Here is a 130,185-nt window from a genome sequence, read left to right as displayed (position 1 = left end):
TGGCCTTCTTCAGGGTGGTATATGATGTCTACAAAATACATTATAGAGTTAGGAATATAATATACCACGGGCGTAACTACATGGGTTGCAATTGCAACCGGACCCCATGCTCCAGTGGGCCTATGTAGCTCCCCTTTACAGCTGGATAGGAGGGGCGGTGGGGGCAGCATGTAGAGAAATCACTGTCCTCCTTTTTCCTTCTGTAGCTGCAGGAGATAAATGAAGAAGATTGGTTCCTCCTGTATGCTGCCCCCGCCACTCCTCCTATCCAGTTCACTTGGGTTCTGCTGTCTCTGGGCCCCCTTGTGCTCCCCCCCCTCCCCCCCACTGTGCTCCCTCCCCTCTCTTGCCAGCTGCTGCAGGGGATGTGTCACAATAGAGAACCAGGAAGGGGTCGGTAAATTGTAATTTACCAGCTCCTTCCTTTTGTGAATGGACAGAGTCCTAGTCAGTGACATTGTAAAAAAAAAAAAAATAAAATGATAAAAAATAATACAATTAAAATACCAAAAAATAAAAACTCCTGACACCAGTGGGGAACTTCCAGGATCGCAAAGGTTATACTTGCGACTGGGCCCTAGCATTCCACCACCGTGGGGAGGCCCCAAGATGGCAGGAAGGGGGCCCACTGCAGAACTTGTGAAAGGGTCCCGCAATGTGAGTAAAGGGCCCCAGGATCAGTGGGAAGAGCCTCAGGCTTGAAGGGAAGGGCCCCGGCCAGGGGTCCGGGGGGCCCTTCTTGGTTTCTTGCACCGGGGCCCTGAAAGTTCGAGTTACACCTCTGTGATATACAAAACAGATCAAAATGGCTATAAGAATACAGCCTGTATATTTACCATTGAGCCGATGGGTATCTTTTTACCAGAGATTTTTTCCATTGATCCAGGATCCAGAATCATGATTCTGGATCAATGGAAAAAATCTCTGGTAAAAAGATACCCATTGGCTCAATGGTAAATATACAGGCTGTATTCTTCTAGGCATTTTGATATTTTTTTGTATATCCTATTCCTAACTCTATAACGTATTTTGTAGATATCGTATACCCCCTGAAAAAGAACTATACGGAATAGGTTTAAACGTGCCGGTGTACCAACTTGTTGGTTGTGATTGTCCCTTATTCGTGTATTGCTCTCATTATTTTTATGTGATTATATTTGATGGAATAATATCACAACCAGAGCTCATGTTTTGTCCCATGTGGAATATTTTAACAATTTGTTAATAAAATCAATAATTCTACAATTTTGTTTTCAAGATTTAGTTGCTGACAACCCCCCCCCCCCCGGGGGAATTTTCCTTTCTTTTTTCTGCAATTGTCTTGGGGTGTGCAGCTCTCCCTTCCCATATGTGTTTTCCAATTGAATAGACTGTGCACTTTGCAAAGTGCAGTTGCTTCAGAGTAAAGGAGGGGAAGCTCTGGTGACTTCCATCATCCAATCATGTGAAAGCAAAAATGCATTTTTTTTTTTTTCTGCATATGATTGGGTATTCTTTGCAAAGTGAAGCTTTGCCTCATTTGCTAAACTCAGTCTATTTGCCTTTAGTAAATCAACTCCATAATACGCTCAATAAAGGTAGGGTTAGAGTTAAAATCTGCAGAAACACCAGTACAGGTCTCTACCTGTGCTACTTACTGGAAGTCTGGAAAACATGACCTGCAGCTTAACCTGAGTACAGTTTGAAATATATGTAGATATGCAGAGTTTAGATTATTCTATACATGATATATAATGTATTACTCCGTATCCTGAAAACCACTTTAGACTCGGGAGAGATTGTTTATTTTTTTGTTGCTTGAAATATCTAGGTTACTGTTAAGTATTAGTGTTAATATAATAAAGAAAAAAAGGCCATTGCAGCTAAAGAACAGCTTGATTATGTGAACGTTGCGACTAATCTACAGATCTGTGTGAAATAGCTTTTGTAGGATGAGATGGCAGCAATGGCACCTTCCATGTTTGACTCAGGAAAAGGTTTTGCTTGAAGAAGAAGTCTCATGAGGGCTAAATGCTTCCCTGGTGGTCTATTCATGTTTAAATATCTTCACTTTAGAAAAGAAACACTGGATAATTCTTTTGAAAATCACATCTTTCTACATGTTAATATTGCCTGTGAGCTCCACCCCTGCATGAAGCCCAATTTGTGGGAATTCCCATGGTAGAACTCAAGCAGAACATATTTGCTACCACCCCTCTCCTGTGAGGCTGCCTGTCTGCTGTGCTGTGATTAGTTCTATGTATGTAATCCATTGGCAACATGAAAGCCACGTTGACGTGCCCCTTGCATGAGTAGTGTGGATGCAGGTCTCAGGTGTGCACCTGCTGTCGAAAACAAGCACTGTCAGTCGCAACTAATTATGAAGTTGTCCCCTGCTGAGCAGCATGGTTAAATATAATAGCGGTGGGGGTAGAGAACATGCATGGTCGACCACGCTACTGTATGTCACATACCTTGTGAAGAAGGAGCTGAAGAGGGGGATTCTCTTGCACCTTTTGTCCAACACCCCTGGTAGTGGTGACAGGGGATGTAAGGACTCAGAAGGCATGAGGGCCAATGTTGACCACAGTACCAGCTATTGGGTGTGAGGGACAAATGACCGTGGACCACCAGGTAAGGACCAGAGGCAGAAGCACAGTAGCACCTAAATAGGAGACAGGAAAAAAAACAGAGTGAAAGAATGTCACCAGCACAACACAGATTTCCAAAATGGATCCAAAGCTTCATTCAGCGACCACATCATTACAGCAGTAGCAACGTTTTGGAGCCTCGCAGGACCCCGTTGCTTCTGCTGTAACAATGTGATCTCTGATTAAAACTTTGGATCCATTTTGGAGATCCATGGTGGGCTGGTGGCATTCTTTCACTCTGATTGTCTTCAGTACCAGCTGATAGTCGCTGCAGAACCCGTCTACATACACAGACAATTCTACAGGAATGTGTGCATTGTAAATAATATGCTAGAATCTAGGAACAAAGCCAGGACACAAGCCGAAGGTTGTTAACAGCCTGGCAGCATAGTACTTAATCAGAAAGCAGGGACAGGATCAAGATACAGGCTGAGGTTCAGCAACAGCTGGACAATGAGGTACGGGGAAATGAGCCAGTGTCAGGATAGAGGCTGAGGTCAGCAACAGCCGGGAAGTGAGGTACGGGGACATGAAGCAGTGCCAGGATACAGGCTGAGGTCAGCAATAGCCAGAAAGTGAGGTAGGGGGACCAGAGGCAGTGTCAGGGTACAGGCTGAGGTCAGCAACAGCCAGACAGCGAGGTACATGGACATGAAGCAGTGCCAGGATACAGGCTGAGATCAGCAACAGCGAGGAAGTGAGGTACGGGGACATGAGGCAGTGCCAGGATACAGGCCGAGGTCAGCAACATCCGGGAAGTGAGGTACAGGGACATAAGGCAGTGCCAGGATACAGGCTGAGGACAGCAACAGCCAGAAAGTGAGGTACGAGGACCAGAGGCAGTGTCAGGATACAGGCTGAGGTCAGCAACAACCGGAAAGAGGTATGGGGGACCAGAGGCAGTGCCAGGATACAGGCTGAGGTCAGCAACAGCCAGAAAGTGAGGTGCGGGGACCAAAAGCAGTGCCAGGATATAGGCTGAGGTCAGCAACAGCCGGACAGTGAGGTAGGGGGGACATGAGGCAGTACCAGGATACAGGCTGAGGTCAGCAACAGCCGGACAACGAGGTACAGGGACATAAGGCAGTGTCAGGATACAGGCTGAGGTCAGCAACAGCCAGAAAGTGAGGTACGGGGACCAGAGGCAGTGTCAGGATACAGGCTGAGGTCAGTTGAAAACCACGGCAATGGGGTAAAGAATCAGAAAGCTGGATGCAGAGTCCAAAACAGGTCGAGGTCCCAATGGGCGGATAGAATCCAGAAATGGGTAAAAGGCCAGCCAGGTCCTACACAGAAGGGCAAACATAGAAGGTCAGGTCACAGAGAAATCATAAAGTAACTAAAGAACACTCAGCAATCTGTCCATGTCACATTCCATCCTAAACAGACATTTGGTGCCATCTATGCACGTGCTGCTTAGCTTGCATGCTATGTCTGTGTATGCGTCAGTCTTGTATAGAGCACACTGGACCCTCCTTACACGCTAGCTCAATACCAAAGCACCAATCAAAATGGGACAAGGCCTTTAGACGCTTTGTCCCCTGAGGGACTTTAGAAAGCTATGATGTGTATGGTAGGACTTCTTCTTCAAAGTGAACCAGTATCCCCATCGCACATCAATAACCCTTGGTGGGAAAATATATCTCCTACTGCTTATCATCAGTTGTACCTTCCTAACTGTGAACAGAGCTCCCAACTAACTGGAGAAAATCCAGGGGATGCTATAGGGGCCTACTTGTAAAACCTGGAGAAAAGTGGGGCTGTGCCTAATCACCTTCTCTAAATTTGTGGAGAAACCCATTGGGGGAGATTTACTAAAACTGGTGCACATGCAGGGGCAGACTGGCAACTTTCGGCGCAGGGGGCAACTACAAACCAGAGGCCCATGGTACAGCGACTCGGCCCCCTCCCACTTTCCCTCTTCCTGTCCTTCCCTTGACCCCCATTCCAGGCCGAAGCCCTACTCCAGGTACTCTCTACTCACTGGCTGAATCCGGCCAGGGGGCAGCAGGGGGAGCTGAGACAGCTCTGTTGGGGCTGGCAGGGGGAGGAGAGTATCCGGTGGAGCATTAAACCAGCCTCTGCTCAGACACAAAGTGGGGGGGGGGGGGGACCTGCGCTCTGTCCTTGTCTTCCACTCAGTAGGTCAGCGGTGGGGACTTTTTACTTCTCTCTTTACCAGGAATCCTTAAGGCATGTCTGTGGCAGAAGCAGTGCAGCCTTTTTACGGGGCATCAGAGTGACCCAGGGGACAATTGCCCCCATACCCCCTGACCCAGTCCTCCCCTGTGCACACGGAATCTTGTGCCGCTGTGCATGGTAGCCAATCAGCTTCTGGGTTTTATTGTTTAAGTTTCATTGAAGAAGTTGGAAGTTGATTGGCTACTATGCATAGCTGCACCAGATTCTGAGTGCTCCAGTTTTACTAAATCTCCCCCAATGGGTCATCATTACCAACAACTTAGTTCTGTTTTTCCTCTCTCCATCTCTCTCCTTGCTGACCATAGCTTTACCGCTTGCCGACCCCCCACAGTATATTTACTGCAGCAGTCAGCCCCTCCTGGGCAAAGCGACGTAGTACTATGTTGCTCGCCCAGGAGCCTGCAAAGGGCGAGCGTGCCGCCGGAGGTGCGATCCCGCCCCCGCTCGTTCACGGGCATCCCCGCGCGAGTGACCGGCGGCTCCGACGTCCGCCAGTCACTCGCGATCTCCCGCTGGAGAGGGAGAAAGGCAGACAGCTGATGTAAACAAAGCCGCCTGTCATTCTCCCTGGTGTAACTGCAGAGATCATACGATCCTGCTATGTAGGATCATATGTCTCTGTGGTTACATCACAAGCCACGCCCCTTTACAGTTAGAATCACGCCCCTAGGGACACACTTAACCCCTTGATCACTAATAAAGTTAACCCCTTCGCTGCCAGTGTCATTTTTACAGTAACAGTGCATATGTATAGCACTGATTACTGTAGTAATGTCACTGGTCCCCCCAAAAGTGTCAAAAATGTTAGTCAGGGGTCCGATGTGTCCACCACAATGTCGCAGTCCCGCAAAAAAAAAATCGCAGATCCCCGCCATTACTAGTTAAAAAAAAAAAAAAAACAATAAAAATGACATAAATCTTTCCCTTAGTTAGTAAACGCAATAACTTTTGAGCAAACCAATCAAAATACGCTTATTGCAATTCTTTTTTTACCAAAAATATGTAGCAGAAAACAAATTGGCCTAAAATCTAAAAAAAGTTTGATTTTTACTTTTTTTTTTTGTGGGGAATTTCATATAAAAAAATGTGAAAAATATTGTTATTTTTTCAAAATTGTCGCTCTTTTTTTGTTTATAGCGCAAAAAATAAATATTGCACAGGTGATCAAATACCACCAAAAGAAAGCTCTGTTTGTGGGGAAAAAAAGGACGTCAATTTCATTTGGGTACGGCGTCGCACGACCGCGCAATTGTCAGTTAAAGTCACGCAGTGCTGAATAAAATAGGCCCTGGTCTTTGAGCAGGAAAATCCTCCGGCCTTAAGTGCTTAATAGGGCTTTCCAGGTGCTACATAGGTAGTCATAGTCTCCACAGAATAAATACTGTATATTTCATTTTTCTTTTCCAAATGCTTACAATTAGACACACATATACCTTCCCCTTGTCTCCTGTATTGGGCATGACATACAATGGGGGTTATTTACTAAAATTAGAGAGTTCAAAATCTGGGGCAACTCTGCATAGACACCAACCAGCTTCCAGGTTTTCTTGCCAATGCTGAATTGAAAATGCTGCAATTAGAAGCGGATTGGCTACCATGCAGAGCTGCACCAGATTCTAAGTGCTCCAATTTTAGTAAATTTCCCCCAATGTGATAGTCACAAAATCTTCCCTGAGAAAATCTCCCTACAGGCATAGCTCCCAACTGTCCCTGATTTTCGAAGGACTGTCCCTGATCTGGAAAAAAGTCCCTCTGTCCCTCTTTCCTCCTCATTTGTCCCTCATTTTGGTCTGATCTATATAGTTTATGTATAAAATGTACTTTTTATCTTTCAAAAAGTGTTTCCCAGTGCTAAACGTTTCATCCAATTTCTACATTGCTGCATTTGTAAATTTCAAAATCAATTATAAAAGAATAGAAGTGGTAAAAAAAAAAACTTGTGGGTTTAACTAATTTTTTTGTATAATTCTCCTTTAAGGGGGCGTGGCATGGGGTGTGTCCTATGCCTACTGTGACAGGAAGTCAGGTAAATCTGTGGGTGTTGTCACAGACGGGAGATACCTTTCCACCTTGTTTAGAAAATTCACCAATTACTATAGGGTGTCAGCTGCAGAGGTAGCCAGAAAGGTGTAAGGACGTTGAAAAAGCTTCAGCTATTCAGGATGAGGCAATTAAGGCCTCTATAAGTTATCCAGAGGATGACTACTGATTGCTGCCTCCTGAAGCTGTGTGCATTGAGGAGAGCAGTCATGCTGAAAGACTTCTGAAGGTGAGGTGATGGACTTTTTCTGTGTGAAAAAACAAATGGACTATTGGTTGTCTGCTGTATGACCAGCAGTGTCTGCCCAGCAGTAGGTTGGGACAGACTCCGTAGGTAGGTTCCTGTGTGTGAAGGTAGACGCCCACAGTGGCCAGAGTTTATTTTATGTTTGTTTTGGTTCATGCTGTTTTGATGCTTGCACTTGTTTGAAGAAAATTGCAAGAATAAACCATAGACCATGTTGTTTTCAACTACTCCTCGGCTATCTCTCTGTGTAACGAACCCCCCCAAGGGGTCACCCTCTCCCGCTACCGAGCTAACCCCTCACATATGGTGGAGGATGCGGGCAGTTAAAGTAAACCCAAAATGGAGGAGATGCTGAGACAACTGGTTAAGTCAAATGTGGATTTTCAGCTCAACAACAGGCTCACCTAGAGAGCATTGCAGCTTACCGGGAGGGATTGCAGCTCAACAACAGGCTCACCAAGAGAGCATTGCAGGCCTTGAACAGAGACAGCAGACCGAGGCTGGGAGTCAGGCCAGTAACATACCAACTTTTTGGAATGAGAAGATTTTAAGCACTGTTGGAGATTGTGTAGAGTGCAAGGAGGTATCACACTTGAAGAAAAATTTGGAAGAGGAAGCTCGGCTTCATGAAAGCCAAATGCAGGAGCTCAGACAGAAGCATGCACAAGCTGTTGAAAAGCTTTCTGAACAGTGGTAACAGACAAAATGGGAAAAAGGAAACTTGGAAAAGGCCAAACAAGCGCTTGAAAGTGAGCGTAATGAACTAGCCAATGAGGTGAAGGCTCTTATGCAGGGCAAAAGGAGACTCTGAAAACAAGAGAAAAAAAAGTAGAGGCACAGCTTCAGGAATTGCAAGTCAAAGTATCAGAAGGTGACCGATTTCGTGCTGAGCTGTCAGAGAAGGCAAACTGACTGCAGGTTGAGTTGGACAATGTCACAAGTCTGCTTTCTCAAGCAGACAGCAAATCTAGCAAATTTGCCAAAGATTTCTCTACCTTGGAATCACAGCTGCAAGACATTCAGGAACTCTTACAAGAAGAGACATGTCAAAAACTGAGCTGTAGCACAAAACTCAAACAAATGGAAGATGAGAAAGATGGCTTCCTGGAACAATTAGAAGAGGAGGAGGAAGCAAAGAAAAACCTATCAAAGCAAGTCTCAACACTGCAAGCTCAGATAGCGGATATGAAAAAGCGAATGGAAGAAAGTGTTGGTTCGTTAGAAAATGTTGAAGAGGTGAAAAAGAAACTGCAGAAAGACCTTGAAGCTGCTAATCAACGCTATGAGGAAAAGGCAGCTGCTTATGACAAGCTGGAGAAGACAAAGACAAGACTTCAGCAGGAACTGGATGAACTTAGTGTGGATCTTGATCACCAGCGTCAGATTGTGTCCAACCTGGAGAAGAAGCAAAAGAAGTTTGATCAGATGCTTGGTGAGGAGAAGACTGTGTCTGCAAAATATGCAGAAGAACGTGACCGTGCAGAAGTAGAGACTCGTGAGAAAGAGACCAAAGCCCTGTTCTTGGTTCGCTCCTTGGAGGAAGCTCTAGACCTTAAAGCTGAACTAGAAAGAGTTAACAAACAGCTGCGTACAGAGATGGAAGATTTGGTCAGCTCCAAGAATGATGTTGGGAAAAGCGTTCATGAGCTAGAAAAGTCTAAGCGAGCCTTAGAACAGCAAGTAGAAGAGATGAAGACTCAGTTGGAAGAACTTGGAGAGGAATTACAGGCAACAGAGGATCTGTCCCAAAGATGGGATAGTTTGCCTGATGCAGTTTCTAAAAGGATCTGTGTTTTGGGGTCTGTCCTTAGTGAGCATCAGAAATTTGATGACATGTTGTTTGAATCATGCCTCTGGATTAAACAGTTCCTTCAAAAACTTCAAGCACTGGAAAATGTATCATTAGAACTTCAGCAAGCAAAGGAGCTGTGTAAGAAAAGTGATGATCTCTTAGTTCAGGCTGAAATTCTGGTGAAGAAGTCAAGTGATATAAAGCTTGGAGAAAAAAGCAAACCCCACCTAATGGAGAAAACTAAGGCGGTTGATGAAAACGTGAAGCAGATTAATAAGTGCCTTTCCGAGAATATTACCAAAATGGAACTGGTGAAAGACAGGTGGCAGAAGTTTGATCAGGATTTTGAGATGCATTCCATGTGGAGTTCAGATAAAGAAAAGGAATTAGGTGACCTTGAACGGTCAAATATTTCAGCAGATATGCAATTCAACCAAATCAAGGAAATACTAAAGGAGCTACAAGGGAAAAGTAATGCAATAACAGAAAGTGCATTGAAGAAACCTGTAGTAGACTGTGTTGGTGCAGTTCCATGCTTCTTCACTGATGCAGAGAGGAGGTCTGTAATGGATACCACACAGATTGCTGGACTCAACTGTCTATGGCTAATTAATGAAACTACTGCAGTGGCATTTGCATATGGAATCTATAAACAAGATCTACCAGCACCAGAAGAAAAGCCAAGGATTGTGGTTTTTATGGACCTGGGACATTCTGCACATCAAGTCTCTGTGTGTGCATTTAACAAAGGAAAACTTAAAGTACTAGCTCCTGCCTTTGACCCATATGTTGGTGGAAGGAAAATTGATGATGTTCTGGTTGGCTACTTTTGTGAAGAATTTGGCAAGAAATATAAACTGGATATCAAATATTAGGTCTTTACTGCGACTCGCTCAGGAGTGCGAAAAGCTTAAGAAGTTGATGAGTGCAAATGCTTCAGATCTGCCTCTAAATATTGAATGTTTTATGAATGATATTGATGTCTCTGGAAAAATGAACAGGGCTCATTTTGAAGAAATGTGTGACAGCCTGTTGTCGCGAATTGTAGGCCCTCTGCGCAGCATCTTAGAGCAAGCCAAGCTCAAGAAAGAAGATCATTCCCTTTTACAACAAAGAGTCAATGATTGTGTACAGCTGTATGAAGAAACAACTCAAGTCACAGAAAGACGTCAAGAATCCCTGTCCAAATTAGGAGACTTCTTAAAAATACATGCAGACTCTCTCTTGGAGTCCTTCAAACCTTAAAAGAAACAGTAGTGGGAGCAGTCAGCGTGGATCAAGACAAAACAGATCCACTAGAAAAAGTACAGACATTACTTGGAACAAAGCTAAGTGAAGCAGAGGTTCTTAAAGCTTTGTGGAAATCATTTATTGATTGCAGAAAGAGGCGACTAAAGACTGTTGAAGACATTAAAGTTAAGACTAGCACAATTGAGTTGCCTATTGATCACTATCCTCAATGACGTTCAACTTGTTTTTGGAAAATGAGGGAAAGATGGTTATGCAGGACAAACTTGAGAAGGAGCGAAATTATGCTAAAAATGCAGTTGAAGAATGTGTATATGAGATGAGGGACAAGCTGTGTGGCATTTATGAGAAATTTGTCAATGAAGATGACAGAAACAGTTTCATCCTGAAGCTTGAAGATACAGAGAATTGGCTATATGAAGATGGAGAGGATCAGCCAAAACAAGTGTATATAGACAAGCTAACAGACTTAAAGAAAGAGCCAACCCTACAAACATTTCAACAAAGGTTAACATTTGTTAATGAACTAGAGGAGGAAATTAAATCATATCAGTATGAAAGACAGTAGCTGATGGACAAAGCAAAGCAGATTGCTCAGAAAGATTTATCTCTGGCAGCTGAAGCAGACAAAGAATTGAATGGACTGAACATTACTTGGGAAGATACTAGGAGGCTTATCAGTGAGAGTCAAGAGCAGTGCCTGGCACATGCGTGCCTGGCAACCTGTGTCCCAACCCTAGGGTTGAAACAAGGGGGGGATATGTGACAGGAAGTCAGGTAAATCTGTGGGTATTGTCACAGACGGGAGATACATTTCCACCTTGTTTAGAAAATTCACCAATTACTATAGGGTGTCGGCTGCAGAGGTAGCCAGAAAGGTGTAAGGACGTTGAAAAAGCTTCAGCTATTCAGGATGAGGCAATTAAGGCCTCTATAAGTTATCCAGAGGATGACTACTGATTACTGCCTCCTGAAGCTGTGTGCATTGAGGAGAGCAGTCATGCTGAAAGACTTCTGAAGGTGAGGTGATGGACTTTTTCTGTGTGAAAAAACAAATGGACTATTGGTTGTCTGCTCTATGACCAGCAGTAGGTTAGGACAGACTCCGTAGGTAGGTTCCTGTGTGTGAAGGTAGACGCCCACAATGGCCAGGGTTTATTTTATGTTTGTTTTGGTTCATGCTGTTTTGATGCTTGCACTTGTTTGAAGAAAATTGCAAGAATAAACCAGAGACTGTTGTTTTCAATTACTCCTCGGCTATCTCTCTGTGTAACGAACCTCCCCAAGGGGTCACCCTCTCCCACTACCGAGCTAACCCCTCACACTACATACTTTTGCTAAGTGCCCCTCATTCCCATCTCAAAAAGTTGGGAGGTATGGACAGGTGTCCAACCCCTTTCTTTATATACAATATACAGTGCCTTGCGAAAGTATTCGGCCCCCTTGAACTTTGACCTTTTGCCACATTTCAGGCTTCAAACATAAATATATAAAACTGTAATTTTTTTGTGAAGAATCAACAAGTGGGACACAATCATGAAGTGGAACGAAATTTATTGGATATTTCAAACTTTTTTAACAAATAAAAAACTGAAAAATTGGGCATGCAAAATTATTCAGCCCCTTTACTTTCAGTGCAGCAAACTCTCTCCAGGAGTTCAGTGAGGATCTCTGAATGATTCAATGTTGACCTAAATGACTAATGATGATAAATAGAATCCACCTGTGTGTAATCAAGTCTCCGTATAAATGCACCTGCACTGTGATAGTCTCAGAGGTCGGTTTAAAGCGCAGAGAGCATCATCATGAAGAACAAGGAACACACCAGGCAGGTCCGAGATACTGTTGGAGAAGTTTAAAGCCAGATTTGGATACAAAAAGATTTCCCAAGCTTTAAACATCCCAAGGAGCACTGTGGAAGCGATAATATTGAAATTATCTACAGCTGAGGTGGGAGACTCTGTCCATAGGACAACAATCAGTCGTATACTGCACAAATCTGGCCTTTATGGAAGAGTGGCAAGAAGAAAGCCATTTCTTAAAGATATCCATAAAAAGTGTTGCTTAAAGTTTGCCACAAGCCACCTGGGAGACACACCAAACATGTGGAAGAAGGTGCTCTGGTCAGATGAAACCAAAATCAAACTTTTTGGCAACAATGCAAAACGTTTTGTTTGGTGTAAAAGCAACACAGCTCATCACCCTGAACACACCATCCCCACTGTCAAACATGGTTTGGGCCTGCTTTTCTTCAGCAGGAACAGGGAAGATGGTTAAAATTGATGGGAAGATGGATAGAGCCAAATAGAGGACCATTCTGGAAGAAAACCTGATGGAGTCTGCAAAAGACCTGAGACTGGGACGGAGATTTGTCTTCCAACAAGACAATGATCCAAAACATAAAGCAAAATCTACAATGGAATGGTTCACAAATAAACATATCCAGGTGTTAGAATGGCCAAGTCAAAGTCCAGACCTGAATCCAATTGAGAATCTGTGGAAAGAACTGAAAACTGCTGTTCACAAACGCTCTCCATTCAACCTCACTGAGCTCGAGTTGTTTTGCTAGGAGGAATGGGCAAAAATTTCAGTCTCTCGATGTGCAAAACTGATAGAGACATACCCCAAGCGACTTACAGCTGTAATCGCAGCAAAAGGTGGCGCTACAAAGTATTAACTTAAGGGGGCTGAATCATTTTGCATGCCCAATTTTTCAGTTTTTTATTTGTTAAAAAAGTTTGAAATATCCAATAAATTTCGTTCCACTTCATGATTGTGTCCCACTTGTTGTTGATTCTTCACAAAAAAATTGCAGTTTTATATCTTTATGTTTGAAGCCTGAAATGTGGCAAAAGGTCGAAAAGTTCAAGGGGGCCGAATACTTTTGCAAAGCACTTTAACATCTCCTTGCTGCCTGTCAAATGCTCACTGAAGAAAGATCCAAATGCCAATTGCTCTTGGGAGACCAAAGCATGTGTGAACAAACCCTTTTTTTCTTTTTTTTGCAATGTTTGCAAATTTTTTTTTTGGGAGGACTTGGGTGAAATATCAGGGACCTAAACAGACCCCTGATGACTCACTTTTGAAACTGAGAAAGAGACAGAAGTCACAGATGCCTCAGTCCCTTTCCCTGCAGGCTCAGCTGTGCTGCACAGTGAATGAACAGAAAGTGTTCTGGCTTCCAGTTCATTCACAGCGATCACTGTTTTTATTTAGGAAAGGGCAGTAACTATGAGATATTTACTGCTTCCCACTCTCTATCCTAAGAAGATCCCCCTGTGTGCCCTGCAGCAGCCGGTGGAAGAGCACAGGAGGGAAGCTGGAAGCACTGTGCAGGGGGGAGGGGGGGCACACAGGGGGAATCTCAGCTGAAGTCTGCACAGAGGGGCAGAGTCAAAAATTGAAGGGGGGTGGTACACCTGGAACCGATTGCCCAATGTGGCTTTCCCTGCTGCAGCCAGCAGAGCAGAGAGGAGGACAGCTGGCAGCTGTGTGAGGGGGGAGGGCATACAGGGGAATAGGAGCAGGGGCGAAGGGGGCGGTAATCAGAAAGGCAGTGGGGGGTGCTGGATGCAGATAATTGAATCCCTGCTCTGCAGACAGTGGAAGGGAGAGGAGGAGAAGCCAGCTGTGCTGCAGGGTGATTGGTTCTTAGAATCGGAGCAGCGGGATTAGTGGAGGCAGGTGCTGAAACTGGCAATGGGCTCCGGGATTTAGCCTGGATTGGTGGGACGCTGAGTTTTCAATGAAATCCCAGGACAGTCCAGCCCATTATGGAACAGTTGGGAGGTAGGGGGGGTAGAAGAAAGATTAGCAGTGTTATGCAGGCTAGGGGATAATGGTAGGCTGGAATTAGGGCAGGACAGAGAGACTACTCTTTCTGTTTAGGCTTAGAGAAGCAGGAAGCAGAGGTCAGTTCACAGAGTCAAAATGGACAGGCACAGAAGCAGAGGGGCATGCAGAGGGACAGGCACAGAGGCAGAGGGGCATGCAGAGGGACAGGCACAGAGGCAGAGGGGCATGCAGAGGGACAGGCACAGAGGCAAAGGGGCATGCAGAGGGACAGGCACAGAGGCAAAGGGGCATGCAGAGGGACAGGCACAGAGTCAGAAGGGCATTCAGAGGGACAGGCACAGAGGCAGAGGGGCATTCAGAGGGACAGGCAATGTTATGTAAATCTTGGGATTCAGCCTTGAAATGCCTCTCAGGTTGCTGACACCCACATCATGTCCCTGGGCTAAGAGTACAGCATATTTCTGGAGAGCACTGTACTGTGCAGTATGAAGCAGGGGCACGTATGCTGTGTGTAATCCTGCCCAGCATGCAGGAGTTCAGCTTCTACCAGTCTCCTATATGAACTCACCCTGTGGTGTCCAATGTTGGTAGTGGAGGTGGCGGCAAGCAAAGCAGGCCAGGTTCCCCTACCTCTCCTTATAGTAACATGCATGGACCTCCCTCCCCCTGTCTGAATGCTGTAAATCCCCCTCACCTCCGAGGAGGAACCGCTGGGAGTCAGAAAGCAGGAGCCAAAGTTGAAGGGACGGATTTGAGAGGCAGAGCTGTGCCCACTGCAAAGCATCATTGGTTGCTAAGACACCTAGCAACCAATGACTGCAAAGAAGGGGGGGGAGAGGCAAGGAGCTCAAGCATGCCCTGATGACAGGAATCTTCACTGGCTGCAATATGTAAAAACATACATTGCTTCTGAATGGAGCCTGTGCTGGAACGGATAACCTAAATTGGATCATCTTGCAGCGCTGCCGGAGGGAGAGGACAAGAACCGGCAGTGCTGCAGGAATAGCCACAAGAGTACTACATCCACCCTCCTGCTCGGCAGGTGCCCTGGCTCCACTTTTACACGGGTTGTCTGAGAAAGGGTGGAGCTTCTCATATCAGCCCCGCCTACCCCCGACATCAAAGCTTTGATTTGACAGCGCCACTCACTGTCACTGCAGCCCTACGCTCCCCTTGCCCACCAATCCCTTCCTGTGCTGGATAATTGTTCACACTGCTCAATGTCCTGCTAGGGGGCTGTCAGCAACAGGTATGAGCGCTGCCCCTGAATCTGGGGACAAAACCGGGGACAGATTTGGTCCGGGGACAGTGTCCTCAGTCCAGGGACTGTCCCCGGAAACCAGGGACCAGAGGCGGCTCTCTAATTAGTCGATTTAAGCAGCCGCCTAAGGCCTCGTTCTAAAATGGGCCTGGCGGCCGCCTATACTGTTTATATGTAATTGCCGGCAGTCTCTTTCCCACCTTCCCGGTAAAAAATATAATTATCATTGTAACGAATCAACCAGCACCTCGAATGGGTACCTCCGTTGACGGATGCTCCTAGTGCTTCCCGAGGGCTCCAAGTACTCCACCAGACACCATAACCACCTTAGACCCTACAAACCGCCGCAGCTTGGTTGGGGTCTCGCTATCTCCTATTTCAAAAATTCAAAGGATTCTAAAAGCCCCCTTTTGGCCCAAAAGGCCATGGTTTTCACGCCTACAGACTTTAACCTCAAAGCCTCCAATAACTCTTCCTTTGAGAAAGGACCTGTATCTCATCCTCAAATCGCATCCTTAAGGTTGACAGCTTGATATCTGAAGAGCAGATATTAAGCTCCCAGGGGTTCCCAGACAAGGTAGTGCAGACCTTAGTCAGTTGTCACGAGAGCAATATACTTCAAAGTTTGGAAGAAATTTAACTCCTGGCTGGCTGAGAATCACAGATTATCCCCCAATGTACTGGCTATTTCAGAATTTTTTCAGGAGGGTGCAGATTCGTGCCTTTGCCTTAGTACATTAAAAGTGCAGGCCAACTTGGAACCTTGAATTGCAGGCCCCCTCGGTTAGGGAGTAGTGTTGAGCGAACACGGACTGTATTATTCGTGTTCGTACCAAATAATTGGATTTTTGTTACCCGCACACGGACCCGAAAACTTTACTGTATGTTCGGGTTTAAAATCCGTGTTCGGTCATTTTATTTCCGTGTTTGTATGTATTGGCACGCTTTTAATGGCGGGCTTTCAACAGCCAATCAACAAGTGTTTAACTGGTGTGCCTTAAGCCATCCCAGCCATGCCTACAAGTGTATTAGTAGCTGTGATTGGCCATCTGAAGCATGTGACCAAGTCTTTATAAGTTCGAGACCGAGCGCCGCTGCATCATTCTGCTGTAGTACAGGGACAGAGCACACATCATACGTGCTGGCTGCTGATTAGGGACAGACAGTCATAAATTATATTGTGTCCGAAAAGAATTCAGAATCAGGGACAGGTCGGAGTGCTGCAGGCAGGGCGAGTTGTTAGGGCATTTTAGGGCGAGGCTGGAGATAGGCAGGGTCAGTGTTCTACAATCGATTTTGCTGTGTGGGGGGGTTTGCAGTGCCGGCAGTGACCGATCTTATCGCTCATTTTAGGGCGAGGCTGGAGATAGGCAGGGTCAGTGTTCTACAATCAATTTTGCTGTGTGGGGGGTTTGCAGTGCTGGCAGTGACCGATCTTATCGATCATTTTAGGGCGAGGCTGGAGAATAGGCAGGGTCAGTGGTCCACATCGATTTTGCTGTGTGTGGGGTGGTGTGAACACAATCGTTTTGCCCGCTGAGGAGGAGGGAGAAAAAAATATTTTTTATCAGTCAGTTGTGTGCAGCGTTTTTCCTTTAGTGCTGCTGACTGTGATAATACACTGCTGTGTTCACATGTGCTATTATTGAGTGATTTCAAAATGTATACACTTTTTTCTATTCCACTATTCAATATACACCCTTTTGGGTTAAAAAAATTAAATTGTGGCATAGTCTGTACTAATCTATTTAAAAATTACAAACTTAAAGGGGAATTTTCTTTTTTTTTCCCCTCCATTGCCTGCAGCAGAGCTGACTGACATAAGACACTGCTGTTCACATGTGCTATTGAAAAATCACCAATTTTATATCATATTTTCTATTCCGCTATTCAATCTACATCCTTGGGGTAAAAACAATTAAATTGCGGGATAGTCTGTATCGGTACGTGTGAGATATACCTTTCCAATTTTTGGGGCGCATCTCATACCGCCGAGGATTGCAGGGTGCTTCAGTCTGCCTCCTGCCTGTTCCGAACTCCTCCTACTGCTCATCCTGCCTTTGGGGGTACAAAAAATTGTAATTTGGGCCTAGTCTGGGTCTGTACGTGTGAGATACATACACCTTTTGATATCATATTTTCTATTCCGCTATTCAATCTACACCTTTGGGGTAAAAACAATTAAATTGCGGGATAGTCTGTATCGGTACGTGTGAGCTACACCTTTCCAATTTTTGGGGCGCATCTCATACCGCCGAGGATTGTAGGGTGCTTCAGTCTGCCTCCTGCCTGTTCCGAACTCCTCCTACTCCTCATCCTGCCTTTGGGGGTACAAAAAATAGTAATTTGGGCCTAGTCTGGGTCTGTACGTGTGAGATACATACACCTTTTGATATCATATTTTCTATTCCGCTATTCAATCTATACCTTTGGGGTAAAAAACAATTAAATTGCGGGATAGTCTGTATCGGTACGTGCGAGATACACCTTTCCAATTTTTGGGGCGCATCTCATACCGCCGAGGATTGCAGGGTGCTTCAGTCTGCCTCCTGCCTGTTCCGAACTCCTCCTACTCCTCATCCTGCCTTTGGGGGTACAAAAAATTGTAATCTGGGCCTAGTCTGGGTCTGTACGTGTGAGATACATACACCTTTTGATATCATATTTTCTATTCCGCTATTCAATCTACACCTTTGGGGTAAAAACACTTCAATTGCGGAATAGTCTGTATCGGTATGTGTGAGATACACCTTTCCAATTTTTGGGGCGCATCTCATACCGCCGAGGATTGCAGGGTGCTTCAGTGTGCCTCCTGCCTGTTCCGAACTCCTCCTACTCCTCATCCTGCCTTTGGGGGTACAAAAAATAGTAATTTGGGCCTAGTCTGGGTCTGTACGTGTGAGATACATACACCTTTTGATATCATATTTTCTATTCCGCTATTCAATCTACACCCTTGGGGTAAAAACAATTAAATTGCGGCATAGTCTGTATCGGTACGTGTGAGATACACCTTTCCAATTTTTGGGGCGCATCTCATACCGTCGAGGATTGCAGGGTGCTTCAGTGTGCCTCCTGCCTGTTCCGACTCCTCCTACTGCTCATCCTGCCTTTGGGGGTACAAAAAATAGTAATTTGGGCCTAGTCTGGGTCTGTACGTGTGAGATACATACACCTTTTGATATCATATTTTCTATTCCGCTATTCAATCTACACCTTTGGGGTAAAAACAATTTGATTGCGGGATAGTCTGTATCGGTACATGTGAGATAAACCTTTTTAAATTTGTTTGGCGCATCTCCTTCCACCGCCGAGGATTGCAGGGCGCTTCAGTTTGCCTCCTGTTCTGAACTCCTCCTACTCCTCTTCCTCATCCTGCCTTTAGGGTACAAAAAATTGTAATCTGGGCCTAGTCTGTGTTTGTACGTGTGAGATACACCGTTTTATAAAATTTTTCCTATTCCGCTATTCAATATACACCCTGTTTGAGTGTAAAAAATTAAATTACGGCATAATCTGTATCGGTACATGTGAGATACACCTTTTTAAATTTGTTTGGCGCATCTCCTTCCACCACCGAGGATTGCAGGGCGCTTCAGTTTGCCTCCTGTTCCGAACTCCTCCTACTCCTCTTCCTCATCCTGCCTTTAGGGTACAAAAAATTGTAATCGGGGCCTAGTCTGTGTTTGTATGTGTGAGATACACTGTATTATAAAAATTTTCCTATTCCGCTATTCAATATACACCCTTTTGGAGTGTAAAAAATTAAATTACGGCATAGTCTATCGGTATGTGTGAGATACACCTTTTAAATTTGTATGGCACATCTCCTTTCACCGCCAAGGATTGCAGGGCGCTTTAGTTTGCCTCCTGTTCCGAACTCCTCCTACTCCTCATCCTCCCTTTAGGGTACAAAAAATTTTAATCGGGGCCTAGTCTGTGTTTGTACGTGTGAGATACACCGTTTTTTATCCTTTTTTCTATTCCGCTATTCAATATACACCCTTTTGGGGTAAAAAAAATTAAATTGCGGCATAGTTTGCATATTTGACTGTGAGATACACCCGTGCGATACTGTTGTTGTTTTGTTCCGCTATTCAATAAACACCTTTCTAGGGCAAGATCATAAATTACAGGAATATAAGGAGACCGTCAAATAGGGGCCGTGGCCTGGGTCGTGGTGCTGCTGGTAGAGCTCCTGTTGCAAGGAGAGGACGTGGTCGATCTGTGCCAGCTACACGCACAAGTGAAACACCTTCCTCAAGTGTGAGTAGGCGACAGAACCTGCAGCAGTATTTGGTAGGGCATCATACGCCTCTAGAAGTGATGAGGCCAGAAGAAGTACAGGCGATAGTAGATTGGGTTGCTGACAGTGCCTCCAGTTCCTTCACATTGTCTCCCACCCAGTCTACTGCAGAAAGGTCAGAGTTGGCACCTGCAGCCAATGTCCAACCGTCTTTCACCTCACCCCCTTGCAAATCAGGCAAGCAGTCTGAGCCCCAAGTCATGCAGCAGTCTCTTCTTCTTTTTGATGACTCTGTCAGCAGGGTTTCCCAGGGCCATCCACCTAGCCCTGCCCCAGAAGTGGAAGAGATTGAGTGCAGCGATGCCCAACCACTTATTTCTCAAGATGAGTACATGAAAGGACCATCGCAGCACGTCTCCGATGATGACGAAACGCAGGTGCCAACTGCTGCGGCATTCAGAATTGTGGAGACCGACAAGGAGGGCAGGGGTGAAGACTGGGTGGAAGATGATGTGGAGGGCGATGAGGTCCTCGATCCCACATGGAATGAAGGTCATGCAGGTGACCTGAGTAGTTTGGAGGAAGAGGCGGTGGTCGCACAGAGCCACCAGCACAGCAGAAGAGGGAGCAGGGTGCAGAAGCGGAGCGGCCGTGCCCTAGACACTATGCCTGCTACTGCCCAATGCAGCAAGGGAACGAGCGCACCAAAGCCAGCTCAAAGGAGTTCTCTAGCGTGGAAGTTCTTCAGAAAATGTGCTGATGACAGGACACGAGTGGTTTACACCCTGTGCAATCAGAGCCTGAAGCGAGGCATAAACCTTCTCAACCTGAGGACAACCTGCATGATCAGGCATCTAAGTGCAAAGCACGAGCTGCAGTGGAGTAGACACCTTCAAAACCAAGAAAGGTCTCTGGCTCCTCCTGCTTCCTCTTCTGCTGCAGTCTCGGCCTCTCCATCCACATCTGTAGTGATACCGGCACCTGCCACCCCGCAAACAGACGATCTGTCAGCAACACCACCACCTGGGTCACCAACCATCTCCACAATGTCCCGTGGAAGCGTTCAGCTTTCCATATCCCAAACACTTCAGAGGAAGAGGAAGTACCCCCCTACCCACCTGCGATCCCTGGCCCTGAATGCCAGCATTTCAAAATTCTTGGCCTTTGAAATGCTGTCATTCCGTCTGGTGGAGACGCACAGTTTTAAAAGCCTTATGTCGGTGGCTGTCCCACAGTACGTCGTGCCCAGCCGCCACTACTTTTCCAGGCAAGCCAACCCTTCCCTGCACAACCAAGTGGGGGAAAAAATCAGGTGTGAACTGCGCAACGCCATCTGTGCCAAGGTCCACCTAACTACCGATACGTGGACCAGTAAGCACGGTCAGGGGCGTTATATCTCCCTAATGGCACACTGGGTAAATGCAGTGGTGGATGGGCCTGAGGCGGATAGCAATTTGGCGCATGTCCTTCCACCACCGAGGATTGCAGGGCGCTTCAGTTTGCCTCCTGTTCCTAACTCCTCCTACTCCGCTTCCTCATCCTCTACCGCCTCCTCATCCGGTCAGCGTAACACCTTCACCACCAACTTCAGCACGGCCAGGGGTAAACGACAGCAGGCAGTTTTAAAACTTGCCTGTTTGGGGGAAAAACCACACACCGCGCAGGAGTTGTGAAGGAGCATGGAACAGCAGACAAATGAGTGGTTGCTGCCAGCGAGCCTCAAGCCCGGCCTGGTGGTGTGCGATAACGGGCAAAATCTCATAGCAGCTCTGGGCCTAGCCGGTTTGACGCACATCCCTTGCCTGGCGCATGTGCTGAATTTGGTGGTGCAGAGGTTCCTTAAAAATTACCCCGATATGTCAGAGCTGCTGCAGAAAGTGAAGGTCCAAACAGCCACATCCCATAACAGTTAGTAAAACGCCCCTAGGGACACATTTAACCTCTCCTTCTCCAATAAATTTAACCCCTTCCCTGCCAGTGTAATTTTTACAGTAACAGTGCATATGTATATCACTGATTACTGTAGTAATGTCACTGGTACCCCCAAAAGTGTCAATAATGTCAGTCAAGGGTCTGATCTGTCCCCCGCAATGTCGCAGTCCCGCAAAAAAAAAAAAAAAAAAATCGCAGATCGCCGCCATTACTCGTTAAAAAAAAAAAACAATAAAAATGACAAAAATCATTCCCTTAGTTAGTAAACGCAATAACTTTTGCGCAAACCAATCAAAATACGCTTATTGCAATTTTTTTACCAAACATATGTAGCAGAAAACAAATTGGCCTAAAATTTTAAAACATTTTGATTTTTACATTTTTTTTTGGGGAATTTCATATAAAAAAAGTGAAAAATATTGTTATTTTTGCAAAATTGTCGCTCTTTTTTGGTTTATAGCGCATGATCAAAAAAAAAATCGCACAGGTGATCAAATACCACCAAAAGAAAGCTCTGTTTGTGGGAAAAAAAGGACGTCAAATTAGTTTAGGTACAGCTTCGCATGGCCGAGCAATTGTCCTTTAAAGTCACGCAGTGCCGAATCGCAAAATAGGGGCTGATCAGGAAGGGGGTAAAATCTTCCGGGGCTTAAGTGGTTAATGTTTGCCTTAAAATATGCAATTTATACAGTTAATAATATAGCCTGCTTATTTATTTTTTTATCGCGCAAGGGGGGCCTCATATTTTAATTTCGCCTAAGGCCTCAAAAAGTCTAGAGCCGCCTCTGACTATGATATACTGTATACCCTGCTCAAAAAAATGAAAAGAACACTTTTCAATCAGAGTATAGCATCAAGTCAATTTAACTCCTGGGATATTGATCTGGTCAGTTTAGTAGTAGAGGGGGTTGTTAATTGTATTAACACCAAAGCAGCTGAAACTGATTAACAGGGGCACTAGATGGGCAACAATGAGACAAACTCCAAAAACAGGAATCGTTTTACAGGTGGAGGACATTGAATTTTTTTCCCCTACTCATCTTTTCTGACTGTTTTTCCACTAGTTTTGCATTTGGCTAGGGTCAGTGTAACTACTGGTAGCATGAGGAGATACCTGGATCCTATAGAGGTTGGGTTGCACATGCAGTCCAACTCCTCCAGGATGGCACATCAATACATGCCATTGCCAGAAGGCTTGCTGTGTCTCCTCCCAGCACAGTCTCAAGAGCATGGAGGAGATTCCAGGAGACAGGCAGGTACTCAGAGACCTGGACAGGGCCGTAGAAGGTCCTTAACCCATCAGCAGGACCGATATCTTCTCCTTTGTGCAAGGAGGAACAGGATGAGCCCTGCCAGAGCCCTACAAAATGACCTCCAGCAGGCCACTGGTGTGAATGTCTCTGACCAAACAATCAGAAACAGACTTCATGAGGGTGGCCTGAGGGCCCAACGTCCTCTAGTGGGCCCTGTGCTCACTGCCCGGCACCGTGGAGCTCGATTGGCATTTTCCATTGAACACCAGAATTGGCAGGTCCACCACTGGCACCCTGTGCTTTTCACAGATGTTCACCCTGAGCACATGTGACAGACGTGAAAGGATCTGGAGAAGCCATGGAGAACGTTATGCTACCTGTAACATCGTTCAGCATGACCAGCTTCGTGATGGGTCATTGATGGTCTGGGGAAGCAAATCCTTGGAGGGACACACAGACCTCTACAGGCTAGGCAATGGCACCCTGACTGCCATTCGGTATTAGGATGAAATCCTTGGACCCATTGTCAGACTGTACGCTGGTGCAGTGGGTCCTGGGTTCCTCTTGGTGCGCAACAATGCCCGGCCTCATGTGGTGAGAGTATGCAGCCAGTTCCTGGAGGATGAAGGAATTGATACCATTGGATGGCCCCCACACTTGCGTCACCTAAATTCTATAGAACACCTCTGGGACATTATGTTTTGGTCCATCTGATGCCACCAAGTTGCAACTCAGTCAGTTCAGGAGCTCAGTGATGCCCTGGTCCAAATCTAGGAGGAAATACTCCAGGACACCATCCGTCGTCTCATTAGGAGCATACCCTGACGTTGTCAGGCATGCATACAAGCACGAGGGGGCCAAAAAAACTACCATTTTGAGTTGCTGCAATGAAATTTCAGATAAATGGACTAGCCTGCTGCATTATTTTTTCACTTTGATTTTCGGGGTGTCTTTGAATTCAGTCCTGGTGGTATAATATTATGTACAATATTACAAAATAGTATTAATATTAATAATTATTAAATATAATTATATATTTATTAGTATATTATATAATATATTAATTGTTATTAATATATGTATTATATTATAATTACAGTCTAGTATTACAACATTTTTTTTCTAAAATTCTTTTTTTATTATTTTGCAGAAAGAAGCCTGTAAAGGGTGAAGGCAGCTGTCCTGAGACTGTGAACAAGCGAGCCATCTCAGTTTCCTTTTCAATCTTCTCAGGGCTGCATTGACACTGGGCACCAAATCGTGTGACCCCTCTCATTTCATCTCTCTCAGGTAAAAAAAAAAATGTTTTTTTCCACTACTTCCACTGTAGTCTATTACACTGTTATTTCACTTTTAGGCCCCTTTTCACCCTTGCGGACCGTTCAGATTGGCCTGTCAGTTTTTCAGGTGGATCTGAACGCATGCCCCATGAATCTCTATGGGGAATCGGATGTCAGCGGAGTCATGTCAAATCCGGACGGATGGAAACCCTATTTTCCATCCGTCTGGCGGATCGGATTGTATGGGATCGGATGAGAATGGACCGGCGGTCCAGTTTCATCCGATTCCCCCATAGAGAACAGCGGGGACCTGACAGCTCTGTCTCCACACACAGCGCAGAGACAGAGCTGCCATCTGCCTGCTCAGCGGGGGATCGGCGGATCGATCCCCCGCTGAGATAAACGGAATCCGCCGACGGTGCGGCAAGTGTGAAAGGGGCCTTAGGAGACACCAAAAAGAATGGAGTAGTCAGCCACAAACTTTTTTTATCTATACCCAAGGTTTGTGTAAAGATATTTTGTAGAATCATTTAATTACAAAAATAAGATTCTAAGAGCTGTGAATACCGAGGTTACGAGATGTATTAATGTTTGCCTTAACCACTTCCCCCTGGGTGGACGTCATATGACGTCCTAAACTTTACGGGGGTATACCGGGATGATGCCTCTAGCTAGAGGCATCATCCCGGTACCATTGTTTGAAGCCGACGGTCGGCTTTCCGTCGGTACCGATCGATGTGGCTCGGAAGCCGCTCGATCGTTACCCGGGGGGGGGGGGGCGGGAGGGGACATCCCCCCTCCCGCCGCGCATCCGCCGGCTGGATGGAGTCCCGATGAATGCCAGAAATGGCATTGATCGGGTCTCCGATGACGTAACCCGGAGGCGGCGTCCATGACGTCACTTCCGGGTTAGTGTGCTGCAAAACGGCGGCAAATTTGAAAAACGGCTGTATGCAAAAATGCCGTTTTCGGCGTTTTGCATACAGGGAAGTGTAGTGGAGGGGTCTAGGGTCTTTTAGACCCTCGATCCCTCCATAAAGTGTACCTGTCACCGCATATTGCTGTCACAAGGGATGTTTACATTGCTTGTGACAGCAATAAAAGTGATCAATTTTTTTTTTTTTTTAAACTGTAATAAAGTTAAAAAAATAAATGGGAAAAAAAAAAATTTAGCCGCCCCGATCACCGTTAGCTCGCGCACAAAAAAAAACGTTTACGGAAGTCGAGCCGCGAATGAAATCGCTGTTCAAACCACACATGTGAGGTATCGCCGCGATCGCCAGAGCGTGAGCAATAATTTAAAAAAAAGAGCTACACTCTAACTCTAAACTGGTAACCGTTAAATAAATTTAAAATGTCGCCTATTGAGATCTCTATTGACCGTAGTTTGTCGCCATCCCACGGGGGGGGGTGCAATTTTAAACCGTAACATGTTGGGTATCTATTTACTCGGCGTGACATCTTTCACAATATACAAAAAAAATGGGCTAACTTTACTGTGTAGTATTTTTTAAATGCAGTGAAATGTAATTTTTCCCCAAAAAAATGGCGTTTTAAAGACCGCTGCGCAAATACCGCGTGACAAGAAATATTGCAATGACCGCCATTTTATTCTCCAGAGTCTTTGCTAAAAAAATATATATAATGTTTGGGGGTTCTAAGTAGTTTTCTAGGAAAAAATACTGATTTTAACTTGTAAACAAAAAGTGTCCGAAATAGGCCTGGTGGGGAAGTGGTTAAAATATGCAATTTATACAGTTAATTTTAATATCACCTGATTATTATTTTTTTTTTTCTTTATGGCGCGTGGCGGGGCCTCATATTTGAATTTTGCCTAAGTCCTCAAAGTCTAGAGCCGCCTCTGCCGGGGACGTCTGATCACCCTACAGTAGAGCCATCAGCATATCTCCCAACTTTTTGAGATGGGAACGAGGGACACCTACTAGCAAAGTATGTAGGCATAGAACACAACCCCCACCATGCCCTCTTAAAGGAGAATGATACAAAAAAAAGTATTAGTTAAACCCATAAATGCTTTTTCCTGACAGACTCCATGGCAGCACACGTATGGGTAGGCTCCGCCTCCTCTCCTACCCTATAGGACCCCACTCCCATAAATCTTTGCTCCATACCAGGAGCCGTGTTCCTTTTTCGTCCTCCTCCTGCGAGAAGGAAGTCTTACCTTATAGGACGTCTATCGGTTTCAGGCGAGCTGGTGGCGTGTGGACCTTGTTGATGTCGGATGCCTCCTGTTTTATGTCCAGCAATCTCGATATTTATCGGGTGGACCCGGGCAATATTATTTTAAAATGCTGAAGATGCCGTAAATCCTGAATGAGAGGTGGGCTGCATTGATGGCCAATACGTCCTTGCTATTGAGCGGATAGGCCCTGGTGCCCTGTCACACACGCATGATTTCATCCAGGCCTGAGACTGTTTGTGTATCGTCATGGTGGTAAAGTATAAAACTTTCTTTTGGTTTCGTTGCATTTCCTGTTTGTGCGGTGGAGCGCTCCTGCGTTCCAGATCGTCGCTTAGGCTCCTCCCCCTGCCTCGCTGGACCTTCAATTGGTTGTCCAGGATGAGGCTTGGCCCTGGTATCGTCTGCGCATGCGCGCGCATCGCTCCCGATCTCCTATGACGATATTGCGTCGTTTGGGGCGTGGCTTTGCGGCGCCCGGGAGATTTAAGCAGCTGTCATTCCTGTTTACAATGGGATGTCTGCGGGCGTTGCGGTGGCTTCCCCGTGCTGTTTCTCTGCTCTTCAGCGGTGAGTCATGCTTTGATCCAGGTGCCATTTGGGGTAAAAGGGTTGGTGTGGAGACGAAAGTCAGTACATGTATGCTTACTTTCTTCCTGTGCAGGCTTTTGCTTCTATCTGCAAATGGATGCTTCACCACCCCCCGGTGGCCAGTCCCTGCGCAACAGGTGAGCTAGTTTTTCTTAACCCTTACCTGCTTGCGTTGGCTGGTGGAATGGAGCCTAAGTGTGTTTTTCTTTCCTTATTTAGCCCTTTTAGGTCTGACCAACGCCCTATTTCTGGATCAAAGGATCGTTCTCCTTCAGCCCATCGGCATTCTTCATCAAAGTCTGGTCATAGGTCTAGCTCCAGGTCTAAACGACATGAGCACACTTCCAGTTCAGTCGCTCCGCGGCAATCCCGCCATTCTGACCGCAGTTCAGGGAAATCATGCTGGGGCTGTCGAGCCCATATCCCTGAGGATAGATCCCTATGTGATACCTGTTATTCCAGGGTTTTGAGGGAAAAGCAAGACACTGCACAACCAGTGGAGGCTATGGTCAGGCGGATTGTAAAAGAATCCCTTAGAGATTGGGATTCGAGCAGGCTTTCGGGTCACTCTTCAGAGGCTCCTGGTTTCCTCCCAAGGGATGAAGTGGAGCCAGGTACCTCACAACCAAGTCGTCTGTCAGAAGATTCTACAGACAGTGAAGATGATTTGGCAGACCAGAATGTAGGTTTTGAACTTGCTATGGTCCCACCGCTAGTTAAGGCGGTTAAGGAGGCATTAAAATGGGAAGATCCAGCTGAGTCCCCAGCTAAACAGAAGAAATACTTCAAACATCTCAAAAAAGAGCGTTCCCATTTTCCCCTCCTAGGGGAATTGGGAGAAATTATTACAGACGAGTGGCAGGGAGTTGAAAAGAGAAACTCTTTGTCATCTAAGGTCTCCAGAATGTATCCCTTTAAGGATGATAAGGTGAAACATCTAGACTCCGCTCCCACGGTGGATGCGGCCTTGATGAGGTTGGTGAAACACGTAACCTTACCATTGGAAGACTCAGTCTCATTCAAAGACGCTCTTGACAGGCGGATTGACACAGATCTTAAGAAGATTTATCTCTCCGCAGGTATGGCGTGTAAGCCGGCTCTGGCTTTGGCAGCCACATCCAAGGCAATGGAAGCCTGGGTAGACAGCGTGGAGGCTACACTTCAGAGTGTCTCCGAAGAGGTGGCCAGGAGTTCAGCCATTCAGGAGTTGAGACTGGCAACGGCTTTCTTGGGTGAGGCATCCATTGATATAATCCGCTTGGCGGCGCGGGTCATGCTGTCCTCTGTCACGGCCAAACGCGCCTTGTGGTTGCGCCCCTGGTTGGCCGACCCTGCCTCTAAGCAGGCCTGGTGCAAAATTCCCTTTGAGGGTTCCTCCCTCTTTGGTAATAAACTGGACAGTGCTATTACCCGTGCCACTGGTGGTAAATCTGGTTTCCTTCCCCAGGATCGCCGGTTGATAGATCAGAGAAGACCTCAAAACAGACAAAATCCTGATCGTGCCAGAGAGGCCCGTTTTTACAGGCCCGGTCGTGAGTTCAGGAAGAACTGGAAGCGCCCTCAGTCTACAGGGCAGAAGTTCTCCAAAGGAAAATCTTCAGCAAGCCGAGAGGCGACAAAGTCTTTTTGACATCGAACCTGTCCAGACGGTGCGGGTAGGCGCACGCTTGCTTCAGTTTGCGCACGTCTGGGCAGCCTCGATCGAAGATCAATGGACCGTCAGAACCGTATCACACGGACATGTGTGGATTTTCGACAGAAGCCCCATTCTTCGCTTCATTCCTACGGCCTTACCCCGTTCAGAAGAGAAGAAGTCAACTCTTCTTACATATGTAGAATCCCTGGTTGCCCAGGGTGCGGCAGTGCCTGTCCCAACCGAGGAACGGTTCCAAGGCATCTACTCTCCGCTCTTCATGGTCTTGAAGAAAAGCGGCTCTTGGAGGCCGGTTATAGACCTAACACACCTAAACACCTTCATCAAGAAAGAGAGGTTCAGGATGGAAACACTTTTTACAATTCGGCAAGTGGTACAGCCAGAGGATTGGATGATATCCATAGACTTGAAAGATGCCTACTTTCACGTCCCAGTCGCAGCAGAAATGCAAAAATTTCTCCGATTCGCAGTGGGTCAGGTGCATCTTCAATTTACCTGTCTCCCTTTCGGGCTTACCACATCACCTCGAATCTTTTCCAAAATCTTACTGGCTGTAGTAGCCCTGATCAGAGCAAAAGGGATTCGTCTTTACCATTACTTGGACGACTTGCTCCTTCTGTCAGAACATCAGGATCAAATTCTGCTTCACAGATCTCAAGTAATTTCCACCCTTCAAGAGTTCGGGTGGCTCCTGAATTTGGAAAAAAGTCATCTGGAACCCACGAAGTCGTTGGTCTTCCTAGGGGCCCTCTTCAACACTTCCAGAGGCACTATCTCCCTTCCATTAGAGAAGATTCCGACAATTCGCAACAGGATTCGTCCGGCATTATCAGCCTCTCATCTCCGGGCGTCCCAGTGCATGAAGATAATTGGGACCATGGTTTCCACGGCTCCCATGGTGAAGTGGGCACAGTGGAAGATGAGGCCCTTTCAGATGGGATTCCTCCAACAATGGAATTTCGAGAATCCAGAAGTCCTCATTCGGATAACTACGTCCATGAAGGACAGCTTAACCTGGTGGCTTCAGCGAAAGAATCTTTTAAACTGCCATTCAATCGTTCCAGCGTCCTGGTTGGTCATGACCTCGGACGCCAGCAGGACGGGATGGGGAGCGCATTGCCTGTCAGAGGTGGCCCAGGGCAGATGGGACTTCCCTACATACGGGGTGGTCTCGAATGTGCTGGAGCTTCGGGCAGCGTTCTGTGCTCTCCAGGCCTTTCAGCATCTGGCGACCGATGCCTCGGTCCTCCTAAGACTGGACAATACGACAGCCGTCGCCTACATCAAGAGACAAGGGGGCACCCGCAGTCCTTCTCTTCTGAAAGAAGTGAAACCTATTATGGATTGGGCTCAAAGACATCTGTCCAACTTGTCAGCCGCCTATCTTCCGGGTGCCCAGAACGTCCAGGCAGACTTCCTCTCGAGGTCTGCTCTGGACAACAACGAGTGGTCACTCCATCCAGAGACCTTCATATGGGTCATGTCTCTAGGTTACCATCCAGAGGTAGATCTGTTCGCATCTCCAAGCAATGCCAAACTGGAGAGATTCTACACGAGGTGGCGTTATCCCCAGGCCTACGGGGTAGACGCCCTGTCGGATCATTGGAATTTTCAAACGGCCTATGCGTTTCCTCCAGTGCCAGTCATCTTCAAGTTTCTCCACAGACTCAGGACAGAGAGAGTGCAGATCATAGCGATTCTTCCCTTCTGGCCAAAGAGACCGTGGTTTCCTCTGTTGCTCCAGCTGAGCTGTCGGGACTCGATACCTCTGCCAGTCAGGCCGGACCTTCTGTCCCAAGGGCCTATTCTTCACCCCTGCCCAGCACAGCTTCATCTCATGGCATGGCTGTTGAGAGGGAAAGATTGAAAGCGCTCGGTTGTCCAAACGAGGCAATCGCTACAATGATGAGTGCCAGAAGCCGGCACGAACAAGGTCTATGAAAAAATCTGGTCCAAGTTTAAGGATTATGTGGATAGCAGATCTAGCTCTGTCTCTGACCCAGGAATCCAGGATATTTTGGGCTTCCTCCAGTCCGGTCTGGACCTGTCATTGGCAGTAAGCTCCCTTCGGGTCCAAATTTCAGCCATTTCGGCCTTCACTGGGACTGCATGGGCGAAACACTCCCTGGTTCGCCAGTTCTTCAGAGGCGCTACTAGGTTAAGACCTCCTAGAAAGCCCAGGTTCCCTAAGTGGGATCTTCCTACGGTCTTGGAGTTTCTTTCCTCACTCACCTTGAATCAGAAGGATCCATTCTTCCTTAAAAACATCTCCATGAAAACAGCCTTTCTGGTGGCTATTACTTCGGCCAAACGGGTTTCTGAACTCGGTGCCTTGGGTTACAAGGAACCATTCCTTACGTTTTTCCCTGATCGGGTAGTATTGGTTCCGATGCTTGGCTCCAATCCGAAAGTAATGTCTGTATTCCATGTCAACCAGGAAATTGTCCTACCCACGTTCAAATCTCAAGATGAAAATTCTGTCCATCCTTTGGACGTGGGGGAAACTCTTCGGCTATATCTGGAGACTACAGCTCCTTTCCGCCAGTCAGACCATCTTTTTGTCCTCATCTGTGGAAAAAACAAGGGCAAACAAGCTTCCTCAAGATCTATAGCAAGTTGGATAGTTCAGACCATCCAGTGGGCATATAAAGCCAAGGGACTGGCTCCTCCAGAGGTGGTGACAGCTCATTCCACTAGAGGGATCTCTACGTCGTGGGCAGCTTCTCTTCATGTAGCTCCTGACGTGATTTGCAGAGCGGCTTCTTGGTCATCAATTCATACCTTTATGTCGCATTACTGTGTTGAACCGGCTTCTTTATCTTCGGTCAACTTTGGTTTAAAAGTCTTGTCTGTTGACGGTGCAAATTAAACCTTTTTCTGTTAAACCAGCAGTTACCCGCCCGGGTGTGTATGGCTAGTTATTTCCCATACGTGTGCTGCCATGGAGTCTGTCAGGAAAACGGAAAATTTATATCAATACTTACCGTAATTTTCCTTTCCTGATGGACTCCATGGCAGCAGGAGTCCCCTCCCATCTGCTGGAGTAGTTCTAGTTATGGAACACGGCTCCTGGTATGGAGCAAAGATTTATGGGAGTGGGGTCCTATAGGGTAGGAGAGGAGGCGGAGCCTACCCATACGTGTGCTGCCATGGAGTCCATCAGGAAAGGAAAATTACGGTAAGTATTGATATAAATTTTCCGTTTTTTTTATTACTTCTATTCCTTTATATTGGCTTTTAAATCTAAAAATTGGATGAAATTGGATGAAAGGTTTAGCACTGCGAAACACTTTTTGAAAGATGAAAAGTGTATTTTATATACAACTATATAGATCAGAATGTGGGACGAATGAGGAGGAAAAAGGGACGGAGGGACTTTGTTCCAAATCGCAGACAGTCCCTCAAAATCAGGGACAGTTGGGAGCTATGCCATCTGGCCTATGTAATGTGTACAGTACAGCTATTAGGCCCCCATGGGATATACAGTGCTGCCTGCAATCAATCTTGCTAGATCGTGCTAGACTGTTTTACGCCCTAGGCAGGCAAGATCAGCTACTTGCGCCAACCCCCCCCAAAAAAAAAAAAAAAGGAAGGGGTTAAAAACTGCTCTATGTCATATCCAGTGACCCTGATCTGATGGTTCCTCCATGTCACACCTGGGGACCCTGATGTCCCCCTATGTCACAACCAGGGACCCTGAAGTTTTTCCATTTCACATCCTGGGACCCCAATATTCCTCCATGTACTGCTGTCATACCCACTGACCCTGATGTTCCTCAATGTCATACCCAGGGACCCCTGTGTTCCTCCATGTCATGCTGTCATACCCAGTGACCCCAATAGTCCTTTATGTCACATCAGGGGTCCCCGATGTTCCTCCATGTCATACCCAGAGACCCTGATGTTTTTCCATGTCACACCTGGGGACCCTGATGTTTTTCCATGTCACACCTGGGGACCCTGATGTTTTTCCATGTCACACCTGGGGACCCTGATGTTCCTCCATGTCACACCTGGGGACCCTGATGTTTTTCCATGTCACACCTGGGGACCCTGATGTTTTTCCATGTCACACCTGGGGACCCTGATGTTTTTCCATGTCACACCTGGGGACCCTGATGTTTTTCCATGTCACACCTGGGGACCCTGATGTTTTTCCATGTCACACCTGGGGACCCTGATGTTTTTCCATGTCACACCTGGGGACCCTGATGTTTTTCCATGTCACACCTGGGGACCCTGATGTTCCTCCATGTCACACCTGGGGACCCTGATGTTCCTCCATGTCACACCTGGGGACCCTGATGTTCCTCCATGTCACACCTGGGGACCCTGATGTTCCTCCATGTCACACCTGGGGACCCTGATGTTTTTCCATGTCACACCTGGGGACCCTGATGTTTTTCCATGTCACACCTGGGGACCCTGATGTTCCTCCATGTCACACCTGGGGACCCTGATGTTCCTCCATGTCACACCTGGGGACCCTGATGTTCCTCCATGTCACACCTGGGGACCTAAATCCCCCTCCATGTCACACCTGGGGACCTAAATCCCCCATGTCACACCCAGGGATCCCAATTCCTCATGGCACACCTGGTGACCCCGAACCCCTGTTACACTTGTGACCCCTCTCCCCCATGTCACACCTGGTGACACCGATTCCCCATGGCACACCTGGTGACCCCAAACCCCTGTTACACTTGTGACCCCTCTCCCCCATGGCACACCTGGGGACTCCGATTTCCCATGGCACACCTGGTGACCCCAATTCTCTTTCACACCAGGGATCCTCTATGTCACACCCAGGGACCCGGATCCCCTGTCCTGGGGACACTCACTGGGAGGTATGAAGAGTGGCCCGCACTCTGCCCTCCTTCACCGTCATCCTGCTTATTCCTTCTCACAGGACGCTCCTCTCCTGGACCACAGTGCTCACCACAGCTCCAACCGGCTCCTGGTGGAGGGAGAGCTACGTACCTCCTTCACCACCAACATCCTCAGACCATTCAGTTGCCTCGTTGCTTCTGCTCCAGTAAAGGTTCCACCCTCAAGTGCTGAGCTCCGGCTCAGGTTCAGCTCTCCTCCACTCCCTACTTAATACTGACCCAGGGAATTGAATGGCTGCCCACCAGCTCAGTGTAGAGAGTCAGCTCCAGACAAAGAGGATCATCATGCAGGTAGCACTCCAGTGGGATCCTTTCCTGCCCCTTGGGGCTCCCCCCAACAATGGTGGAAAGCCAGGGCCTGGTAGTTCTGCCACTGCCCCAGCCACCTGGCATCTTCCTCTGTCCCTTCTTCCTCCCCCACTGCCGCCCCTCACCTCAGCTCACAAGGATCATTCATGACGGAGAGTGAGTGCTGACTCATGGCTGCGCCCCTAGGTGGCAATGCGCCCTAGGCAGCTGCCTAGTTTGCACCAGCCCTGGGTCAGGCCTCTATAGTGTATACAGTGCAGTGGTCAGGCCTCTATAGTGTATACAGTGCAGTGGTCAGACCTCTATAGTGTATACAGTACAGCGGTCAGGCCTCTTATACAGTGCAGTGGTTAGGACCCTATAGTAGGGATAAACCTATTATCGGCAAGGCCAATATATCAGAGGCCAATATGCACTTTCCCCGATATATCGGTATCGGCCCCGGAACTGGCAGATATTTTTGTGACGTCATTCTGCCTTCTTAGGCCGCCTCCCTCGCCTTGGACAGCCTCCTCTGGAGACGGGACTAGTCTCGCGGGAGTGTATCACAGCCATACACCCACCACAGCAGCCCAGCACCAGCCAGCCACCCACATCCACAGACCCTGTACCAGCGAGCCAGACAGCCACAGACAGGGTGCCAGACAGCCACCCACCCACAGAAAGGGTGCCAGACAGCCAGCCACCCACCCACAGAAATGGAGGGGTGCCAGACAGCCAGCCACCGACAGGCCCTGTACCAGCCAGCTGCCCACAGCCCCTGTGCCAGCCAGTGGCATAGCATGGGGGGGGGGCAGCTGCACCAGGCGCAAAATCAGGGGGGGGCATCCCGCGGGCCACACCAGTGTCACTTAAACATTGCGAGTCATAAAAGAAATATGTCCCCGGCCGGCCCGATGTGCTCCTGAGGCGCCTTGCCAACATGTCACCGCGCCTGCGCCACCAACGCTCGGGAAAGGCCGTACACGTTCGGCTATTCCCGGGAATGGCTGACCGTATACAAGCTTTCCTGAGCGGCGGCGCATGCGCAATGACGTGTTGGCACCGGGAGGCGCCATTTTTAAATCTATAGCGCCTCAGGAACAGGTAAGTGAGACTCCTCCACAGCCGCACTACTTGCCATTATGTGGGGCTGCGGGCATACTACAAGAGATGCAGTGCTGCGGGGATGGTACAGGTGTACCATCCCCGCATCTCCTGTACCATGCCCACAGCCCTGCATTCTCCTGTACCATTACTATGCCCGCAGCCCTACATTCTCCTGTACCATTACCATGCCGGCAGCCCTACATTCTCCTGTACAATGCCCACAGCCCTGAATTCTCCTGTACGACGCCCGCAGCCCTGCATTGTCCTGTACCACGCCCGCAGCCCTGCATTCTCCTGTACCACGCCCGCAGCCCGTAGGGGGGGGGGTCAGAGTAGGGGGGGCAGTGTAGGTCAGTGCAGGAATCAGGAATGTCAGTGTAGGGGTCAGTGTAATAAAGTAGGTCAGTGTAGTGATCAGGTTGGTTAGTGCAGGAATCAGGTAGGTCAGTGAATTGGTGAGGTAGGTGTCAGTATAGTAATCAGGTAGGTTAGTGTAGGAATCAGGTAGGTCTCTGTAGTGGTCAGTCTATTGGTCAGGTAGGTCTGTGTAGTGGTCAGGTAGGTCTGTGTAATTGTCAGTATAGTGGTCAGGTAGGTCTGTGTAGTGGGGAGGTAGGTCAGTGTAGGTGTCAGTATAGTAATCAGGTAGGTTAGTGTAGGAATCAGGTAGGTCTCTGTAGGTGTCAGTATAGTGATCAGGTAGGTTAGTGCAGGAAACGGGTAGGTCTGCATAGTGGTCAGTGTAATTGTCGGGTAGGCCTGCGTAGTGGTCAGGTAGGTCAGTGTAGGTGTCAGTATAGAAATTAGGTAGGTCAGTGTAGTGATCAGGTTGGTTAGTGCAGGAATAAGGTAGGTCAGTGTAGGAATAGGATCGGTCAGTGTAGGTGTCTGTGTAGTGGTCAGGTAGGTGTCTGTGTAGTGGTCAGTATAGTAATCAGGTAGGTCAGTGTAGGAATAGGGTAGGTCTGTGTAGTGGTCTAGTAGATTTGTGTAGGGGGCACAAATTACTTACCTTGCCCCAGGCGCTGACAACCTATGCTACGCCACTGCAGCCACCCACCCATCACAGGGTGCCAGCCATTAGGCATTAAACAAAAATTAACATGTTCAGTACCAGATTTGTGTCAAAAATTGTCTTTATTTTTCAAAACTTTAAATGTACAAAATATTGGCCCATACCGATACATTGTGACCAAAATATTGGTATTGGCCTTGAAAAAAACATATCGGTCTATCCCTATTCTATAGTGTATACACTGCAGCGGTCAGGCCGCCATAGTGTATACAGTACAGCGGTCAGGCCGCCATAGTGTATACAGTACAGCGGTCAGGCCGCCATAGTGTATACAGTACAGCAGTCAGGCCGCCATAGTGTATACAGCTCTGTACCCTGTCCTGGCCTCCATATTGTATACATAACATTTGTGTGAAAACTTTTTTACATTTGAATTCATTCTTTTCTGTAGCACTGGTGTAAAAAAAATAAATAAAAATAAAATTTGTCTTTTCTTAAATGTTATTTCATTTTAAAATGCCATTTACACACAGAATTTCTTTAGCAGGGAGTGGGTTTAGACTCTAGCAAGCTCACTTTCGATGCCCCAGTGTTGGGATAATAGATTCTCATACAGGGCTGCTGATAGAAATCCCGGGGCCCCATACAGACTACCCGACAGGGCCCTCCCAAGAAAATATTAAAGATATTTTGATAAAAATACAATAAAATTATTATTAGCAGACACAAATACAACATAACTCACAGAATTCCCGGTAAATCTGAAAGATGAAACTGAGTTGATAAATAAATCTGTGTGTGGGGGAGGTGTTGGGGCTCATGCACATGGGGTGCTGTGGTCTGTACAGTATGAATCAGTGGTTCATTTGTGTGGTTTGAGCAACCTAGAGCTATACAAAGACAGCTGCCGGTCCTAATTTCACAGGCGCGGGGGTGCAGGTGTACAGCCTGAACACAGACAGTGTGCATGTAGGGAACGCTCACCTGCACACCTGTCCAATTAGGGCCTTCAGCTGTGTTCATACAGGCGCTGTTTTCCCAAATAATGACAGGCGGCTCCAGCCCAAACCCATCCTTCACACAGCCAGAGTACCGGTGTGAATGAGCCCTTAATTATATTTTTCTAACCTAACAGATCTCTCCAGCGATGCGCTGTCACTAGCAAGAGGGATTCCATCTTTGTCTGGTCTTCTTGGGCTGCATTCGTTTGGTCAAACTGAGATGATGTAATGCCCCCGTACACACGTACCGATTGTCGGCCGTAAATATTCGGCCGAAGACCGATTGTAGGCTTGTTAGTATGATGCTTCCGAAAGCGCATTTTCGGCCGAACAGAATCTGTCGTGCAAGCATTAAAATTTTTGTTGGCCAACACCAGAACGGCTGGTTGTTCGCCAGTCAGTACAGATTTCGGCCGACAGACAGCAGATTAGCAAGACTGGGCATGCTCAGAAAAGAAAAAATAAGACAAGGAAAGTTAACCATCACATGACATCACTTCTGCAGTCGGCTGTTGTTGGCCGACAAAATTCGTGTGCAGTCTTTTGCAGTTTTCAACAGACACGACAGCCCTGGACAAAAGACGGCCGATCGTTCGGCCGACGATCGGTACGTGTGTACGAGGCTTTACTCACATGCATGCGTGCGGGTGTCATGGTCACAGCACAGCTCTCTCAGTGGATGGTATGTCATCCATTGAGAGTGCAGTGCACATGCGCTGGTGCTATCACCGGCTGCTACCTTTATAAGCTATTCACTGAACCTACATGTAAGCCCTATTATAGGCTGTAGATACAAGATAAAAAAATTGGAGTTTACTCCTGTCAGATCAGTTAGTAAATGGGTAAAAAGAAGCAGTTGATACATGGATGCAGAGGGAACTGACAGTGAAGCGGAGAAGAAAAAAAGTTGCTTTTAAGAAGTAGTCTGGGGCCCCTTTCACACTTGTGCGACCTAAAAGTCCATGCGATTTTACCACAATTTTGACTGGACTTGAAGCAATACCTATGTCTTTGGACCTGAAAATGCATTAAAAATCGACCCAAACTAGTGCAGGGACTACTTTTGAAGTTGTTGCGACTTGAAGTCATACAGACATGACCGGTACTCATTGGAAATCATGGAGTATGACTTGTCATGCGACTTTGCACTCCCAAATCAAAGGACAGGTTCAGGTTGCACAAGTGTGAAAGGGGCCTGGGGTGAGAGAAGTGGGAAGCCCAGCTACATAATGCACACTAAACTGCACTGGGACAAGATATCAGGCAGCTATGGAACCGGTGTAACAATAAATTCTTCACCCCATGGGAATGCAGCTGATCAGCTGTGACTGTCAGGGGGACAGAGCAGTGGGGGGGGGGGGGGGAGAGATGAAACAATATACAGGCTGGGACGAGGAGTATAGGAAGAACTGCTGGGAAAGAAACAAAGTTTTCAGAGATAAACTCCTGAGCAGAGCTAACATTAGAGCCAGGGCAGGGAGGGGGGGGGGGGGTTAGTGAGGGACAACTGTCTCTTATCAGCAGATAAAAAAGAGGAGAGATCAGCTTCATAGCTGCCCAGTGGCAGCCTGTCCATAGGGGGCGCTGCCCCCCCTAAAAAAAAAAAAAAAAAAAAAAAAGAAGATTAAAAAATATTTTTTTTAGCCCACTAGGTGCGCCGGACCTAGTGGTGGGTATGGGGGGGGGGGGTTCCACCCCACGTGCAGTGGACAGAGGCGCCGATTGGCGGCCTTCTGGGGGTCATCGGGGCGCAGAACAATCTGCCCCGACACCCCCCCCCCCCCCCCCCCACTAGTCCTGTCCTGGCAGTGATTGGTCCAGACTCCAGCCTGGACCAATCATGCCGGATGACGTCGTGGTGCGTGCATCGGGTCACTCTCACCAAGTCACCATCCCGTCACCTTCCCGCCCACCGTCAGAGCGAAGAGGAGCAGCGGCGTGGTCAGTTGCTTCAGCAGCACACAGCAGCAGTCGGTCCGGTCGAGGAGGAGTGAGTCAGCCTGAGAGCAGGTAAATGAAGGATGAGTGAAGCAGCCGCCTCTGCTCGTAAATGGTGTTTAACATTTGATGTAATCCAGGCATGGAGGCGGGTGAGTGAAGGGCTGTCAGCGCTCCGTGCCCTGGCTGTGCACACACTCTGCTCTCTCCTCTACACCCAGCAGCCGGCCATGTCACTCAGAGAGCACCATGCAATCCCTGCTCACACCCACACAGAGTACGGGCTGTCCCTCCCGGCCGGGCTCTGCTCTCTTCTCTCCCTTCTGAGCTTCAGTCTGTCTCAGCATCATCAAGGGAAGCAAGGACTAAAGGCAGTCCGGATCTGTCATCCCTGTCCTGTGTCAGTCTCTGTGCGATCAGATGTGTGCTTTATAGAATGGGATTGGTGCAGCGCTAACACAATTGAATCCACAGTCCATACAAATGTTCAAATGGATCAAATACAAAAGTGCAGTAAACAAAAGTTCATCAGAGAGTGCTCCAATAAAGAAGGGAAACTGTCCACCACTTCAAACTTGGAAAAAGCCCCGAGTGCAGGAACCGCCACCAAGATAATAAATGGCCTCTTACCAAATTGCAATGACCCCCATTACAAGGATCAAAGACAGCCTGTGTGATCAAATCAGTGCCCAGATCGACATGTATCGATTCCCAGTGTTCCCTCAGCAGCTCCGACCGGAACAAGTGAACATAAGGAAAAGAGGGACAACTCCAATAGTGAAGTACGTTCACAGGTTTATTCAGTAAAAGCAGAGTGGCAACTCACGTTTGCATGAAGAAATCACAGCATGTCTCGGAGCTATACTCTCAGAACCTTTGTTTCCAACCAATAAAATGGCCGCCGTGTCTCCTTGCTGGCCTCAGCACGACGAACCGCAGGCTCCTCCTCCGACCGGTTTCATCAACACGTGACTTCGTCAGGGGGTGTGGCCTATGGCAGAACGTCTTTCCTTATATGCTGGGTGAGACAGGGTGGAACTCGCTGCGTCCAATCCGGAGCCAGCAGGAAGAGGTCATCCCAAACCACCAACAGGAAGGAGACCAACGACCCGGAATCAGATGTGTGACCTTTGAATGTCAACATCCGGAGCTAAACCCGGAATTGGAGACCGCAAACAGCGATAAACCGATCAAATATTACTATGATTGCACAAGAGATATATGTGTCACCATTTCATTGACAAAATTACTTGTGGTGACAATGCAATTCTTTCGTCTAAGGAGTCCTGTCTCTTGTTCCAAGAGGCCAGGTGAAAAAATTGGAGGTCTCTTGAATGTAGTTGGGCCCACTCTACAGCTGGAATACATGCTGTCATTAGCCCTAGAACCTGCATGATCTGCCCCCTGGAGCACCAAGGGTGAGAGCAGATGTCTCTTACTGTTGAGACCACTTTTTCCACCTTTTCTTTTGGGAGAAAAAGTTTTTTGAGTCTGGTATCTATTTTGTATCCTAGATACACTTGGACTTGTGCTGGCTGTATTGAGGATTTCTCCAAATTTAATAGCCATCCTACCGTTTGCAGAACCGACATCACCTTTTGGGTGTCTGCCATAGCCTGTTTCTCTGATCTTGCCCAGATCAACATATCATCCAGATACAGGATCAAACTTAGGCCTTGTAGGTGAAGATGGCCTACTACTTCGGCCAAGATTTTTGTAAAGATCCTTGGACTTGCTGCCAAGCCAAAAGGAAGAGCTCTGAACTGCCAAGTGCAGTACCTTCTTTCGTCACAATGGCGAATCTGAGAAATGCTTGATGTTCCGGATAAATTGGAACATGTAGGTAAGCATCTCTTAAATCCAAAGTTGTCATAAAGACATTCTGGTACAGATTTTTTCTGACCGTATAAATGTTTTCCATGGAGAACTTCTTGTATACTAGAAACTTGTTTAGCTTCTTGAGATTTATAACTAGTCGGAACTTTCCTGAGGGCTTTGGTACCACGAATATGTGGGAATAAAAGCCTTGGAATGCCTGACCCTTTGGTACAGGTATGATTACCTTCTGCTCCACTAGTTCCTGAACACCGTCTAACAGTGCCTTCCTCTTTTGTTCTATCTTTGAGGGATAGGTCACTGTTATTTCTGGCACCGGCTGTGAGGCAAACTCCAGTCGGTACCCTTCCCGAATTATCTGGAGAATGTAGGGGCTGGCAGAGATGTTTTCCCATTGGGAAGCAAAATGGGTCAGTCTGCCCCCTACTCTGATGTTGGCGTCAGTTGGTTTCTTTGGACTTAGGCCCAGGTTTAAGGAACAATAAATTGGTTCCTTGTTTTCCCTTTTCAGGACCACCTTTCCTGGCCTGTCCCTTGAAAGGCCTTCTTTGGTTTTTATCCTGGAAGTTCCGAAAGGAATATCTTCCTGTTTTGTCCTTTCTCTTGCTGGGAAATTTCTTCCCCTTCTCTGCAGATCTGGACAAGGTATCATCCAGTCCTGAACCGAACAGTAATGAACCTTCAAAGGGTAATGCGCAGAGTCTTAACTTGGAGGCTATATCACCTTCCCATGCTTTGACCCAAAGCGCCCTTCTAGCAGAATTTACTAATGCTGCTGTTTTTGCAGATGCTACTATTGACTCTACAGCCGAGTCTGCTAAGTAGGATACTGCTTTTCCAATCACAGCCAGGGAATCTATCAGATCTTGTGATCCCGCCATAGTGCGGACATGTTTTGACAGTTCCTTGAGCCAAAAGTCTGCATTCCTGGCCATACAGGTATCAGCTAAGGCTGTAGTTAGGTTGTATGCGTTAGAATCCCAAGCCTTTTTTAACAAGGATTCAATCCTGCGATCCATAGGATCTGAAATATGACCAGCATTTTCAAAGGATAAATCTGTTCCTTTTGATAGCTGTGCCAAAGGAGCGTCCAGTTTTGGATTTTTTGTAAAAACCTCCAATTCCTGTGTCTCAAATGGATACCTTCTTTTCCAGCTATTTGGCCTGGATAAGGCATTTGTAGGGCATTTCCATTCTTGATGTATTATGTCTTTTAAAGACTGGTGAATGGGAATGGTTCTGTACTGGGCTTTTTCCTTTCCTTTGTACACTTTGTCTTTACTAGAGGACTCCTTTGCTGGGGTAGGGATTCCTTCAGTGTCATGTACCACTTTAAGGAGACCCTCCATATACTCTAATGGAAAAAGATTTTTGTTACTTTTAAACTTCTCTTTTTCCTCCTCACTGTTACTTTTTGAGTCCTTATCCGAACTGGAAGGACCTCCCATGTAACTAGTGCCTTCCCCTGGATCCTCCTGTTCCCTGACTTGTGTCGAAGGAATAGTTTGAGACTCTGACCAGAGAGATGAGGGTCCTTCCTCTACAGGGATTTGAGTGGTAGCTGCTGCAGCCCTGAATGACTGAATTGTAGCTAACATTTCCTCTTGCATAGATTTCAAAAAATCTTTCATTAGGATTGATGCTTCCTGCCCTGCTAACTTATTAATACAAGTATGGCATAAGGGCTTTAAGTAATCCTTAGACAATCTGACCCCGCAATTCCCACATTTTCTCGACATGCTAGTGCTAACTGTGGAGAGGGGTCTGGCAGGGGCTTCCTGTGCCGGTGGCAGACCTGTGTAAAACACAAGACGACAAGAAAAAAAGAGAGACACCATAATGTGACAAAAATATCTCTTGTCTACCACTGCGGCTAACATTAGGTCAGGAAAAAAAAAGCAAGGCATGCCTGTCTTTTGCAAAAGACAGCAGTCGGCCCGTCACCGGTGTAGTTTTCATCTACCCGTTCCTGTTGCCACCTGCGCTGCCGCTTTTTCCTCTGTAGGAAGTGCGGTCATTCGTGTCTCTTTTTGGGGCAATTTCAGCCCTCTCGTAACCGAAGAATCAGCCATGGCACTTGCGCTGAGCTTACATGGACCCGGCGTCTCCTCCACGATGTGCCTCTTCCGGGTATGACCCGCTCCGCCTCTTCCGCCAGAACTTCCGGTTTCATAGCGAGGCTTGAGGCGCTCTTCACTGGGGGGAAATTCAAAAAATCCTTACCGCTCTGAGCTAATGGAGGAGACTTTCCTGCAGAGACAACAGGACTTCAGGTATGAGGGACCTTCACTGTAAGGTAAACCGCACTACCTGGCATGTTGGCGACCTGGAAGCTCCTGTTCTTTAGGACACAGCTAGGGAGGAACCTGCCATTAGGCCGACCGAAGCTGCCTTCCAGGGGTACCTCTCAGACAGTCCTTTGCCTTCAGGTCAGTAAAAAAACAAACGTTCCGATGTGAGGTTGGAAACACAACTGAACTGAAGCTCAAGGATGGGTGGGACCCTTTTAACAGCTGCAAATTAGTTGTGTTTCCTGTGAGGCGGAGCCACAATCTCTCAAATGTAGGCCGTCCTGGAAGGATGAAAGGAGAAAACTTACCGTTAGTTCACCGGTAACGGCTTTTCTCTTCAATCCTTCCAGGACGGCCTACTATTGGGAGATTGTGGCTCCGCCTCACAGGAAACACAACTAATTTGCAGCTGTTTAAAAGGGTCCCACCCATCCTTAGCTCCAGTTAATAGGAAAGTAGTTTCCAACCAAACCTTAAGGAATATAGTCAAACAGCTACTTATAAATACATATACATTTATATTATACAAATTCTTTTAGAATTTTCCACCACATAGGGCGGGATGTAGGCCGGCCGTCCTGGAAGGATTGAAGAGAAAAGCCGTTACCGGTGAACTAACGGTAAGTTTTCTCCTTTCATCCTTCCAGGACGGCCTACTATTGGGAGGATAATAAAGGAATCCATACAGGCCTACCTCAGGGCGGGACCACTGCCTGTAAGACCTTTCTACCAAAGGCCAGGTCTTGTTGCGACAGTACTTCCACACGATAGTGCTTTAGGAAGGTATCTTGACTGGACCAAGTAGCAGCATGGCGGATCTGTTCCCAGGATGCTCCGGCTTTTTCGGCCCAGGAAGTTGCCATGCCCCTTGTGGAATGTGCCTTTAGAGTTGTTGGTGTGGGGGTACCTGACACCTTATAAGACATACTAATGGCTTGTTTAATCCACCTAGAGATTGAGGGTTTTGATGCTTGTAAACCCTTTCTTGGTCCAGAATGCAGAACCAATAAGTGACTAGATCTTCTAAAACTCTTGAATCTTTCTAGATATGCTAGAAGGCATCTTCTAACATCTAAGCAATGGAATTTTTCTTCTTTTGCACATTTAGGTTTCTCACAAAATGATGGGAGAACCATCTCTTGATTCTTATGAAAAGATGACACTACCTTGGGCAGGTATAGTGGATCTGGTTTAAGAATCACCCTGTCTTGGAGAATTCTCATAAAGGGTTCTTTCATAGATAAACTTTGCAAATCACCCACTCTCCTGGCTGTGGTGATTGCTAACAAAAAAGTTAATTTAATAGACAAAATGTCTAAACTAATTTTGTCTAAGGGTTCAAATGCTTCACTAGATAGCACCTCTAGTACTAGCGTTAAGTTCCAGGCCGGAACAATAGTTCTGTTTATTGGAGATACTCTACTCCGAGCCAACAGAAATCTTTTAATCAAAGGTTCTTGGGCTAACCTTTTGTCTAAGAAAACAGAAAGTGCCGCTATCTGTACTTTAAGGGTGTTCACTGCCACTCCCTTATCTACCCCATCCTGTAAAAAATCCAGGATCCTTGGGGTTGAGGCAGAGGAATCCTTCTTCTGACTCTGCCAAGTACAAAAAGTTTTCCATATTTTGGAATAAATTTTTCTAGTTACTGGCTTTCTACTAGAAAGGAGGGTCTCAATGACTCTGTCTGAGCATCCTTTTTCTTTTAATATCTATCTGTCGTTCTCTATCCAGATAGTTGATCTGGGGTGAACCAGAGTTCCTTGTAGTGACTGTTCTAGTATTTTCAAAAGAACTGTCACAAATAGAGACACCAGGGTTGCAAATTACATCGTTTTTTGCGACCATAATTTGTGACTCTGCAGAACTCTTGATATTAACTTTTGTAGTGGAAAGGCATAGGTTTGCTTGAAAGGCCCATGAGGTACTGGGGTCTTCAAGTCCAGCATATCCTTCTGTACTATCAGAAGGAAGAACTGTTCTACTTTTTGGCTCTTCTGCATGAAAAAACATGTCCACTCTTGTTTGACAATTTTATTGGAGCAGGTTTTTGACAATTGTGGGGTTCAGTTCCCATTCTACCTGTTGGGTGAGATGGTGACTGATTCCCCATAGATCTGCTGATTTTAGCTGAGTCCCCATATCGTCCAGAGATGGGACCCACCTTTTCCCTAGTAGGTACTGAGGCCCTACTACCTTGACCCAAATTTTCATAAGGATCCTTGGCTCTGCTAACAGGCGAGGAGGAGAACCTCTGGGCTGCCTGAGAAAAGCTTGATGTTTCCCGCACATTGTAATGTGTAGGTAAGCATTTCTTACATCCAATATTGTCATACAGACATTTTGGTACAGATCTTTTCTGACCATGAACATGTTCACCCTGGAGAACTTTTGTTCTATTTTTAAGGGACAAGCCATAGTTGACTTTTGTACCACTTGGGAGACCAACTCCAATTGGTACCCTTCCAGATGCAGAAAGTAGGGATTGGCAGAGATGTTTTCCCATTGGGAAGCAAGATGGGATAGTCTGCCCCCTACACTGACTCTGACGTCAGATTCTTTGGGTTTAGGCCCTGGTTTGAGGAACAACAAATTGTCCCCTTGTTTTCCTTTTCCAGAGCCTTTCTTCCTAGCCTCAAATGGTCTTTTTTGAAAGGAATATCTTCCTGATTTAACCTTTATCTTGGTGGGGAATTTTTTCCCCTTTTCTGCGGATCTGGACAAGGTATCATCAAGTCCTGAACCGAAAAGCAATGAACCTTCAAAAGGTAGGGCACAAAGTCTTACTTTAGAGTTAGTATCACCTTCCCAAGCTTTGACCCAAAGCGCCCTTCTAGCAGAATTTACCAATGCTGCTGTTTTAGCAGATGCTGCTAATGACTCAACAGCTGCGTCTGCTAGGTAGGACGCAGCTTTACTAATCATGTTTAAGGAATCTATCAAATCTTGTGATCCTGCCCTACTGCGGACACGTTTTAATAATTCCTTAAGCCAAAAGTCTGTATTCCTGGCCATGCAGGTATCAGCTAAAGCTATAGTAGTATTGTATGCATTTGAATCCCAGGCTTTACTTAATGCGCATTCAATCCTGCGATCCATTGGATCTGTAATATGCCCGGCATTTTCAAAGGACAAATCTGTTCCTTTTGATAACTGTGCCAGGGGAGCATCAAGTTTAGGGTTTTTTGTAAAAACTTCTAATTCCTGAGGCTCAAAGGGAAACCTTCTTTTCCAGTTTTTTGGTCTGGAAAAGGCATGTGTAGGTACCTTCCATTCCTGCAGTATTAGGTCCTTTAATGACTGGTGAATGGGAATGGTTCTGTACTGGGCTTTCCCCAAGCCTTTGTACACTTTGTCTTTGCAAGAAGACTTTTTCGCTGGAATAGGAATCTCTTCAGTGTCATATACCACTTTGAGAAGATTTTGCATATATTCCAAGGAAAAAAGATTTTTAACTTTTTCCCCTTCACTGTTATCTTCAGAGTCCTCCTCTGAACTTCAAGAGTCTTAGACAACTAGAACCCTCTTCTGGATCCTCCTGTTCCCTAACCTGAGTTGAGGGAATGGATAAATTGTCTTCCCAGAGGGATGGGGGTCCCATTGACCCCTCAGCGTCTTGGGAGGATGCATTGTCTGCTCCTTCCATTGCTGGAACTAGAGGGATGCCTGCTGAAGCCTTAAAGGATTAAACAGCAGCTGCCATTTCTTCCCTCATAGATTTAAGTAAATCTTTCATAAGGTCCTGCCCTGCCAATTTGTTAATGCAAGTCTGGCATAAAGGCTTTGTGTAAGACCTAGATAACCTAACCACACATTTTTTAGTTGAAGATGGGGGCCTGGCAGGGGCTTCCTGTGCCAGTGGTGTACCTGTGACAACATATGCAAAAAACAAGAAGAGAGGACACCATGAAGCGACATAATCTTCTTGCCTATCACTACGGCAACATACAGGAAAAGCATGGCATGGCATACCTGTCCTAATAGACAGCAGTGGGCCACCATAGGTATCACTTACCCGATCCTGTCGCCACCTGCGTTGCCGCTTTCTCCCCTGTGAGGACTGCGGCTGCTTGTGTCTCTTTTTGGGGCTTTCGCCCTCTCGGAGTCGGAGAGTCAGTCATGGTATCACCGAGTTCACTCCGATCCGGCGTCTCCTCCACACTGGGTTTCTTCCGGGAGTCAGCCGCTCCGCCCCTTCCGCCGGAACTTCCTGTCTCCATAGCGAGGCTTGGGGCTCACCGCTCGGCGGGAAATTCGAAATCCTTACCGCCGGCGAAGTGAATGGAGGAGACTTCCTGCAGAGACTAGCAGGACTTCAGTTATGAGGGACCTCCACGAGGCAAACCACACTACCTGGTATGTTTGGCGACCTGAAAGCTCCTCTTTCCAAGGACACAGCTAGGGAGGAACCTGCTATTAGGCCGACCGAAGCTGCCTTCCAGGGGTACCGTCTTGGCCAGCTATTTGCCTCAGGTTAGTAAAAAAAAAAAAACAAACGTTCCGATGTGAGGTTGGAAACACAACTGAACTGGAGCTAAGGATGGGTGGGACCCTTTTAAACAGCTGCAAATTAGTTGTGTTTCCTGTGAGGCGGAGCCACAATCTCCCAATAGTAGGCTGTCCTGGAAGGATGAAAGGAGAAATTAAGATTTTATGACCAAAGATATGATTTTTTTAATGTATTTAATGATTAATTTTTTGATTTCTTTGATGTATTTGATTCCTTTTTTCTCTGTTAAATGTTTATTTTACTTAAAAAAATATTGATATTTTTATATACATTAGTAGGTCTGACTATCTGTCCGGGTACTGTACCATATAAAATTCCTTCCTCCTATTTGCCCGTTTCTCCATATTTTTTCCTATACATAATTGGGATGTAGGTACTTTAATTGATTTTTGTATAATATAGCCTGTAGCTTTGTCTATTAGTTATGAAGGTAGGTAGGATGAAAGCAACAATTTTATGTGTAAAAACTGCTCAGTTGTGACTGTGACCATACAAAAAATGTAATATGTAAATATAAAGAAAGTGCAAGGTATAAATAAAACAGTATGATAAAACCAAATTATACCAGATAAACCTAATTATACCAGATAGTATAATAAATCATCATACTTCTTTACACTTTATTTATATTTACATATTAAAATTTTTGTATGGTCACACCTGAGCACATTTGACACTTTACAATTGCAGGAAATTGTGATGAGAATTTTAAACTTTAGGCAGAAGTAGTGCAGCTGAATGGGAGAATTATTCCAACTCTGCTACTTTGGCCTTAAAATTGAAATCCCCTTTTCAATTTCCTGTAATTCTCTCTTTATTGAGTAGACCCTATAATCTGATAAGTAGGCGGATATTAATTATGCAGAGTGGGCGGAGCTTCATGGAAGTGGGTGTGGTAAGTAATTGATAGCTGTGCTGCAAAGTGTCCCTGGAATTTTTTCCAGTTGTTAGAGGAAGATTTCTATCAATGTCGTTCATCACGAATCCCCCTCCGTGTGCTCGGGCCCTCTACAAGAGGACCAGTGGTCCCCCCCCTATCAGTGGCCCAGTTCTCATGCCATTACAGGCAGTATTCTTCCAGGGAAAAACTTCTCCTTGAGCTCCCAAAACTATATAATAGTAGACAGAGGTGGCTGTAGGCTTTGTGAGGCCTTAGGCAAAATTTAGACGAGGCCCTACTCACCCCCTTTGCAGGGGTTAAGGAAGAACCCTTAGGCCAAGCATCTTATTACTGCTGCTTGTGTGGGTGGATGTGTACTGTAGCAATCACATGGGATGAATAGGAGAGGGATGGGACTGGGAACCATGGGGTAGGGGGGGGGAAGGGGGGAGTGGGTAGAGGAGAACTGGAGTGAAACTGGGGGATCCTGGTCTGTATAGCAATAAAAAAGAGGAGAAGGATTTGTGCTCGCATGAGGGAAAGAAGGGGGGAGAGAGCCAGAAAGAAAAAGGAATTGAGAGAGAAAGAAAGAACGGAATGGAGAGGGGAGGGAGAACAAAAGAGAAAATAACACGGTGCCCCAGACAGCGAAACTCTCGCGGTGCCCCAGACAGAAAATAAAATACTGGCCTCCAACCTCCCTTATAGCCAGTCCAACACACACCTAATAAAAAGTACAAACCTTCAACCTCCATATAGAGGGTCCAAGAAACCTAACAAAAAAAACCAAACAAACAAAACAAAAAAACAAAACAAAAAAACAAACAAAACAAAAAACAAACAAATTACTGGCCTCCAACCTCCCCTATAGCCAGTCCAACACACACCTAAGTACAAACCTTCAACCTCCATCTCTAGAGGGTCCAACACCACACTAAAAAAAATACTGGCCTCCAACCTCCCCTATAGCCAGTCCAACACACCTAATAAAAAGTACAAACCTTCAACCTCCATATAGAGGGTCCAACACACCTAAAAAAAAAAAAAATAAAAAAAAATAAAAAAAAAAACAAACAAAAAAACAACAAACAAAAAAAACAACAAACAAAAAAACAACAAACAAAAAAACAACAAACAAACAATAAACAAAAAAAAAAAAAAACAAATTACTGGCCTCCAACCTCCCCTATAGCCAGTCCAACACACACCTCAGTACAAACCTTCAACCTCCATCTCTAGAGGGTCCAACACCACACTAAAAAAAATACTGGCCTCCAACCTCCCCTATAGCCAGTCCAACACACACCTAAAAAAAAAAAAAAAAAAAAGAAGAGAGAGAGAGAAAGAAAGCTAAGAGGAGTCAGCGATATGAGATTATATGACTCTTACCAGTCCTAAAGTAGTGATCAGGGAGCCCTGTCACCCTCCCTCTTCTCCCCCTCCTTCCCCTCTCTCTCTCTCCCCTTCCCCCCTCCCTCTCATCCTCTCTCACCTCACTCTGTCTCACCCCCTTCTCCCTCTTTCTCTATCCCCCTCTCCATCTCTCTGTCTCACAATCTCCCCTCTTTCTCTCTCACCCCCTCACAGTCTCACCCCACAATGTCCCTTTCACCCCCTCTCTCACTCCCCCCCCCACCACCCTTCTCTTTTTCACACCCTCTCTCTTTGCCCTCTTTCTCCCCCTCGCTCTCTCTCTACCCCTCACTCACCCCACTGTCTCTCCCCTTATTTTTCTTTCACCCCCTCTCTCTGCCACTTCTCTTTCATCCTCTCTCTCCCCCCTTTCTCTCTCTCCGTCCCACCCCCTTCCCTCTCTCCCTGTTTCTCTATTACCCCCTCTCTTGCCACCCTTCTCTCACCCACAAGAGAAAAGAAAAAAAGAAAGAAAGAAAAAATGAAAGATAGAAATAAATAAAAGAAAGAAAGATAGAAATAAAGATAGAAATAAAGAAAGAAAGAAAAAAAAAAAAAAAAGAAAGAAAGCTAAGAGGAGTCAGTGATATGAGATTATATGACACTGACTCTTACCAGGCCTAAAGTAGTGATCGGGGAGCCCTGTTAAAGGGATCTGGGTACATTACAGCAGTGTTTTTCAACCTTTTTTGGGCAAAGGCACACTTGTTTCATGAAAAAAATCCCGAGGCACACCATTAGAAAATGTGTGCGGAGAGGGAGATGTCAGAGTCCCGCTGCTCTCTATGGGGAATCGGATGAGAGCGGACCGCCTGTCCTCTCTCATCCGATCCCCACCCAGGACGGATGGAAAATAGGGTTTCCATCCGTCCGGATTTCACGGACAGGATCGGATGCGGATGGCAGCGGGTGTCAGCAGACATGTCACCGCTGACGCTGACATCCGCTGCTCCATAGGGCTGAATTGGGCATCCAATCAGATCCGACAGGCGGATCTGATTGGAACGCCCGTGTGCAAGAGGCGAGCCCTTACTTTTATTTGATTAATAATAAGTACTGAATAATAAACTTTCCAAACTACTGTATAATAAAAATCATAGTAATAGTCAGAAAAAAAATCACAATGGTTTGTAAAGTGTTATTGCTATTTTGAATTTTTTTTTTTCATCTTAAATTGTCTCACGATATATGAATGAATGCGTGGTGGTGGGGACAAGGTGCCTTCCAAAGGGGAGGCTGCGCAGAGAGCATTGGTGGCCGCATACCCCCTCCTTCTGAATCATACCCAGGCCACATCCCTTTTAACACTGCGAGGGTACCTTTCAAAATGAAGCGCCCCCCCCTCTTTGGATGGTGATGGAATAGGCATGGCGCAGATGGTGGTACAGGCATGGTACAGATGGTGGTACAGGCATGGCACAGATGGTGGTACAGGCATGGCACAAATGGTGGTACAGGCATCTTATGAATTCTTCAATTGTTCCCACGGCACACCAGGCAACATCCCGCGGCACACTAGTGCTTTGCCTCACTGTGGTCTGTTTGCTATTGCTCGTATCCGCATTTGCAGTTCCAGTTCACAAAGCAGAATTTCTGTGGAAAGAAAAGGATTTATTAGTATATTAGTTGATATAACACAGGACTATCACCTTTCACTTACATCAGACAGCCTGTCACTTCTGCAATATTTTTCAGTATAGGACTTGGCCATTTATGATATATAGGTTTCTCCAAAAATGCCAGTTTTTATCAGGTAGTTTTCTCCACAGAGGAGGTCAGCCTAAAACAAGGCGGAGAATTGGGAAGAGGTCTTTGTTCTTCCTTCCTCTAGTCCTAAACTGCTACAGTTTGTGAGAGACTACCTAAGCAGTATAATAAATACACGGTACTTACTTTTTTCATTTCTATCATGCATGCCCACAGTGGTCCTAACAAGCAATACATAATTATGTTGAAGCAACGGTCTTTCTTGATTCGTTTTTGGGGATTCCAGGAGAATTTAAAGTTACCTACATATTTTCTCCATTTCTTTTTCCAAGTCTTGTCTTTTTCAGACTCTTCACTTCCTTCTCCTGCGTCTTCTTCCCTTGTGCTTTCTTCACTTCCTTCTCCTGCATCTTCTTCCCTTGTGCTTTCTTCACTTCCTTCTCCTGCGTCTTCTTCCCTTGTGCTTTCCTCAAAGTCACTTGGCCGGGCTTCCTTTATCTCTCTTTCCACCTCCCGCCTCTCTTTTATCTCCAGGTCGGTTTGGGCTTCCACCTCCCGCCTCTCCGGCTCCGTTTGGGGTTCCACCTCCCGCCTCTCCGGCTCCGTTTGGGGTTCCACCTCCCGCCTCTCCGGCTCCGTTTGGGGTTCCACCTCCCGCCTCTCCGGCTCCGTTTGGGGTTCCACCTCCCGCCTCTCCGGCTCCGTTTGGGGTTCCACCTCCCGCCTCTCCGGCTCCGTTTGCGGTTCCACCTCCCCCATCTCTTTCATTGCCTCCTCTCGCTCCTGTGTTTCCTCACCCGTCCCTGTTTGTTTCTTCTCACCAAGCTCATTTGTCTGGGACTCTTTGTCACTCTGACTCTTCTCCGTATGAGCCTAGAAAGGAAAAAATAAGAAGGTAAGTGAAGTACAGATTTGCCAATCTACTCTTTAAGATTTGGATGGAGTGGAGAAAGGGTTAAATTTTTTTCCAAGGTTTTGTTATTGGTTTTCAATGTCCTGGGAAAGCTTCCCTTTACTTCATCTCATCTCAGGAGGAGAAGTAGTAAGGAAGCCTCCCATCAGGATTGCAGACTGCTATAAAAAAAAAAAAACCTTTCCCATTCCATTTCAAATCCATGAACTGTCTCACTTCATGTTCTGCTTTGTACTTAGATTTTTAGTTTTTAAAAGTATTTTTAAAAAGAGTTTCTAATCAGTTTGTGACTAAAGTATTTAAAAAAGTAAAGCTCTGAACGTTCAAAATACAGGCTTGTTGGGGGGGGGGGTGTAGATAATTCAGGGGCATTTTCAGCTGCATAAGGACCCCTGGGACTTAGGGCCCCATCTACACAATCTATGCATAGTAAAAAAAAAAAGGAATGTTTGTGCTTGGGAAGCATGTCCCATGTCCTAATCACTATTTATCGCCCTGGAAAAAGCACTAGTATCAGATTCTACCATCACCACCCACTCCTCAATTCTCTAGGAAAGGAACATTTATTAACTATCTGTAAGTTAAAGGAGTTGTAAAGTCAGAAGGATTTTTTTATCTTAATGCATTTAATGCCTTCTGGGTGGAGCAGCCACCCCAGCACCCCTAATACTTACCTGAGCCCCATCTCTGTCCACGAGTCCCCTGGCTGTCCGGGACTCTCCCTCCTGATTGGCTTAGACACAGACACAGCGCCACTGGCTCCCCCGGCTGTCAAAGTCAGTTAGCCAATCAGTAGAAAGGGGGGGCGAACAGGACACACGGAGCAGCAGCTCAGCTCAGGTGCCCCCATAGAAAGCTGCTTGCTGTGGGGGCACTCGACAGGAGAGAGGGGCAAGGAGCAGTAAAGAAGGACCCGAGAAGAGGAGGATCTGGGCTGCTCTGTGCAAAACCAACTGTACAGAGGAGGGGGGAATTATAACATATTTGTTATTTAAAAAAAAAAAATAATATAGACTTTACAATCACTTTAACACTGGACAATTTCCTATGGTCAGTTTGCCAAATGAGGGAATATAGCCGCCAGCTATACAGAGGGTCTTATTCTTCCTCCCTCTGCTGCAGTTTATGAAAGACTATAATTTATAGACGAGGGTCTTTCTTCAACCAGGATTGTGATTGTAAAGAATGAAATGGACAATTTTTTTTCCCCAAACATGTTACACAATGGTTTTGCACAGAGCAGCCCCCATCTTCCTCTTCTTGGGCCCCCTGCCGGCGCTCCTCCCCTCTGCTGAGTGCCCCATAGCAAGCCGCTTGCTATGGGGACATTCAGGAGCAAGCACATGTCCATTGACACACAGAGTGCGGTATTGCCACACCCCCCCCCCCCTCCTCGCTGGCTGTCTCTGAGCCAATGAGGAGGGAGAGAGCCTCTGCTCTAGTGTACAGCGATGGTTCAAGATCGGGGCTGGGGAGGCACATAGAAGGTTTTTGCATAGAATGCATTAAGGTAAAAAAAAACTTCAGCTTTTAGAATAGTGATGGGTAACCTTGGCACCCCAGATGTTTTGGAACTATATTTCCCATGATGCTCATGCATTCTGCAGTAGTTGAGCATCATCTGGGGTGCCAAGGTTCCCCATCACTGCTTTAGAAGCACTTTATCTCTAACTACCTAAGCAGTATAATATTACGGAATACTTACTATACTGGCCTGGCTGTATGGAACCTCTTCATCTCTTCCGCCCTCTGCTCCTCCTTGTTCCACTTCTGATCTTTCCCTCTCTTCTTTTCTTCTTTCTTCTTCTTCCTCTCTTGCTTTCTATTGTGAAAATTCATATTCACGTTGGAACATGATCAGCTCTCTGAATTTCACATCAGAAGCTCTTCTCATCTCCTGTCCTTTCTTTCGGAGATCATCTTCTTTCTTTTCCTCCTCCTGTCTCCTTTTCTTGTCTCTGGCGAGAGCATCGGTCCTCAACCGTTCTTCCCTCTCCCACCTCATCTCGATCTCCCTGATCTTTCTCCTTAGCTCTTCCTCCATCGCTTTTTGCCCCTGTTTTTTCCTGCCCCCTTTCTTTAGCCACTTTTTCTTGCTTGGCTAGGAGCTCCATCAGGCGCAGTCTCTCTACCTCTTCCTCCCTCCTCCTTGCTCTTTCCTTGGCCTCATGCGCGTCTCTTTTTTTCTTCTCTTCTCTCCTCCTTTTTGCTTCCTGCATTCTTGCTTGATCTGCCTTAACGGCATCCACTATTGCTTTCCGGTCTCGGAAAGCCTTCTCCATCGGATCATGGATCACACGGTTAGTCATTTTTTCCTATAAAGAAAAAAAAAAAAAAAAAATGGTGAGTTGATGTGAAGCAGAAATGTTAAAGTGGAACTCTGCCAAAATGTTTTTGTATACATTTTAGATGGGGAGGGGAAAGGGTTCGAGTATTTTCAAATTTTCAAAAGATCCTTGTTTTCTGTGTCCTGACTGGGAAAGTTTCTCCTCACTTCCTTTCATCTCAGCTGGAGAGGAAGTGAGCAGAACCCACTGAAAGCAATAACCCAACTGAGGTACTAACCCCTTAGTTATTCTCAAGCCGCTCCGGTGCGGTCTCATGATCAGCTGTCAGCAGGGGCTTCAATGTAGAGAAAGGACAGCCGAAAAACGGATGCCCCATAGTAATCCTATGGGTGACATCGCCCAGGTATTTGCAGCCGTTGTTAGCGACCTCTCCTCTACACAGAAGCTGGAGTGATCATGTGATCGGACCTGAGCAGCTTCAGAATAGGGAAGTATACAGATCTTTTCTATAAAGGGTTAGATAGAATAGGGTTCAAATCGGGGTGGGTGTAGGTTTAGCCTTAGTTAGCCAGTTAGGAGTGTATGGAGGTGGGTAGTATGTACAGGAGAGGAGTGCGGAGTGTATGGAGGTGGGTAGTATGTACAGGAGAGGAGTGTATAGAGGTGGGTAGTATGTACAGGAGAGGAGTGCGGAGTGTATGGAGGTGGGTAGTATGTACAGGAGATGAGTGTATGGAGGGGGGGTATTATGTACAGGAGAGGAGTGTGGAGTGTATGGAGGTGGGTAGTATGTACAGGAGAGGAGTGTATGGAGGTGGGCAGTACCCACATGGAAGAAAAATATATTAAAAATATATTTTAAAAAAACATTTTTAATTTTTCCCAAATATATTGGAAATATATTTGCAATGCTACAATTTTGGCCATATTCAATATATTTCAAAATATTTTCCCCCTAAATATATTGGAAATACATTTTTCTTCCATATGGGGAGGTAATTCTAGCACTGGATCTCCTCTGTAACTCTAAACTGGAAACCAGTAAGAATTTGTAAAGCGTCACCTATGGAGATTATTAGGTACTGCAGTTTATCGCCATTCCAGGAGCGTGCACAATTTTAGACATCTATTTACTCGGCGTAACATCATCTTTCACATTATATAAAAATTGTGGTAACTATTGTGATTTGTCTTTTTTTAAATTAAAGTGTATTTTTTTCCAAAAAAAAAATGCGTTTGTAAGACCCCTGCGTAAATACGGTGTGATAAAAAATATTGCAGTGACCGCCATTTTATTCCCTAGGATCTCTGCTAAAAAAACAATGTATAATGTGTGGGGGATGGAAGTCATTTTCTAGCAAAAAAATGCTGATTAATACATGTAAAGAAAAGTGTCAGGGAAAGCCTGGTCAGCAAGTGGTTAGAGGGGGTGGGGACAAATCTATAGCCCCTCCCCCAGAGGGCGGGGACAGTTGAGGGACAGGGACCTTTAAGGGGGCGGGGCTTTCCAACTGTCACATGACGCAGGAAGGTTTATAACTGAGCTGACTCCAGAACTGGGCTCAGAAGTGTCTGGAGGTTGGAGAGAAGTGTATTGATGAGCTCTCTACTAATTATTATATTATAGGTTTCTATCAATCAAATCTGATGGGAAATCGGATGATTGACAAATAATAGAACATGATAGAGATATTTATAACAATATATAAAACATTTTTTTTTTTTTTTTAGCAGATAAATGAAATATACAATTATTTTGCTATAAGGGGATGGTAAAATAAAGTGCATCAATAAATGATAATCAGAGCTATCTATAATCCTCCACAGATAGACTCTATGATAAAGTGCAAAGTGAACAAATAAAAAACGTGCTAGAAGTTGAAAGTCCAAAAAAAAAAAAAAGGAGACAGGAGCGGAGCGGAGATGACTCATAGTGCAGCACAGCTATTTTATGTCACCGCCGCGTCGGTAAGTTTTTTTCACGGACACCGTGAGCGTTTCATACTAGTGCGCATGCGCACTAGTCTGATCCTCAGCTCTTCCATTAGGTATCCGGGGCTGTGAGCATGTGCATTGCTGCGCTGCTCAGCTGTTCCTGGCCGGAAGTGACGAGGGATAGGTTTTTCTCACGTTACACCGTAGTGTGAAAGCGGGAGACGCGGTGGCTGTGTCTCTTCTCCTCACTACTTCCGTGACACTCAGGTCACTCACTACTCTGGGGAGCACCGCCACCTTGTGGTGGTTTCGAGCACTGCAAGATTTCGTTGTCTGCACTGATTCACAAGGACTTTTATACATTATTTTTTTTTTGGACTTTCAACTTCTAGCACGTTTTTTATTTGTTCACTTTGCACTTTATCATAGGGTCTATCTGTGGAGGATTATAGATGGCTCTGATTATCATTTATTGATGCACTTTATTTTACCATCTGCATTACGCACTTATAAGAATATTTATTGGATTCCTTGATAGCATATTTATGTCATATTAATACTTTATAATATTTACTGGATTATTTAGGTTTTTTTATAACATTCACTGGATCATTTTAGGGTTTATATCACTCATCTTCATGGATATTTATTGGATTCACTAAAATTATATTTATAGATTATTGATTATTTGGATAATTCACTAGATTATAGCTCACGTGGTTTATATTAGTTTTATATTAATGGTGAGTAGTAGGGATATACCCTTTTGAATTTCATACGTATCTACTATTGAAGACATTTACCATATTTTATAGATTTTTACTCTGCGCAACACATTTTTTACATTTTATGTGTGTGTATATTGTGTGTGTGTATATATACGAATGATGATCTCTGCATTGAAGCGGGCACGACACGAGCACGATGATCTCTGCATTGAAAGGGGGGCACGCTGGTCACTCTGCATTGAAAGGGGGCACGCTGGTCACTGTGCATTGAAAGGGGGCACACTGGTCACTGTGCATTGAAAGGGGGGCACGCTGGTCTCCTGTGCATTGAAAGGGGGCACGCTGGTCACTGTGCATTGAAATATTAAACCATGCTTGAGTCAGAACCGGTTACTAAAATTTTTGAATCCCACCACTGGAGGGAACCCCTCATAATGGGCACAACGCTCACTTTAATGACATGGAATGCTAATAGCATGACTGAGCTACTAATAATTGGCCAAACAGCATACACCTACCACTACTGACCGGGGCAACTTACAGTCACTCAGAATGTCGTACGCCTCAGCAATCTGCTTGAACCGATGAGGCGCTGACGGCTCCTTATTTTTAGTGGGTGGTATTTCAGTGCCAACTTCCTGTACCTGGAAGACCACCAATACACACGAGTCACCAACATAATCCATAGCCCTGTACACTGCATGAGGAGCTTACACTCTAATGTCCCCCCATAGACAGTCACACATTATTATACATTTATATAGCTCTGACATATACCGCAGTGCTGTACAGAGAACACTGAGCCAGTCAAATCAGTCTCTGTACCAGAGGAGCTTACACTCTAATGTCCTCCCACTGGCTAAGAAGTAAAGATTATTTTCTATGAATAAGGCCATTAATCCCCCAGTTATAAGAATGAACATACATAGGATACATGGAGGAAGATATATCGGGGTGCACTGCTGGGCTCTAAAAATATGGAATATTTGGGGAAGATATCCCACCCCGCCCCACTCCCTTTCTAACTGGAGGGAAGACATGGCGGTGTATATAAGGAGATAAATGGGGAAACTCAGCACCCCAGGCTGTTCATATGTGAGGATAACAGGGGGAAGGTATTACAGGTCACACCCTAGGACTAGGTTGACTATTAGGGTGACTGGGGGGGAGATACTAGTTACGCCCAAGGTGACTAGAGGGACATATTTCAGGTTGCAACCCCTGAGTGAGTGAGTGGGGGGAAGATATTTTAGATTGCACTCCTGGATGTGTTACATAATGGGGTGAGGGAAGATATTACAGTACGCCCCCCGCAGTGTTATATATTGTTGGTGACTATCAGGGTAAATTATTTTAGGTTGCACACATTGCAGTGGCTGGGGGAATATAGTACAGGTTACATCCATAGACTGTTACTGTATATATTGCACCCATAGCCTGGATTATACATTGCTCTGAGCGTGGGGAAGATATTACAGGTTGCACTCCAGGCTGTATTACATACTAAGGTGTCAAGGGGAGGCTATTTTAGGTTCCACCTATAGGCTGTATCATATTTTGGGATGATTGGGGGAAGATATTACAATTTCACCCATAAACTGTAATAAATATTGGGGTGGCTACTGAAGGATGATAAAGGTGGCCTTTATAGGCTGATTTTTTTTAAAGTGGTGATTGAGGGAAGACATTAGAGGGTTGCACCTATAAGGGGTATTAAATATTGGGGTGACTGGGGTGGTATGGGTATAGTCTGTAAATATTGGTGTTACGACACCCCAAAGTATGAAAGGGGTTACAGTCGTCTAGGATAATCCACTCCCGAACACCCGGACAGCTATCGACCACTCCAATGCGCCATACATGAAGCACATCAATAATTCCCCCCCCCAAGTACGAGACAAGGCTCTGTAGTGAGGTTTGATCGAGAGTAACTCTCTTCTCTTTTATTGCAAGAAACACACACTTATATATATACTTTGAGAATACCACATGAACAATGACTGTGTAATTACAGCCAGGTGAGCTCATTAACATGCTTATCAATAGTTTCAGACTCTATTAACATACTGTCCTATTTTAGACAAAAGCACTGAGTTAATCAGTAGACATTCTTTAGGAGGGGGCTGCTGGAAACAATCCTCCCCCCCTCTCTCTCTCTGCAGCTAGAACTAGTTTTCACAGCGACCTCTATCCTGGAGACAATGGAAGATATAATTAGGTTTAGCTTCCAGGTGGTCATGTAATCGTTAGTTTGTTCGGTAGATAAAATCTACCGAACACCCCGACAGAAAAGGCACGAATAAGCCTTTCTGTAGGGAAAATAAGTCTTTTAAAGTCTGGTCCATAGTCCAAAGGCAGCAGGCGGGCAACCAGGCTCCTCCAATGCAATGTGGCGAGATTGGTCTCGTCACAATTGGGGTGACTGGGGGAAGATGTTATGGTTTGCACCTATAGCCTGCATTAAATCTGCATTATACTGTATACATATCACTGTACATATATATCCCTATCACCAAATATACTGTATATACAGAAGAGGAGAGCGAGGCCCCAGCATTCACTGCAGAGCCTCCTTCCTCCTTTGCTCCGCGCCGAGTGGAGTGCTGGGCTGGCTCCTCCCACCTCCTCCCTCCAGCTACTCCAGACCAGCAGAGTGTCAGCATGCAACCGGGAGTGCATTAAATCAGGATGTTCTTTTTTAATGTTAGGGGGGATCTGTGGGATCTTCTTCCCCCAACTAAATTCTATCACTGAGTGTGGATTTCATCCCCGCCGGGTCCATATATACCATACAACCCGATCCCTACAATCTCCGTACAACCCGATCCCTACAATCTCCGTACAACCCGGTCCCTACAATCTCCGTACAACCCGATCCCTACAATCTCCTTACAACCCGATCCCTACAATCTCCTTACAACCCGATCCCTACAATCTCCGTACAACCCGATCCCTACAATCTCCGTACAACCCGATCCCTACAATCTCCTTACAACCCGATCCCTACAATCTCCTTACAACCCGATCCCTACAATCTCCGTACAACCCGATCCCTACAATCTCTGTGCAATCCGATCCCTACAATCTCTGTGCAATCCGATCCCTGCAATCTCTGTGCAATCAGATCCCTGCAATCTCTGTACAATCCGATCCCTACAATCTCTGTGCAATCAGATTGTATAATCCCCTTTATATGTAATGTGAATGTGAGCGATCCGTATGAAATTTGACCGATTATTCTATTACATAGTTGATGGCAGATCTATAGGAGATTATAAATCAGATTGTATGGTCAACTATAGGAGATTGTACATTTTATCTATGGAGGTCAAGGATGCCCCTAATTGGACAGATTAGGAGGAGGAGATGTGATTGGATGACGTATGACATCATCTATGACACCGGGGGGGGGGGGGGGGTTGGATTGGATGTATAGTGATAAGATGGAGGGGTAGATATGATTGTACAGTGTATGGTTATGAATCGGTCCCTGCGGGGGAGGGGAGCTCCACATACAGCATCAGATCCATCATCCAATAAGAGCAGACTCCATTACACTAACTCCTCCCCCCGCCCAGCCACAGCCCCCTTCACAGTGACAGGTCCATGGCTGAGGATTGGAAGGAGTGGGCGGAGCCTGATGGGGTAAACAGTTCTCTATCAGGTCCTCTCCAATTTGGTCACGTGACTTCTATTTCCAATGCTATAGACAGAGAGTCACATGTTTAAATCGAAAAAATAGCATGCCCATATATGGATGTAAATAAATGGTGTGTTTTGATTGGTCCCTTCCTGAGATGTGGAGTAAAGAAGTGATGATGTCATAGTGTAGTCAGTGCAGTGATTGGTAGGACAGGTAGGTTCTTCAATCACTGCAATCTGATGGGAAATAATTCATCTCCAGCCACACCCACCACACACACCATTACAGGATGGCTTTTCCCAGTAACTGATCCCAGAACCCCAGTGCTGCCAATAATTATCACCCCCATGATGGGAAATCTTTTATTAATATTTCTATGTATAGGAAGGAGTTTTTTTATTTCCAGCGCTGGGGTTGTGGGAGGAGTTGGGGAGCGCTGGGGTTGTGGGAGGAGTTAGTGGGAAAAGTCTTTCTAGTCATTGCACACATTGTATCTATACTGCTTTATAAGGTTGGAATATTTATTTACAGCGCGGGGGTTCTGGTCTCACTCACCGAAAAATCTGCCACCCCATTCACTATAATGACCGATCGCTGGCGCCCGCAGTTATTCCCGGCTGTCCGCAAAGCCCGCCATTACCTGCCGTGTAAGAATAAAAAGGAAAATAGAATTAAAGCTCCGCCCCCTCCCTCCCCCAGTGCTCGCACACAGAAGGGATGAAGGGAACGCATACGTAAGTCCCACCCACATATGTAAATGGCGTAACGTTACGCCATTTACATATGTGGGTGGGACTTACGTATGCGTTCCCTTCTGTGTGCGAGCACTGGGGGGGGGGAAGGGGCGGAGCTTTAATTCTATTTTACTTGTTATTCTTACACGGCAGGTAATGGCTGGCTTTGTGGACAGCCGGGAATAACTGCGGGCGCCAGCGATCGGTCATTATAGTGAATGGGGTGGCAGATTTTTCGGTGAGTGAGACCAGAACCCCCGCGCTGTAAATAAATATTCCAACCTTATAAAGCAGTATAGATACAATGTGTGCAATGACTAGAAAGACTTTTCCCACTAACTCCTCCCACAACCCCAGCACTCCCCAACTCCTCCCACAACCCCAGCACTCCCCAACTCCTCCCACAACCCCAGCACTCCCCAACTCCTCCCACCATCCCAGCACTGGAAATAAAAAAACCTCCTTCCTATACATAGAAATATTAATAATAATACAAGATTTCCCATCATGGGGGTGATAATTATTGGCAGCACTGGGGTTCTGGGATCAGTTACTGGGAAAAGCCATCTTGTAATGGTGTGTGTGGTGGGTGTGGCTGGAGATGAATTATTTCCCATCAGATTGCAGTGATTGAAGAACCTACCTGTCCTACCAATCACTGCACTGACTACACTATGACATCATCACTTCTTTACTCCACATCTCAGGAAGGGACCAATCAAAACACACCATTTATTTACATCCATATATGGGAATGCTATTTTTAGATTTAAACATGTGACTCTCTTTCTATAGCATTGGAAATAGAAGTCACGTGACCAAAATGGAGAGGACCTGATAGAGAACTGTTTACCCCATCAGGCTCCGCCCACTCCTTCCAATCCTCAGCCATGGACCTGTCACTGTGAAGGGGGCTGTGGCTGGGCGGGGCGGGGAGGAGGATTTAGTGTAATGGAGTCTGCTCTTATTGGATGATGGATCTGATGCTGTATGTGGAGCTCCCCTCCCCCGCAGGGACCGATTCATAACCATACACTGTACAATCACATCTTCCCCTCCACCCTCCATCTTATCACTATCCATCCAATCCAACCCCCCCCCCCCGGTGTCATAGATGATGTCATACGTCATCCAATCACATCTCCCCCTCCTAATCTGTCCAATCAGGGGCATCCTGGACCTCCATAGATAAAATGTACAATCTCCTATAGTTGACCATACACCATACAATCTGATTGTACAATCTCCTATAGATCTGCCATCAACTATGTAATAGAATAATCGGTCAAATTTCATACGGATTGCTCACATTCATATTACATATAAAGGGGATTATACAATCTGATTGTACAGAGATTGTAGGGATCGGATTGTACGGAGAGTGTAGGGATCGGATTGTACGGAGATTGTAGGGATCGGATTGTACGGAGATTGTAGGGATCGGATTGCACAGAGATTGTAGGGATCGGATTGCACAGAGATTGCAGGGATCGGATTGCACGGAGATTGCAGGGATCGGATTGCACGGAGATTGCAGGGATCGAATTGTACGGAGATTGTAGGGATCGGATTGTACGGAGATTGTAGGGATCGGATTGTATGGAGATTGTAGGGATCGGGTTGTGCAGAGATTGTAGGGATCGGGTTGTACGGAGATTGTATGGTATATATGCACCCGGTGGAGATGAAATTCTCAGTGATAGAATTTAGTTGGGGAAGAAATTGTTGCTGTCTGTGTCCCCATTGGGGAGATTCTCCCTCTCTCTGTCTCCTGATTACCGTTATCACCGAGAGTGACAGGAAATCCCAAATGTTGTGTTGTCACCAGAACAGGAATAGAGGGGAGATCTTCCAATGGGGACACTAGCTCTGGGATTCCCTTATTTTGGAGGGATTTGCTCTCATTTCCTGTTTTCTCTATAGGACAGGAAGTGAAGGGAAATCTCCCCAATGGGGACACAGATGGCAAAAAGAAAAAAATCTCAGCAGAACAGAAAGAGAGGGAAATCTTCCAATGAGGTCTTTCCTTCAGCTGATTTCCTCTCCTTTTGGAGAGATTTCTTCTCACTTCCTGTTTTCTCTATAGGACAGGAAGTGACGTCACAGGGTCCCCACAGATCCCATCCCCCTCACAGGGTCCGTACAGATCCCATCCCCCTCACAGGGTCCGTATAGATCCCATCCCCCTCACAGGGTCCCCACAGAGCCCATCCCCCTCACAGGGTCCCCACAGAGCCCCCCCTCACAGGGTCCCCACAGATCCCATCCCCCTCACAGGGTCCCCACAGATCCCATCCCCCTCACAGGGTCCCCACAGATCCCATCCCCCTCACAGGGTCCCCACAGAGCCCATCCCCCTCACAGGGTCACCACAGATCCCATCCCCCTCACAGGGTCACCACAGATCCCATCCCCCTCACAGGGTCCCCACAGATCCCATCCCCCTCACAGGGTCCCCACAGATCCCATCCCCCTCACAGGGTCCCCACAGATCCCACCCCCCTCACAGGGTCCCCACAGAGCCCATCCCCCTCACAGGGTCCCCACAGAGCCCCCCCCTCACAGGGTCCCCACAGATCCCATCCCCCTCACAGGGTCCCCACAGATCCCATCCCCCCTCACAGGGTCCCCACAGATCCCATCCCCCTCACAGGGTCCCCACAGATCCCATCCCCCTCACAGGGTCCCCACAGAGCCCATCCCCCTCACAGGGTCCCCACAGATCCCATCCCCCTCACAGGGTCACCACAGATCCCACCCCCCTCACAGGGTCCCCACAGATCCCACCCCCCTCACAGGGTCCCCACAGAGCCCACCCCCCTCACAGGGTCCCCACAGAGCCCATCCCCCTCACAGGGTCCCCACAGATCCCATCCCCCTCACAGGGTCACCACAGATCCCATCCCCCTCACAGGGTCCCCACAGATCCCATCCCCCCTCACAGGGTCCCCACAGATCCCATCCCCCTCACAGGGTCCCCACAGAGCCCATCCCCCTCACAGGGTCACCACAGATCCCATCCCCCTCACAGGGTCCCCACAGATCCCATCCCCCTCACAGGGTCCCCACAGATCCCATCCCCCTCACAGGGTCCCCACAGATCCCACCCCCCTCACAGGGTCCCCACAGAGCCCATCCCCCTCACAGGGTCCCCACAGAGCCCATCCCCCTCACAGGGTCCCCACAGATCCCATCCCCCTCACAGGGTCACCACAGATCCCATCCCCCTCACAGGGTCCCCACAGATCCCACCCCCCCTCACAGGGTCCCCACAGAGCCCATCCCCCTCACAGGGTCCCCACAGATCCCATCCCCCTCACAGGGTCCCCACAGATCCCATCCCCCTCACAGGGTCACCACAGATCCCATCCCCCTCACAGGGTCCCCACAGAGCCCATCCCCCTCACAGGGTCCCCACAGATCCCATCCCCCTCACAGGGTCCCTACAGATCCCATCCCCCTCACAGGGTCCCTACAGATCCCATCCCCCCTCACAGGGTCCCCACAGATCCCATCCCCCTCACAGGGTCCCCACAGATCTCATCCCCCCTCACAGGGTCCCCACAGATCTCATCCCCCCTCACAGGGTCACCACAGATCCCATCCCCCTCACAGGGTCCCCACAGATCCCATCCCCCTCACAGGGTCCCCACAGATCTCATCCCCCCTCACAGGGTCACCACAGATCTCATCCCCCCTCACAGGGTCACCACAGATCCCATCCCCCTCACAGGGTCACCACAGATCCCATCCCCCTCACAGGGTCCCCACAGATCTCATCCCCCCTCACAGGGTCCCCACAGATCTCATCCCCCCTCACAGGGTCACCACAGATCCCATCCCCCTCACAGGGTCCCCACAGAGCCCATCCCCCTCACAGGGTCCCCACAGAGCCCCCCCTCACAGGGTCCCTACAGATCCCATCCCCCTCACAGGGTCACCACAGATCCCATCCCCCTCACAGGGTCCCCACAGAGCCCCCCCCCCCCCCCCCCCTAACATTAAAAAAGAACATCCTGATTTAATGTACTCTCGGTTCCATGCTGACACTCTGCTGGTCTGGAGTAGGTGGAGGGAGGAGGTGGGCGGAGCCAGCCCAGCACTCCACTCGGCGTGCAGCAGAGGAGGAAGGAGGCTCTGCAGTGAATGCTGGGTCCTCGCTCTCCTCTCCTCTGATGACAGCACTGATTGGTAGACGCCGAGCGGCGATAGCGACCGGTGCACCGCAGTACAGACCAGCGGATCTCAGCTCCCGGCTCCGCCGCTGCTGCTGGCCTGGAACTCGGGACACCCACTGGGGACTCACTGACTGCTCCGGAGTGGATAATATTTTCGGGAGGGGGGGGGGGGGGCAATTGACCCGTTGATATATGGATCTCTCTCCATCTCCTGTCATTGCAATCCACATTCTGAAGGGCGTCTTGTGCTCTGCTGCCACCTTCAGGCGGACGGTCGAACTACTTTCCAGGGGCGTGGGCATCATACAGTCCCCTCCTCCTACCCCCGGCCTGGGTCGCTATAGTAACGGCAGAGCGTTCCTCCCAACAGGCAGTGCGGCGTCCCTGGTAACCCGGCGAGGACAGACATGGGGCAGGATTACTACTCGGTGCTGGAGATCCCCCGCAGTGCCACCGATACCGACATCAAGAGGGCGTGAGTGTGACCCGATCCTACCAATCACCCCGATATATCCCGCCCCGGTGTCACCCCGATATGTCATATAGCCTGGGGGTGCAACCACTAATATCTTCCCTCTCCCCAATAAAGACTATAGCCAGGGGGTTCAACCTCCAATATCTGCGCTCATTTTGGGTGTGTAACCTCCAATATCTTCCCTCTTCCCAATAAATAATATAGCCAGGGGGTTCAACCTACAATATCTTCCCTCAGTCTGTAGGTGAGGCTGCTATTATCTCCACCCCCCCCCCCTCCCCCAAATAAAAATTACAGCATCTGGGTCCTACCTGTAATATCTTCCCCTAGTCACAGTTTATGAGTGCAATCTTCAACCTCTTCCCCCTGTCGCCACTTCATGTATTACAGTCCATGGGTACAACCCATAACACCCCCCCCCCCCTCTCCAGTCACCCCAATATTTAATACAGCCTATAGGTGCAACCCATAACATCTTTCCCCAGTCACCCCAACTCACTCACTCAGGGGTTGCAACCTGAAATATGTCCCTCCAGTCACCTTGGGCGTAACTAGTATCTCCCCCCAGTCACCCTAATATATAGTCAACCTAGGGTGTGACCTGTAATACCTTCCCCCAGTTATCCTCACATATGAACAGCCTGGGGTGCTGATTTTCCCCATTTATCTCCTTATATACACCGCCATGTCTTCCCTCCAGTTAGAAAGGGAGTGGGGCGGGGTGGGATATCTTCCCCAAATATTCCATATTTTTAGAGCCCAGCAGTGCACCCTGATATATCTTCCTCCATGTATCCTATGTATGTTCATTCTTGTAACTGGGGGATTAATGGCCTTAGTCATAGAAATAAATAATCTTTACTTCTTAGCCAGTGGGAGGACATTAGAGTGTAAGCTCCTCTGGTACAGAGACTGATTTGACTGGCTCAGTGTTCTCTGTACAGCACTGCGGTATATGTCAGAGCTATATAAATGTATAATAATGTGTGACTGTCTATGGGGGGACATTAGAGTGTAAGCTCCTCACATGCAGTGTACAGTGCTATGGATTATGTTGGTGACTCGTGTGTATTGGTTGTCTTCCAGGTACAGGAAGTTGGCACTGAAATACCACCCACTAAAAAATAAGGAGCCGCCAGCGCCGCATCGGTTCAAGCAGATTGCTGAGGCGTACGACATTCTGAGTGACTGTAAGTTGCCCCGGTCAGCAGTGGTAGGTGTATGCTGTTTGGGCAATTATTAGTAGCTCAGTCATGCTATTAGCATTCCATGTCATTAAAGTGACCATTGTGCCCATTATGAGGGGTTCCCTCCAGTGGTGGGATTCAAAAATTTCAGTAACTGGTTCCGACTTTCAAGCATGGTTTAATATTTCCATGCTCAGTGACCAGCGTGCCCCCCTTTCAATGCACAGTGACCAGCGTGCCCCCCTTTCAATGCACAGTGACCAGCGTGCCCCCCTTTCAATGCACAGTGACCAGCGTGCCCCCCTTTCAATGCACAGTGACCACAGTGACTGTCTGGGAGGCGGCGGCCTGGAGGAGAAGGGGTGACATCACTGGTTGCTAGATGCTAAGCGGCTCTAGCCTAGCAACCAGTGCAGTGTATGGGCTCCGGCCGCCTCCCTGCAGAGAGACAGCGCCAACAGAGAGCAGCAGAGCGGTCAGCGGATCAGAAGGACAGATGGTCAAACTCACCAGGCGGTTCTGCGAACTTGCAGAAATTTGGTAACTGGTTCTATGGAACCGGTGCGAACCGCCTGAATCCCACCACTGGTTCCCACCATCCCTGTGCTCAGTTATCAACTTTGTACACCTGCTGTGCCCATTATGAGGGGCTCCCACCATCCCTGCATTGGGTTCCTGGGTCTGTACACCTGCTGTGCCCATGATGAGGGGTTCCCACCATCCCTGTGCTGGGTTCCTTGGTCTGTGCACCTGCTGAGCCCATTATGAGGGGTTCCCACCATCCCTGCATTGGGTTCCTGGGTCTGTGCACCTGCTGTGCCCTTTATGAGGGGTTCCCACCATCCCTGTGTGGGGTTCCTGGGTCTGTACACCTGCTGTGCCCATTATGAGGGGTTCCCACCATCCCTGTGCCGAGTTCCCGGGTCTGTACACCTGCTGTGCCCATTATGAGGGGTTCCCACCATCCCTGTGCCGAGTTTCCGGGTCTGTACACCTGCTGTGCCCATTATGAGGGGTTTCCACCATCCCTGGGCTTAGTTACTGGGTCTGTACACCTGCTGTGCCCATTATGAGGGGTTCCCACCATCCCTGTGTGGGGTTCCTGGGTCTGTACACCTGCTGTGCCCATTATGAGGGGTTCCCACCATCCCTGTGCCGAGTTCCCGGGTCTGTACACCTGCTGTGCCCATTATGAGGGGTTCCCACCATCCCTGTGCTGAGTTCCCGGGTCTGTACACCTGCTGTGCCCATTATGAGGGGTTCTTGATTTATGTTGTGGAGAATACAAGAAATGGAGCTCCCAGAAGTGGAGAGGAGCAGAGCCGGGAAGTTGGTCACAGATCTTATAAGCACTGTAATCTATTCCCCGCAGTGAGGAAGAAGGCCACCTATGACAAATTTGGGGAGGAGGGTCTGAAGGGCGGAATCCCAGCTGAATATGGAGGTGACGAGGCCTGGACCTCCGTTTACACTTATCACGGGAATCCAGAGAAGACATTCAAAGACTTTTTCGGAGGAGATAATCCATTTGCAGGTAAGATCAGAAATGTGCTGAATTAAATCTTTAAATTTTCACTAAATACCTTATTTTAGGCCCAGCGATGTCATCACTGGGTCTCTGTGCTTCTTTATCCACTTCTGGACCGGAAGTATTTCCCCCCCTTAATGACCAGACCATTTTCTGCCATTCGGCACTGCGTTACTTTAACAGACAATTGCGCGGTCGTGCGACACTGTACCCAAAAAAAATTGCTGTCCTTTTTTTCCCACAAACAGAGCTTTCTTTTGGTGGTATTTGATCACCTGTGCGATTTTTTTTTTTTTTTTTTTTGCGCTATAAACAAAATAAAAGTGACAATTCTGAAACAAAAAAAAAAAACAATATTTTTCACATTCTGCTATATAACATTCCCAAAAAAAAAACAATATAAAATCAGCATTTTTTAACATTTTAAGCGAATTTGTTTTCTGCTACATATTATTGGTAAAAAAAAAAATCAGTAAACGCGTATTTTGATTGGTTTGCGCAAAAGTTATCGCGTTTACTAACTACGGGAAAGATTTATGTCATTTTAATTTCTTTTTCTTTTTATTTTTTTACTAGTAATGGCGGCGATCTGCAATTTTTAGCGGGACTGCGACATTGCGGCGGACAGATCGGACACCTAACTGACATTTTTGACACTTTTGGGGGTACCAGTGACATTACTACAGTAATCAGTGCTAAAAATGAGCACTGTTAGTGTAATAATGACACTGGCAGGGAAGGGGTTAACCCTGTGGGTGATCAAGGGGTTAAATGTAAGCCTAGGGGAGTGATTCTAACTGTGGGGGGAGGGACTTGTGAAATGATCATAGAGACCTTTGATCCTCTATAGAAGGATCACAGGCGTTCTGTGATCATTCCAGGGAGAAGAACGGTCAGCTGTGTTTACAACAGCCGACCGTCCTTCTCTCTCAGCGGGGAGCGATCGCGGGTGTCAGGCGGCAATCGGAGCCGCTGTCCCCGTGCATCAGAGTCCCCGCTGCCAAGTGGGGGCAGGAGTGCGCCGCCACCGGCGTGCGCTCGCCCCCTGGCTGCAAGCCCGCGACTGATGTATAGCTACGTCGGTTCGCGCAGGAGGGGCTTACTGCGGCAGTATAACTGCAGTGGGCGGTTCTTAACCGGTTATGCAATGCAGGCAGATCCTGGCTAGTGGGAGGGGCCAACAGGGTGCAGTGCATAGCTTCCTGAAAACATCACAGCACCCTGCCTCTGTACTCCTCAAGAGCCCTCAGCTCTGATGCAAGGTGTGGGCTGATTCTTGGGAGGAGTTATGCAAATATTAAAATACCATGATGGGTGGGTCTCATTCTGGACTAGTAGGCGTCCTTCGCATGCTGAATTTGCATGCAGACCACCCTAGGTAACACCCACTTGTGATACCGAGCCTCCATGATTGACATAACTGAAATCTAATGAATGAAGGGGGGGGGGGACAGTCAGGCAGGGGTGGAAAGGGCTAGATGATGCTGGACATCCCACAGCCAGGAAATGAGGAGGGCTTCATCTGACTTGTTGCCGCTTATGATGCACATAATGAGAAGCTCACAGTGTGCGGTGAAATCAGAGTAAGCCATTTCAGTACAGGAGAGGAGCCGGTACAACTGTGCTAGGCTGAAGGGGAGGCCGGAGGTCGGATTTAACATGGGAGGTGGATTGGTTGCGGTGTCTTTTGTATGCAGAACAATCCTTTAGTAGAACCGGTCCAATGGTTCCCTTAGTTGGAGTATCACAGACAGTCCACACAGCGGCATCCAATCATTTTCTTTGTCTTTCATCCTCATCTAAGACTTCTTCACAGCGGATGGCTCGGAGGTGAACACGGGGTTCGGAGGGCTGCGGGGAAGAGGGGTGAAGAAACAAGACCCGCCCATCGAGAGAGACCTCCACCTGTCATTGGAGGACTTGTATTTCGGCTGCACAAAGAAGATTAAAATTTCACGCAGGGTAAGGAGGGTTACTAAGGGATTGGGGGGTGTTTGGGCTCACACGGGGTTAATTTACACCCCAGCACTGCCTATTCCATTCATCAGACAGGAAGTCTTCCCATCGGGAGTACAGGCTACGGTGACAGCCCAGCAGAGGGTGAGGAGAATGCAGCGGCAGGAGTGAGACTCCCTGGCAGATGGAGATAGAGCTGTCAGCTGGGACAGGGAGACCAATCATTTCCCAATATTATAAAAAAAGATGCTGGAGCATTAACCCCTTCCTCGCCCAACAGTTTCTTCCAATTCTCTAAAATTCTATTGGTGAGATTCTTGTGCTGAGTTCCTGGGTCTGTACCCCTGCTGTGCCCATTATGAGGGGCTCCCACCATCCCTGTGCTGAGTTCCCGGGTCTGTACACCCGCTGTGCCCATTATGAGAGGTTCCCACCATCCCTGTGCTGAGTTCCCGGGTCTGTACACCCGCTGTGCCCATTATGAGAGGTTCCCACCATCCCTGTACTGAGATCCTGGGTCTGTACACCTGCTGTGCCCATTATGAGAGGTTCCCACCAGCCCTGTGCTGAGTTCCTGGGTCTGTACACCTGCTGTGCCCATTATGAGAGGTTCCCACCATCCCTGTGCTGAGTTCCCGGGTCTGTACACCCGCTGTGCCCATTATGAGAGGTTCCCACCATCCCTGTGCTGAGATCCTGGGTCTGTACACCTGCTGTGCCCATTATGAGAGGTTCCCACCAGCCCTGTGCTGAGTTCCTGGGTCTGTACACCTGCTGTGCCCATTAAGAGAGGTTCCCACCATCCCTGTGCTGAGTTCCTGGGTCTGTACACCTGCTGTGCCCATTATGAGAGGTTCCCACCATCCCTGTGCTGAGTTCCTGGGTCTGTACACCTGCTGTGCCCATTAAGAGAGGTTCCCACCATCCCTGTGCTGAGTTCCTGGGTCTGTACACCTGCTGTGCCCATTATGAGAGGTTCCCACCATCCCTGTGCTGAGTTCCCGGGTCTGTACACCCGCTGTGCCCATTATGAGAGGTTCCCACCATCCCTGTGCTGAGTTCCCGGGTCTGTACACCCGCTGTGCCCATTATGAGAGGTTCCCACCATCCCTGTACTGAGATCCTGGGTCTGTACACCTGCTGTGCCCATTATGAGAGGTTCCCACCAGCCCTGTGCTGAGTTCCTGGGTCTGTACACCTGCTGTGCCCATTATGAGAGGTTCCCACCATCCCTGTGCTGAGTTCCCGGGTCTGTACACCCGCTGTGCCCATTATGAGAGGTTCCCACCATCCCTGTGCTGAGATCCTGGGTCTGTACACCTGCTGTGCCCATTATGAGAGGTTCCCACCAGCCCTGTGCTGAGTTCCTGGGTCTGTACACCTGCTGTGCCCATTAAGAGAGGTTCCCACCATCCCTGTGCTGAGTTCCTGGGTCTGTACACCTGCTGTGCCCATTATGAGAGGTTCCCACCATCCCTGTGCTGAGTTCCTGGGTCTGTACACCTGCTGTGCCCATTAAGAGAGGTTCCCACCATCCCTGTGCTGAGTTCCTGGGTCTGTACACCTGCTGTGCCCATTATGAGGGGTTCCCACCATCCCTGCATTGGGTTCCTGGCTCTGTGCACCTGCTGTGCCCATTATGAGGGGTTCCCACCATCCCTGTGTGGGGTTCCTGGGTCTGTACACCTGCTGTGCCCATTATGAGGGGTTCCCACCATCCCTGTGCTGAGATCCTGGGTCTGTACACCTGCTGTGCCCATTAAGAGAGGTTCCCACCATCCCTGTGCTGAGTTCCTGGGTCTGTACACCTGCTGTGCCCATTATGAGGGGTTCCCACCATCCCTGTGCTGAGTTCCTGGGTCTGTACACCTGCTGTGCCCATTATGAGAGGTTCCCACCATCCCTGTGCTGAGTTCCCGGGTCTGTACACCTGCTGTGCCCATTATGAGAGGTTACCACCATCCCTGTGCTGAGTTCCCGGGTCTGTACACCTGCTGTGCCCATTATGAGGGGTTCCCACCATCCCTGTGTGGGGTTCCTGGGTCTGTACACCTGCTGTGCCCATTATGAGGGGTTCCCACCATCCCTGTGCTGAGATCCTGGGTCTGTACACCTGCTGTGCCCATTAAGAGAGGTTCCCACCATCCCTGTGCTGAGTTCCCGGGTCTGTACATCCGCTGTGCCCATTATGAGAGGTTACCACCATCCCTGTGCTGAGTTCCCGGGTCTGTACACCTGCTGTGCCCATTATGAGGGTATATCTATATTACAGAGAATTAACAGGAGGAGCTGGAACACACAAACGTGGCCGGGAACACCCAAATCTCCCAGGTGGACAGGAGCAGAGTCGGGAATTCTTGCATTGTTAGAGAGCCTCCCCTATAGAGAAGCCAGGAGCTGACTCAGCCAGACTCCACCTATAACCGGGAAATCATTTAAAGGGGGGCTGTACCTTTTAAGAGCAGCCTGTGTGTATATAGTGTGTGTGTGCAGACAGACCTTTGCTGTGTACAGGTGACTTCTTATTTAATGTCTGTTTGGTATCACATGACTCCTTCCTGTCCTCCGCAGGTCATGAATGAAGACGGTCACACATCCAGCATACGGGACAAAATTCTCTCCATTGATGTTCAGTCTGGCTGGAAGCCTGGAACCAGGATCACCTTCCCCAATGAGGGAGACCAGGTGAGGACCACATACTGCACCCATCGTTTTCATCTGAACCAGCCACCTTAAACACGACTGTAACGGATCACCTGGCACCCCGACTTGGTACCTCTGTTGACAGATATTCCTAGTGCTTCTCAAGGGCTCCAAGCACTCCACCAGACACCATAACCCCCTCAGACCCCATGATCTGCCGTAGCTTGGTTGGGGTCTCGCCGCCTCCTACCCACCCTGGACCTACAACAAGGCTCCAGGTTCCAGTGGGTGAACCTCTCTTTCCCCAGAGAGTGAAGCAGTAACAGGAATAAGCTCTTACAAGAGCTTAGTGATTATTCAAGGGAGTATGAAGAGCGTAGCAATCCCTTGTAGCAGATTCCCCCAATAAGAGACAGGACTCTAGATTGAGGGTGAAGTAGAACTTTCGGTTTAATGGTACAGCTGCTCTTTTATACAGTTTTCCCCCACAAGATTACCGCCCAAGTGGACCTTGTGGGGAACAAGACATGAAATTCACAATCCAATAAAAACAGAGTTTTACACTCCCATACAGTGTACACAATCCCTCACCTCTACCTGATTACATTATCATATGCAGATGGAATTTGTATACAGAAACCAAATTAACCTGAACTAATTATCTAGCCATCTGGACAGAACAATGTGAGGTCATTAACATTTAACAATGGGACTGGCAGACTTAACACAATCCACATCCCACCTCAAAACAGACAATAGGACAAGACTGCCAATGACAGTCTGAACGTCCCCTGCATTGAAGTACATGGAATACACATTATCTCAATACACAAACAATAGGGAAAGCCTGTCTCTGACATTGAAGGACATGGAACAGAACCAATGTGATTAGCTCTTTGAATGAACATGCTCAGAATCAAACAGCTGACAAATATTACTGTCCCACTTGAAGCAATTCATACCATTAAGTATCTGTCTTTCACTACCAGTGACGGGGAGTACCGTCACAACGACCAAAGGTCCAATAATGGGTATATGGACCCCATGTCTCTAAAAGTCATACACATGTGGAGGAAGACTTTTGCCCCCTTAATATAGTGTAATAAATAATATACCATTAAAAGTGTCTTCTTTATTGACACATCTTGATGGTAAGACACCTAGGGTTATACTGCCACCTACAGGAGAAACAGGTGCTCTGCACAGAGAAAACTGAAGGCCAGCCCCCTTGAGGCTATGACCACTCCCAAATGTCCATGTTTGCTTAGTGTCCTTTAGGACAATGGATGTCTCCTCCTCTGCTGGATGTTTTTTTGGTTTGAATTGGAAGGTTTTTTATTATTAACAGCTACTTGTAGATTAATACCAAATTTTCTTATATCTGTACAATCAGTGCAAAAAAAATACTTGCTCGTCCTGCCAGAAATCCAGTGAGCCGATGCATTTCTCTGTTCTCTGCCTTTGCTGACTTTTATTAGTTATTCTTGTTCCCAGCAAGCTTGGTGGACTACAGAACACATCGACCCCATGTTATTGAGAAGAGGTGAGGGAGAGTTGCTCTGTAGGCCTGTCCTAGGGTGACAGCGCTCCTCCATAGATTCAGTAGTGGGTGTTGTCACCCTATGACACCCTATGACAGGACAACAGAGGAACTCTCTTCTTTGTCTTCTTCATAACATAGAGTGGAGGTGTTCTGTAGTTCACCAAGCTAACTGGGAACACTAATACAATAATACAGAACACCTCCACCCCATGTAATGAAGAAGAGGGAGAGTTGCTCTGTAGTCCTGTCCTAGGGTGACAACGCTGCTTCTCCAGTAGTGGGTGGTGTCATCCTACGACAGGACAACAACAGAGCAATTCTCCCTTTTCTCTTCTTCATAACATTGGGTGGAGTTATTCTGTAGTCCACTGAGCTAATTGGGAACATTAATACAATAATGCAGAACACCTCCACCCAATGTTATGAAGAAGAGGAAAGGGAGAATTGCTCTGTTGTCCTGTCTTAGGGTGACAACACCCACTATTGGAGAAGCAGCGTTGTCACCCTAGGACAGGACTACAGAGCAACTCTCCCTCTTCTTCATAACATTGGGTGGAGGTGTTCTGTAGTCTACCAAGCTAATTGGGAACATTAATACAATAATACAGAACACCTCCACCCCACCCCATGTTATGAAGAAAAAGGAGAGGGAGAGTTGTCCTGTAGTCCTGTCCTAGGGTGACAACACTGCTTCTCCATAGATACAGTAGTGGGTGTTGTCACCCTAGGACAGGAAGTGTGTTACTGGCAGGAAAAGTTGAGCAGTGAAAAGTAAAGAAAAAAAGAGAAAACAAATGCAGCCAGCACATCTAATGACTGGTAAGCTGCAATAGGTTACATTGTTTTGGGGTTTAGATATCGCTTAAAGATATCAAAACTTGAATGACTTTTTTTGGCAACACAAATCATTATAATATACAGAAAATATTTCCAGACTTTCTAAATAGAGGGGAATAAAACTGTATTAATATAAACTGTAATATATACTGTATCTCACTGTATATATGTAATACTGTAACACTGTATCTCACTAAAATATATACTGTATACACAGTATCTCACAAAAGTAAGTACACCCTTCACATTTCTGTAAATATTTTATTCTATCTTTTCATGTGACAACACTGAAGAAATGACACTTTGCTACAATGTAAAGTAGTGAGTGTACAGCTTGTATAACAGTGTACATTTGCTGTCCCCTCAAAATAACTCAACAAACAGCCATTAATGTCTAAACCACTGGCAACAAAAGTGAGTACACCCCTAAGTGGAAATTTCCAAATTGGGCCCAAAGTGTCAATATTTTGTGTGGCCACCATTATTTTCCAGCACTGCCTTAACCTTCTTGGGCATGGAGGTCACCAGAGATTCACAGAATGCCACTGGAGTCCTCTTCCACTCCTCCATGATGACATCACAGAGCTGGTGGATGTTAGAGACCTTGCGCTCCTCCACCTTCCATTTGAGGATGCCCCACAGATGTTCAATAGGGTTTAGGTTTGGAGACATGCTTGGTCAGTTCATCACATTTACTCTCAGCTTCATTAGCAAGGCAGTGGTCATCTCGGAGGTGTGTTTGGGGTCGTTATCATGTTGGAATACTGCCCTGTGGCCCAGTCTCCGAAGGGAGGGGATCATGCTCTGCTTCACTATGTCACAGTACATGTTGGCATTCATGGTTCCCTCAATGAACTGTAGCTCCCCAGTGCCGGCAGCACTCATGCAGCCCCAGACCATGACACTCCCACCACCATGACGGACTGTAAAATAACTTTTTTTTTACTTTTCTGTAGTGGGCAGGGGGATAAAATAAAAGTTCTTGGAGTGAGTTTATTTCTGCTGTAACTGATGGGAACTATTTGTATCAATTTATTGTAATTTACTTTAGAAGGGTTTGAAGAAAGGTGTTTTTTTTGTTTTTTTTTTTTTACTGAATAGCATAACTTAAAGCGGTAGTATACTCCGCTATTTGACTTTTACCTACAGGTAAGCCTATAATAAAGCCTATAATAAGGCTTACCTGTAGGTACAATTAATATCTCCTAAGCCTGCACGGTTTAGGAGATATTCAACCTGCATGCAGCCGCTGATGTCTGCGGCGCATACGCTCTGCAGATCCGACGGACCTTCAGAGCTCCTTGCCGGAAAGTGAAACTCCCGGCATACTAGCTAATTATGCCTTTGTCCTGTAGGATTTTTTTTTTTTTTTCATGAGGATACAACCACTTTAAGCTAACAAAGTAATGCATTAGGGATGCACCGAATAATCGGCGGCCGAACATTATTCGGCCGAAAATAGAAAAAATAGCACTTTCGGTGTTCGGCCGAATAAGTCAAAAGGCCGAATAATTTTGTGCCGAATAATAGGGCTGAACGATAGTCGATATGATATTGACTATCGTTCTGTGGCCGTAGGCGATATTTATATCGCCGAGGTCACGATATTTACAGGGGGAAGGGACTCTGAGGAGGACTCACAGACTTCCGTGTTAGGCAGGGGAAGTCGGGACACTTCAGCGGTGAGCATACATTACATTACTCACTCGTGCACTGCAGCCCGCCCCACACATTCAGTGAGTCTTACTCTCCTCCCTAGTTTTTTCAATGGCACATTCAGGAAGCCAATCACGCCGTGATTAGCTGCACAGCGAACCAATCACGCGTGCCTGCACACCTGATTGGTTCCGCTGTGCCGCTACTCACGGCGTGATTGGCTTCCTGAATGTGCCATTGAAAAAACTAGGGAGGAGAGTAAGACTCACTGAATGTGTGGGGCGGGCTGCAGTGCACGAGTGAGTAATGTATGTATGCGGCTGTGCTCCTTTCCAGGCTACTACTACTCCACCTCCAGCCTCCTACTACCACCACTATGAGAGACTGTCTGTCACTGTATAATCTGATCGAGTCCACACTGACACTGACTGACTGTCACTGAGTAATTGATGTTACCACATTAACCCTGACCTGCCCAGTGCCCTGTATCTGCAATTAAAATTTACAAGGCTGCCTGCATGCTTCCTGATTTCCATTCCCAGCATCCTTCCCAATCCCTACAGTGTCACTAACATTAACCCTATGGTACAAGGCTGCAGTGTGCACTGAATCCCATTCCCTACAGTAACATTTAGGGAGAGAGAGAGACATGAGAGGACAAGAGAGAGAGAGAGAGAGAGAGAGGACAAGAGAGAGAGAGAGAGAGGACGAGAGAGAGAGAGAGACATGAGAGGACAAGAGAGAGAGAGAGTGAGAGGACAAGAGAGAGAGAGAGAGAGACACGAGAGGACAAGAGAGAGGACAAAAAATTGGCAAAATAAATGGAAAAAATGCAAAACACCGCGTTCGGTATTCGGCCTTCGGCCAAACATTTTATTATTATTCGGCTTCGGCCAAGAATTTCATTTCGGTGCATCCCTATAATGCATACATTTGATTGGGGGGGGGGTCTCTTTTTGGTAGTATTCTTTTGCAAAATTGATTTTTATTTTCTATGCAATCTATAGACAAATTTACGTTAAGGCCCCTTTCACATGTGTGCGAATTGTCCTGCAATTTGGGACTGCAAAGTCGCATGACAGGTCCTACTCCATGATTTCCAATGAGTACCATTCATATCTGTACAACTTCAAAGTATTCCCTGTACGATTTTAATGTGTTTTGAGGTCCATGGACATAGGCATTGAATCAAGTCCAGTCAAAACCACGTCACAAAAATCACGGCAAAATAGCGCGAAGTGTGAAAGGGGCCTAAAAAAAAAAAAATACTTTTTTTTATTTTTGACTAGTGTTATTTTAAAAAAAGAAAAAAGAATTTTAACTGTTTAAAAAAAAAAAAAAAAAGTGACCCTTTTTATTTTGGAATTTGCACAGTTTAAAAAGACCCTTTGGGGATCTATAGAATATTTTTTGCACGAATGTCAGAAGCAATTGTGCAAGCTAAACTGTCAGTATTTTTTTTTTAACATCGTCGGCTCCATCTAGTGGTCTAAATGTAGTATAATTTGTTCATTAAGGTATTTTAAAAACACTATACTGCATTTTGGCCACTAGATGGAGCTAACAATACATATTAATCTTATATGGCCGAAATTCTTATGACATTTGTGCAATAAACTATTTTAAAGAAATAAACCCATTAAATACTGTTTCTGTTACAAAGTATGGCAAGTTTATATGCAAATTAATAAAAAAAAAAAATACACACACACACACACATATATATGTATGTGTGTGTGTGTGTGTATATATATATAATATATATGTGTGTGTGTGTGTGTGTGTGTGTGTGTATATATATATATAATATATGTATATGTATATGTGTATATATATATATATATATATATATATATATGTGTGTATGTATGTATGTATGTATGTATATATATATATTTCTATCATATTTTTTTTTTTTTTACCAACCTTTTGCATTGTGACACTCAAAAGTACCTCCTGTTTAATTGGCCGAGGTTTAGGTCTGCCGGTCATTCTGTTGTGTATATTTGCTATTTTAGGGTCCGAATATCATCCCAGCAGACATCATCTTCATCGTGAAGGAGAAGCCTCACCCGCGCTTCGTCAGACAAGGCGATGATTTGATCTACACGGCCAACATCGAACTTGTGAAGGTAAAGATTGCGTCACTGACTGACCAAATAGTAATTTGTATTAGAAACGCCAAGATATTATCAACAATCCAGATAATCCAGTTTATTTATCAGAGTAATTTAAAAATAAATAAATAAATAAATCAACTCATTTCAGGAGCTCTGAAGCCTTCATCAGGGCTTGGAAACACTGAACTGGAAAAGAAGGTCCCTGTGAAGACGTTTAGGAATCCTGAAGTTATATTTAAAATGAATAAATAATAACATTTGAATCAAATTTAACAATAAAAACAAATCAGCACAAGGGATTGTACTTATATTTATTGCCAGGTGTCCCTTGTGCTGGTGGCTGCCATGTTAGTTGAAATCTGAAGTCCTCTGCAACCCCCGCCCCCCCCATATTCACACAGCCATCATCTTCTGATGCTGCGGGGATTCATAGAATTGGCTGGACCTATCACAGACATTCATCGAGAGTGTTGACTTGCCTGCCTTTTCTGCCCCCCCCCTCCTCCATTCATAGAAGCTGTACTATTCCCTCCATGAATGAAAAGCACTCTATGAATGGAGGAGGCGGACCTTTCATTTATCTGCCCTTCCTCCGCCCATAGAGCGCTTTTTATGGATGGAAGGTAAGACTTCTGTCAATGGAGCTGGGGGGTGGAAAGGGTGAGTGTAGTCTTGGATAAGGGCCTGTCACAGGTATTAATCCCTGCAGCACCAGAAGATTACGACTGCTGAGGTGGGGGACAGAGGACATTGGATTTCAGCCAGCAGCAAATTCCTTGTGCTGATTTTATTTCCTATGGTTTGGTTGTACTTAATTATACCTGAATCTGCCATCATATTGGACTCCTGTACTCCCTGTGCAGCAGCACTCACAATGGACGAAGAAGGGGCAGCACTAGGAGCCAATAAAGTGTTCTGCTTGCACAGATGCTTACAGGGAACTTGCTGACAGGAGGAGAGAGCAGAGGAAGGACACATTTGTTTATTGCTGCTCCTTCATTGGCCATTTGGTAGGCGGCAAGGAAGGTGGGAGGAAGGTACCACCATGCCATAATGGCTGCTCTTCTTCCTTCAGCAGCAGGAAGGTAACAGCACCAGGGTCATGGATAAGGGGGTACCACCAGTCCTACTGTACGGGGCCCAGGACAGCAGAGGGGCCCATGAAGCTAGGTGAATTGGATGTGGGCAGGGAGGGTGATCGGCATGGGGGGGGGGGCAATTACTGGAACCGATCCCCTGTATGGCTCCCTATGCAGCAGCTGAAAGTTGGTTTCTTCTCCTCTCCCTCCCACTGGCTTTCAGCTGCTGCAGAGAGAGCCATGCAAAGAGACAATTCCAGTAATCGCACGCTCGGTGCCCCCATCACACTCCCTGTGCACCATATGTATCCCCCTGCTGCCCAGGCCCCCCACTGCTGCCGGCTTCCTTCCTCTCCTTCCTACCGGCAGCTGCAAGCACACAATAGGATCCTTCAGGATGGAGAGTGCGGGAAAGGTCCGATAAATATATCACATTTTCCTGAATGAACACAATGAGTGATCAGTACTGATCATTCACTGTATCCATTCATAACTGAAGCATAGTAAATGTTTTTTGTTGTTTTTTTTTTGGGGGGGGGGGGGGCGTGGTTTATAATAACAGCACCATGCCATTGGGGCTGCTCCTCTTCCTTCAGCAGCAGGGAGGTGACACCACCATGCCGTCACGGTTCTCCTCTTTCTTCAGCAATGGGCAGACCTTTGAGCACTGCAGAGAGCAGCACCAGGCCCATGCTGTAAGCCCAGGTCAGTGTGATAACGCCCCCCAGAGGACAGGTCTCATATAGGCCTGGGCTCACATAGCATGGCTTCTACTATGTTGGAGGTAATTTGAGCGGTTCTTGATGCAGAGTCGCATACATGTGCGTCATTGTGTTCAAGTGGTTATCCCGGCGTCATGGCTGCAGCTGTCAGCCATAACCCCGGCATTACAATTTTTACCTTTAACCTGTAAAAGTGATTAGCTGCTGGATCTCTTTTATAAGCAGTGGGAGGGGTCGTCCCTCCTCTCCTGCAGCACTCCATGGGTATTTTTGTCTTACCAGTCTTACCCGTCTCACCGGGGAGCCCTGGATCTGATCTGACGGTTGATACTGCTAGCCAGAGTTGATTAGGGATCAGAACGTCTCCGATCATCTCTGTGTTTTTTTTCTTTATCTGATGCTCTCATTGGTAGAGAAGACATCTGGGGTCTAATAGACCCCAGATGTCTCCATAAAGAGGACCTGTCATGTTCTGTTTCACTCTATTATATTATATTCTTTTATTTTCTATTATATTCTTTTCTATTCTATTTTTTTTTCTATTCTTTTATTTTCTATTCTGTTCTGTTTCACTCTATTATATTATATTCTATTCTGTTATATTATTTTCTATTATATTTTTTTCTATTCTTTTGTATTTTTTCTGTTCTGTTTCACTCTGTTATATTATATTCTTTTATTTTCTATTCTATTATATTATATTCTTTTTTTTATTCTGTTATCTTTTCTATTCTATTTTTTTTTCTGTTTTGTTCTGTTCTGTTTCACTCTATTATATTATATTCTTTTATTTTCTATTATATTCTTTTCTATTATATTCTATTATATTCTTTTTTATTCTGTTATCTTTTCTATTCTATTTTTTTTTCTGTTTTGTTCTCTTTTGTTTCACTATAATTTATTATATTCTTTTATTTTCTAATCTATTATTTTCTATTCAGAAATTTGAATCTGATTTTAAAACTATTCAAATTTCATGCGAAATATAATTTCATTTTTTTCAGATTTGTTTAAATACGTTACTATTGTTATTCAGAAGTTTGGAGACATCCGAATTTCCGAATAACGAAAAATTCATCCAAATTTCAATTTGGAACGAAACGAGCCACACATTTCTAGTCATCCATTTGGACTGCTCAGAGAAACTTGCACAGCCTGCAAACTCCATGAAAAGAGACCCCCTGGTGGGATCTGAGCCCGGGACTTCAGCGCTGAAAAGCTAGAGAAGCAGAATTGATCTCAGCCAGTAAATACAATAATACAGTGCATTGCGAAAGTATTCGGCCCCCTTGAACTTTGCGACCTTTTGCCACATTTCAGGCTTCAAACATAAAGATATAAAACTGTAATTTTTTTTTTTTTTTTTTTGAAGAATCAACAAGTGGGACACAATCATGAAGTGGAATGGAATTTATTGGATATTTCAAACTTTTTTAACAAATAAAAAACTGAAAAATTGGGCGTGCAAAATTATTCAGCCCCTTTACTTTCAGTCAAAATTACAGTTTTTTATCTTTATGTTTGAAGCCTGAAATGTGGCAAAAGGTCGCAAAGTTCAAGGGGGCCGAATACTTTCGCAATGCACTGTAGCTGCCAATGATACTAACATGAACTTTGTGCAGAAAATGTGAGAGTTCAGATGAGGGAATCGGATGAGAAGAAATGGGTCATTGAGGGAAAGCAGCGTGAAAAATACAGGAAGGCAGTGGAAAAAAATGCAGAACGTGATAAAAATGAGAAGAGAGGGGTCATTACTGGACGGGACAATCAGCTCTTTCAGGATGTCCAGAGAGATACATAGAAGGAAATCGAGAAATAATCTGTCACATTTTTCATTCATATTATGTAAGAAATGTATATTTTACAGGAATGCCCCTCCCCCACTGGGAAAATGTCCCACTGCTATATTTTTGGGCAAAGAACTATGGGAATCACTGCTGGTGGGCCAATCAGATGGTCACAGTTCACATGACCTTTGACAGTAACTGTCCAACCTCACAAACTCCTATCTGTGAGAACAGGCTGTTGCATCTGTTGGACCTCAGGTCACCTCTGACCTCCGGACACTCAGCACAGGGATGGTGGAAACCCCTCATAATGGGCACAGCAGGTGTACAGACCCAGGAACCTCAGCACAGGGATGGTGGGAACCACTCATAAGGGGAACAGCAGGTGTACAGACCCAGAAACCCAGCACAGGGATGGTGGGAACCCCTCATAATGGGCACAGCAGGTGTACAGACCTGGGAACTCAGCACAGGGATGGTGGGAACCCCTCATAATGGGCACAGCAGGTGTACAGACCCAGGAACTCAGCACAGGGATGGTGGGAACCCCTCATAATGGGCACAGCAGGTGTACAGACCCAGAAACCCAGCACAGGGATGGTGGGAACCCCTCATAATGGGCACAGCAGGTGTACAGACCCAGGAACTCAGCACAGGGTTGGTGGGAACCTCTCATAATGGGCACAGCAGGTATACAGACCCAGGAACTCAGCACAGGGATGGTGGGAACCCCTCATAATGGGCACAGCAGTTTACAGACCCAGGAACTCAGCACAGGGATGGTGGCAACCCCTCATAATGGGCACAGCAGGTGCACAGACCCAGGAACTCAGCACAGGGATGGTGGGAACCCCTCATAATGGGCACAGCAGGTGTACAGACCCGGGAAATCAGCACAGGGATGGTGGGAACCCCTCATAATGGGCACAGCAGGTGTACAGACCCGGGAACTCAGCACAGGGATGGTGGAAACCCCTCATAATGGGCACAGCAGGTGTACAGACCCAGGAACTCAGCACAGGGATGGTGGGAACCCCTCATAATGGGCACAGCCGGTGTACAGACCTGGGAACTCAGCACAGGGAAAGTTGAGATTTCTGTTCAGCCAGTACAAACCTTTATCTGTAAACCATCTGCACAACTTTGATATTTTAGCGCTGCACCTATATGCATTGACCAGTAGAGGGCGATGTATTACCATGTTAATAGTCATCTCTCCTGCTGTGTTCCAGGCTCTGATTGGCTGTACTGTGGAAGTGGAGACATTAGATGAGAGAATATTGAATATCCCCATCAATGATATTGTGCAGTAAGTATTCACATCTTATATAGGTGACCCAAAGACGAAGGGTTGTCACTCCTAATGTCTAAAGTGAGTCAGAGCCTTTAAAATAATTAGTAAGTTAGAGCAGTACTGAGCGCAGGGACCGTGTGATACCTGTACTGAGCGCAGGGACCGTGTGATACCTGTACTGAGCGCAGGGACCGTGCGATGCCTGTACTGAGCGCAGGGACCGTGTGATACCTGTACTGAGCGCAGGGACCGTGTGATACCTGTACTGAGCGCAGGGACCGTGTGCTGCCTGTACTGAGCGCAGGGACCGTGTGATACCTGTACTGAGCGCAGGGACCGTGTGATGCCTGTACTGAGAGCAGGGACCGTGTGATGCCTGCGCTGAGCGCAGGGACCGTGTGATGCCTGCGCTGAGCGCAGGGACCGTGTGATGCCTGCGCTGAGCGCAGGGACCGTGTGATGCCTGCGCTGAGCGCAGGGACCGTGTGATGCCTGCGCTGTGCGCAGGGACCGTGTGATGCCTGTGCTGAGAGCAGGGACCGTGTGATGCCTGCGCTGAGCGCAGGGACCGTGTGATGCCTGTACTGAGAGCAGGGACCGTGTGATGCCTGCGCTGAGCGCAGGGACCGTGTGATGCCTGCGCTGAGCGCAGGGACCGTGTGATGCCTGCGCTGAGCGCAGGGACCGTGTGATGCCTGCGCTGTGCGCAGGGACCGTGTGATGCCTGTGCTGAGCGCAGGGACCGTGTGATACCTGTACTGAGCGCAGGGACCGTGTGATACCTGTACTGAGCGCAGGGACCATGATACCTGCATGTGTCTGTGTGAAGGTGGTCATACACATGTTGATAGTTGATTGGTCTAGGTAGGTATCAGCAATCGTTAGGGAGCGATTCATCAATTCATTGAACCATGCACCGCATAAGGCAATGATTGGAAATTCTAATAAAAAAAAAAAAAAAGATACATTTAAGCAATCTTTATTACAATTAATTGTTTTCCTTTTCTGAATGGACAGAGTCATAGTCAGTGACATTGTAAAAAAATAAAATAAAATGATAAAAAATAATACAATTAAAATGCCAAAAAATAAAAACTCCTGACACCAGTGAGGAACTTCCAGGATTGCAAAGGTCACACTTGCGACCGGGCCCTGGCATTCCACCACTGTGGGGAGGCCCCAAGATGGCGGGAAGGGGGCCCACTGCAGAACTTGGCCTGCTGTCTCCCCCATGTCTCTTTACATTTTTGGTTTTGGGGGGAGCTGTAAAGGCAGTGCACAGGGGTGTTCACACACAGCAAGAATGAATCCCCCTGCCTGTGGAGCACGACCCATTCAAGTGAATAGTGCAGTGCAGTGGTGCTGGATTTTAAGGGTTAAAACAGACAGTGAGGAGGCAACATAACACCTGTGAAGTGCCCTCTGAAAAGCGATCCAAGGCACATATACTCAGATATTCCATTGACCCATGTTCAGGAAATATTTCAAATACATTACATTAACCACTTAAGCCCCGGAAGATTTACCCCCTTCCTGACCAGGTTTTTTTTTTTTTGCGATTTATTTATTTATTTATTTTTACTTTGTGATTTTAACGGACAATTGCGCGGTCCTGCGACGCTGTACCTAAACAAAATTTATGTCCTTTTTTTTCCCACAAACAGAGCTTTCTTTTGGTGGTATTTGATCACCTGTGCAATTTTTTGATCATGCGCTATAAACAAAAAAAGAGCGTCAATTTTGCAAAAATAACAATATTTTTCTCATTTTTTTTTATATGAAATTCCCAAAAAAAATGTAAAAATCAAAATGTTTTAACATTTTCGGCCAATTTGTTTTATGCTACATATGTTTGGTAGCGTATTTTGATTGGTTTGCGCAAAAGTTATCGCGTTTACTAACAAAGGGAAAGATTTTTGTCATTTTTGGTGTTTTTTTTTAAACGCGTAATGGCGGCGATCTGCGTTTTTTTTTTTTTTTTTTTTTTTTTTTGCGGGACTGCAACATTGCGGCGGACAGATCGGACCCCTGACTGACATTTTTGACACTTTTGGGGGTACCAGTGGCATTACTGCAGTAATCAGTGCTATACATATGCACTGTTACTGCAAAAATGACACTGGCAGGGAAGGGGTTAACTGTATTGGAGAAGGAGGGGTTAAGTGTGTCCTAGGGGCGTGCTTCTAACTGTGATTGGCTGTGGCTACAAGTGTCAAAACAGAGATCAACGGTCCTACATAGTAGAACCGTCTGATCTCCATTTTTACACAGGGGAGAATGACAGGCGGCTTGTTTATATTAGCCGCCTGCCTTTCTCCCTCTCCACCCGAACGATTGCGAGTGACCGGCGGACATCGGGTCCGCCGGTCACACACACTGACTTGTCTGGGAACGAGCCGGGGCGGGCGCGATCCCTCGCCCGCTATTGGCTCACAAGCCAGTGACAGGCTAGTGACGTACCGGTACGTCGCTTTGCCTGGCCGGGGCTGACCGCCGCAGTATATGTACTTGCGGCGGTCGGCAACCGGTCAATAAATGCTGCTCAATTACCACCCCTAGTTTTCACTGAACGCATTAAAAGAATGGGCCTATAACATTTTTGAGGCGTTCGGTGCGTGTTTTTGAAGCGTTGCCATAAATGGAGGTGGCAGGTTGTACCCTAAAAGTCTTGATCTGACGCAGGTGTATACTCTCCTATCTGACCAGCATTGTTTTAATGGCTTAGGGCAGCCAGTGGTTGTCAACCTGCAAACTAAAAGGGGCTTCATATGTGGCCCCTAACATCATCAAAGGGCCACACATAATGTTCAGTATATGTAATGCTTGAGAGGACCGTCAGAGACTGCAGATCTAATAGAGGAAATGAGGGTCAGAGAGTGAAGATAGGATACATTGTTGGCTGGGGATTTGCTGCAGAAGACAATATGAAACTGGGAAGATGTTACATGAGGGTAGTAGAGCTCAATGCCATTACCCCAATCAATGTTCCCACTACAGACTGCTGAGGTCCAAGGGCCACACATATACCATAGGGCCACATGTTGTACACCAGGGACCTAGCGTGTTGGCACGGGTTATGGTATTGTTCAAAAAGCAGCTAAAACACTTGTTTTTGCGCCGCATCATGGAGCCCATGTGGAAGGGGCCTAACTCTAAATTGTGCACAGAGGTGGGATCTATGTGAGCAATCCAATCCAAGCCTCGCACTCATCCTGACTGTGGCCATGGCTCATCCTTCATAACCGGTTGCCCACTCCTTTAGGTAACCCGGCACTGCCTAAAAGCATTTGAAAGACCTTCTACTTTTGGTGGGCAGCACCAAGGGGGGATGTTTGAATTAGTGTACAGTGGGTTTAGGTCCACTTTAAAGCGGAGTTCCGGCCTCGGGGGTGAAAATTAGATAAAAATACCCCCGGGACAGTCAGGGCTAGTACATTCCACAATGGATAGCCTCTGAACTGTCCCGGGTCGCACTTACCTTTTAGAAGAAATACTTACCTTGAAAATTTCTTCTCCAGCACTGCCATCTCAGGTGTGGGCAGCTGAAGCCAGCGCGGCTTCTTCGGTGACGTCGGAGTCCCAGAATGCCCTGCACCGGCCCCACTCGTCACTTCCGGTGCAGGCGCGGCATCCCTGCACAGCTTCTGGGCATGCCTAGAAGCTGTTTAGCAGGGAATGCCGTGCCTGCACCGGAAGTGACGAGCGGGGCCGGTGCAGGCACATTGACTCCTGGGAGCTGAACGTCATCGCAAGCCGGAAGAGACGGCGCGGGCCGCGGCCGCAGAGGGAGGAAGTGGAAGGAAGGTGAGTATATTTTCTTCAATAACAAGGTAAGTGACCAAAAAAAAAAAAAATCGGGAGCATCCATTTCTTTTTCAGGTGGCAAGCGGATGGCCCAACATCGATTTTTTTTTTTTTTTTCGATTTTGAGGCGGGAACTCCGCTTTAAGGCTGAAGATTTTTTTAGCTTTATGCATTCTATGCGTGAAGGTAAAAAACCTTCAGTGTGCAGCTCCCTCCTCAGCCCCCCTAATACTTACCTGAGCCCGTCAGTGTTGCCAACCGTCAGTATTTTTACAGGCAGCCAGTAAAAAAATAGGCATTTTTTCCTGGCAGTAAATGCCAGTGACAAGAAAAGGTTGCCAGTAAAAAATATGGCTGTGACGCTTGGCTCGAAACTGCGAGTCCAGAGGTGGACGAGACCATTCAAGTGCCTGCTACAGTGTGTTTGGACAGCGCCGGCGTGGAGAGGGTCTGGTGGAGGTGGTGCCTGAGCATATTGTGTGATGTCATAGTGCAAGGGAGCCGAGCAGTGCTTGCCCATTCAAATTCCTTGCAAAGGCGTAACGAGAACCTTCAGGGCCCCGGTGCAAGAAACCATGAAGGGCCCCCCGGACCCCTGGCTGGGGCCCTTCCCTTCAAGCCTGGGGCTCTTCCCACTGATCCTGTGGCCCTTTACTCTCATTGTGGGGCCCTTTCTTACGGTCCTGCAGCGGGACCCTTTCACAAGTTCTGCAGTGGGCCCCTTCCTGCCATCTTGGGGCCTCCCCACAGTGGTGGAATGCCAGGGCCCGGTCGCAAGTGTGACCTTTGCCATCCTGGTGTCAGTAGTATTTATTTTTTGGTATTTTAATTGTATTTTTTTATCATTTTATTTTATTTTTTTAACAAAGTCACTGACTATGACTGTCCATTCAGAAAAGGAAGGAGCTCCCTCCCTCCTATCCAGGTGTACAGGCGAGCCGCACAGGCCCCCTGGAGCATGGGGCCCGGTTGCAATTGCAACCCCTGCAACCTCTGTAGTTACGCCCCTGATTCCTTGCCCTCCTGAGTCCTGTCCCTAAGCGAAATGCTATATAGCTAAAATAAAATAAAAAATGTTTTTATTTGCTTTATTACCTACTTTAAATCACATTGTTAATTGCATATTGTACTTGTTTGTAGCCTAAATACTGAAATTTGCACTTAAAACTATCATTTTGAAACTTTTGGAAATATCAGTAAACACTTGGCTCTGCCAGTAAATTTTGGGTGTTGTGTCAGTAAATTTCAATCTGGTAGGCTGGAAATGGAAACACTGGAGCCCGGTCTTGATCCAGCAATGTGCATGAGACTCAAGCCTCTCCCGGGTTTCTCCCTCCTGATTGGCTGAGATGCAGCAGCAGGAGCCAATGGTCGTGCTGCTGTCAATCACAGCCAGTGAGGCGGGAGCAGGAGGCGGGCCGAGCCACGCTCTGTGTCTTGTGGCTCGGAAGCCAGCACGCATAAGTGCCCCTACCGCAAGCAGCTTGATGTGGGGGAACTTGGCAAGGGGTAGGGAACCAGAGCGCCAGTGGGGGGCACAAGAAGAGGAGGATAGGGGCTGCTCTGTGCACAACCGCTGCACAGACCAGGTAAGTATAACATGCTTGTTGGGTTTTTGTTTTTTCAATGTTCCTTTACATTCACTATAATGGCATGCAGTGGGTCGATCTTTACAAATCCTATGCAATGTAATCCAAATGTGCTTTTTCAAGTACTTAAATTGCCCTGTTTGTAATGCTGTCTTGTTGTATAGACCCCCCCTATGATCTGAATTTCTTCCCTCTACAGCCCGAAGTACACTAAGCTGGTTCCCGGGGAAGGCATGAGGCTGGTCAGTGACCCCAATCTGAAGGGTGACCTCATCATCCATTTTGATATTCAGTTCCCGGAGCACCTGACACCACAGAAGAAGCAGCTTCTGCGCAAAGCCCTCGCGCCCTCACCCACCTAACAACGAAATCCACAGATACGTATTTTTTAAATGTTCAATGTTTTCTCAGTAAACAATAAAAGATTAGAAGAACGAGTGCCAATGGATCCCTACTTCTGCTCTGGTCATCACCAGAAATATGGTAAACCTCAACTTCATTCACAACTATGAAATAAATAAGGTCACCTCTGTATTTAGAAGGTGAGATGTTAAAGGGCAAGACCACCCAAAAGTGATATTCAAGTTAAAGGGGGAGCTATGTGAGTCAATCATTGGCACCGTATGTCTCCAGGATACTCCTACAGTGAGATCTTCCAGCCATACTTCCTGATTGCTGTCCACCTGGGAGTTCTGGCCGTCCCCAGCCACAGGGATGGTGAGGACCCCTAATCATCAGCACAGCAGGTGTGCAGAACCAACAACTCATCACAGGGATGGTGGGAACCCCTCATAATGGGCACAGCAGGTGTACAGACCCAGGAACTCAGCACAGGGATGGTGGGAACCCCTCATAATGGGCACAGCAGGTGTACAGGGATGGTGGGAACACCTCATAATAGGCAAAGAAGGTGTGCAGACCCAGGAACCCGGTACAGGGATGGTGGGAACCCATCATAATGGGCACAGAAAGTGTGCAGACCCAGGAATTTAGCACAGACATAGTGGGAACTCCTCATAATGGGCACAGAAAGTGTGCAGACCCAGGAACTCAGCACAGGCATGGTGGGAACCCCTTCTACAATGGGCACAGTAGGTGTACAGACCTGGGAACTCGCAGAGATCTCCCCAAAAGAGTTCCTTCCAGAAACATTTTCCAGCAGGACAGTTGTATAGATGTTGATCAGTAGATCCACTTCTGAACAACCATTGAAATTCAGCCGCTCCCTACTGAACCAACCAGATTTAGATTAATCTACGGCCAACTTAAGGGTCAGGAGTGTAAGGCTCAGCTTCCCGTGTAGGGACCTGTTCTTCTAGGTCGGACGATGACGCCTGTTTTTGTATTGGCCACATCATCTTGTGGGTCTGTTCTTCTTTATTCAGGTAATTCTGTTATAAATCCACCACTAAATGACAGGTGCACTTTAGATCTATGGCAGAAACTCATGATAAAACTATTTATGGCTTGGCGGGTGGAGGAGAGCTGGACCTTGACTCTTGTAAGATATCAATCTTCATATTATTGCTGTGATAACACACAAAGGTTGGTTCAGATGTTGTGCAGAACTTCTATTTCTTGGTATTCATCTGCTATTATCTTAGTAGAGCTGCCCTCTGTCAGCAGTCCAAGTTCTGGTAACAAAATGAACAAACAAAACAGACAACATAAGGTGTACATATAGTTTCACTGTACGACCCTTCTTCTCCACACTGCCACCCCACCACCTCCTGTCCACATTTCCATGCATTTATTTACATTAAATACAAGGCAAATGGTTACATTTTTCTTCGCCTTTACTGCCCCCATCAGCATATATAAATGAAATATATAAAGCGCTTCACCGATCACCGATAAAACTCTGGTCCGACCGCATCTGGAATATTCTGTCAAGTTCTGGTCGCCAGTCCTCAGGAGGGATGTGTTGGAGCTGGAGAGAGTCCAGAGAAGGGCAACTAAACTAATTTGGGAATTGGAGGACCTTGACTATGAAGAGCGTCTACAATCACTCGATTTATTCTCCCTGGAGAAGAGACGTCTGAGGGGGGACATGATAGCAATTTAAAAATATCTTAATGGGGATCCCAGCTTAGAAAAAAAGCTGTTCATTCGAAGGGATTGCATGAGGACTCGAGGACATACAATGCGATTAGAGGAGAAGCGTTTTAACCTCAGGCAACGTGGGGGGTTCTTTACTGTTAGGGCTACAAGATTGTGGAATTCTCTACCACAAGAGGTGGTTTCTGCGGGAAGTATGGTGGCTTTCAAAAGACTCTTAGACGTACATCTCAAGGATCAGAACATTCAGGGGTATGTGAGATGATTACAGCCACACACACAGGTTGAACTGGATGGACTATTGTCTTTATTCAACCTCACCTACTATGTAACTATATGATCAGTGTAAAGACCCGATGATGTAGGCTCTTTACCATATGATCAGCTGTGTCCAATGACAGCTGATTACATGTAACTTGGCACCAACATTTCCTTTCCTCACCGCTGTCTGTAACTGGAAAGCTTTTCTTTTGCTCAGACACTGAGGACATATTCACTGATAATCAGGGCACTGATCATTGGTGCCTTGATTATCAGTGCACCCTTTATTATTGCCCATCAGTGCTACATTTCAGTGCAGCCTCATCAGTGGAGAAAAATTACATACAGTATTTACAAAATTTTATAAGGAAAAACTTTTTTTTTTTCAAATATTTCAATCTTTTTTAGTTTAGTAAAAAAAAAAACCCAGTGGTGATAAAATAATCACGAAAAGAAATCTCGGTCTCAAAAAATGGTAAAAAATAGAATTTGTGTACAGTGCTGCATGACTGCCCAATTGTCATTCAAAGTACGACATTGCTGAAAGCTCAAAATTGGACTGGGCAGGAAGAGGGTGAAAGTGCCAGATATTGAATTGGTTAATGAAAATTGCAAGTTCCCATTGAAATTAGTTAGCCAAGAGATAGTGATCGCTTGCAATGTGTGATGGAATTGGTGCTTCAAAGCGGTAATATTCTCCGCTTTTTAACTTTTATCTACAGGTAAGCCTATAATAAGGGTTACCTGTAGGTAAAATTAATATCTCCTAAACCTGCACGGTATAGGAGATATTCACCCTGCATGCAGCCGCTGAGACCAGCGGCACATGCACTCTGAAGGTCCGGCGGACCTTCAAAGCTCCTTGCTGGAAAGTGAACTCCTGCGTGCATTAGCGTGGGAGTGACATCATCACGGCTCCAGCCACTCACAGCGCCAGAGCCGCCGAACCCGGAAGAGACGCCAAGGGAACATGTCAGCTCCCTCAGTGGTGTTTGGGCTTCGTTCTAAGTTGAGTATTTCATAATGTGCTAGTATGCAATGCATACTAGCACATTATGCCATTGTCCAGCAGGGGTATTTTTTTTCTCAGGGGATACTACTGCTTTAACTTGCTTTCATTGCCCCATGTGTTCCAATGGCTGCAATTGGTCATTTGTGACTTTAGTTTTCTCCTAGCATAAAACCTGGTACACTTTTTTTTCCATTCAATCCAGTGGGCTGAACAAAAAAATAAAAAAACAAGGAGGACGTTGTACTAAATAAGTGCTTATGGGTTGTTGATTGGCTGGTTTCCCAGCATGCTCATTTCGAAGCCGGACAGACTGCTGTACAGACTGGTTACATGTCTGCCGGTTTCTATTGAAGTGGCCGATATTCCGCCAGTGTGTACCATCCTTTATTCTATGTAGAAAGATAACTACCCTGTCCTAACCCCTAACAATGAACTGCTCTCATTTGCTCCCTTTTAGTCTGGTAAATATCCCATTCAAAGTGTTCTGTTCTATGATTTAGGCTGGGTTCACACTGATGCAGATTGGATGTGGCAGAGGCGTTAACTAGAACCTCCAGGCCCTTTACTCTCACCGCCGGGCCCTTTATTACAGTTCACAACAAAAAAAAGACAATGCAAACACCAACTCAGCCTACCCTGTATTAGAGATGTAAAAAGTTTACAATCAAAAACCATAAATATACCCAACAATAATAGGTTATCAAAATAGAAAACCACAAGGAAAAAAATGGAAAATTAAATACTACCCCTGGTCAGACCCAAAGGAACCCTCTCAACCCCCCGCTAAAACAGCCTGCATGGAAAATACCCATTAAAACAATACATAAAGGCAATGCACTAATTCCCATGTTCGAATATCAACTGGGGCAACTATATAGAAGTCCCTATTGAGGCTGGGTTCACACGTCTGGTACGTCCCTGTTCACCAAATCGGGTCTGAATTTACACCTGATACAAAGACACACAGGACCCTTTCCAAATGTGGACCGCTGTAGCCCTGGAGGTGTGTGAACCGGCTCCAGTGAGAGTCGGTCACATGCTCCTGTCCTACTAATTGGATGGGGGGGGGGGGGGGGGGTGGACCCACATCCAATTTGCATAAGTGTGAACCTGGCCTAAAAAATAGTGGACTAAAAAGTCCACGTGGTGTTAAAATGGCGTGCCAAATAGTTATCCTCTGGTGGATGGACCGCTATTCACCTCTCGACGGCCAATCTAATATATTGCAAATGCAGGTTGTGATAAATGTCCATAAAAGTGGTGTCACCAGCAGATGACATGGCTCCCAAAATCATTACTGACTGTGGAAAAGTTTGCATTTCCAGAGTCTGGAGGAAGAGTGAAGAGGCACAGAATCCAAGTTGCATGAGGTCCAATGTGAAGTTTCCAGTGTCAGCGATGGAAAGGGAGGGGACTCTTCCAATGGACACTAGTTCTGGTGATACCAAAGGAATGCCCTTAATTTGCAGAGATTCTCCTCACTTCCTTAAGCTATGGGACAGGAAGTGAAGGGAAATCTCAACCATGGGACACAGATGGCAAAAAATGATGCATTAAACCCTCCCTTGCTCTGTCCAAAATAAAGTTTTGTCTATAATTCTACTTTAAAAGCCAATTTTAGGCATATGAGAGCGATGAATTATGTACACTTAGAGGAGGTAGCTAGTAGTACTCATATTCAAAGAATGTTTGTAGTAGGGATAGACCGATCAGTGGGGCCGATATGCACTTTCCCCGATATAGCGGTATCAGCCCTGAAAATGGCCGATATTGCAGATATTTTTGTGATGTCATTCTGCCTTCTTAGGCCGCCTCCCTTGCCTTGGACAGCCTTGTCTGGACTTGGAACTAGTCTCGCAGGAGTGCATCACAGCCATACACCCACCCACCCACAGCAGCCCCATGCCAGCCAGCCACAGGCCCTGTACCAGCCAGCCTTAAACAAAAAACAACATGTTCAGTACCAGATTTGTCAAAAATGGTCTTTTTGACATTAAAGTTTTGAAAAATCGGCCGATACGTTGTGACCAAAATATCGGTATCGGCCTTGAAAAAACCATAACGGTCTATCCCTAGTTTGTAGCTTCTCCAAGGCACTCCTGTTCCAATAAGTGCCAGGAAGATACTAATTTGTATCTCAAACCAATGGCCCAAAAAAGGATAAAAAAAATTCCACACATCAGTACTCAGCAGTCTTCCTACACCTTAAGGTAAAGGGATATTCTTTCAGGGATAGTAAGATGCTAAGGTCAAGTCCACATTGTAGAGAAATGCTAATTTTTCCTCCCACAAATACACAGTATGTGCATTTCTCTGCCCCCCCCCCCACATAGGAGCCTGCAAAACATCACACCCACAATGAATGGATGGTGGGTGTAGTAGTAGGGTCTTTCAGGTTCTTCCTGTCTGTATGAACTTTTAGTTGGGCAGCTGGAGGAAAGTGATTGGACTACGAGAGTCATCACCACACTCAGAGAGCTACAAGTACATCTGCTGCAGTGACAGATGGGACTTGGAGTTCCTTCACATAACTGAAATGAAGCAGCTGTGCAGGCAGAGGGTCACATTTTCATCAGGTTACACCCCAAATACAGGTGTAACATGGTCAAGTTAGCCTTTAAAGAGGCCATCTACAGCAACCCGATAACCATCCCTGATCAAGAGTGGGGCCTTCTACACCATCTCTTCCAACAAAAATTAGGTTTTAATATATTCATTGCACAAATTGACAATTTGCACCTTCAGCAACATTAACACCTTTGCAGACTTCATTACACCAAGAGATGGGATTATGGAACTAGAACATGGCTGTTCTACAACTCATCCTTGTCTCGGACAAACAAGATTGGAGTAAGATGTCTGTGCTACTTGTGTGGCTATAAATGCCAGGGTACCTTCCCAACATTAGAACCCCCCCCCAGGACAAGGCTTTCCTGAACTGCATATTCTGGGTCAGTGATCCAGATGTTATTAAAACTAGAGGATCAAACTAAGCTTCCAAGCAACTAGCCATTTTATTACATCAGTTCCTGCCCCCCCTAGGTTTACTTAACCTTGGTTACAAAGACAGCCATTCCTCTCTTTCACTACCCAAATTACAAGACTGGGTTTGGGTCAGACCTAGGCTGCATTGCTCAGCTACATTGGAAGTCAAAGATCTGGGGCTGCAGTCTTCCAGGTGGTCAAATGCTGATAACTTCTAGCAGGGGAGTTGTCACGTGTTTTAGCCATTTATCAGTTTGCCTCTGTTCAGTTCTAAAGAAAAAAAAATGTTTTCACCCCTTTTGAATCTTTTAAGTGGCTCTCTATGTTAAGTGCACTCAAGAGCCTGGAGAACACATGTTCCTAACTTAACATGAGGTCAGGCAGTTGAGTGAGCAGCAATTGCCCCAGCCACATCTATCATTTGCGGATGCAATGTGTTACATGCATTGCTGCATTTACACCATTACCATTGAGTTCTGTGTAGCATGCATCTGGCTGGAAGTCAATGCACCCCACCCATGTAGATAGGGAACTGACCTAGGACTACACAAGGGGACACATACAAACTTTAAATCACAGGTGTCAAACACAAGGCCCGCAGTTCAAATGCAGCCCCTCCAGGCCATTTCATGTGGCCCTCGCACATCTCCTGCAGCACTCCTCTTGTCTGCCCCCACCTTGTCTCAGTAGTTGGCAATAGAGAGAACAGAACTCCTTTGACTCAGTCCAGATAATGGAAACCATGGCTTCCATGATGGACTTGGGACCCAGGGCTGGATTTTTCCACTAGGCATCGCATTAGGAGTTTCACACAATCCGGTGGCTGCAGCCACCAGGACTGTGTGCAAGACCGACCGGTAGAAGCATTTGGGAGGCTGCGCTGCCGCCCAATTGTTTCCACACACCCCTGGTACCAGCGTCACCCCCGCCAAGTATTCCAGGCTCCGCTTTCCCATCTGGCAGACTGGGACCAACATGGTGGGTTGAGAAAAGCAGACACCCTACCCTTCTGGTCGGTGACCTGGAAAGAGACATGGATGTCACTTCTGGGGCAGCCTAAAGCCTCGTACACACGCAACGATTATCGGCCGACCGATCGGTCGTCTTTTGTCCAGTGTTGTGTTAGTTGAAATGTGCTCTAGACTGCACACAAATTTTCTCGGCCAACAAAAATCAACTTCAGAAGTTATGTCATGTGATGGTTTACTTTCCCTGTGTTTTTTCTTCTCTGAGCATCCCCAGTCTTGCTCCTCAGATTTTTGTCTGCCGAAATCTTTACTGACTGATGGAAAATCGGCCGTTCGACAGCCAACAAAAATTTTATAGTATGCACACCAGATTTTGTTCGGCCAAAAAGTCGGAGTCGGTTGTCGGAAGCATCATACTAACAAGCCGACAATCGGCCGTTGGCCGAAAATGCACGGCCAACAATCGTTGCGTGTGTAGGAGGCATTAGTGTGCCTGGCTAGCATAGTTGGGAAGCAATGTTTTGTAGTGCGATCTGCATTGCAATACATCCAGGGGAGCCCAGATAAGACATGCAAGGTCTTTGACCCTGCATGTCTCATTAAAGAATACCGGTCACACAAAAAAAAAAAAAAAAAAAAAAGACTTTGTGATGAAAAATGAAAAAAGTTACACCCAAGCACATAAAATCCACCTAAACAAATTGAGCCCCAAAACATACAATCAATGCACATGCCGGGGCACTTGCACAAATGTTACGTTACATTTCTGTGCACACCAGAGGGAGCAATAATTCTAGCAGAAGACCTCCCCCGGTAACACTACTGATGACCTATAGGGAACTTTTGAAGTGAATTATCACCTATAGAAAATATAGGGTACTGAAGTAGGTCATTTCTCAGGTGCACACAAATTTAAGGTTTGACATGTTGGGCATCTATTTACTTACGGCTTTTATATTTTACCAAAAAATTGAGTAGTTTGCCCTAAAATTTGATTTAGTTTTTTACTAAAATTTTGCGTTTTTCTGAGCCTTTGCTATACATTGTCAAAAAAAATTCAGAATTCTGCCTATAGGCCCCTGAGATGTAAATCCAGCCCTGTTGGGTCCCAAGACTGACCAAACAGGACTACAACATAATAAACAGGCAAAAAATTTGGGGGAGCATACCCATGTATTTCTAAAGCTGCTGCAGCTATGAACCAAAAGACATGTATATTAAAAAAGAATAGCGCGCAAATGCAAAAGAAATAACTACCAAATCTGAAGACAATCCATAAATAAAAATGGGGGTTTGGTCCCACCATATGGCCATATCGTGCTCAAGCCCACTACTGCGTCAAAGTACCCCATTATCAGTGGGTCCTACACTATCCATGAAAAAGAGATGAATCCAGCCTTTCTAACCCTTGGAGATAATACTCCTTGCTGGGAAGGATGTGCAAATGCACTACAGGGGACTCCTCCTATATCCACTTGATGGTGGACACTGATTGAGTACAGGTGTGTGTGGGGGGTGGGGAGGGCTGCTCAACCTCGATAGTCTGGTCAGACCGAATACATAATAAAGCAGCTTTAGAAATACATGGGTATGCTCCCCCAAATTTTTTGCCTGTTTATTATGTATTCGGTCTGACCAGACTATCGAGGTTGAGCAACCCTCCCCACCCCCCCACACACACCTGTACTCAATCAGTGTCCACCATCAAGTGGATATAGGAGGAGTCCCCTGTAGTGCATTTGCACATCCTTCCCAGCAAGGAGTATTATCTCCAAGGGTTAGAAAGGCTGGATTCATCTCTTTTTCATGGATAGTGTAGGACCCACTGATAATGGGGTACTTTGACGCAGTAGTGGGCTTGAGCACGATATGGCCATATGGTGGGACCAAACCCCCATTTTTATTTATGGATTGTCTTCAGATTTGGTAGTTATTTCTTTTGCATTTGCGCGCTATTCTTTTTTAATATACATGTCTTTTGGTTCATAGCTGCAGCAGCTTTAGAAATACATGGGTATGCTCCCCCAAATTTTTTGCCTGTTTATTATGTATTCGGTCTGACCAGACTATCGAGGTTGAGCAACCCTCCCCACCCCCCCACACACACCTGTACTCAATCAGTGTCCACCATCAAGTGGATATAGGAGGAGTCCCCTGTAGTGCATTTGCACATCCTTCCCAGCAAGGAGTATTATCTCCAAGGGTTAGAAAGGCTGGATTCATCTCTTTTTCATGGATAGTGTAGGACCCACTGATAATGGGGTACTTTGACGCAGTAGTGGGCTTGAGCACGATATGGCCATATGGTGGGACCAAACCCCCATTTTTATTTATGGATTGTCTTCAGATTTGGTAGTTATTTCTTTTGCATTTGCGCGCTATTCTTTTTTAATATACAGGACTACAGCATAACCTGCCTGGTTTACATAAATAAATCACACAGCCAAGTTCTCTGGTGCACGGACTTTATTGAAAATCATGCAGAGTCTTCCATACAAAAGAACATAAGACAGGACATAAAATACACCAAGTCATTTGGTCTGTCAGAGAAGGTTAATAAAACTGAATTCACTTTGCAGAGCAGAGACTAGCGTCATGTCCTGCCTGTGGCTCTCAGCCCACATGAGGAAGATGACTCAAGCCTGACGAACTCAGCAGGTTCAGGAATGAAATCAGTACACGAACCATAAAAAAAAAGCAGAAATTGGTTTACCAATCATGTGCCTTGCAAAAATGGAAATCACAAAACAGAAACCTGAAATAGCAAGTTGAAACCCATTTGTACTGCAAAGTGATTTACAGAAGTTACGTCACCCACACAGGGTGTACCCACCATTCCAGGTGTGCAGTGGTTACAGTTTACTTTTTTTAATTTGAGGATTTTTATTTCGAAAGGGTTGACTTATTACACCACAGTATAAACTTCAGACCGCATTCACATTGATCCGACTTGGACCGTGACTTGTCAGCCTAACAAGTTGCGGTCCGTCACACTCCCATTGTGTAGTACAGGAGCCGTTCTAATAGGAGCGACACAAGTCGCGCCGACTTAGAAAGGGTCCTGTACTACTTTGGGGTGACTTGCATAGACATTAATTTTATGAAGTCCGTGCAAGTCGCGCCAATGTCGCACTGCACGCGACTTCATAGGTTGCCCCCTAAGTCGGAGCGACAGTGTGAACCAAGCCTCAACCTAATGTTTAAAACTTCCATTGGCAACATTAAAACATTTTAATAAGCTGTACAAGAGCTACCTCTGAGTAGATCTCCACTCTGCGAGTGAACGGTTTGTTCCACAAACTGTAGACCGTTTGTCTTCTCAAGAGATGTTTGAAACAAGATGGCTGCTGTTATGGCCAAGGGGGCAATCTCTTAAGATGGAACAAGCAGACGTGACAGCAGGAGCACAATGCCAGACAATAGTTTTCATCCTTGGATAGAGTTGGGAAGGGTTAGAACCTCAACAGGTATACAATTCTGTCTGAGTGGCCCAGAGGAGACTTCCCTCAACTTCTGAGTGACATTACCTAAACAGGAAGGGGAATCCGTTGGAAAAACCCCAAGGTCCCAACCATTAGAAAAAGAGTTCTAATTATATATATATATATATATATATATATATATATATATATATATATATATATATATATATATACATATATATATATATATACATATAAAGGGAAGGGGGGGGGGGAATTCTTGGCATCTACCTCTACTGGTTGATGAATGGACAGGATTGAAGGGAAATCTTCCAGAGGGCCATATACAACGATCGTAGGGAAATCCTCCAAAAAAGGGCCATATACAACAATCATAGGCGTTCTAATCCTTCCTCACTATTCAAATCTGAAGTTTTGGCTGGCATTGTGCTTTACTAGCAACCAATAGCTCAGTACAGCTGTAAAAAGATTGAAAGGCGTCCGGTTAACTGCCATCCTAAAAAGGGTTTCTTTAAAATAAGGTGCAGAAACTTTAAACATAAAAGAACTTTAAGAAAAGCTAATCCATAGAAGACATCTGGCACAGAAGCTGCTGGAAGAATGAATATCTGGTGCCAAATCTTGTCCCACTATTGGATGCTAAAATATCCAGACAAAATTTTTTTAAGTGGTCACTTCTCCAGAAAAGGAAAGGAGAGAACAAATTTAGGGATTGGACAGATAAAAATGTAATTAAACAATGCTACAAGAGGTAGAGACACAAATTTTAAAAACGGTGAGGGTGCCATCATGATCAGAAAGGGGCTTCCCAGGAGACCCGAGCGGACATCATGGCTCTCTTCAGCTGTTCATATGTGACGAACATGACGATGTTCCAGGATCCCAGCCTCAGGAAAGATGGCATGAATCTGTGGGTGCAGAGAGGGGCAAGTCAGTAACTGGCACCAAACAAGTATGGAGGAACCAGTCTGGTAGATTATAGAGTAAGGCAATTAAGAGCTTCGGAGCAACCAGCATATTCCAGACGTATTGCCAATGACGAAGACTACTTGATGTATGCTGGCAGGGCCACCATTAAGAAGGGGGTTCTATACAGTCTACCTGACAGGCTTTCCTCTGAGCCCCCTGGCCCTAGTCCATGTAGAAGTTTGGGGGGGGGGTGCAAATCTGATGCTGATGGAGCCTGGGCCAGGACAAATTCCTTTACCCACCCATCAGCGGCCCTGCATGCTGGATCCACATTTGAAACTAACTAGATGTGGAAACTTGAATCAGGTTATTAGCACCTCTCTGAAAAAGCTAATCAGTTGCCACCATACTTCTGACACCGTGTGCCCAGTTGTCATGCTAATGCATTGGCTTCAATACAGAGTCACTAACCAGTTACCAGGGAAGTGTACCAGATCCCAATTTTGAATTACTAAGCAACTTTCCCTGCCCTGAACTAGCATGTGACCCAGGATGGTGGGTTCAGTCTGATGCTCACATAGGCAAGATTGCCATGAGAAATTGATCAAGCTGCAATGGCAAAAATGCAGGGGTAGGCAACCTTAAAGGGAGATCTACCTGAGCTACTTGGGAGAGGTCAATCACAGCAAACAGTGTCATCTCCTCACCTGATTTAACCCTATAATTGCTGTACTCCCGTGTCAATCACATGCATTGCGCAGCAATCATGGGTTTAAATCAGGTGGCGAGGCGGCAACGTATCGCCTGCTCAACACCTGTCAAACACTGATTGCTTTTCAGAGGAGCAGCAGTGCCTGCTGCACTTGTGAATAAGCCCTATGATGCATTAGTCAGTAGCATCCTTCGGGCTCATTCACAAAAAGTTGGGGGTGGTAAAAGATGGTTTTACTTCCAATCCCTACCCCTTTAGCTGCTGAGGCAGCAGCCAAAAAATATACACCTGCCACAGCAGGAATTAAACCCTGTTGCTTTTGAAGGCTGCTACTGCCTTCCAATCACGACCCGTTTAAATAAACTGGGTCCTTCTGCAAGTGCCCTGCAACTGCATGCATCTGCAGGGTCCAAGGGATTAAAGCAGGTTGCAATAAAGCAACGCTGCCTACTTTAACCCCTTGTTTTCTGTACTGCACAAGGTTGCAGGGTGACCTCATTCACTTAAATAGGTCAATGCTTGGCAGGTGCTACACCCACCAACCATGACAGGATGTATAACTCCTGCTGTGGCATGTTTACACCCCAGGCCACTGAAGGGTGTGGTTGGGGCAGGGCTTATAACTGGAGTTTTACCACCCCACACTAATGTAGGGCCACGCTAAAAACCACACATTGAGGCTTTAGCTGGTCTTCTCTAAAGTCAAATCTTTGTTCTTGATGGGAGTAGGAAAGGGGAGTTTAAATCTCAAAAGGTAAGGGGAAACTTCCTCCTCAACAGCTGTCACTTAAGGTGTCTCATTTGAAGATCTCTCCAATATTTCAGTCCCAGCAACAGCTCACCACTTTGTCCTGGTGACCGTAGTCATCAGCTGGACCGGGGGGGGGGGGGGTGATATTTAGTGGTAGACACTGACCTAATAAAAATCTGGTAGGGGTTACACTTTCAGGGGCTACTCTTGGTGAATCAATGTCAATGTTTTTTTTCAAAACAGTGAGGTTTATTGAAATTTTGGTACAATACAAAAATAAACCGTGCATTGAAACTGCAATCAGGTTCATAACACATTGGGGTACAAAAATACAAATCTACAAAATGATCAGCACCGAGAGACAGAACAGACATAGTAAAAAACAAAACAGTAGTCAGTGGCTCTCCGTCGATCCAACCCTCGAACAGAAAATATTGATTTACCAGGGGCGGTCAACATAGAATAGTTACCCACTGCATTACCGAGCCGTATCAGGGCACTGCACCCATTTGTCCCAAATCTTGTTGAACTTCTGAGGGCACCCCCTATGTTTATATAAAAGTTTATGAAATGGGATGACACTATTAACCTCCTTAATCCACAAACCTAGAGTAGGAGGAGTAGGTCTCATCCACCTCCTGGCTATCAGTTTACGTACTATAAACAGAGTTTCCTGAAGAAATATGACAGTGGATTTGGGCATCTCTCCATCTGGGTAAACCCCCAGGAGACACTCCTTAGGGGAGAGTTGCAGAGGAGACCCCATCTTGTCATGGAGGAATGTGACTACTTGTTGCCATAGAGTCTGTAATTGGGGACAGCTCCACAAGAGATGAAAGAAGGAGGCGTCAGGGTCTCCACACATAGGACAAGAAGGGACCAAGTCAGGGTGATATTTGGACAGTCTAAGTGGGGTGAGATAAGCCTGGTGTATTATAAAGGTCTGAGTTAGGCGATCCGACAGTTTTGGCGACACTCTGCGGCACGTCTCCAGGGCATCCTCCCATTCCTCATCCTCCATGGCCCCCACACTGCGCTCCCAGCGGGTCTTAAGTGCAAAAGCCAAGGTGGTCGAGGAAGGTGTGTGAAGTTCAGAGTAGAACATGGAAATAAGGTGACTGGGTGCTGTACTTTTAACAATCTCAAGGGTGGTAACCGATTCTAGCTCAGGAGGGCCATCAGGGAATTGAGATCTATAGGCATGGGAGAGCTGTAAGTATCTGTAGTGCATGGGGCCCTGGATCGCAAACTGATCCTGCAAGGCCTCGTAAGACCGCAGACCAGTGGTCGTGGAGATATGGCTAAGGAGAAGAATACCCCTCCCGCTCCATATCGACAGGTCAGGGATGGAAAGGAACTCGCGTAATGCGCTGTTATGCCACAGAGGGGTGAATGTGTGAAATGGAGGGCACCGAAGCCTGGACGCTACCACCTCCCAGATCCGACAATAGTGGTATAGAAGAGATCTGGGGCACAAGGGCTCCGGCGAGCCCCTGACACCCCTAAGGATAACTAGGAGGGGGTCCCCGAGGGGATGAGCCCACCCAGGGCAGAGCAGGGTCAAAAAACGTTCTCTATCCGTTTTATCTATGTGAAAGAACTGGGACAACTGAGCTGCCAGATAGTACAGATTAAAATCCGGCAGGGCCAATCCCCCTAGGTTTGTAGGATTCTTGAGTTTGCGCCAGGAGATCTTGTGCCGGTTAGCACCCCAAACAAAGGTCTTGAGGAGTGATTCCATCTGCTTAAACAGCTTGAGTGGCAGGTAAATAGGAGAGTGCCATACAACATAAAGTATTTTGGGAAGGAGAATCATTTTAATTAAATTGACTCTACCCATCACTCCCAGAGGTAATTTGGACCATACTTGAATTTTAGCCTTAAGCAGAGGGAACAGGGGTTGAACGTTATCCGGGACATAATCTGCTGAGTTAGCTGTCACTTGAATCCCTAAGTATTTAATGCGGGATACACATTGTAGGGCTGGGCTTGCGGGGGTGATTGCCTGTGGGCTCTCGTCAAGCGGGAGAATTTGTGACTTATCCCAGTTTATCTGAAAACCGGAGAATCGTCCATACCGTTCAATTAAAGAAAGGGCCGTGAGTAGGGATTCCCGAGAGTCTTCCAAATATAACAAAGTGTCATCTGCATACATGCTGATCTTCTCCTCCAACGGTCCCTTACGTAGGCCTCGAATCCCGGGATGTGCTCTAATGGCCATCGCCAGAGGTTCCGCGGCCAGGGCATACAGCAGGGGGGAGAGGGGGCACCCCTGTCGAGTGCCACGGGATAAAGGGAAGGCGGTCGACTGCCAGCCATTTGCCAGGACCCTAGCTACCGGGGCGCTATATAGAAGTTTGACCCACTTAATAAAATTAGGTCCAAAGCCGTACCGGTCCAGACAGGTCCACAGAAACGGCCACTCTACCGAGTCAAATGCTTTAGCCGTGTCCAATGAGACCACCACCCTGCCACCCATTCCGTCGTGCCGTGCCTGGAGATTCATAAATAACCGGCGAAGGTTAAAGGAGGTGTTCCTCCCAGGCATGAACCCGGCCTGGTCCGAGTGTATGAGTGAAAGGATCACCTTGTTAAGGCGGAGGGATAAAATTTTTGCAAGGATTTTAGTGTCTACTGGGAGCAAAGAGATGGGACGGTAAGACTCTGGGGCGTGTACATCCTTGCCCGGCTTGGGAATGAGCACAATTAGCGCCTCCCGCATAGAAGGGGGTAGGGTTGCATCTTTGAATAGAGATTGAAACAAAGCCAATAATTTAGGAGAAAGGAGTTCCGAATATTGGGAGAAAAATTCAATCGGGAGGCCGTCCAGGCCGGGGGCCTTAGACCTAGGGAACTTGGACACGGCTGCTGCAATCTCTTCCACAGAGATGGGTGCCTCGAGGGTCGCCAACTGGTCGGGTGTCAAAGTGGGAAAGTCAATAGAGTCCAAAAAGTCATGCATGTCAGTGCAGTCAGCGGGAGCCCTAGAGGTGTAAAGAGTACTAAAAAATGAGCGGAAACACTGTGTCACCGCAGCAGGATCAGCGATCTCATTACCCAGGTCATCCTTCAAAGTAATAACTACCGGGGGCCTATCCTCACAATGAACTAAGTATGCGAGGAGTTTCCCCGCCCGCTCACCATGTGCAAACAGATTCTGCTTCTGAAAAAACATCTTAGATTTCGCCCTCTCGTAGTCAAGTTGGGAAAGGACTTTAGAGGTCAATTTATACTGAGATTCATGTGCCGGAGTCGGGTCCCCCATAAAGGCCTGTTCAGCTTCAATTAGATTTGTCGTTGCCCTGGAGATCTCCTCGGCAGCCCGCGCTCTAACAGCCTTGATTTTGGAAATCATAGTGGATCTGGCGAACAGTTTAAACGCCTCCCACACCGCAGCCGGGGAGGCAGTGCCCTCATTGTCAGAAAAGAATTGTGTCCAGGTCCCCTCAATGTCGTTCCCATCCGACACCAAGGGGAGCCAGGCGGGATTCAGGCGCCAGGCCGGGGGAGGTCTATTGCAGGGCAAGGACAACAGTATCCAATAAGGGCAGTGATCAGACAGAGTCCGTGGGGCGAAGCCTGCCGTCAGTAACCTGGGGAGCAGGGTTCGAGACAGCAATATCAGATCAATGCGTGACATAGAGTGGTGTGCAGCCGAAAAACAGGAGTACGCGCGCTGCGCGGGGTATTTGCTGCGCCAAGAGTCGGCCAAACCAAAGCTCTCCAACAATCGGGAGAACCTGGTCGGGGACGACCCCGGCGGCACCTGGGAGGCGCCACCGGACCTATCCAGACCCGAGTCCATCACATTGTTAAAGTCACCCAGCCAGATCACCGGGGCCCCTGGGCTCTGTGCCATAAACGCCAGTCCCTCCATAATAATCACAGCAGAGTAAGGGGGGGGCACATAGAAAGCCATCAGTAGCATCAATTCCCCATAGACTGACGTTTTGAGAAAAACATATCTACCCATTGGGTCGACCTGAGATCCTAGGAGCTGGAAATGTACCGATTTGGCCACCAGTAGCGCCACACCCCTGGAGTGTGAGCTATAAGCAGAGTGCTGCACCCAACCAACCCAGGGACGTTTGAGGGACTGTTGTACACGGCCCTCCAAATGTGTCTCCACCAGAACTATAATATCAGCCCGTACACGGCGTAGGACATTAAAGACAGCCGTTCGTTTAATCTTATCACGCATACCCCTGACATTCCACGTCAACAATTTCAATGCGGCCATGGCAGGGGTAGTACAGAGCGCGGAGCGGAGGCTCCCAGGATCTCAGGCAGTAAGGCCGCGGAACCAACAAGTCCACGGTCACACACCAGCGGCGATAAACGGCAGCAAAAGAGCAAATAATTATTACTTGAGGTCAATGTGCATAAAACAGAAACAGTATAGAGATTGTACCAAATATAAACCATAAACAATGGTAACACCCCAATCCCCCCTCCCTGCCCTGCACCAACCCCAACTTGTGCGGGCATGTTCCCAAACAAGTGCCTCAACCAGAACAGGCCCACATGCGACTGGGAAAGAGCAAGATCAGGAGGCCAGGGACCCCCAAGGTATGCAGCAAAAATACAGCAAAATACAAATAGAATAAACAAGGGGGCCCGGGGGCCCAGGTCCAGCAGAAGTCGCAGGGGGCAACAGGGGAGTTGGGCACAAACACACGCCTTAGCGGGTGTAGGGGGCGAAAACCAACAGGTGTATCGCTGGGTAGCAAAGCCTATGGGCAGGTGGAAGTCCATAGGAAGAGAACAGAGAAATCAGTTCCATCTGTGGAGCTAGGGCGCTCCGCCGGTCAAACACAGGAGCAATAGTGCAGGAAAATGAGGGGGGAGGGGGGGGGGAAGGGGGATGCAAAGTCTTGAGTTCCACAGGATCTACAAAACCCCTCCTCCACCCTTGCAGCAGCTTAAGGTATAGGCCATCAGGGAGAAAGTATCATGAAGTCGCCAGGGCAAGGTGGTCAGGCTCTAGCTTCCAGTCCTTCTAGCCAGGAGATGGCGGCTTCCGGATCCTCAAAGAAGTGGGCTCGGTCCTCGCCCTCCACTCCAAGACGGGCCGGATACAACATGGAGTATTTGATATTCTTGATACGCAGTCTGCGTTTGACCTCCAAAAAGCTCTTGCGGCGCCTCTGGACCTCAGCAGAGAAGTCGGGGAAAATCGCTATTTTGTGATTTCCAAATGGAATGTTCCCCTTAACCCTGGCCAGGCGCAATATGGCATCTCGGTCCCGATAGTTCAGGAATTTAGCGATGAACGTGCGGGGGGGTGCACCCTGAGGGGGGGGGCGCCCTGAGAGGCGATGTGCACGTTCCACAACAAAAGTGGGTGAAAAGGATTCTCTGCCATAAGTCTGAGTGAGCAATTGTTCCAAATATGATGAGGGGTCAGCACCTTCAGAGCCCTCCGGGAGGCCAATGAACCGCAGGTTACAGCGGCGCAGCCTATTCTCCATGTCATCTTGTTTTTGGAGGATAAGGTGTACTTGTTGCTGCAGCCTGTCTGAGGAGCTTTGCAATGGGGGGAGGGAGTCTTCCACCTCACTAATTCTGTGTTCAGCCTCACCAACTCTGTCCCTCAGCTTCTGCATATCCTGACGCATCAAAGATATATCTACCTTCACCTCCTCGATTTTAGTAGTCAGCATGGTCTGGCAAGTAGCAATCGCTTCCAAAACCTTGGATGTAGCAGGGCTCTCAGGCTCCTCCACCACGAGCGACGGGCCGGCGCCATCTTGGATCGGGGCCTCCTTCTCCAGCCTCCGGAATGCAGCCAGTTTTGCCGCAGCTTCAGAGCCTTTCTTCGGCGGAGACATGCGGAGGTCGGTGCCGCGGGTGTGCGGGAGGTGAAGGAAGGATTATCGTGCCCGAAGGGCTGCAGGATTAGCGGTGAAGGATATCGGTCCGGCGGAGCTCCTCTCACACACGTCCTCTCACATGCTGCGCCAGGCCACGCCCCAATCAATGTCAATGTTAAAGATAACAGCGTCGTTAAAAATGTTGTTTACCATTGCGGATTTTAGGAATGCTGTGTGGTCTAGGCGCAATCTGACCTGGAACAAGCATACAAATATGTTAACACTCTCCGACCTCATTTACTGAATGCTGGTTCCAGGGCTGATGTATAGCCAGGCAGCCAAGTATTTAGCATTACGAAAAGCAGGACAATGGCATCCTTCAAGGGACATCCATTTACAATACAGCCTGGATGCAAAGAGGACATCATTAAAGCATCTATGGAGCTTTAGGACATTTGGGTGGTGTGGTTGGTATTGTAAAGTGCAGCCCTCTAACTTACCCCTTGTAGAAAGCCAATGGTCCTTCCTTCTGGAACATGGTGAGGGCGCAGTTCAGGGCACTCCGATACTGCCCCTTGGCAGAGTTCATGTATCTTGTCTTCACTACATCGACAGGGGAGGCAATCACCGTGGTGCAGAAGCCAGCTCCGAATGCAGAGGTGAAGTGACACTGGAGGTTGTCTGCAAGGATGACATAAGATTAGGACTGCAAAGGAAACCATGCTTGACTAGTCTAGATTCTTCATGGGGTATGAAGAATCTGGCTGCTACTAGCAACAATTTTCTTAGTCTACGCATTTTGATGGGACATGGAGGGCCAGGTCACACCAGCGATCCCTACCTAATGCAAGGCTGCTGGAATGTTCTGCGTGACAGTGCCAATATGCTTATTCTGGTGACATTTCAATACCATTATTTAATTTCAGTGTATGTGTTGTGATGCAGTTTGCATCATGCACTTTGTATTTTTCTTAACACAGCAAAATATGAACTGACCATTAGAAGCCAGGCATTTTCCCTTGTCAATACATTGGCGCTGTTCAGGAAAAAAAAAAAAAAAAAAAAGCTGCCAGTTCAGCCCCAACACACCTGGTGTGAGCAAGCCCCCAAGAGATGCCCAGGGTCAAATTAACAACTTAAGTGCCAATCTGAAGATGTGCATCAATTTGGCATGCCATCAGACACTTAAGCTGTGGGTAAATCCTAACACCCAACCTATCATTTGGTCCCTTTTCATTAAATAGATTATTGAATGTTAGCTGTTCCATTTTTTGGTCCTGCCAGAAAGCCAGTTTGGCAATACCCACCGTTGCGCAATTTCAGGCTTATGGTCATTGCCAAGGTATTTGTCATGCCTTCAACCCAATGCCATGACAGCAAACCAATGGAGGCCTTTCCAAGTGACCTCTGAAATTACGCCAGACCCTTCTGGATTGACAACTTCAGTTGGTGTAAAGCCAACTTAGTGTGTGGGCTCCCCTGCTTGATAAAAGTAACAGAAGTCTATTAAAGCTTCTAAAGGGACAACCTTGTTTGTAAGCCTGATCTCTGGAATCATCACCACTCCAGCTATAAGACCAAAGGTACCGTCGGCATGTCAGTCATCCGAATCACTTTAGAGGGGCAACAAGGGTTGCAACCCGTGTAAAGTGCTAATAATTTTTCATGACAAGAATTTGGGGTGTCCATTTGACCTGCTGGCTGAAGGAAAAAAAAAAAAAAAACTAAGGCCAGCTTACCCTCTGGCAGCCACACTGGATAATTAAATGGTGGTTCTTTTACATTTTGGAAGGGAAGCCAGTTTTCTACTTCCAACTTGGGGAGGGTAAATATGCAGAAACTCACCACTCATAAGGTTGTACGTCAGGAGGGAATCTTTGATGAGGTCGTAGGTGACTAGCTCGGTACAGTTCACAATAGCATTGCGAGTGATGTTTGGGGCGGTACCTGTTGGGAGGGGAAAAAATAAAATAAAAATGTGATGTTACGATTGTTTACAGGATATACCGTCTAAGAGGTCAGTCCAAGTAGAATCAAACTTGTGTTCAATTCTGCTTTTATCAGAATGTAGTTTGCAAAGTTAATGCAGGAGTAGAACAGAGAAGCTCCTACTGTATCATGGTGGCAAGTTTAACAGTTCCATCTAGGGCAGTGATGGTGAACCTTGGCACCCCAGATGTTTTGGAACTACATTTCCCATGATGCTCAACTACACTACAGAGTGCATGAGCATCATGGGAAATTTAGTTCAGAAAACATCTAGGGTGCCAAGGTTAACCATGACTGATCTAGGGTATGGCCAGGTCAAATGTGGGTTTTTTTTTTAATTTTCCACACTTTTGTTAGAAACATGGGGTCACTTAAGGCAAAAGGAGGCCCAACTTTAACTGGCCATGTCCTTTTATTGTGCAGAGCTCCCATCAACTTTGCCAAGTGCAGCGAAAAGCATCTACAGGAGATATATAGCTATATAGATATCTATATCTACATCTATATATGTACTGTGCTCAGCAACACAAGCAAAGCATGTGCATGCCACAGGTTTTATGAACCATAAAGCAGTAAAGACGTCATTTTTCTTAACCCACAGAAAGAGCTACAAGGGAATTAGTTCAGCATTAAGACCAAGCAGTGCAAAAAAATAACACTGAGCTGGTTAGACCAGCGTTATTGGTTACGAGTGTCAAGAAATAGGCTTCTAAATACTGCTTTGCCCTAAAGAGGAAATCACATGTTCCTAAAGTACAGAAGTCTGCCAGTTACTGATAAGGCTTCCAGTAAGGGCTCTTTCACAGGAGTTGAAAATTAGTGGTTGAGTCACATTTAAACCTTTGCAAATGCCCATCAAAAGGCACACAAAATTGTTACATGGGGAGCAGATGGAGGCGTTTACACTGCAGCATTAGCATTGCGGCAAGACAAAAAAAAAAATTGCTGTCTGTAGAGTTTAGCAAGTGTTGACACTTTGCAGCCAGTTTCAACAGAAGTAATGGGAGGCAGTTGCAACCACACCTTAAATGCACCTACATGCTCATTAACACTATAGGTGCGCTTAATATGCTTTTAGGAGGCTTTAAAATTCAACACAAGTGTGAAAGAGCCCATAGAGGTTATGCAATTGGCCATCTTAAAGTCCAAGCCCAGCAAAAGTTTTGTGGCTGAGTCAGAACTGTCTACATTACTGCTCCCATTGGGGAGATTTCTCTTCAGTCCCTGTCCTTCCTGACACCAGGACAGCTCAAAAACTCTTCTTTAACATGCAGTAGAGTGGGGAAGAGATGAACAGCAAAAAACAAAAAAAACACCAAAAGAACATTTGATTTTGGTTATGCAATTCACTCCACAATCAGTCTTAGATGAACTGGCAATATTTCAAGCATTTCATCTCAGGATCTATGGGTAGACTTTGTTCTATACCTCTTGCCTATCCCATCTCTGTTCTGAGAATAGCCAACTTGCCCCCCCCCTCCCACTTTGATAATTGTAGTCATTTGGAAGCCTAATCCTTCCCCTAAAACCAACATCCAGCAATTGAATAAAGCAAACCTTTCCAGGGCCCTCACATGCCTTCTTCCTTGGCGATGGTCTTGTAGGCATCCATTGTTCCCTTGTACCTCTTAGCACTGGAAGTGTTGGCCTGGGCCTGGAGTCTCACTTTGACCACATCTGTGGGCTGGGCAATTGCAACCGCCATGGCTCCGGTGGTACAGCCGGCAAGCAGCCTGCTCCCAATTCCAACATCTGTAAGAAATGGTCTGATCAAGAAAGGGCATTGATAACCTAATTCCACAAATATGACCCTGGCAAACAGATATTTTCTGAATTGGCCATATGTCAACCCACAATTGAGCTTACAAATTACTTGCAGCATTTTTGAGAGTCAGAAGTGTGCGTTGTCAATTTATCGCTATATGAATTTTTTTAAATGATGAAATATATTTGCGACACTTACACTGACCTCAGCCTGACACATCAACCTCTGTAAAGAAAAAAAAAAAAAACTGGCCACACACACACACAATAGTATTGACCAACCCTTTAACAGTGCAAATTAAGACAGGCTTGTGTAATTAGTCAGAGACAATTGGCCATACAAAAACGTCCCCATTTTCAAGGTTTTATAAAAAGAGATGTGATAACAGCTGGAGCTCAAAGTTTGAAGAAAAACTAAAAGGACAATGCAGTAGACGGTCCCCATGGTTCTAGGGTGAAAACTAACTCTTCCTGAGACACCCAGTATTGACTCAGCTGAATACATAAGCCTCTTCAACAAAATGGTGACTAGTATGTGTGCATATGTGTATATAGATATATTTATATATATATATATATATACATATATGTATATATGTGCGTGTAGGTGTGTAGGTATATGCATGTGTATGGTATATATGTACATGTGCGTATGTGAATATATGTGTGTATATGTATGGGTATGTGTGTACATGTGCGTGTATTAATATATCTGTGTGTGTATGTTCATGTGTGTGTATCCAGTTATCACCATATATTGAATTTTGTTGTTATATGTAGGGGATAATGTTTCACAAGAATAATTCATCAATAGAGATGGCTCACCCACCAAATCACAAATAATGTTCAATGATGCTATAAACTACACTAGCATGATAGATCCCTATAAATTTCTTGTATTTAAAAAAAAAAATATTGCACGAAGATTATGGAAGATGAAATAAAACATTTTTCCTACAGGAAATGAATACAGCTACTAATAATGACACTACCAGCAGAAAACATAATCTTGGATCAAAATATTGAAATGTTATAAAAAGCAAAAATCACCAAAAATATAATTCATATATGGTTTATAGCAACTCCCACATCACATTATAGGACAATCCCATTTGCAATGATGCGACTAACTGTTAACCAATGGGCAGGTGACAAATGACCAGTCACTGCCCACTTCTGGAAACCACCACTGAGAAGACAGTCAATATTGGTTGGGGAGTGGTCATTTCAATCAATAGTTTCTGATCATATAAATAAGGACCCCTGGAAAAACAAGAGACTCTAAAAAAAGAAAAAACCCCAAAGGACACACCTAAGGAAGAACACATGAAGAGACTGCTGCCATTTTGACCACTGCCCATTGGCTGATCTTCTGCTGAGAGACGAACTACTTCACTTTGAACATTTTCCTTGGAAGGAGTGGTGAGAGATAGACTTAATAATTTTCCTTAACCCATTTACTCCCCAGATAATAGGAATTGTATGATATTGTCTGAAATTACATATATGGTCATTTACATTGGGTAGAGCAACTCTATATGTTAATTTTTCTTTTCCACTGAATCAATTGATTTTATGAATTTCAAGTGTTTGTCTAGAGTTGAGGCTGAAATTAAGTGTATTGGCTATAATAGGGTGTGGCTCTTTAAGATAACCTTCTTTCTTTCCTACGGCCGCGGAAAGTGAGAAACTGCCTTAAGAGTGGTCAGGCATTTTGTTTTTAATATTTTAATTCACAGTTAATTTTACTTTTATCGGGTTATATTTAATTCTGTGTTTGGTTTAAAAAATTTAATCCTAATTACATTGTATCTACGCAACGTATTTTTGATATTGTGTGTGGAATATTAATCACCAGTAAATTTAGTTTTGTATGTAAATATATAATTATACTCGTATCTTAATAAATTTATATTTATTAATTTAATTGGGAGATATTTATATATTGGTAAGAATTCACCATAAGCGCCAAGGACTCAGGAAAATTGTTGTGGTATATTATTGGAGGTCTGAACAAAATTGATTGGGTTTTTCTTAGTTATTAAATTATTTTCCGTAATCGGCTGGAGGCACTGCGTCATAATTCTATTGATAATTCAGACACCGCCTTTTAGTAATAAATATAAAAATAGTCAAATTTTATACCACACTGCACAACATATTAATTGGAGGCACTGCTGAGATAATTCTATTGATAATTCAGACACCGCCTTTTAGTAATAAATATAAAAATAGTCAAATTTTATACCACACTGCACAACAGCGTGTAGTGGTGATGTATGAAAACATAGCCCAGACAATTTAATGGGTACAGTGAGTAAACAAAAAATCAACATAAGATTCCAAATTGCCAGAGTAGGTCATACAGTGTAGAAGAGCTCCCATGCCCATGATTCAAGGGGACCCATCCATGACTCTACCCCCTTCCAACAGTAGGTATGCTAACATTCTCTCTAGTGTGCTGCAGAATGCATTTCCTTTCCCTTCACATTTATATCTGCTGTACAAGCCTATAGTCAACTAAGACCTGAAGGTGACATTTATCTGAAATTTCATCTTGAGGCCTAATAGGACATGTTCCAGCCCCCACAATGTGCCTCCAGACAAGTCTACTTGGGCTGGGTTGGTAGTGGTGGGTAAGGACAGCTCTTCAGACCCAGCTCTGTTCTGTGATCAGTATAGCCACATTGGCCCCTTTGAGAATGGCCTCTGGATCATTTGAAAGCATAATCATATCCCTAAATCCAACACTCAGCTGTTTTAGGCCAAAGAAATGGGAAATGGGTTTCCATAACACTCGTTTTGGAATGTGTCCACTTACGTTCTGATCCCTTGGTGTAGAATTGCTTGACAGAATCCAATACGGACAGGCACAAAGCTCATCTGTCGCTGGAGACCCGCCACCAGCCCATTGTACAGGCTCCTGGGCTCTTCTGCCTTGACCATGGTGGAAATGGTCCCAGAGACTCACTTGTACTGGGTGGTCTTCAGGTTGACAGGGATCTTGCTCTCTCCTTGGATCTGTGAAAACAAAATTTGTACCAGTGTAAATAGTTTGAATATATTTGACTGACTTCCTAGGGGCCACCCAAAGGTAAAAGTTCTAGATAAAACATGGGCTGGATCAGCCCCCGCTTCTCAATACTCCCAATAATTAGATCTCCCTGCCACAATTTCTACCCACCTTTGTGCTCTAGCTTCCCCTCTTACATTCTTAATATAAAAAAAAACATACAAACCAAATAAAGATGGTGGTAACCCCTCATAATGGGCACAGCAGGTGTTCAGACTGGGGAACATAGATTGGGATGGTGGAAGCCTTTATGATGGGCACAAGGTGTACAGACCAAGGAACCCCTCTTAATGGGCGCAGCAGGTGTGCAGATCAGGGAACTTTTATCAGGGAGGGTGGGAACCCTAATAGTCACAGCAGGTGTACAAGCCCAGGAACCCTGTGCAGGGATAGTGGGGACCCCCTCTTAATGGGTATACCAGGTGTACAGACCCAGGGACTCCTGAACACAGATCTCACCAATAGAGTGCCCCGAAAGAAGAAACGTTGGATTGGTTAACTCTCCAGCAAACAATGAAGTATCAGTTTTTTGGTGAACTGACCCTTTAACGAGGCCAAGAGGCTTCAAGTGCAGCAACCAAATTCAGGTTTACTGACATACAAAACATGAATCCCAGATCAATTAGAATACTAAATGTGCAAAGTGATGTGTCAAATAATGCAGATGTTCAAATCAACCATGTTTATTATTTACCAACCTGCAGTCAGACTTTGGCGGTGTCCAGGGGGAAGGTGAACAGGTCAGCTATACAAGCTGCTGTGCCGGCACCAATGAACTTTACAGCCGCGGTGGGTGGGACATCTGTGGGTTTGAAGCCAACCATTTTGACGTATTATAGTTTGATGTAAAAACCCAAAAAGGACTTGAGTATCCGGGGATTTGTTGTAGTGACAAGACAAGGCAAACAAACTCCGCCGGAGTCTGGAGGAGAAAATAAAGATTTAATAGTGGCTTGTAGAGTGAGACCTAATGGCTTGTATGATTGAGACCAGCACTGGAGTGAGCCATTCATAACATTAGGGTACAAGGCAATAAACTCATGTTACTTCACAATGGTTTATTACCTACAACACGGCATTCTCTAGAGCAGGGCTTCCCAAACTTTTTTGGGCCAAGACCCACTTCTGAATACAGTTATTTTTCGGGACCCACTTGCTTATAATTGAATATTGCAAAGCGCTACAGAATTTGTTGGCGCTATATAAATGCATATACCGTATTTATATATATATATAACACGCACCTAAATTTTAGGGCAGAAATTTCAGGAAAAAAGCTGAAATTTAAAATAAACAGCTTTGAACTCAGAACATTTTTTTAAAAATTAAATGTAGTCTTACTAGTGCCCACGAATGCAGCCTCATCAACGCAGTGTCCATACATGCAGCCTCGCCAGTGCCCATACATGCAGCCTCACCAGCACCAGTGCCCATAATTGCAGCCTCGCCAGCGCAGTGTCCATACATGCAGCCTCGCCCGTGCCCATAATTGCAGCCTCACCAGCGCCCATAATTGCAGCCTCGCCAGCGCCAGTGCCCATACATGCAGCCTCGCCAGTGCCCATACATGCAGCCTCGCCAGTGCCCATACATAAAGCCTCGCCAGTGCTCATACATGCAGCCTCGCCAGTGCTCATACATGCAGCCTCGCCAGTGCCCTTACATGCAGCCTTGCCAGTGCCCTTACATGCAGCCTCGCCAGTGCCCTTACATGCAGCCTCGCCAGCGCCCATTATTGCAGCCTCGCCAGCACCCATTATTGCAGCCTCGCCAGCGCCAGTGCCACTAAAGAAATCACTTGTCCAGAAAGCATCCAGCGCCGAAAGGTAGAAGGGGGCGGGCGGCGCCGAGGAGAAGGAAGGACGCACTGTTATCTGAAGTCCCAGCACCTATGATTGACGTCGGCATAGGAGGCGGGACTTCCGATGACAGCGGTCCTCCCTTCTCCTCTGCGCCGCCCATCCCCTTCTACCTCTCGGCGCTACCCGCCCCCTTCTACCTCTCGGCGCTGCTAGTGCTTTCTGGACATTTTTTTCTTCTTATATCGGCGTATAACACGCACTGCTACTTTTTCCTCCATTTTTAGGAGGAAAAAGTGCGTGTTATACGCCGATAAATACGGTAATAATAATAATAATGCATATTTTAAAGGAAGGGGGGAAGTTAAATTAAAAATATCAATTTACTACTTTTCAATTTATTATTGAATACACTTGCCAGATGTTCTAAGAGAGGGGTCAGAAACCTGTGGCATATAAGTAGAGTTTTAAGTAATCAGCACCCTCATAGACAGTATAAGGCAGACAGAGGACAGAAATAAACCACCCCAGGACAGTGATCAGCAGGATATGGCACTCACCCTCCTTCCTCTCCCAGCGGTCCACAGTGAAGGTGAAGCCCCTGTTTGCCCTTTCCAGGGCCCAGCACACCTCACCCAGAGTCTCCATGATGAGGAGCTCTATGCTGGTCTTGGTGTCCTGGCTCTTCTCCTTCAGATCCTCTACTGGGGTCACAGAAGCTGCCACGAACTCCTGACACCGCCGGGCAACCTGGTCATCCTATGACACCGAGGCTGCTGTCTCTGCCCGCTATAGCTGAGAGAATCCCACCGGGTCTAGCCACCACTGCTGCCGGCAGCAGGACTGAGGAGCTGGCTCTGCACCCCATGAACATATCCTATACAACAGCCCACATACGTATTCACTGATGCAAGTATCCTCCTCGCAGGAAATGCAGACCAGCCTCCGTAAACTGCGTGGGCGGGGTCCCAAATCCAACGCGATTTGACTGCTCTGGCTTTCTGTAATTTGCGCGGGCTCGCAAAGCACAATTTAAGCGGGCCCACTCTCAGTGATTTCCGGCTCAGCACGACCCACTCAAATGCAGTTTGCGACCCACCACTGGGTCCCGACCCACAGTTTGGGAACTCCTGCTCTAGAGCACAGGTGTCAAAATGGCGGCCCTTCAGCCATTGCAGAAATACAAGGCATTGCATGGCTGACCATTACAAGCATGACTCCCAGAGCCAGAGGCATGATGGGACTTTTAGTTCTGCAACAGCTGGAGGGCCACCAGTTTGACACCCCAGCTCTAAAGTTTGCAATATGCCACAACCCCCCCCCCCCCCCCCCAAAAAAAAGTCTTTGTACCATTAGATCGTAATATACAGATTGCTGGCCACATGTTACACTCAGGTATGCCCTTATTGCTAAACTGAAATTTTGCAGCGTAGTATAGGTCTACAAGAAAATCCTTCCAATTTATATGTAAATCAGATTGGACCCTTGCAGTTTTGAACATTTTTTTTAGATTACCAGCTTTAAAAAGATTAAAGTTGCAGTGTGTGGACACCTTAAAGTGTCAACTCCAAATCTTATCCAGCATGTATGGTCTCACAGGACAGTTTTCCTAAAGTAGAATTAAAGGCAAAGCTTCTCATTCTGGATACAGTATAACCCCTGTTGAGACCCAAAGGGAAGAGTTCCCTTCACTTCCCGCCCATAGCCAAAACAGGAAGTGAAATCTCTCCGAAGTAAGGAAGACACTTGGTCGTCACCATCAATATACATAAAGAAAAGGAAAAAAAAAAAAGTTGAAATACAGGCAAAACTAATTTTGGATAGAGCAAGGAAGGGTTATAACCCCTGCCAGCTTATTTTTTTGCTATCTGTGTTCCATTGGAGATTTACCTTCACTTTCTGTCCTATAGCCAGACAGGAATTGAGAGGATACTCCTGCAAATTAAGGTTCACAAAAGTTGCCATTCCTCCAACTTCTCATTAGATTAGAAATGAGGCAAAAGGACAAATGTGGGCTAACCCAGCTATAGCACTAACCCACATTTCAAATGCATTTCACATGCATTATGTTGCGCAACCCTGCCCAAATCCCACCTCCGTTTCACGGGGAGGGGGTGAGGGAAGGTGGTAAACAAATGCATGCTGGATGCTTAAACCTTTTGGCACACATTTTTGAAGTGTTGCAATTGAATTCAAAGGCAACAGCAGAGTGTGGCAAAGCCTAGAGAAGGAAACATGTCCTACAAGTGACATGGGGCAACACTAACACATACGTCCCTGTCTGCCTGCCATTGTTTTCATTGCCTAGTTAACATAGGTCGCATCTCTAAGCCCATGTGAATGAGGCCTCTGGTCTATCAGAAGACACGTTCTACCACCAGTATTCAGGGCAGACATCGGAAATTTTGGGGCCCCTTACACAGCTTTAGGCCTGGGCTTCTCGGGGCCTGACCTCCAACATTTTGCAGAACCCGCCCTCTGGACATCTAACAGAATCCACCCACTGACCATCCCACCGGGTCCTTCAGTGCACCCACTTCTATTTTAACACTCTTACAACTTTATATATGAAAATGAATCCAAGCCAGCAAAGAGACATCCCCATATATTCAGCAAAGAGACATCTCAATCCAGTAAAGAGATGGCCTCATATATTCAGCATAGAGACATCCCAAACTAACAAAGAGACAGCCTCATATTTTCACCAAAGAGACAAAGCAATCCAGCAAAAGAGACATCCCTTCTTCTGCATTGGCTTACTCTGCAGCTGCCCTGCTTTAGCAATTGCTAATTACTACAGTAGCACCAACTCGGTCTCGTTAGTTGGGGCCTGGGTGGCCGGGCCCCTCAGAACGCCCGGGCCCCCTACATGTGTATGGGCTGTCCCCCCCTGATGGCTGCCCTGCCAGTACTACAGCTCAGGCTGAGGCCTGTACTAAGGCCATTGTGTCCAGCTGGCTGGTTGCTATAGTTACAGGTGAAAGAAAAGCTGAGTCCCAGGCATGGTGTAATAGGAGAGCCTGGCCTTTATTCAGGATGTGTACAGGGAGATAAGATCAGGATGTGTGGTGTCAGGATACAGATATCTTACAGACAACCGACTATGAGGAACAAAACCCACCAACATTAACTTTACTCTTAATATAGACTCCTGTTCCAGTGCAATTCAAATGTGGTGTGATTTGAGCCCATTAAATTTGACTGGGTTGAAATTGCATACACAAAAAACACTGCAACCAGATCATGTGGTACATCTTCTGCAGCATGCGATCTGGCGGAGGAAAAATGCTGAATTTGCGACCTGTGTTTTGAATGTCGTTAACATTGGTAGATCACAACTGCATTGCCGCTGGCTGAGCAGCCGCATATTTGCAAGCAATAATGCAAATAAAGCTGTGTTGAGTGTGCGCACCCTGCATGCTCCTGGCACAGTTACAGACGGCTAACGGAAGGCTCTTTATTAGGGATAGACCGATATCAGCAAGGCCGATATATCGGATTTGGCCCCAGAAGTTACCGATACTGCAGATATTTTCACAACATCATTCTGCCTTCTTAGGCCGCCTCCCTCGCCTTGGACAACCTCGTCTGCAGTCGGGACTAGTCTCGTGGGAGTGTATCACAGCCATACACCCACCCAAATGGGCCCTGTACCAGCCAGCCACCCACCCACCACGGCCCTGTACCAGCCAGCCACTAAACAAAAATTAACATGTTCAGTACCAGATTTGTGTCAAAAATGGTCTTATTTTTCAAAACTAAATGTACAAAATATCGGCCGATACAGATATGGGATGGCCAAAATATCGGTATCTGCAACAAAAAAACATTATCAGTTGATCCCTACTCTTGATCGCTGCTTGCAATCGGGGGTTTTCTGATCATGTGACTGCCGTGACAACCAATCATGGTGGTCACATGACCATAAACCCTGTGACATTCTAAACCCCTTAAAGGACTGACAGGCCAGCTCCAAGGCGTTAAGCTGGGTATAAATTAAAATGTAATTTTTCTTTGCAAAAATCTTGTAAGAACATTTGTTCATGTTTCTAATCAGTGGGATCAAATCTATTTCAAGATAGTGTCCCACCGACACCAGTCAGGAACAGTGCCCCATTGTGTGTTGGAGGAATAGCACCCCAGGGGCCAGAAAAGGGCAAGCGATGGGACACATCTAGCCACCGGGCCACAGTTTGGAGACCACTGTACCAGCTAGAGTCTGCAATTTAAGAGCAATTTTAGTCTTAAAATCTTCAGAGAAACTTGTGAAGGAGGCTCCTCCTGGATCTACACCAGGGGTCTTCAAACTATGGCCCTCCAGCTGTTCAGGAACTGCAATTCCCATCATGCCTAGTCATGTGTGTGAATGTCAGAGTGTTACAATGCCCACGTGGGATGTGTAGTTCCTGAACAGCTGAAGGGCCGTAGTGTGGAGATCCCTGATCTACACCAAGAAGTCACACTCCTCTTGTCCACAACCAGATGGCCGACCAGGGACAATCAATGTTTATCTAACGCCTGGGAGACAAAAACGCCTCCATCTTCCTGGTGACCTCTCACCTACATAGAGCAGCCATGATAATCAGACAGTCTGGTCATCTCCATGTATTACAAACAAGGTTGAGAATCAAGTTACAAGGATATACCGCTTTATGCAATAACCCATCCAGAATTTTATAGCCCAAGATGACAGCAAAATTAATTCACTTGTAACAGTTTGTCTTCTTTGCACCAGTTTCATTTTCAGGACAAGCTTAAGGGTATCCCTTAACGTACAACGAGTACTGCTTGGATTTCAGAAGCAGATACACCCCAAATTTTTGTCTTGAAAATTATTACTTAATTTACACTGGTTGCAACCCTTGTATGCCCTCTAAAAAGTGATCCAGATGACTGAAAACATGCCAACAGTACCTTGAGTCTTCCAGCTGGAGTGGCGATGGTTCCGGAGAGGAGATCAGGCTTCCCTAAATGCGTCCCGACCGTCACATTTGCCACAAGCAGTGGATGTAGGATACCCGTTATTTTCCATAGAAAAGTGGTGGGAAAGATTTGGTATAAACATAGTACTTATCCTGGAAGACAAAAACAGGACTGGTCAGTGATTGGTGATAAAAAAAAATGAATGACAATATGGTGGCATAGAGGGAAAAATCTTAATACAGACAACTTTCTATCTAGCAAGAAACCTGCCCTTCAGACTGCTTCTTGTAAAATTACTACACAGCAACATGCAAACTGCATAAATTGAAATGGACCCTCAAAGGAAAATTGTACTGAAGGAGCTAGTTGCCTGGCTACCATATTTATCCAATCGCTTTAAACTTGGATCATTAGCACATCAGGCAATTGACAGAGCAGCAGAGAATGTGCATAACCTAATCACATAAAAGCTCTGTAGTTAAAACAGACTACAGGCCTATAAGTGATTGTGTTGCTGTTAGCCTGGAGCTGGAAAACCATATGTGTTTGTATGATGAGCGTAGGGTTGAATTTATAAGGCCTCCCGAGTCCTAACAGCTGACCACATGTTACAAACTGTAAGATCTGTGCAATCTTCCAGCCACCATGTAGTATGACGTGCCTGAAAAATTCAAGTAATTTACATCGAAATTAGGTAGGTCCTAGCACTACATGAGCTTCTAGATAGATATTGTGCAATCAGAAGTGCTAAAAATGGGAAAATATAAATCCTTTAAAGATGTGCTGGTTCGATTTAAGCTTAAAGCGAAAAGTCCAGTCAAAAAAAAAATAAAAAATCTAGTCTTGGATAGTGTGGAGAATTAGGACCCCTTTTATCTTTGTATTGCTGTCCATCATCTCATATGGTCAACTCAAAAGAGGGGCTCTCGGCCTAAATGGGCACCAGAACATGGGTCTTCCCTGGGAGGTCCTTCTCACCACTACTTCTTACGTTCTGTAAATAAAGTTTGGATTTTGCATCTTTAGTCCTGGTCATGTTAGTCACCAGAACAGAAAATGAGTAATCAAAGCAATATAGGTCTAAGGTTAGGAGGTTAGTCTTCTCAAAGTTAAAAAAAACATACAAAAACAGGATACACATTTTGGCTGGAGCACCACTGAATACACCATGCTTAGCTTCTTATACAAACCCAGTTCAGACTGGTTCTCTGATCATGCATTACAATGATCTACATCATTTATCATTTTCTTGGACTTTACTGTTCCCTCCATAAGACAAGGGGGGATTGGGGCTCCCTTTTGTATCTTCAAGAGGTTCCTGCCCAGCAGAAGCTTCTCAGAAGTTGCCCAGCAATCACCATAAGGATAATAACTCAGCAAGCCTCCCCTCCCCCATCAACTGACAGCACCAGCCACATGCATACAAAACAAAATCACATCCTACAACTCCTTTCAGGTTATAATTAGACATTACAGGAACACCTTGGTAAAAAAAAAAAAAATATCCTATTGTTAAATACTAGCAGTATAATCCAGGATTCTAAATGGGCATCCTTGAGAAAGTTGCTGAATGTAAACTGGTCATCCATCTAGCAATCAGATTTCCCTTTAGCTCTATTGAAAACAACTAAGTATTACAGGAACCTACCTGTGATAGGACACAAATGGCATAGATTGTAGGTAGAGCTACTACAGTTTTCGTAGAACAGATTGTACAATTAGATTGTAGAGACAATGCACTTTGGAGAATGTGTTTAATTGGAAGTCAGCCATTGCACAGGGAAATTTTCAACCAGGTGGCAAGTTTCCACAGCTGCAGGCCCTGACCTTTCCATGGAGAAAAAATGGACCAACTACAATTTATGGGGCCACTTAACAGGTCCTGACACTCAGAAGTGGACCTATTTCTAAAATGGGAGGTTGAGTGCCGTCTTACTGCCCCCCTAAAGAACACATTGAAAGAGGCGAAGTACTTGACCAAAGTATCAGTAATGTCTGTTGGCTTAGCATCGGCAGCTTTCCACAAAGTGGGCCCACCCCAAAAAAATAGGAGCCACACAAATTGAAAAAACAATTAAAGAGTTCAATATTAAACAGAACATGTCACATGCAACATTAAAGGATTTTGGACTCCATGCGGAAATTTTATCATGGCATCTGGTAGACCAAGATACCCAAGATTGGTACAAGACTGCAACTGGCACCATCCTCAGGAAAGAACAGTAGGAAAAACCTAAAGCAACCCATGGTTCTTCTTAAGTGGTCTTCAAATCTAATGACCATCACCAAAGCCCAAAAAAAAACACAAAAACAAAAAAAACAAACTTAAGGATCAGTTCAGGATCATGGGCACCTCTATAGGAGGGCAAGGCCTACTCCACAATGTCTAGATCACATCAGCACAATGTTTTACTTGACCTGAGCTTGGTGAGAAGGATAGGAACACTCAATTACAACTGGTTTGAGCAATACATGCAGGTCCAACACTCAACATGTCCACAATCGCCCACATACGTGGGGTTCCTCATTGTCTACAGGACTCATACCAGTGACTCGTGAAAGCCTTCACATCTACATAGTAGGACGTCATACAATCATCTCTAGTACCGGAACAATGACTAATGCCACAGTGGGGCTTTTTGCACGATGGCTTCTTCATATTAGGATTAAATATTTTTCACCAGAACTTTCATAAAACCACAAGCATTTCCCCACAGGACAGAACAGGAAGCCAAGAAAAAAAAACTCTAGACCTCAAACTGACTTTGGAGACATGGTCCCAGCACCTTTCACATTTAGGATGCCATGCTTAGGAACCAGAACAAAAGTCTAAAAACAGAACTTGGCCATACACCATAAATTTCAGCCAATTTGTGGTGAATTGGCTGACATTTGCTTCGAGGATGCCCCAGTTGACAACGCCTGTATTGGGTGGAAATGTATTGGCTGGATAGCACCCACATCTAATCAGGGGGACCCAGAGAGCAAGTCCATGATTTTGGCAAAATTCACATCATAGTTGGCCCTGTCACCAACACCATGATCGAGTCTTTTCTCCAAATCTTCTTGGGGAAAAGGAGCCAAGTAAAAGATGGATGGCCGAAACGATGCAAGCACTGTGCGAGCTTCCTGACAGCTGGTGCAAGAAATTCATCCATTTGCACCATTAGGATAGAGGGGTCAGTTGCATCTTTCAATCAGGCTGCAATAAAGAACTCTACATGGGTTTGTGCCGCTTTGGGCTCTGGTCATTTTGTGCGAGTCGGGAATGCATAGAAAATTGCATGCTTTCCCAGCAGGAACAGAAACATGCTGAACTTTAGCAGACACAGAGTGGTGCCATTAATTCCTAATGGCAATCTGGCACCTCTGCTGAAGGGCAGCACATTCACCAATGGCACCCCATGCATCTGCTAAAGCACACATTTTCATACGAGATGCATGGTGCTGCAGCAAAACAGTTCAGCACAATTTTGCAACAGGATCAGGGACTTTTCTGTGTGTCTTACATGTAAGGAAGCCCATTGAAATGAATGGTTTCCCTACACACAAATACCTGCATGGTATGAACGGAGAATATCCTTAAATTTTCTTCCTTCAGACACAGGATGAACAAAATTTGCATAATTCCCCATCAACACAGTCAGTGTTAATGAAGGGGGAGGGAACCCCCGGGAAGCCCCCCCCCCCCACTGCGCTATTCCCAGGTGTCAGAATACAATGATCACCGCTGGCAGATCATGCCTTTGGCAGAGATCAGGAATAAAAGCTGTACTGAAGCTGATCGATAGATCTCAGTACAAGCCAACCTGCCCATTGATGGATCAAGCTTCTGCCGGTCCCTGTTGAGGTGGCCAAATTTCAATCTATGACCAGCTTTTAGCCTAGTACACATTTTTTTGGTTCAACCCCAGCTCCATATATAACATAAATTGTGCAGCGCTCAAATGTTAAAGTGAGTACAATGGGATACAAAAATAAAGTCCAATATTCAAAATTAGACAAAAAAGGAAGGTGACTAGTCCCACATAGAAGAGTGAATACTTGTGATAAACCCAACACCAAAAAGAGAATATAATTCGCTCACCAGATGGCATGGACCCAAAGTACCTTACAGCAATTGGGTCATGCAGGCTGAAAGTGATGATCTCCTTGGAACAGATGGCAGAGGCTTCCACGAATTCTCCTCCAAATGGTGGATATAGGAAGGTCACTCAAGGATGGTACACGTATGGATATCTGGAAATCCCCACTCAGAAAGGTGTATGTGGGATAAATCAAAAACACACCATAGCGTGATACAGTTTAAATGGTTTATTAAAGCAAAGAAAGTAATGCACTTACAATGGGTCAGATGGTAAGAAGCATTCAATACAATTCGGCACTCTTGACAATCCTAATGCGTTTCATTACACATAACATTTTCAAAGGAATTTGCCTGGTGCTTGAATCAACATACCTTGTATTTATAGAGGTGCGTAGGAGCAGCTGATAGAAATCAGAAAATGATGACATTCAATATGGTGCCGGCATGTAAATCAAGCCTCCTTTTAGTGCACCAATTAGGAGGTATCTTCATTATTAAGAACCAATCCAAATGGGCATTGTTTAAATATCTCACATTATAACATTAGGGGCCAATTGGCCTCTTAGGGATGGGGCGATATTTATGTGAGATATTTAAACAATGCCCATTTGGATTGGTTCTTAATAATGAAGATACCTCCTAATTGGTGCACTAAAAGGAGGCTTGATTTACATGCCGGCGCCATATTGAATGGTCCGGTTTGTCATCATTTTCTGATTTCTATCAGCTGCTCCTATACACCTCTATAAATACAAGGTATGTTGATTCAAGCACCAGGCAAATTCCTTTGAAAATGTTATGTGTAATGAAATGCATTAGGATTGTCAAGAGTGCCGAATTGTATTGAATGCTTCTTACCATCTGACCCATTGTAAGTGCATTACTTTCTTTGCTTTAATAAACCATTTAAACTGTATCATGCTATGGTGTCTTTTCGATTTATCCCACATACACCTTTCTGAGTGGGGATTTCCAGATATCCATACGTGTACCATCCTTGAGTGACCTTCCTATATCCACCATTTGGAGAATTCGTGGAAGCCTCTGCCATCTGTTCCAAGGAGATCATCACTTTCAGCCTGCATGAACCAATTGCTGTAAGGTACTTTGGGTCCATGCCATCTGGTGAGCGAATTATATTCTCTTTTTGGTGTTGGATTTATCACAAGTATTCACTCTTCTATGTGGGACTAGTCACCTTCCTTTTTTGTCTAATTTTGAATATTGGACTTTATTTTTGTATCCCATTGTACTCACTTTAACATTTGAGCGCTGCACAATTTATGTTATATTTGGTTGCCATCACAATCTGTTGGAGTGTCAGCGACTATTTGTTCACTATTTTTGTTAGCGCAGTATTTTTACCACAATTTTCAACCCCAGCTCCAGTCTGAGTTGCTGTATTAACGATCTGACGTTAGCCTTCCCAGAGCACTCCAGCCAGCTGCTGGTTTTCCAGCATGCACGTGCAGACAGAAGTGTTGGCCAAACGGCCGTCTACTGTTGGACCGACTGCCGTATACAGGCCGAATCTCAGTGGTTTAGTTGAACCGGCCGATGTCATCCGACATTCAACCCATGTGTACAGGGCCCTTAGACTTTATACATGCGTACGGGGGTGGGGGGGATGCCCCTTAGACTTTATACATGCGTACGGGGTTGGGGGGGATGCCCCTTAGACTTTATACATGTGTACAGGGGGGGGGGATGCCCCTCAGACTTTATACATGCGTACGGGGGGGGGATGCCCCTCAGACTTTATACATGCGTATGGGGGTGGGGGGATGCCCCTTAGACTTTATACATGTGTACAGGGGGGGATGCCCCTCAGACTTTATACATGCGTACAGGGGAGGGGTACCCCTCAGACTTTATACATGCGTACAGGGGGGGGATGCCCCTCAGACTTTATACATGCGTACAGGGGGGGGGGGATGCCCCTTACACTTTATACTTGCGTACGGGGGGGGTGCCCCTCAGACTTTTTTTCTTTTTTTATACATGCATAGGGGGGGGGGGTGCCCCTCAGACTTTATACATGCATACGGGGGGAGGGGGATGCCCCTTACACTTTATACATGCGTACGGGGGGGATGCCCCTTACACTTTATACATTTGACTGGTGAACTAATCTATACTAGAACAAAGAATGAAATCTAATTAGATTGTAAGCTTTGAGGGCAGGTACTGATGTGAATGTACAATGTGTATCTCTATCACTGCATGAATGGACGGTGATCTTTACATGTTTCAGGGCAACACACAGACAAGCCAGATCCTTCAGGTACAAAGCAGACAACGGAGATCACCCAAACCCCAATATATAGAAGAACAAAAAGTCCAATCTGCAGCACTTTGTAGATTTAGGGCCAGTTCACACCATAGAAACGTAGGTCGGATGCGTGTCGGATGCTTTTTTTTGCATGCACGTTTTTGAAGCGTTCCGGTTCATTTTCTTCACCTTAAGGACATTTATGTTCCAGTGCATTTAGGTGCGTTTTTGATGCATTTTACCATTTTCCAGTACAGTTCAGTGCAAAAGAAGAAATAAAAATGCAGCATGTTCTACTTTTTCTCTGGAACTGACTGCACCGGTGTGAACTATGCCATTGAAAACCATATAACCTATCCATGCGTTTTTGGATGCAGGAAAAACACACTGGACTGCATGTGGTGTGAACTGACCCCCAAGTTAAAAACTCAAAAGATCAGTTTTGGATCCATTAGGATCCTTAAACAAGTATAACAAGCTTGTTACACCAGATGCATCCAAAACTTGTAATCTTACCAGTTTTTAAACTCCAATTATCCCACAAGGTGCTGCAGATTGGACACTTTATCTAAACACCAAACTAAAAACCATTAGGCTCCTTTCACACGGCCGCTCCGCTGCTTAAGTCCGACTTTTTTTTTTTTTTTTTCCACGGAGCGGATGACATTTCTGTCATCCTCTCCGTATGCCCGCATATCATCCCATCCGTTTGCGGATGATATGCGGACATAATGTAAGTATATGGCATTGCGGATGTCAGCGGATGACACCGCTGACATCCGATTTTCCTTCCTTTCCGTTTTTTACACGGAAGGAAAAATGGGGTTCTGTTCCGTTCTTAAAAACGGAACAGAACTGAAAGGAGGAAAATCGGATGTCAGCGGATGGTATTCCGCTGACATCCGCAGTGCCATTCACTTACATTAATGTCCGCAAATCATCCGCAAAAAAATAGGATGATTTGTGGACACACGGAAAGCAGCGGAGCGGCCGTGTGAAAGAAACCTTAAATATATAATCTGCAATGTTTATTTTTAAAATCTATACCAAAAAAAATAAACAATTTATAAAAGAGGCAGAGTAAGCCCCCGTTCACATGCAAGCGACGCTACTTCGCACCGCGACCTCCGAGGTCGCGGTGCGAGCAGCGCGCCGCTACCCCGGAGCGGCCGCCACGGACTTCATAACATTGAAGTCTATGGCGGTCGCCTCCTGGTAGCCCCAAAGAAGCTCCGGACCCTTTTTCTAAGTCGGTGCGACTTGTGTCGCTCCTATTAGAACGGGTCCGCAGCTTCCCTATGGGAGGCAACCTACGGCGACCTGTGAGGCGACCAGGTCGCCTCACAGGTCGCCTTAGTGTGAACGGGGGCTTAATGGACCTGCTTGGGCTTTTTCTGCCGTCACTATAATCTACGATTTTTTTTCATAAATCTATAAAAAAGAAAGAAAAAAAAAATTGGAGGTAGATTTAATGGACC

General features: G+C 46.2%; 1 protein-coding gene and 1 pseudogene across 2 annotated transcripts; one reads left to right on the top strand and one right to left on the bottom strand.

The window, feature by feature from the left end:
• Positions 1-65,990: 65,990 nt before the first annotated feature.
• DNAJB13 (DnaJ heat shock protein family (Hsp40) member B13) lies at positions 65,991-90,266 on the top strand. The gene is made up of 8 exons (XM_082245744.1): positions 65,991-66,143; positions 67,230-67,333; positions 68,703-68,864; positions 70,663-70,820; positions 73,386-73,499; positions 79,512-79,625; positions 84,434-84,510; positions 90,088-90,266. Exons 1-8 carry the CDS (start codon positions 66,076-66,078, stop codon positions 90,248-90,250), a joined length of 960 nt encoding a protein of 319 aa, XP_082101870.1. The 5' UTR covers positions 65,991-66,075; the 3' UTR covers positions 90,251-90,266.
• Positions 90,267-101,375: 11,109 nt separating this feature from the next.
• LOC309546195 (dicarboxylate carrier UCP2-like) lies at positions 101,376-122,476 on the bottom strand (annotated as a pseudogene). The gene is made up of 7 exons (XR_014226165.1): positions 122,340-122,476; positions 116,325-116,548; positions 115,375-115,574; positions 112,347-112,541; positions 110,646-110,747; positions 109,301-109,481; positions 101,376-101,523 (listed from the first exon to the last, which is right to left on the bottom strand). The product of XR_014226165.1 is annotated as a dicarboxylate carrier UCP2-like (transcript).
• Between the last annotated feature and the right edge of the window lie 7,709 nt (positions 122,477-130,185).

The sequence above is a fragment of the Pelophylax lessonae genome (assembly GCF_965119305.1).
Source record: "Pelophylax lessonae genome assembly, chromosome: 2".
Lineage (NCBI taxonomy): Eukaryota > Metazoa > Chordata > Amphibia > Anura > Ranidae > Pelophylax > Pelophylax lessonae.
The sequence above is the reverse complement of the archived record's forward strand: the minus strand, read 5'-3'. Positions and strand labels throughout refer to the sequence as shown.

What these genes read in the sequence shown, in the direction of transcription:
- DNAJB13 (XM_082245744.1), top strand. Translation starts at nt 66,076, where the DNA reads ATGGGGCAGGATTACTACTCGGTGCTGGAGATCCCCCGCAGTGCCACC. An exon ending in AGATTAAAATTTCACGCAGG is followed by an intron (nt 70,821 to 73,385) that starts GTAAGGAGGGTT and finishes TGTCCTCCGCAG; the next exon opens with GTCATGAATGAAGACGGTCA. An exon ending in CCCATCAATGATATTGTGCA is followed by an intron (nt 84,511 to 90,087) that starts GTAAGTATTCAC and finishes TTCCCTCTACAG; the next exon opens with CCCGAAGTACACTAAGCTGG.